Genomic DNA, 144,179 nt, shown 5'->3' with positions numbered 1-144,179 from the left:
TTAATGACTTATCACGAATAACACTTCATCGTGCGTTGGTTCGTCCGTTCACTAAGTGAGGTACTTGTCGCGAACCGAGTTGCACTGAGGTGCATGCATTCAGGACGGTTGCACTCCCTTCGAAGTAACATTTGCGAGACATGACTTTATTAGTGAAGTCATGATCGCGCAAGGAATCCCCCCGCCATGACGCGGCCGAAATTGCGGCAAGTGAAATGATGTTTTATCCATAGGTTAAAATGATATGAAACGGCATTCGAGTTGCAAGTTAACAGTTTATTTTCACATAGATGCATTACAGATTTGCCTTTGCAGTCACAAGTCCGTGTGCACCATTTATTGTCTCATTGCGTAAATAAACGCACCAGCCTAAGAGTCCTACAGCAAGCGCGTCTCAACTAGGCATAATGACTGTTGAAACTAATAGTGGCATAGACGAGCAAGCGAACCACTATATGAGCGCGCGAACTAAACGAGCGAGCAAACGACTAAACGAGCGTGCGAACGAACGAGCTAACGACTAAGCACGAACGACGACTAAACCAGCCAGAGAACGGGCGGGCGACCGCACGTTTTCTTTGCGAGTGCTCCACCGCCGCATCTTAAGCTTCGCACATTTTAAAGCTCACGCGAATTAGCACATACGTCTCAATTACCTATGATGCGGTCGCTCGACGACGAACGCACCGCGTAACACGGTTTCGGGAGAGCACGCACGCTTTTCATCGGTGCCTCTGTATCGCAAATCCACCGGGCGACCGCCAACGAGGAACACGAACAAATCTGGCAAACAAAGCTAGTCTATATAAAGAAGGCTAGTAAGTAACCCCAAAAGGCAGAGAGTTGCTCTCCTGAGGCGCTTTCATGATCGAGACTGAAATTTTATCAAAAGGACTGCGCTGAATCTTAATAATTTCGTAATCACGTTATCGCACGCAACCTCGCGTGCCCGCGAACTCAAGCCGGTTGGCGTTCAAAACGATTAAGCGCACCAAATATGACTAACACGACCACGTAGTGCGCATATAAGCAAAGCAGACGTTGCGTAAAAATCATGTTAAAACGTGCGTACAAATGGCAACATGCACAGTGAACTGTGCAATATCTACTACGTTATTGCCCGCAGCACAATACGCAAGCCTGGCACATACAATACGCTGAGAGAGCCACAACTTACATCACATAGTCGCGCGGAGGAAGCTGGTCGGAAGTTCTCCCTCCCGATTCGGCGAAGCCATGTCTTCCTTCTTAAAGGACCCCTAAACGGTTCGGACAAATTTTGTAGACGCCTAGGGTACAGCTTAAGTACAACATTCGCACCACAATTTAGGTGAAGCGTTACGTATTAATGGATCTACAAGCGATTAGAAGCTACCCTCCTCCCTAGCCATGCTTTTCCTGCTCAACTCGTTCGCCGAGCGAGTGGGGCTAAGCTCCGCCTTCACTGGTTCAACGTCACGATGCGACGTCACATCGTCCACTTCCGGTTGTTTTGGAGCCCGCCCCCGCCCGCGCGAGACCGCTCCGCTAGCCGCTTGGCCGTCGACCCCAAGCGAGAGCTATCGAGGCAGCGTGCGTTGCGAGCATCTGTCGTAGCGCCGAACGTGTCTTGTATTCCGGTAACCACAGGCAAGCTGGTCATTTCGGCAAATGACTGTAGGCATAAACTCAAGCTGATGAAGGAACTTTAGCGTAGACGTACGTGAGCGGCCTGATCGGTCTGCACGGTCCATACACTTGTTGGTGCAGCGCTTAACCAGCCAAACAAAGCGCTGATATTGCTCTAACCAAGTGTAAAACATTTTAAACATTTATAAAAACAACGTGTTCATGATTACACTCCTGCGAAAAATACACACCAGCAGCAAAGAAGAATACACTTCGTTGCTGCTACTGTATACGGTTGAGCTCTGTGCCACCAGGTGGCTGCACCGCGCAGACCATTCGCATTTGCCCTTCTGCTCATCTCATGGCTCATCCCGTTACGGCAAAGTCAAGCGGCCAGACTCTGTCCCCTTGCACTTGCGTTTTCCCTAATACCGGACTCGGGAAACGCTATTGCGTTAGTAATCTTCCGCTGTAAAGTGACGGCCACAAACGCGCAAATCCTGGCGCCGATCGGATAGCGGCAGTCCGACGCGCAGCAGCCAGTTCGCTCTTACGCTGCCTTGCAGAGGGACATGATGTCGCAGCTTGACATATTGCCAGTCGCTACGTTTGCAGTCCACAAGGCAACAAAGTCGAATCATAATGCTCGCGAAAAGACTGAGACCGACTCTGACCGCGGAGCTCTCTTCAAAATGGAGTACGTTGTAACACAAGCAGACGACACATGCTGTGTGCCGGAAGTGCTTAAGTGTACTGAAAAATTATTCTTGTGCATTCTCTTTATGTTACTTTCTTTTAATAAAAACAATTTAACTAACAATCCAACTATTACGAAGATCATTTGTTTACCATAAAGTTGGAAAAATTATGGATCACGCGCCCTTGTCAGCCAATCGGATAGCTATTCCCACTGACGTCGTATGGGTGATTTCGGTCATATGGGTAGGGGCGGCTTAAAATTTCGCCGAGCAGTGCGCTGCGATCGGCAGCGATGTGCATATTTAAAACCTTATAATAAATTACACGCTTTACGCGGAGCACTTAGATGTGTCAATTAATGATCAGAAGGACCTACTCTAACGACTCAATACGTTTGTAGAAAATCATCAAAAGCGTTTCAGGGTCCCTTTAACGCGTTGCGCTTACCGGAAGGTCATCATCATCATCATCCTGGTTACGCCCACTGCAGGGCAAAGGCCTCTCCCATACTTCTCCAACAACCCCGGTCATGTGCTAATTGTGGCCATGCCGTCCCTGCAAACTTGCCTTAGATCTCAAGGGAGTTTTTTACCATGTAGCACACCATATTATTCTAGAGAACCTGAGTAAGACCAACTGCAAAGGATGCACGTATGACTATATCAAAGACTTCCTCACCAACTGTACAGCCACCATAGGCATCGACAACTTGCAGGCACCACTTGGCTTTACACCCAAGAGGGGCACACCAGAAGGTGCAGTTCTCTCCAGTACTCTTCAAAATCACTACGATTTGACTACTACCTCAACTAAATGTCATCCCTGGCATCAAACACACCTTATATGCAGATGATATTACTATATGGACAACAGATGGCTCCATGGGTACACAAGATGCCTTACAGATGTCAACGGTGTACAGAACTGCGCCACAGGTGGTGGACTACAGTGCACTCCTGGAACACCCAGACTCCTTATTCTAACATGCAAACCCCAAAGAAAAGATAGCACAATATTGACCGATATTATACTCCACATAGGCACCAACTAAATTTCCTGTGTGAGCAGACTTATCCTGTCCTGCACATGCAGATCAATGGTGGAGCGGGTCATGCTCTGCATGACCTGCATGCGTGGAGCGGGTCATGCATGTCTACATTACTCCACCATGCTGGTCCTTTGTATGGTCTGTCGAATCACCTGAAGGAGGATAAATCCTGTGACTTGTACAAGCACACATAATCAGTCGCCGAGCATATTCAATCCCCTCATCATCTATTGAGGACAGTAGACTTCAACGCCCTCTACATACTCTTGCAAACAGCCTACAAGCAGGTGTTTGGACTGCCACCCGGAATAGTAACATTCAGACTAGAAGCACTTGGAGCTCACAATACTGCCCAAGGACTTATCGAGGCTCACCTTCTTAATCAAATGGAATGACCTACCATTGGAAAACACATCCTTCAACAACTAGGATATCCCTTACACACTTCTTAAGATTGCATCTCGTCTCCACAGTCAAATGCATATCTCACCCATCCCAAGAAGCATGCACCCACGCATCATGGTGGTCAAAGACAAGCTAGGGCGCAAACGTGGAGTGCACCCCCAACACCCTCTGCGTGGATGTCACTACTCCACTCTCAGCACACAATATGAGCATAGCAGATGGCAGGGGAAAAGAAATTGTTGCTGTCACGGTATGACATAGATGCATCGCTGAAGCAGAGGAGGTTGCTACTGCACTAGCTCTAGTGTCTCGGCTGCAATGGGAGTGCGTTATTTTTTTGGACTCCCAAGCAGCATGCCACAACTATGCCAGTGGCAATATTTCTAACAAAGCTCACCACATACTCTGCTCACTGCAAACACCAACCCCCTTTATCGCTCTATGGACTATGGGTCACAAGTCTGCATGGCAATCAGCAGGCACATGCCTGCACCTGAGCGCACGCCAACCGAGTACTGCAAATAAGAGACCCTGGCTGAGACTTACCTGGAGCCTTTACCACTTTCTTATACTCATCTCTTACAGCAATATCGCCAACTCGCTGTACCCTGCCACCTACACACATAACACTCGCTCACAAAGAGGCTGTGGACTGGCGAAGACTTCAGACTAATATTTATCCCCATCTTAGCCCTATACTATGTGTTGTGTGTTAGGGAGTGACAGTGCGCGAAACCAGTGTCGTAGATAAAGGGAGTGGTGTGGCGACGACGACTTGACATAGAGAGCGAATGGGTGAGCACAAGAAGCCGACAATGAAGAAGCGACGCACGTGATTTCTGACGCGCTCTGAAAACAAAATACGAAAAAGAAAAGAACCATTAAGGGCCGTACACGATGGGTGACATAGAAGAAAATGAAGGACGAAGAAGAGATGAGGGAGAGACCCTAGAACGGCGCAATGGTGTTCGGACGCGAGTGAGCGCCGAAGAAGTCGGCGTCCACCGGGAGCGGCAGTAAGCCGTCAGGCCGTGAGCCCGAGCTTCCAGACTCCTACCGGTAGAACCTGGACTGCCTAGCCTCCACAGCCAGTACAAGGTCCCATCGCATGACAACCTAGAGTTCGCTCAAGGAGCGACCAGTGCCTTTCGTCGATGACGGCTTGGCGCTCTTCACTCACGCGACCATGTGCCAAAACTGTTGGTGAGCCGCACCCCGCTCTCAGTCAACTGTCCTTGTGTACTCGGACACACCTAACTATAGGATTAGAATAGCGGTGACTTTGATTAATGAGAACTGCGTTATAAGCAGTAGAGAGTGTTCTTTATCCTTCTGTTTTTTTTCTATCCTTTGTTTATGTGTGTTTTCTTTCCCCTTTCTATATGTAAATATACATTCTTCTTTCACTTCTGAAATTAAACGTTCTCATCCTTCATTTGAATAGAGAAAATTGATAGCGATATTATTTTATGTCGCGTTCCATAAACGAACCATGACACCATGTCACCCATTCTACTCTGTACTCGTACAGATATCCTCGCTGTGATGAACACACCTCCTTATATCACTCATTGTGACCGTGCGCATATATACCCAACATTCTGTCCATTCCCAACCCTTCTGACCAGTGGGAAGCAGTGCTGACCAACTCAGATCGACACGTCCAGCTACAGCTGGTAGGGCGGGCACACCAGGCAGTTGGTGCTGCAGTACTTGCGGGCCAAGGAGCCTACCTACCAGCAAGTGAAGAAGCTCGAACAGCTTGTACACTCGTTGTTTATTCAATACATGTTTTATACTACTACAGCTGGGACATAGCTTTTCCAGCATTGAAATGACTATGCCTCACTTTAGTGTGGGAACAAAATTTCTTATTGTGACTCCTTTCTTATTTCTTATTGTGACTTTTTTCAAGTAGCTGAAAATACCTTTCCTAAACCACGAACAACACAGGGAAGGTGGGAGATGGAAATTCAAGACGATGAGCAAAACGAAAACAAGGTAAAAGCAGGAGCCAACGTATTAAAGCACATGTCGCCTTGAGGAAGACAAGTCCACTTGTCGAAACGTTGGCTTCTGCCCATTCACCTTGTTCTTGTTTTTCTCATCGTCTTCTTAAGCCATGTGTCACACGACGTAAACTTCACAACAATATCAGGACCATTGTGGTTTTTACTAGCTTGTCTAAACAATCTTTTTGTCACGGAGATTGCATACCTTTGCTGACATCTGTTTTCTGAGCTTATGCAGTGAAAGCTACTCGGCCGAGTAGGTTCGAAAACTATAAAAGCTGATATGACACATGAATAAAAAAACGAGTTTTTATATGCTGTTCCCAGTGAAAACCAGTGTCTTAAGCTGACAGCAAGGTCAAAGCGATGCTAAAAGTTACACAATTTATTTGAGCAAACAGCTGCATAAACCGCATGCACAAGCCACAGTATCACATTAAGCAGTACCAAGGCCAAAGATTTTTCAGCCAGAGTTCTAAGAGTCAATTGTACACAATAATAAACTGGCCAAAATCATTCCAAGCGCAATAATTCTGTCAACAAATACTGGTCAACTTAAGAGAGTAGTTGGGACCTATATTTCTGGGCAACGCAATGTAGTCCACAACATCATAACATGATTTATTTTTAATGTTCAATTCCTCATAAAATGTTTTAGTTGTTTGCACACCCCTTACAGCGCTGAAGTAAAGCACCACTTCAACCGACCGTGCACCGCACCTTGTTCGGTCAGAACAGGCATAAGCTCTGCAAACAAGTTTAAATTATGTCTCATACACACTCAACATGCGCGAGGACTACGTACTTTGTCGCCTTCTGGTGCGGTTTGCATTATAGCCACCAAAGAAAACTAAAGTCAGTTCACAGTAAAACACTCACGAGCCTGCTGCTACTGGTTTCGCGGTTGGTCTCGGCTCTCCGTGCACTACCACCAGCTTGCACATACAAACACGCGCAATTTTTATGCTCGCACTAAACATCCACCGCGCAGCAGACACATATTGCCATTTCTCAAATCGCGAAATAACTTGAAATCTACAAAAAAGAAAGAAAACTGAAATCTCTCTCCCGAGTTAAAGTAAGAACTTTCTGTGAGCGCTAGCATGTCGGATGATGTCGATGGTGATGCTAATGCCTGAGATACGTTTTACAACGTTTTCCGTTAATGGCAACAACTATAAACAGTTCTAATTAAAACAAGATAAATTTGCTGCAAATAAACATGTCTTTATAAGTAACTAATGTCTTGTAAAATTTTTCCATAACTTTACATGAAGTTATCAACCGAAACCAACCGCAACAAACCATAGAGTTGTTCACTATTTAAATCGCATACCGCAAAAAATAAAAAGAAGAGGACAAGCTTAGCAGTACTACTCATGTTCCACTCCTAAAAAAATCCCTCAGTGAGTACACTACCTCCCGCTGTACTCACTCCCTCCCGCTGTACCTCCCGCTGTACTCACAAAGGCAAAAAACGAACAGATATTTGTCCAGTGAAGCACAATAAGAACAAGTTTTACTGACGTATGGGTGTGGTGCACAAAATTCCCCTTAGCTGTGGCCAGTTCTACGTAGGGCAAACGGGACGGTGTATCAATCAAAGGCTAATGGAACATAAAAGGTCGTTAACTGGTGGGTCGCCTTCTAATCTTTCGCTACATTGCCGAGATTGTAACTGCACGCCAGAGTTAGATGAATGCGCGATATTATACAGGCATAAGAATGAAGATACGCGTCTTATGGTAGAGGCATGGCATATCTTTAATGGTGGAAGTGCGTGCGTGAGTCAGCCTTCGATTACTTTACATAAGGAAGAGATTAAGTGTCTTAACAGTTATCTCTCACGTAGACCGGCACGTGTACCCGACTGACACGTGGTGTTACCATTCCTGAGCATGCGCAGATGAGTTTTGTGTCTTCTTCTTTTTTCGCCTCAGTGCTCCCTTCAGTTGATAGTCAGCGTTCGTGTTGTCCACTTCTCTACTCTTGTGTCCTGTCTGCACGCCTCACTTCTTTTTTTGCATAATGAATCCTTACCAACTAGCTCAGCTTTCTGTCGTTCTAAGCTTGGTTAACGAGTCTTTTGCGCTATGATTTTTCAGGTTAGTTCGCTTGTTTGAAGGTACGCACTCGGTAGCGGCGAAGTAGAGATCTTCAGCCGTGCGGGACGCGATCTGCATCGTACGCGGATCCGGATTGCAAATGCTTGTCTGCGGAAGGGCATACCGGTGAGTCGCTGCTAGGACATTGCTGCTTGCGTAGTGGTTAGGCGGAATCTAAAGTACGAAACAGCTTAGAAAAGTAGGCGCTAGGTTCCTGGTGCAACAGCGAGTATCAATAACGTCTCTCAACTAGTCTAATAAGAAATGCCGGAACCTGCGTTTTATCAATGCAAGTATTTTGAAAAGGGGCACCTTTCAACGCGTAATCGCCTGTAGGAGCAGTCATCGGCACTTCAGCAGCATTAAGAAAATATAAAGTAGTAGCTTCCCTAGAAATTATTTTGTGAGTAGAGCTGCTAGTACCTGCGAAGCTTCAGTGAAATAAACTAAACCTACCTTAGCCTTCAAATTTATTGTGTGCATGCTAACATAACTCATCCTCAAAAGGGGAGCCGTTAGCGCTTATTCTTGCTGTAGCGTAGAATACTTGCAAAATCAGACAAATCTGATTGAGACGCCAGTAGTAATTACTATTCCTAACTGAAGTTACTATTGTCTTGCAGTGATCAACGACTATGTTTGCGGCCTGGAATTTAGCAAGCTGGCAACGAGCATCAAACATATGCAAAGCTAAAATTTTGCTAACAGGAGCAAGAAAGCTCTCCAGTAAAAGTGCTGCAGCAAGTGCACAAATCCAAGCAACGTACGTTTTTATGTGTTTTGCACTTGGCTGTCAATATCCTAATGTCTTTCCTTTTGGTGTTTTACGTTACTGTTATTTGGCTTTGAGTATGTTCTCTGCATTTCTGATACATACTTTACTTCTCTTTCAGACACAAGCTTAAGGAAGGCATGATCAATGTAAAGAAAGCTACAGACTGCAAGCATGAATAAAAAGCTCAGCTGCCGTCACAGGACAGCCGAGCCGTACTCCGGATGCGACCCCAAGATATATCCTTGGCTTTTAATTCATGATGTTTGGCATACACCTCGAGGGTGCATTATCTCTCATGCCTGTCGAGTGCTGATCCTATAAGTAGTTGTTTTTATATAGGGTTCAGAATATTCAGTTAGAATTGACTGGGAAGGTTTGCCTAACTTTGTCTGCCTAATCCACAAACTGTATCACAATACATCCTTACACAAAGATTTATTTCAGCCAGCACTAGCTTTTTTTCCACGACGCGGTCCACCTTTCAAAGTGATGTACCCCATGCGGTACACCAAATTTTGCATGATCCTTCATCCCCTATACCATTATCAACTGGAGGAGCTTGCCACATCATAGTGCCATAAATACTGATTTTGAGATTTTCCACAGCCTTCTTCTGTTTGGACGTCCCAGCCTTGTACATAGATTTTAATATATTTCCCCCTCTCTGGTGCTGCTCTGAGTGCGGCGCTTCTCAGGACCTCATTAAAGATTTTTGTCTATCTGTCTGTCTGTTTGTCTGAAGAATGTCATTGCCTTCCTTACAACCTTTTGCTCCTGTTGCCATTGTATCGTGCCTTTGATTGATATTTTTGTTGTTCCTCCCCCCTCTTATGCAATGCCCTCACTTCAGAACCTTTAAGGGTATCATGAATAAATAAATAAATATCCACTAGATGAACCACCAAAAAGGTTCTATACAACAGAAACACTCAGCAGCACTATAATGATGTCATCATGGTGCAAAAAAGCCACTTCCCCCTCATAGTCTTAATGTTTGCTTTGGTCTATTAATGAAAATGTAACAATGAAAAGTGACTCTACTATCCAGCTAAATATGTTTCTGAATGATGAAAAACTTGTACTGCCAAATGCCACATCAGATGACAAAATGTTCTGCCTACACTTGAATATGCGCTGACATTTCATTAATATAAAGAAGCTTGCAAATTGTTGTACCACAGGCAAGATCAATTAGACAAAAAATAATGTAGACATGCTGACTCTTCAACTAAGATTTATTCATGGAAACAGCATGATTGTGTATCCAATCAAGAACCAAGCTAGCAAGAACTTATGAACACCATCTGTGCATGTGAAACATGACAGAGCATGCACAGAGCCCTGTCGTACAGAGTATTCACAACAAATATGTAAGAAATACATCAATTCACTACCTATTTCTTCAATTCTCTCGCAAGGGAAGCTAGTATCAGGTGTGACATACTGGGTGGACAAAAAGGTTCTTCCTGTTTCAAGCCAGCTGTATCATAAGAGGTCAGTGTTTTTAGCAATCTGTAAAATATTTACAAAAGCAGGGGATATGTCATGTGTGAAGTACCTTCTTAAGTTCCGTGTGCAAAAACAAATACCAGCGAAGAAGATACGGGTGAAACAATGGAAATTTTTCAGGACAAGGAGTTCAGTGCATTTGTGAATACTAGTTTGGAGTGGCTATGCACAAAGCCGAATGGATGCACAAAAATTAGAAAGTTTCGTGAGAATTTGGCTACACCTGTAAGTTCCAGATAGACGACAAGGAGCTGGTGATTCCCAAGAACAGCTTCAGGCAGGAAAACTTAGATGTCTGAATATTGCACGGCTATTTCAAGAAACACTACATAAAGAATAAGGTGAGTCGAGCACAGAAAGCAATACAACACATATAAACTTGTGCAAGACAGGTTGCATGTGAACAATAGCATCCATATATGAGATCGCCAAAACAACTGCAGAGTTCCTTGGTGCAATATTGTCACTACAACCAAAACTGCCAACAAATGAACTCTTGGGAGCAAAATATGGGATCCATAAAAGAAACAATTCTGCCTTGCTATAACATTCAAAGAACATGCAGCAAATAGAAGTTTCGACATGTTCATTTACTGTTTGATACTGAAACATATGACTACTGTGATCGATTTCTGACAATTGCAAATTGCATCCTTTTTACACTTACATTTCCTATATGAGGATCTTCTTGCTACAAGTGGAGGCACGCTAATCTACAAAAAGTTCATTGCTTTTGACACCAACAGCTGCTGTTAAAGCCCCTGACCAGGCTCAGAAAGAAATTTCTGTAATCTGTTGGTGGCTGCAAAGCGCCATGCAGTGAGTTCTACTGAGATAATTTTTAATGTTGGTATAGTAATAGCGGAGATACAAGATGATTCAATCATGCAAAACAACCATGTGAGGAGCAGACTACTCTTACCCAAGCACAGGCTCTCTTCAAGTGCCTCAGTGAGTGTTAGTGAGCTGCAACTCTCACTTGGCCTCCTCTATATCTAGTCCTATGAGTCTTGACATCCGTTTGCACTGCATGGCATGCTGCCACATTGCCACTGATGAGCCACCTCATAAATTCCGATGCTGCTTCGTGTCGCAGTGATTGGCTGAGTAATGCATGACATGCATGGTGACATGTGCCCCAACCTACTGCGAGTGCTTGAGTCATTTGCTGACCAAGGCTGAGGAGAAAGTGCCGTGTTTCGTCAGAATTTTCGACTGTTTCCTTGTTGCATATGTATGTAACATTTTGCAGACACATTCAGCATCATGCGATCTATGGGCCCCGTGTGAGAGTTTGAAATAACCAAACCTGGCTTGTCCGGAGTCCTTTTAACACCAATCATAACAGTTTATTATGCAAGCTTGATTTTTTCTGTAGTCTGTTCATTGTAGCTAGAACCTAAGGGCCTGGTGCTAAACGTGACTATTTGAAAAAATTGTATTTATTTATTAATTAATTTATTTATTTGCCTTCAAGGCCAATGGCATTACAGAGGGGAGTGGAAGAAAAAAATACAATCAAAGAAAACAAGGTACAGCGAGTTACAATAACAATTTCAAAGAGGCATGAACTTAAACAATGGTGGTTAGTGCCTTGCGAAAACACTGGTTATCAATGATTGATGCAATGTCAGCAGGAAGGTTGTTCCACGCAATTGCCGTGCGCGGAAGAAAATATTTGGAAAAAGTTTGTTTCACAATATGGAATACCTACCTTATGGCGGTGATCAATGCGATAACACCTATATTGCGGTGATAGTACAAATTTGTTAATAAGTTAATTATGGGATTTTACGTGCCAAAACCACTTTCTCATTATGAGGCACGCCGTAGTGGAGGACTCCGGAAATTTAGACCACCTGGGGTTCTTTAACGTGCACCTAAATCTAAGTATACGGGGGTTTTTGCATTTCGCCCCCATCGAAATGCGGCCGCCGTGGCCGGGATTCGATCCCGCGACTTCGTGCTCAGCAGCCTAACACCATAGCCACTGAGCAACCACGGCGGGTGCAAATTTGTTGTGAAGAACGGTATGGTAGTATGACGTAGTAGTTCTGCGGAAACCCGCAAGGTGGAGAGAAGCAATGAATAAAGGGAAAATCAGACATCCACCCGTTCGTAGCAATTGCTACAAAGGAAACCCATACGGGTTCCTCGAAAGAAAAGCCTCATAGTTGAAGAAAAATTCGTCCTGGTCCGGGACTCGAACCCGGGAGCACCGCCTTTCCGGGGCAGCCGCTCTACCACCTGAGCTAACCAGGCGGCTAGCAGATGGCAGGGCGAAGTCGAATTTGTCGACAACAGGAAGCAAAGGCAAGAGTTTGACGTAGAAGTTCTGCGGAAACCCGCAAGGTGGAGAGAAGTAATGAATAAAGGGAAAATCAGACATCCACCCGTTCGTAGCAATTGCTACAAAGGAAACTCATACGGGTTCCTCGAAAGAAAATCCTCATAGGTGCAGAAAAATTCGTCCTGGTCCGGGACTCGAACCCGGGACCGCTCTACCATCTCAGCCGCTCTACCATCTGAGCTAACCAGGCGGCTAGTGCGAGATAAGAGTGCGGAGGTCTTGAATGTTGTAGTTCACGACCACAACTTAGAAGATATCGGAAGTGTTGTCACAAATGGTGCGCGTCCGCAATTCACACATCTTCAAGGCGATAGCCATGCACGATTGGACAGGCTGTATGTGTCGCTTGAACTTGTGCCACTATGCACATCGTACGAGGTTAAGCCAGTGTCTTTCAGTGACCATTGTCTAGTTATTGCAACCTTTGGTAAAAAAGAAAACAAAAAGTACTTCAAGTGGGAACTTTGGAAACTTAATGCGAAATTGATGGAGGATCAGGGTTTCGTTAAGGATGTAGATGAGAAGTTAAAGAAGCTACTTGCAGTGCAATCAATAAGTATTGGTGTAGAGTGGGAGGAGTTTAAGCAATTAGTAAAAATGAAAGCCATCGAAAGAAGTAGCACATTGCGTTATGAAGACAAACGAAACGAAACACTGCTTCGTGAGCAACTTGAATTTCTCACGGGTATAGAATGCTCCCAACTAGGTACTTACACCAACGAATTAAGAAACATAAAAATTCAGTTAGAGAGAACTGATGCAGAAAAGTACAGAGCGGCGGTTATCCGTGCACGGCCGAGAAGCTGTGGGCCGGTGAAACGCCCACAAAACGTGCGTTATCGGACGAAAAACAATACGCTTGCAATAAGGAAATACGGCAAATAAGAAGCGGTAATGACGTTTCGGAGGACCGCAATGTAATCAAACGCGTCGTCGCTGATCATTTCGAAGAATTCCTCGGTCAACCGCGCACCATTATAGGGGGCTTTAAAGCGGAATTTCTGTCGTTACTGCCAAAGCTGGAACAAGAAGAAAGAACGCGTTTGGAACAGCCAATTTCCATGAAAGAAATAGAGGATGCAATAGATGCACTACCTGTAGGCAAGGCACCCGGCCCTGATGGCCTAGGAGTAGCATTTTATAAAACATTCAAACCAATTATAGCCCAGATTCTACTCAAAGTTATCGCCGAATCGTAACAGCAAAAACATATACCACTGTCCTTCACAACTTCGCACATCGTTCTCATCCCGAAAACTGAGGCACCTGAAAAACGTCAGTTGGTGGGGTCTTATCGCCCGATAAGCCTTACCAACGTCGACTACAAGATATTTATGATGGTATTGGCCAAACGATTGCAGGATGTGATAACGAGGCTGGTTGGCACGCATCAGACCTGTCGTATAAAGGGTAGAAGCATCGCCACGAACATACACGTAGCTCGAAGTGTGCTAGAATGTTGCGATGTATTTGGCGATCGAGTGGCTATGATGCAACTAGATCTCGCTAAAGCCTTCGACCGTGTTTCCCACGATGTGCTCTTCGCCATATTAGAGCATTCCAACGTGGGAAGCGTAATAACAGACGATGTCAGGATGGCGTATGCTAACTGCTCAACTCGGGTCATTGTAAACGGGGACCTGACATACAGCGTGCAAGTGCTGTCTTCTGTGAGGCAGGGATGTCCGCTGTCGCCCCTGCTATTCGCGGCTTACCTTGAGCCTTTGTGTAAGGCCATCCAAAACAATGAACGGATAACTGGCTTCAGGTTACAGTCAACACAGGAGAAAATATTGGTGTATGCCGATGACATCGCCATATTCTGTTCAAATAGAAATAGTATTTGTGAGGCCTTGGGGGTAGTTGAATCCTTCTGCAAGTGCACCGGGGCGCCAATAAACTGGGAGAAGAGTTATGGGTTTTGGCATGGTGAATGGGAAGAAACGCCAGACTGCTTCGCTTGACTTCGGTGGTCAACCACTGCAACAACCTACCTAGGCGTGCCTCTCGGCTCTTATCGCGACCCTGAGCCGTACTGGAATGAACAAGTGGCGAGAGCAAAGGAAAAGACTAACGCGTGGCAGGGGCGACAGCTGTCAATGTTCTCGAGCGCCACGGTCTGTAACCTATTTCTTACGTCCAAGATATGGTATGTCATGAATGTGCTGTGTGCTTCGCGGATCAACATCTAAAAAATCCACCGTATCTTCGCCGTTTTCATATGGGCATCGACTTGGGAAAGGACCAGCCACACAAACTTGTTCTTGCCAGTAAAGAAAGGGGGCCTTGGGTTGGCACATTTATTTGTGCGACAATTTGTGTCGCGCTTTATGTACCTTCGCGATCAGAATGATGTGTTCCTTCGCGCAGTCATGCAAGTGCTTGTATGTCGTCACCTTCCAGGATTTGTTTTATGCTCGTGTGAAGCAATGCATGGTTCCGTTAAAGGTTACCTGCGAGAAGTCGTGCTTCCGTACAGAATGTTGCATGTGCGGTTCTCTGTGCAGTATCTCGCCAATATTAATAGGAAAAACTGTATAAGGACCTAATTGACACTATGCTCCCTGTACCGATTTACCGTATGTCAAACCGTCGAGGCCCAGGAGATGTCCTCAAAAGGGTTAAAAGAATGCCAGTACCCCCTTCGGTAAAAACTTTTTTCTTTAAACTACACACTAACACATTATCAGTTAAAACATGGATGCATAACAGGGGTATTTTTGTCCCGTGGTCCATTAGTTGCTTCTTATGCAGGAAACCTGAAACGATAGAGCATGCGTTTCTAGATTGCTGGGATCCCATCTTTTTCTGGGATGTGCTACAAAGGACTTTAAAGAAAGAGTTACCTTTAGATCCACATGGAATAAGATTCTCACCGGTAGAAACGGAGGCTTTACCGTATGACGCTATAATGCTCCTGGGCCTCCACAGTTTGTGGAAAGCTAGAACGCAGTTCAACAATGTTGATGTCAATTCGCGACCTACACGTGATCACTTCACTGAATCTGTAGTACGGTTCAGGGATGTCCATCGGGCACTCCCTGAACAACCAACATAGATTGACATGCTAGATAAACTTGCAGCATTGAAAAAATTGTGATATGTCGTGCCAGCAAAATCCTTGTTGACATGTTTTTCCTTTTTCTGTATTGTTTGTGTATGTCAAAGCCGGCAATAAAGAAAAAAAAACATGGTTAGCTCAGATGGTAGAGCGGCTGCCCCGGAAAGGCGGTGGTCCCGGGTTCGAGTCCCAGACCAGGACGAATTTTTCTTCAACTATGAGGCTTTTCTTTCGAGGAACCCGTATGGTTTTCCTTTGTAGCAATTGCTACGAACGGGTGGATGTCTGATTTTCCCTTTATTCGGTATGGTAGTATATGTTGTGAAATAAATTCAAGCGGCTAAGTTTTCGACGCGTGGCTAGAAACAAAAGGCAAAGGCTAGCTTTTATGGTTGTTATGGTAGCAGTGAGATTGTAGTTAGAGAGAATGAAACGAGTCAAGTTATTCTGAACAAGTTCTAGGGTGGTGATTAATTTTACATGCATATGATCCCAGAAAGAGGCAGCATATTTAAGCTTTGGTCGAATTAATGTTTGGCAAAGTGTTAGTTTAACTGAAGAGGGAACAGTGGAAAAGTTGCGGCGTAAGTGTTCTAGCACACCGTTAGCGTTGTCAATAATGTTTTCTGTGTGCACTGTTCAATTTATATTACATGATATATGAACGCCTAAGTACTTATAAGATGTGACAGATTCTAGTGCAACATTGCAAAAAAGATAAGTAGGAGGACTGCTAGTGTTTCGGGAGACACACACAATCTTACATTTTGTACGTTCCATTCGCCATGCTTTACGCCATTTAAGTGCAGCAACTATGTCAGATTGGAGAGTGTTAGTATCCCTATCGGTATTAATTTCACGGAAAATTACACCGTCGCTGGTAAAGAGAAGGATGCCAGAGGAAACAATGGAAGCCAGATCAATAATGTAATTTAAGAATAGAAGGGGTCCAAGGATGGACCCCTGGGGAACGCCAGAATGAGTGCTAGTGAAGGATGAGTTATGGCCATTAGCACTAGCAAATTGTAATCGGTTAAGACGGAAGAATTCAATCCACTTAAAAAGGTTAGGGTCAAGGTTGAGAAAACTTAATTTGTGGAGTAGCAGCTCATGACACACTTTGTCGAATGCCTTACAGAAGTCCAGGAATAGGCAGTATGCACTGGATGCTTCGTCAAGAATATGGTGCAGTTTACGAGTAAATGACAAGAGCTGAGTTTCACACGAGTGGGTTTTACGAAAGCCATGTTGTGCAGAGATGGAAATGGCATTATATTCAAGAAAACTAATGATTTAAATATCACATGCTCAAGTAGTTTGCAACATGTGCTAGTGAGCGAAATGGGGCGATAATTAAAGGGTGAAGTTTTATTGCCAGACTTATGGAGCGGAACCACCTTCAAAATTTTCCAGTTTGTAGGAAGACTAGACCTGCCAAGAGATAGCTGGAAAATTTTTGTTAATATGATGTAAATATAGACTGACGTATTATTTAAAAATTTAGCGCATATAGAATCATATCTAGGAGATGCACTGTTACGTAATGAATGAGTTAGTTTAGGAACACCTGGTACATCAACAAAGACAGTATACATAAAGGAAAAATCAGTGTGGTACAGATCTGGTAGCTGTACATTTGAAACAGGGCAAAAGCTTTTAACAAACGCGTCGTTTAATGTTGCAGCACATAAGTAGTAAGAAATGCTATCACCATTATGGCTTTCAAGTGAAATGAATGATTCACAGGCTGGGTTTATGAGATGCCAAAATTTTTTAACACTGCCTTTCAGCAGAAATGGAAGAGTTGTTGACATGAAGATAGCCTTAGCGGATTTGAGCGCTTGTACATGCCCACCTGGAGTTAATCTGCGAGAATTTAGCTAAACGATAAACATAAGATAGGGCGATACTGAAACTTGGTAGCCCCCACACATCACAGTTATTCACAAACCTAGTAAAGTGCTATGTTCCAAGATAAAAGAATGCGGGGAAGACTACTTTACAGTAGCACTGGGTCACATTACTTTGGAAAAAATAAGAACAATTTTTCAACTTATCAAACTGAGAAACTCGCACGGTTGATGAAGAAGTGGTAGGTTTTAAAGTTGTTAGTGATAATAGAACAGCCAACAGTGTTCAACATGTAATTTCATAGTTATTCTCAAAGTTGACTGGGAGCCCAGAAGTTTTAAGCAGAGCAGGCAGCGGTAACAGAACGAACACTGAATATATTCTTGCACATGGTAGCTGCTGTTGCACTAGACTCCTAAAATCTTGCAGCGCAGACAACATTTAGGCAACATTTATCTGAAGATGCACAAGTTTACTTGCGAGCATGCCTGAACACTGGCATACGATGCCCGTAATCCTGGTACATAAATTAGGCTGTATGCAGAAAATCACTATTTGCTCATTGCATGTCCGTATCTTGCATTTCCTGTAGGTTATTAATAGCAGTAGCCAAATACCTCCAACGTTGTTCTCAGTAAAAAATATACACCTTCTAATGCTCAACATTGATTTCAGGAAGCGTTTGTTATTACAACTCAACTATTAGTAACTGTTGATGGCCTCACGATAAGGTTATACCTAAGAAGATAGTAATAAAAGCTCCTCCAAATTTTCAACTAGGAAATATCCTAGCTAAAAACAATTGTTAGGTTTGGTGGTCGTCTTTTGATTTCTCTAGACATATATCCAAATGTTTAGATATTATCAATGTTAGGGCCCACATTATTCAGTATTATTTTAATGATCTTGTAGAAGGGTAGAACCTTTCATGTCAGGTAAACATTTTGTCGATGGCAGCGTTATCTTTGAATTTTAAATTGTGTCGCCGATCAAATTGTTCTCAAGGGAAATATAAGAATGCCAGCAATTTGTTAAAGGGAATAGTCAATGGTCGTAAACATTGATAAGACTGTCTACTTGTGTGTAACTAACAACGTTAAAAACTGTACCTACAGTCTCCATGATTCCAGTTAACTGGGAATTCCAGCTGAACAGCACCTTGAGATAGTACTACAAGAGCGTCACAAGCACACTCACCCTATGAAGATTTTATTTTCCAAGATTGATCTCCAATTCATGTCCCGAGAATTATGTACCTCTAACTTCTTGTGATTATGTTCTTCAAAACGAAAAGCTGTATAAATTTAAAACTATATACCATGGTTGTGTCCCTACTGTGGTGCGACTTGCATCCAGCTTTTCAGATGTGGTAATGTCAGTGTAGTATTTATGCCAACGAACTAAAATGTTCCCCTCTCCTGTTTGATATTGGGATGACGTCATGAAGTTGTCACAGAAAATGTTGTCTAATCGCAAAGTATTACCCTTTAAACAATCTGTGGGTAGAAGAATGCTATGTATGGAACATTATGAATAAAGATGGAGACCAAACCCTTTAGAAAGGGCTGTTTTATTGGCGATGACACTTATTGTGTACTATGGTGTTCTGATAAGGCAGTTTCAGCAAGTGTATTGGAAAGCAGTGTTCCCAGTCTGTGTCCAATATTTCGAATTTAAAGAGGGTCAGGCTGCCTTTTAAGATACAAATTTTAGTTTATAAAACAGAAAAAAGCAAGCAAAATTGCTGTGCTTTAGAAATTCACGTAAAACAGTGCTCTTAAATTACAGTTTTAGCTTGCACAATTTCCAATGCCATTATAACGGCATTCAACCTCTAACATTTGTTAGCCCAGTTGTAAAAAGATAGAAATTTCTTCTTGAAAAGAACTTTTTAAACTATATTTAACAGGCGAACCAAATACATCATAAAAGTGGCATTTCGCATCTGCAACAGCTTCAATGTGTCCTTGAAATTCATCATTTTGGGACACGGAACAAGCCAGCAAAATGAAATAACGGCCCGTGAGAGTTCTCTGCAATTAGGTGAAGAAAATGGCACATACCTGCAACATTTATTGACATCTAGAGGGAACTTTAACATCCAACAATATATAGGCTCTTTCGGGACTGTTTATAACGTTTTGTGCCAGCGCACATACGTTAAAGCACTATTCAGTGCTTTCACGCTGTGCCGATGTATGTCGAATTGCATTAACAGGACGTGCACGTGAGCAACAGAGTAATCGCAAGGGCGTTTTGTTTCCTCTTGAGGGCACCGCGCTGCGTATCATTAGTAGTAATGGTGGAATACGACTCGATCTCACAGGTTCCGATCTTGTTGGCATGGGTTTCACCCAGCGATCCTCGCAGTGTAAACTGTCGCACCGGCGTAGGTCCCGATTCCTATCAATCGGCAGGGCGGAGAGGGCGCTTCGATGGATGGGATGGAAAGTCATGTCACCCGTGGCTCGCGAATGCACCAGCACACAGATACGCCAGTGTCACGTAGCCGCCATCCTATTTCTGTGTGCCAGCCACGACAAAACGCGCGGCCGCGACCGCGTACACAAAAAACGACGCGAAACCGCTGGTGACGAGAGTACGTTGCTAGGTATGACGCCACGCGCGTCCCCGCAGGCGGCAGCCAATAGCGTGGCGCTGCGGTTGCCATGCGTTGTCCCTTCTGAATATTCCAAATACGCTGCCGGGCCGACCCGCAGTGGAGGTGAAGCAGGCGTTAAGCACTCCCCATATGTGGGCCGACGCCAAATATAGTGCGAGGCCGGGCCAACCAGCGGTGGAGGTGAAGCAGGCGTTAAGCACTCCCCATACGTAGTCCGATCCCGGAGATGGTGTAATACCTGGACGACCCGCGGCGGAGGTAAAGCAAGCGTTAAGCACTCCCTATATGTGGGCCGATCCCGACGACAATGCGATGCCGGGCCGACCCACGGTGGAGGTGAAGCAGGCGTTAAAAACTCCCCAATATGTGTGTTGATCCCGAAGACAGTGCGATGCCGGGCAGTCTCGCGGTGGAGATAAAGTAGGCGTTAAGCACTTGACAATACGAGGGTCAATCCCGAAGATAGTACGATGTCGGGCCGAGCCGCGGCGGAGGTGAAGCAAGCCTTACGCACTCGCCATATGTGGGTCTAACACGAAGACAATCCGATGCCATGCCGACCAGCCGTGGAGGTGAAGCAGGCGTTGAGCACTCCCCACATGTGGGCCGAAGCCGAAGACAGTGAGATGCGGGTGCCAACCACAGTGGAGGAGAAGCAGATGTTAAGCCATACCCAATAAGTGGGTCCATCCCGATGACAGTACGGTGCCGCGCTCACCGGCGGTGGAGATGAAATTGGCGTTAAGCCCCCCAATATGTGGGCCGATGCCGAAGGCAGTGCGATGGCGGGCCGAACCACGGCGGAGGTAAAGCAGGACTTAAGCACTCCCCATAGGTGGGCAATCCCGAAGACAGCGCGATGCCGGGCCGACCCGCGGCGGAGGTGAAGCTGGCGTTAAGCACTCCCAATATGTGGGGCGACCCAAAAACAGTGCGCAGCCGGGCCCACCCGCGGCGGAGGTGAAGTAGGTGTTAAACAGTTTCCTTATGTGGGCCGATCCCAAGACAGTGCGATGTCGGGCCCACCCGCGGCGGTAGTGAAGCAGTTGATAAGCACTCCCCAATACGTGGGTCGACCCGCAGACAGTGCGATGCCGGGCCGACACGCGCAGGAGGTGAAGCAGGCGTTAAGCACACCCCATATGTGGGCCGATCCCGAATACAGTGTGATGCTCTGGTCGACCCGCAGCGGAGGTGAAGCAGGCGTTAAAACAGTTTCCATATGTGGGCCGATCCCATGACAGTGCGATGCAGGGCCCACCCGTGGCGGAGGTGAAGCAGTCGTTAAGCACTCCCGAATACGTGGGTCGATCCCGGAGACTGCGATGCCGGGCCGACAGGCGGTGGAGCTGAAGCGGGCGTTAAGCACTTCCCATATAAGCGCCGATCCCTAAGAGAGTGCGATGCTGGGCCGACCCGCGGAGGATGTGAAGCAGGCGTTAATCACTCCCCAATACGTGGGCCGTTCCCTTAGACAGTGTGATGCCAGGCCGTCCAGCGGTGGAGGTGAAGCAGGCGTTAAGCACTCCCCATATGTGGGCCAATCCCGAAGACAATGCGATGCCGAGCCGACCCGCGGCGGAGGTGAAGCAGGCGTTAAGCGCTCCCCATGCGTGGTCCGATCCCGAAGACAGTGCGATGCCCCGCCGCCCACGGCGGAGGTGAATCAGGCGTTAAGCACTCCCCAATACGTGTGTTGATCCCGAAGACAGTGCGATGCCGGGCAGTCTCGTGGTGGAGATAAAGCAGGCGTTAAGCACTTGCCAATACGTGAGTCGATCCCGAAAATACTGCCATGTCGGGACGACCCGCGTCGGAGGTGAAGCAGGCGTTGCGCACAACCCATATCTGGGTAGATACCGTAGAAAGTGCGATGCCGGGCCTACCCGCATTGGAAGCGAAGCAGGCGTTAAGCACTCCCCAATACGTGGGTGGACACCAAGAAAGTGCGATGCCGGACCGACCCGCGGCTGAGGTGAACCAGGCGTTACGCACTTCCCAATAAGTGTGTTGATCGCGAAAACAATGCGATGTCGAGAAGTCCCGCGACGGAGATGAAGCAGGCGTTGAGCACTCCTCAATACGTTGGCCGATACCGAATATAGTGCGAGGTCGACCCGACCCGTGGCGATGGTGAAGCAGGCGTTACACACTTCCTGTATGTGGGCAGATCCCGAAGACAGTGCGATGCCGGGCTTACCCATGGTGGAAGTGAAGCAGGCGCTAAGCACTCCCCAATACGTGGGTCGATACTGAAGACAGTGGGATGCCGGGCCGACCCACGGCGGAGGTGAAGCAGGCGTTAATCACTCCCCATATGTGGGCCGATCCCGAAGACCGTGCGATGCCGGATTGACCCGCGACGGAGGTGAAGCAGGCGTTAAGCACTCCCCATGCGTGGTCCGATCCCAAAGACAGTGCGATGCCGCGCCGCCCGCGGTGGAGGTGCATCAGGCGTTAAGCACTCCTCAATACGTGGGTCGATGCCGAAGACAGTGCGATGCCGGGGCGACCTACGGCCGAGGTGAAGCCGGCGTTAAGGACTCCGCAATACGTGTATTGATCCCGAAGACAGTACAAAGCCGGGCAGTCACGCGGTGGTGAAAAAGCGGGCGTTAAGCACTTCCCAATACGTGGGTCGATCCAGAAGATCGTGCGATGCCGTATCGACCCGCGGCGCAGGTGAAGCAGGCATTAAGAACTCCATATCTGTGGGCCCATACCGAAGAAAGTGCGATGCCGGGACGACCCACGGTGGAGGTGAAGCAGGCGTCAAAATCTTTCCATATGTGGGCCGATACCAAAGGCAGTACGATGGCGGGCCCACCCGCGGCGTAGGGGAAGCAGTTGTTAAGCACTCCACAATACGTGGGTCCATCCCGAAGACAGTGCGATGCCGCTGGCGATGAGATAAAGCTGGCGTTAAGCCCTACCAATATGTGGGCCGATGCCGAAGGCAGTGCGATGGCGGGCCGAACCACGGCGGAGGCAAAGCAGGACTTAAGCACTCCCCATAGGTGGGCGATCCCGAAGACAGTGCGATGCCGGGCCGTCCAGCGGCGGAGGTGAAGCTGGCGTAAAGCACTCCCAATATGTGGGCCGACCCAAAAACAGTGCAATGCCGGGCCCACCCGCGGCGGAGGTGAAGTAGGCGTTAAACAGTTTCCTTATGTGGACCGATCCCAAGACAGTGCGATGTCGGGCCCACCCGCGGCGGAGGTGAAGCAGTCGTTGAGCACTCCTCAATACGTGGGTCGATGCCAAAGATAGTGCGATGCCGGGCCGACCCGCAGCGGAGGTGAAGCAGGCGTTAAAACAGTTTCCATATGTGGGCCGATCCCATGACAGTGCGATGCCGGGCCCACCCGTAGCGGAGGTGAAGCAGTCGTTAAGCACTCCCGAATACGTGGGTCGATCGCGGAGACTGCGATGCCGGGCCGACAGGCGGTGGAGCTGAATCGGGCGTTAAGCACTTCCCATATAAGCGCCGATCCCTAAGAGAGTGCGATGCTGGGCCGACCCGCGGCGGATGTGAAGCAGGCGTTAATCACTCCCCAATACGTGGGCCGTTCCCTTAGACAGTGTGATGCCAGGCAGTCCCGCGGTGGAGGTGAAGCAGGCGTTAAGCACTCCCCATATGTGGGCCAATCCCTAAGACTGTGCGATGCCGAGCCGACCCGCGGCGGAGGTGAAGCAGGCGTTAAGTGCTCCCCATGCGTGGTCCGATCCCGAAGACAGTGCGATGCCACGCCGCCCACGGCGGAGGTGAATCAGGCGTTAAGCACTCCCCAATACGTGTGTTGATCCCGAAGACAGTGCGCTGGCGGGTAGTCTCGTGGTGGAGATAAAGCAGGCGTTAAACACTTGCCAATACGTGAGTCGATCCCGAAAATACTGCCATGTCGGGACGACCCGCGTCGGAGGTGAAGCAGGCGTTACGCACAACCCATATCTGGGGAGATACCGTAGAAAGTGCGATGCCGGGCCTACCCGCATTGGAGGCGAACAGGCGTTAAGCACTCCCCAATACGTGGGTGGACACCAAGAAAGTGCGATGCCGGACCGACCCGCGGCTGAGGTGAAGCAGGCGTTAAGCACTTCCCAATAAGTGTGTTGATCGCGAAAACAATGCGATGTCGAGAAGTCCCGCGACGGAGATGAAGCAGGCGTTGAGCACTCCTCAATACGTTGGCCGATACCGAATATAGTGCGATGTCGACCCGACACGTGGCGATGGTGAAGCAGGCGTTACACACTTCCTGCATGTGGGCAGATCCCGAAGACAGTGTGGTGCCGGGCTTACCCATGGTGGAAGTGAAGCAGGCGCTAAGCACTCCCCAATACGTGGGTCGATACCGAAGACAGTGGGATGCCGGGCCGACCCGCGGCGGAGGTGAAGCAGTCGTTAATCACTCCCCATATGTGGGCCGATCCCGAAGACTGTGCGATGCCGGATTGACCCGCGGCGGAGGTGAAGCAGGCGTTAAGCACTCCCCATGCGTGGTCTGATCCCAAAGACAGTGCGATGCCGCGCCGCCCGCGGCGGAGGTGAAGCAGGCGTTAATCACTCCCCAATACGTGGGCCGTTCCCGTAGACAGTGTGATGCCGGGCCGTCCCACGGTGGTGGTGAAGCAGGCGTTAAGCACTCCCCATATTTGGGCCAATCCCGAAGACAGTGCGATGCCGAGCCGACCCGCGGCGGAGGTGAAGCAGGCGTTAAGCGCTCCCCATGCGTGGTCCGATCCCGAAGGCAGTGCGATGCCACGCCGCCCACGGCGGAGGTGAATCAGGCGTTAAGCACTCCCCAATACGTGTGTTGATCCCGAAGACTATGCGATGCCGGGCAGTCTCGTAGTGGAGGTGAAGCAGGCGTTAATCACTCCCGAATACGTTTGTCGAGCCCGAAGTTAGTGCGATGCCGCGCCGACCCTCGGTGGAGGTGAAGCAGGCGTTAAGCACTCCCCAATACGTGTGTTGATCCCGAAGACAGTGCGATGCCGGGCAGTCTCGTGGTGGAGATAAAGCAGGCCTTAAGCACTTCCCAATACGTGGGTCGATTCCGAAAATAGTGCGATGACGGGCCGACCCCCGTCGAAGGTGAAGCAGCCGTTACGCACAACCCATATCTGGGGAGATACCGAAGAAAATGCGATGCCGGGCCGACCCGCATTGGAGGCGAAGCAGGCGTTAAGCACTCCCCAATACGTGGGTGGACACCAAGAAAGTGCGAAGCCGGGTCGACCCGCGGCTGAGGTGAAGCAGGCGTTAAACACTTCCCAATAAGTGTGTTGATCGCCAAAACTATGCGATGTCAAGAAGTCCCGCGACGCAGATGAAGCAGGCGTTGGGCACTCCTCAAAACGTGGGCAGATGCCGAATATAGTGCGATGTCGACCAGACCCGTGGCGATGGTGAAGCAGGCGCTACACACTTCCTGTATGTGGGCAGATCGCGAAGACAGTGCGATGCCGGGCTGACCCATGGTGGAAGTGAAGCAGGCGCTAAGCACTCCCCAATACGTGGGTCGATACCGAAGACAGTAGGATGTCGGGCCGACCGGCGGCGGAGGTGAAGCAGGCGTTAATCACTCCCCATATGTTGGCCGATCCCGAAGACTGTGCGATGCCGGGCCGACCCGCGGCGGAGGTGAAGCAGGCGTTAAGCACTCCCTATGCGTGGTCCGATCCCAAAGACAGTGCGATGCCGCGCCGCCCGCGCTGAAGGTGCATCAGGCGTTAAGCACTCCTCAATACGTGGGTCGATGCCGAAGACTGTGCGATGCCAGTCGACCTACGGCCGAGGTGAAGCCGGCGTTAAGGACTCCCCAATACGTGTATTGATCCCGAAGACAGTACAAAGCCGGGTAGTCAAGCGGTGGAGAAAAAGCGGGCGTTAAGCACTTCCCAATACGTGGGTCGATCTAGAAGATCGTGCGATGCCGTATCGACCTGCGGCGCAGGTGAAGCAGGGGGCCGATCCCGAAGACAGTGCGATGCCGGGCCCACTGCGGCGGAGGGGAAGCAGTTGTTAAGCACTCCGCAATACGTAGGTCCATCCTGAGGACAGTGCGATGCCGCTGGCGATGAGGTAAAGCGGGCGTTAAGCCCTCCCAATATGTTGGCCGATGCCGAAGGCAGTGCGATGGCGTCCGAACCACGGCGGAGGTGAAGCTGGCGTTAAGCACTCCCAATATGTGGGCCGATCCAAAAACAGTGCGATGCCGGGCCCACCCGCGGCGGAGGTGAAATAGGCGTTAAACAGTTTCCATATGTGGGCCGATCCCAAAACAGTACGATGTCAGGCCCACCCGCGGCGGAGGTGAAGCAGCTGTTAAGCACTCCCCAATACGTGGGTCGATCCGGAGCCAGTGGGATGCGGGGCCGACAGGCGCTGGAGGTGAAGCAGGCGTTAAGCACTCCCCATATGTGGGCCGATCCCGAATACAGTGTGATGCCCTGGCCGACCCGCGGTGGTGGTGAAGCAGGCGTTATGCACTCCCCATATGTGTGTCGTTCCCGAAGACAGTGCGATGCCGGGCCCACCCGCTGCGGAGGTTAAGCAGTTCTTGAGCAGTCCCCAATACGTGGGTCTATCCCAAAGATAGTGTGATGCCGGGCCCTCCCGCAGCGGAGGTGAAGCAGGCGTTAAAACAGTTTCCATACGTGGGCCGATCGCATGACAGTGGGATGCCGAGACCACCCGCGGCGGTGGTGAAGCAGGCGTTAAGCGCTCCCCATGCGTGGTTCGATCCCGAAGACAGTGCGATGCCACGCCGCCCACGGCGGAGGTGAATCAGGCGTTAAGCACTGCTCAATACGTGGGTCGATACCGAAGATAGTGTGATGCCGGGGCGACCCGCGGCGGATGTGAAGCAGGCGCTAAGCACTCCCCATATGTGGGCCGATTCCGAAGACCGTGCCATGCCGGGGTGACCAGCGGCGAAGGTGAAGCAGGCGTTAAGCGCTCCCCATGCGTGGTTCGATCCCGAAGACAGTGCGATGCCACGCCGCCCACGGCGCAGGTGAATCAGGCGTTAAGCACTGCTCAATACGTGGGTCGATACCGAAGATAGTGTGATGCCGGGGCGACCCGCAGCGCAGGTGAAGCAGGCGCTAAGCACTCCCCATATGTGGGCCGATTCCGAAGACCGTGCCATGCCGGGGTGACCAGCGGCGAAGGTGAAGCAGGCGTTAATCACTCCCCAATACGTGGGTCGACCCCGAAGTTAATGCCATGCTGGGCCGACCCTCGGTGTAGGTGAAGCAGGCGTGAAGCACTCACCAATACGTGTGTTGATCGCGTAGACGGTGCAATGCCGGGCCGACCCGCGGCGGAGGTGAAGCAGGCCTTATGCACTCCCCATATGTGGTTCGATCCCGAAGAATGTGCGATGTCAGGCTGACCCACGGCGGAGGGGAAGCAGGCGTTAAGCACTCCGAATACGACTGTTGATACCGAAGACAGTGCGAGGCCGGGCAGTTTCGCGGCGGTGATGAAGCAGGCGTTAACCACTTCCCAATACGTGGGTCGATCCAGAAGATCGTGCGATGCTGTATCGACCCGCGGCACAGGCGAAGCAGGCATGAAGAAATCCATATATGTGGGCCGATCCCGAAGACAGTGCGATGCCGGGCCGACCCACGGTGGAGGTGAAGTAGGCGTGAAAACCTTGCATATGTGGGCCGATCCTAAAGTCAGTGCGACGCCGGGCCGACCCGCGGTGGAGTTGAAGCAGGCGTCAAGCACTCCCCATATGGTGGGCGTTCCCGAAGACAGTGCCATGCCTGGCTTAACCGCGGCGGAGGTAAAGCAGGCGTTAAGCACTCCCCATATTTATGGCGATCGCGAAGACAGTGTGACGCCCTGGCCGACCGGCGGTGGTGGTGAAGCAGGAGTTAAGCATTCCCCATATGTGGGCGATACCGAAGGCAGTGCCATGTCGGGCCGTCCCGCAGCACAGGTGAAGCAGGCGTCCAGCAATTCCGATATCTGGACCGATCCCAAAAACTGTGCGATGCCGTGCCGACTCGCGGCGAGGTAAAGCAGGCGTTAAACACTTTCAGTTTGTGGGCCGATACCGAAGCAGTGCGATGCCGGGCCTAACCGCGGCGGAGGTTAAGCAGTCGTTGAGCACCACCCAATACGTGGGTTGATCCCAGAGACAGTGCGATGCCGGGTCGACCCGAGGCGGAGGTGAAGCTCGCGTTAAGTACTTCCAATATGTGGGCGATCCCGAAGACAGTGCCATGCCGGGCCGAACCGCGGCGGAGGTAAAGTAGGCGTTAAGCGCTCCCCAGATTTGTGCCGATCGCGAAGAAATTGCGATGCCCCGGCCCACCCGCGCTGATGGTGAAGCAGGCTTTGAGCATTCCCCATATGTGGGCGATACCGAAGACAGTGCGATGCCGGGCCGAGCAGCGGCGAGGTGAGGCTGGCGTTAAGCACTCCCAATATGTGGGCCGATACCAAAGAGAGTGCGATGCCGGCCCGAGCCGCGGTGGAGGTGAAGCAGGCGTTAAACAGTTTCCATATGTTGGCCGATCCCGAGACAGTGCGATGCCGGGCCCAGCCGCGGCGGAGGGGAAGCAGTTGTTAAGCACTCCCCAATATGTGGGTCCATCCCGAAGACAGTGCGATTCCGGGCCGACCGGCGGTGGAGATGAAGCTGGCGATAAGCCCTCCCAATATGTGGACAGATGCCGAAGACAGTGCGATGGCGGGCCGACCCGCGGCGGATGTAAAGCTGGCGTTAAGCAGTCCCAATATGTGGGCCGATACCGAAGAAAGCGCGATGCGAGACCGACCTGCGGTGTAGGTGAAGCGGGCCTCCAGCATTCCCCATATGTGGGCCGACCCAAAAACAGTGCGATGCCGGGCCCACCTGCGGCGGAGGTGAAGTAAGCGTTAAACAGTTTCCATATGTGGGCCGATCCCAAGACAGTGCGATGCCGGGCCCACCCGCGGCGGAGGTGCAGCAGTTGTTAGGCACTCCCCAATACGTGGGTCCATCCCGAAGACAGTGCGATGCCAGGTCCACCGGCGGTGGAGATGAAGCTGGCGTTAAGCCCTCCCAATATGTGGGCCGATGCCGAAGACAGTGCGATGGCGGGCCGAACCACGGCGGAGGTAATGCAAGCCTTAAACACTCGCCATATGTGGGCCGATCCCGAATACAGTGTGATGCCCTGGCCGACCCGCAGTGATGTTGAAGCAGGCGTTATGCACTCCTCATATGTGGGTCGTCCCCGAAGACAGTGCGATGCCGGGCCCACCCGCGGCGAAGGTTAAGCAGTCGTTGAGCACTCCCCAATACGTGGGCCGATCCCATGACAGTGCGATGCCGGGCCCACCCACGGTGGAGGTGAAGCAGTTTTTAAGCACTCCCGAATACGTGGGCCGATACGAAAGAGAGTGTGTTGCCGGCCCGACCCGCGGTGGAGGTGAAGCAGGCGTTAAGCACTCCCCAATGCGTGGGTCGACCTGGAGACAGTGCGATGCCGGGCCGACAGGCGGTGGAGGTGAAGCAGGCGTTAAGCACTTCCCATATATGGGCCGATCCCGAAGACATTGTCATGCCCTGGCCGACCTGCGGTGGTGGTGAAGCAGGCGTTAAGTACTCCCAATATGTGGGCGATCCCGAATACAGTGCGATGCCGTGCCGAACCGCGGAGGAGGTAAAGCAGGCGGTAAGCGCTCCCCATATTTGTGCCGATCGCGAAGTAATTGAGATGCCCCGGCCGACCCGCGCTGCTGGTGAAGCAGGCCTTAAGCACTCCCCATATGTGAGCCATCCCGAAGACAGTGCGATGCCGGCCGAGCCGCGGCGGTGGTGAAGCTGGCCTTAAGCACTCCCAATATTTGGGCCAATACCAAAGAGAGTGCGATGCCCGGCCGACCCGCGGTGGAGGTGAAGCAGGCGTTAAACAGTTTCCATATGTGGGCCGATCCCAAGACAGCGCGATGCCGGGCCCACCCGCGGCGGAGGTTAAGCAGTCGTTGAGCACTGCCCAATACGTGGGTCAATCCCGGAGACAATGCGATGCCGGGCCCAGCCGCAGCCGAGGTGAAGCAGTCGTTAAACAGTTTCCTTATGTGGGGCGATCCCAAGAAAGTGCCATGCCGGGTCCACCCGCGGCGGAGGTGAAGCAGTCGTTAAGCACTCCCCAATACGTGGGTCGATCCCGGAAACAGTGCGATGCCGGGCCGACAGGTGGTGGAGGTGAAGCAGGCGTTAAGCATTTTCCATTTGTGGGCCGATTCCGAAGACCGTGCGATGCCGGGCCGACACACGGCGGAGGTGAAGCAGACGTTAAGCACTCCCCATTTGATTGCCGATCCCGAAGAAAGTGCGATGCCCTGGCTGACCCGCGCTGGTGGTGAAGCAGGCCTTAAGCACCCCCCATATGTGGGCGATCCCGATGACAGTGCGACGCTGGGCCGACCTGCGGTGTTGGTGAAGCAGGAGTTAAGCATTCCCCATATGTTGGTGATACCGAAGATAGTGCGAGCCGGGCGGTCCCGCAGCGCTGGTGAAGCATGATGATGATGATGTGTGGAGTTTTATGGCGCAAGGGCCAGGTGTGGCCAAAGAGCGCCATGTCTGTGGTAATCAGTTTGCGGTGTAATTATGATTGCTATGAAGTTGGGGTGAGGTGGCTGTAAAAAGGCCTTAAAATATACGCTCTAAAGTGCGTAAAATCTGTATGATAAAATTATGGCGATGACGTATGACTTGTACTATGAAAATTTAGACGCATATAAGAAGAATAATACGATAGGTAAAATTTATCACGATTATAAGAAATGCCAGAGCACTACTGCCTCCTTAGAGCCCTTGAAGCACAAGGGCCTGGAGGCATGTGCTACGCAAAACAATTATCGCAGTAGCATCCTCTCGAGAGAGCAGGCGCTACGAATTCATGGGACTAATAACATGTAAGACGACATCTCTGAGGAAACCTAGGACACTGTTTGTATTAAAAAGCGGTTCTGGACCGAGAAACATTAGAGGATGAAGAGGGATGTGCGGCGGTATGCTAAGGAAAAATATTTCTTTCTCTCAGATTCGGCTTCCCGACACTCCAGGAGGACGTGGAGTACGGTCAGCCTCTCCCTGCATCTACCACAGGTTGGAGGCTCACTTCCGGTGAGTAGAAAATTATGGGTGCCAAACGTGTGTCCTATTCTGAGACTACAGAATAGGACATCTGTTCGGCGCGATTTTGTAGTAGAGGGCCAGAATCCTAACTGTGGTTTTATCAGGTGGAGCTTATTATCCGTTTCCGCATCCCACATGTGTTGCCAGTGATCTCGCAGCCTCCTTCGCAAGAAAGGCCTCAGATCTGTGACAGGCACCGCAGCGGTAGGGTTAACAGCTTGCAATGTGATTGACGTGGCCATCTCGTCCGCCAGAACGTTACCTTCGATTCCCCTATGGCCAGGGACCCAGCATATTATGATATTCTGGTTAGATGAGTACGCTTTGCACAAGACCGAATATAGTTCATTAAATACGGAATTTTTATGTTTGCTGAGTGACATTAAGGCCTTCACGACGCTGAGAGAGTCTGTAAAGATCGCTGCTTTTGGAAGTTTCAATTTTCTTATGTGCTTTACAGCAGAGAGTAATGCGTAGGCCTCGGCCGTAAAAATACTTGTTTCCGGATGCAGTACATCGGATTCCGAAAACGATGGGCCGACGGCTGCATAGGATACCCCGGCATTTGACTTCGAAGCGTCTGTGTAGAACTCTGCGCAGGAGTGCTTGTGCTGGAGTTCTAGGAAATGCATTCGGATTTCGGCCTCAGGAGCGTGCTTTGTAACTTTTATAAAGGATATGTCACATTGTATCACCTGCCACTCCCAAGGAGGTAAGAGCTTGGTTAGGTGCATTAAGCGATGCTCGAGGAGTGGGACATGCATTTCATCGCTAAGCTCCTTCACACGCAGCGAGAAAGGCTGTCTTATGGAGGGACGATTGCTGAAAAGTGTAGCGTACGTCATATCAGTAACGGTATCAAAACATGGATGTTCAGGATTAGAGCATACTTTAAGGAAATATGTAAAGCTAATGTATGATCTCTGTAGGTGGAGAGACCATTCATTTGATTCTACATATAGACTTTGTATGGGACTCGTTCTGAAAGCGCCAGTGGCCAGTCGGATTCCTAGATGGTGGACAGGATCTAGGATCTATAGTGCGCTCGGGGCGGCAGAGTTATATACTACAGCACCATAATCTAATCGAGACCGAATTAGGCTCTTGTATAGGTTCATTAAACACTTCCTATCGCTACCCCATGTAGTCTGGGATAGAAGTTTCATTAAGTTCATTGTTTTTAGACATTTTTCTTTCAGATATTTAATGTGTGGAATGAAAGTGAGTCTGTAGTCAAGTATGATTCCTAGGAATTTGTGCTGTTTGCTGATAGGTATTCGTTGTCCACACAGTTCTAAGGAAGGATCCGGAACCAGGCCTCTCTTTCTTGTAAAAAGAACACAAGAGCGTTTGTTAGGATTAATCCTAAATCCATTCTTGTCTGCCCACATTGTAACTTTGTTCAGGCCGTGCTGTACCTGTCTCTCGCACACTGCGAGGTTACAGGATTTGAAAGCTATTTGTATGTCGTCCACGTAGACAGAATAAAAGATTGCCGGTGGTAATGAAGCGCGAAGCGTGTTTATCTTCACGATGAAGAGTGTGCAGCTGAGCACGCCTCCTTTCGGGACACCCGTTTCTTGCGTAAAAGGACGCGAAAGTACATTTCCTACTTTTACCCGGAGGTTACGACTGGACAGATAGCTTTCTATTAGGTTTAGCATATTACCATGGATGCCCATTTCTGACAAATCTCTTAAGATTCCGTAACGCCACGTCGTATCCAACGCCTTCTCCATATCGAGGAATATGGATAAGAAGAATTGTTTGTGTACAAATGCGTCCCGGATATTTGCTTCTACACGTACAAGATGGTCAGTTGTGGAGCGCCCTTCTCGGAAGCCGCACTGATAGGGATCAAGGATTTTGCTCAGTTCAAGGAAATGGAAGAGTCGCCGATTAATCATTTTTTCAAACACCTTACAAATGCAACTTGTGAGGGCTTTCGGGCGGTAACTTGCCACTGAGGAAGGGTCCTTGCCTTGTTTCAAAACAGGGACCACAATGGCTTCCTTCCATGCGGTTGGAAGGTACCCTGCATCCCAAATGGTGTTGAAAAGTGTGAGTAGTGTAACCTGCGTGTCATTGTGTAAGTTTTTGAGCATTTCATACATGATTCTATCAGATCCTGGTGCGGAGCTGTTGCATACGCTCAAAGCAGTTCTCAATTCAGCAATACAAAAAGGACGGTTGTAAGGCTCATTCTCTCGACCTTTTCTTGTTAATGGCTTACGTTCTTCTGTTTCTTTGTATTTGAGAAAGGACTGTGTATAATTTGTTGGACTTGACACGCTCTCAAAATATTCCCCAAGTGAGTCTGCCTGGTCTTGCAGTGTATCGCCCTTTGTGTTTACCAGGGGGAGTGAATGTGTTTGCCGCCCTCTAATCCTATTTACTCTGTTCCAGCCTTTGGCCTCATCCCTAAACGAGTTAATACTCGATAGATACTTTTGCCAGCTTTCTCTTCTGGCCTTTCGGCGGGTTCTCCTACCTTGGGATTTGACTTTTTTAAAGTTGACAAGATTTTCTGCAGTGGGCGAAGCGCGTAGCAACCCCCACGCTGTGTTCTGATTCCTACGTGCGATTCTGCATTCATTGTTCCACCACGGGACATGCCGTTTGCATGCCGAGCCGCTTAATTCACGTATGCATTTAGATGCGGCATCTATTACGAAGGCTGTGAAGTACTCCACAGCAGCATCGATTTCTAAAGAAGACATGTCATCCCATGATATAGTAGTTAAGTTTCGGAACCTCTCCCAGTCTGCTGTGTCAATCTTCCACCTGGGAGCCTGTGGCGGATATTCGTTTTCTTTAAGTGTTCTTATTAGTATGGGGAAGTGGTCGCTTCCGTAAGGATTGTGCATAACTTCCCATTCGAGTTCAGGCAGAATGGACGAGGAAACTATGCTCAGGGCAATAGAAGAAAAGGTTCTGTTTGCTAGGGAGTAATACGTGGGTTCCTTCTTATTCAGCAAGCACGCACCTGAAGAAAAAAGGAACTGTTCAACAAGACGACCTCGTGCGTCTGTACGAGAGTCGCCCCACAGGGAGCTGTGCGCATTGAAATCGCCAAGAACAACATAAGGTTCTTGCAATTCGTCTATAAATAACTGAAATTCATGTTTGCCTAATTTGAAGTGTGGGGGTACATAAAGCGAGCAAATGGTGACCAGTTTATTCAAAAGAACAGCTCGAACCGCCACTGCTTCAAGGGGCGTTTGCAGCTGTAAACGCTGACAGGAAATACTTTTATGAACCAAAATGGCAACACCGCCTGATGATACGACTGCATCATCGCGATGTTTGCGAAACTTGACATACGGTCGGAGAAAGTTTGTATGTTGTGGTTTTAGGTGTGTTTCCTGCAGACACAGCACTGTTGGATTCTGTTTTTGGATAAGCTCTTGCACATCATCAAGGTTCCTTAGAAGACCTCTGATGTTCCACTGAATTATTTGTGTATCCATATTGGAGGTGAGTAGGTGCTGTGTGTACAGAAACAGAAGTAGTGATTATGAAAATTACAGAGATTAAATTACAGAGCCCTTTCGAGGCCCTGTAACGGGAGTTTTGCCCTTTCTAGAGCGTTCGAGGGAGCCTCGCCGCTCCTTAGGCGCTTGGTGCGCCTTGAGGATAGGTGTTGTGTCCATTGCCTCTAGTGAGGCTCCGGACACGTGCTCTTGCGAGCGAGACGTTTTCAGAGGGAGTCCCGCCTTGGAGGGCAAGACCCCTGCGCCCACCAGCCCGGAGGTCGATGGGGCTCCCTGAGGGATTTGACTGCGCCGGCTGTGGCCAGTGCTGGAAGGGGCCGGGGAGGTTGTGGCAGCCTCGGCTGCGCCAACCTTCGAGGTCGATAGTCCCTTCTGCTCAGTTGGCGGAGCAGCGCTAGCTGCAAACACCGTGGGGGCAGATGGCGTAACTGCCGACTCACTGCGTGTGGGTCGGACAGCCGCTGGAGGCTGTTGTGACACTGCCCCCTGACGCGCCACTTCGGGAAAGCTTTTCTTTGGCAGGTATGCTACCCGCCAGCGTGCGTCTTAGAACGATATATTTTCCTTGACTTTGATTGTAACTATTTCTTTTTCTTTTTTCCATGATGGACAGGACCGCGAGTACGCGGCGTGTTCCCCATCACAGTTCACGCAGTGTGGAGCATTCTCGCAATTGTCAGATGGGTGTTCTTGGGCACTACATTTTGCGCAAGTCTGGTGGCCTCAGCAGCTCTGTGAACTGTGGCCAAATCTTTGACACTTAAAGCATCGGAGAGGATTGGGGATGTACGGTCTGACTCGGATCTTTATGTAGTAGTCTCAATGGTCTCAGGTAGCATACTTGATGCAAAAGTTAAAATTAAGTGCTTTGTCTCAATCTCCTTGCCATCGCGTATGATTTTTATTCTCTTGACATTGGTCACATTTTGATTGCTCCAGCCCTCCAGTAGTTCGGCTTCAGTCAGTTCCATGAGATCGGCATCGGAAACGACTCCGCGGGTGGTGTTCATTGTGCGGTGCGGTGTGACCGTCACTGGAAGATTCCCAAAGGATACTAGATTAGAGAGTTTCTCGTACTGTGTCTTATCACGCAGTTCTAAGAGGAGGTCGCCACTTGCCAACTTAGAGACTTTATAGCCTGGGCCAAAAGCTTCACTAAGTGTCTTCGCAACAAGAAAAGGTGAGATCATTCTCGCTGCCCTTTCTTTTTTCTCTGAATGTACTACATGAAATCTTGGAAAATTGTCATTATTTCGGCCAAAAAACTTGAAAACTTCTTCGGTGCGCCCTCGTTTATGAGGGCGATCAGGCAGGGTTGGAAAAGAACTTGCCATAGATATGTGTAAAAATTCGGCAGCGCCGCCAGCCGCCCACCATGGAGCCCAACAAGAGGACGCTGCAGGACCGCGAAAAGACGGCCTGCAAGCGACAGCTGTACGACACTACTATAACCAAATCTGTCATAACCAAGGTTGGCTATCCCACACAAGGTTAACCATTGCCGCCGAGGAGAATGAAGTAAATGGAAGAGAGGAGAGGACAGGAAAGGTCAAAAAGTAAGAGATAAAGACGAAGATTCGAGAGGAAGAGACAGGAAAAGGCGACTGCCGATTTCCCCCGGGTGGGTCAGTCCGGGCGTGCCGTCTATGTAAGGCAGAGGCCAAAGGGGTGTGTTGCCTCAGCCTTAAAGGTCCAAACACCCAGCATCGGCTCAACCCCCAGGATCCCCTTTTCCCCAGACACGGCTAAGCCGCGCACGGCTACACGCGGGAGGGTCCAACCCTCGTGTGCTCGGGTACGTGGTGTCGCAACACACCAAACGCCTGCTGACGCAGACGCCCCTGCGGGGGCTGGTGAAGCAGGCGTTCAGCAATCGCCATATGTGGGCCGATCCCAAAGACATGGCGATACCGTGCCGACTCGCGGCGGAGGAGAAGCAGGATTTAAACACTTTCCATTTGTGGGCCGATCCCGAAGACAGTGCGATGCCGGGCCGACCCGCATTGGAGGCGAAGCCGACGTTAGGCACTCCCCATTATGTGAGTCGATCCCGAAGACAGTGCGATGTCGGACCGACCCGCTGCGGAGGTGAAGCAGGCGTTAAGCACTTCCCAATACGTGTGTTGATCCCGAAGACAGTGGGATGCAAGGCTGACCTGCGGCGGATGTGAAGCAGGCGTTAATCCCTCCCCAATACGTGGGCCGTTCCCGTAGACAGTGCGATGCCGGGCCGTCCCGCGGTGGAAGTGAAGCAGGCGTTAAGCACTACTCAATACGTGGGTCGATCGCGAAGATAGTGTGATACCGGGGTTCCCCTCGGCGGAGGTGAAGCAGGTGGTAAGCACTCCCCAATACGTGTGTTGATCCCGAAGACAGTACAATGCCGGGCAGTCTCGCGGTGGAAAAAAAGCAGGCGTTAAGTACTTCCCAATACGTGGGTCGATCCAGAAGATCGTGCGATGCCGTATGCGCAGGTGAAGCAGGCATTAAGAACTCTATATATGGGTGCCGATCCAGAAGACAGTGCGATGCCGGGCCGACCCACAGTGGAGGTGAAGCAGCCGTCAAAAACTTTCCATATGTGGGCCGATCCCAAAGGCAGTACGTTGGCGGGCCCACCCGCGGGGGGGGGGTGAAGCCGGCGTTAAGCACTCCCCATATGTGGGCCGATCCCGAATACAGTGTGATGCCCTGGACGACCCGCGGTGGTGGTCAAGCAGGCGTTATGCACTCCCCGTATGTGGGTCGTTCCCGAAGACAGTGCGATGCGGGGACCACCCGCGGCGGAGGTTAAGCAGTCGTTGAGCACTCCCCAATTAGTGGGTCCATCCCGAAGACAGTGCGATGCCGGGCCGACCGGCGGTGGAGATGAAGCGGGCGTTAAGCCCTCCCAATATGTGGGCCGATGCCGAAGACAGTGCTATGGCGGGCCGAACCACGGTGGAGGTAAAGCAGTCACGAGCAATAAAAACAGCGCTAAACGACGGGAGTTGCGAAGGGACACAGACAACAGAGCTGACTAACAACCAAATTGTCTTTATTCCTTCATTCAGCATATATATGCTCCGCCGCTATCTGAAACCACAGAATCTAGAAAATTGGGCATGCGCAGGGGGAATTGCAATTAATGTGATAGGAAAGCGATCTGCTTCGGAAGGAGAGAAATGGACGCAAGGCTCACACATGCTTCGCCACTAACGTGAATGTGGAATGCTTCGGATATAAGCCGTGCGCGTTCATCACGATATTTTGACAGATAGGTTACACTTTCGAAAGATGGCTTGCAGCAGCATTCATTGCAATGCAGAGACAACTGACTATCTGTTGCCCGTTTTTGAAATTTGTTGAAGTGCTCGCGCATGCGGTCATTGATGCAACGCCCCGTTTGGCCGATATAAAAACGCTTGCATGAAAGGGGGATCTTATACACCACACAGTCACAACAGTCACCAACAAACCTTTGTCTGTGCTGTTTTTTGCAACTTTTTGTTGTTCTTGCTTACCCTATTGACTTGGTGGCACAGGCTACCTAACTTATTTTTGGCAGTAAACAGCAACCTGACGCCTGCCCTGCTGACAACCTTTTTGAGATTGTGCGCAACCTGGTGAACGTATGGTATAACCGCAACCGTTTGCCGTGAGCGATTCTCGGATAGAGCAGCTGCCGACTGCTTTCCTTTAAGGTTCGTTGCGAGGCTTTCAGCGATGCTGGTCAAAAGTGGTACCGAGAAACCTGCGAGCTTCAGTCTGTCTACTTGCTTTTCGAAGCTTACATCCACTTGGTGGTCACATGACCGGATGAGGGCCGCCTTCATTCAGGATCTTGCTATACCGCGCTTTGACTATCGTTGAGTGCGCGGACGAAAATGGAAGAAGGTTCTGATGAGACCGAGGAGCGTAACCCCAACATACATGATTGCTTAAGAACGTTAGCTCCAAGTCTAAGAAACGAAGTTTGTTGTCTGACGGATGCTCCGTGGTCAATTCGAAAGAATCTAGAACTGTGCGGAACAAGTCAAATATTATAGCAGCAGCAGGCTGCGCGTCAGTGGCGTTAGTATTGTAAAAAATTAGAAAGTCATCGACGTATCGCATCGCTTTTACAGTGCTTGTCTGGCTGAGATTAGTTACAAGATTGCGGTCATAGCTGGCTAAGGACAGGGGCTCTACATGATCCGAAGCACACACCTTTCTTCTGTATTAAAAGCTTATCCTCCATTGAAACGAAAGTGGAAAGCATATAAAACCTTAAAAGCTCTAAAAACTTGTCGACGTTGATACCACATGCATTCTGAAACCTAAGAACACCATATTTGTCAATGCAATGGCCGACTTGAATGCATACATCTTCTTGAGGCAAGGAGTAATACAAGTCTTTGATGTCCACGGAAAAGGCTCGGACAGCCTTTGGACATTCCTCACAGAGGAAGGTGGAGACAGTACCTGGCGTCTTTATGTGGAAGGGGTCATCAATGCCGAGGAGGCACAAAAACATTTGCAGGAACACTCCCAATTGTCGTTGCCAGGTTCCGCGCTCCGAAACAATGGCCCGAAACGGGCACAGTTCTTTGCGTGTCTTGGCGCTGAAAAACACAGAAAGACTGGTTTCATTGCAGGCCTTTATGGAGGAGGCCAGCTTGGAGAGTCCGGGTTTTTCGCAGAGCTGAACAGCCTTTGTTTTGACCTTCGCAGGAGCGACCCCATGCACTTCCTAGAAGTTGCCTAGAATGGCCGAATCTGCTTTGCTCTTGTACAAGCCACCAGGCATCACGTCAAAACCGCCTTCTTAGTCGGATAGGAGCAGCTTGAGCCCCGCACTCCGAAGGACGGTCACTGCTTTGCGGAGCCGAACTGTGTTGCCTTTTTTAACCTGCTGGGGCAGGCAGTCGACACCTTCTCTGATGCATCTGTCAGCTTCATCTGTTTTTGCTCTACCGGCAGCTGTCCTGACGAGGCTGAGCAGTTCCGTCTTGTCCAGAGAAGGATGCTCACAAAATTTAGGACCAAGCTTGAGTAGATCGGCAACGTTGTTCGGAATTGAGGCATCCCCAAATGTTGTTACCTCTTGGCCTAGCCCCGGATTCCTACGTCCTCTCCTAGGCAGTCGCACCACCAAGTTGCCCCACAGTAAGTCTGCTGCCTGAGACGCCATTCGCAAATCTTGAAGGAACTTCTTCTGAGCACTGTGGAAATGCAGTCGTTTAGCGCTGTTTCATTGCTCGTAATCAGGAACGAACCAGCCCAAATGCGTACTCCTTTGCAGTAAAGCAGTCCTTAAGCACTCGCCATATGTGGGCGATCCCGAATATAGTGCGATGCCGGGCCGACGCGCGGCGTAGGTGAAGCTGGCGTTAAGCACTCCCAATATGTGGGCCGATACCGAAGAGAGTGCGATGCCGGCCCGACCTGCGGTGTAGGTGAAGCAGGCCTTCAGCACTTTTTATATGAGGGCCGCCTCAAAAACAGTGCGATGACGGGCCCACCCGCGGCGGAGGTGAAGTAGGCGTTAAACAGTTTCCATATGTGGGCCGATCCCAAGACAGTGCGATGTCGGGCCCACCCGCGGCGGAGGTGAAGCAGTTGTTAAGCACTCCCCAATACGTGCGTCGACCCGGAGACAGTGCGATGCCGGGCCGACAGGCTGTGGAGGTGAAGCAGGCGTTAAGCACTTCCGATATATGGGCCGATCCCGAATACAGTGTGATGGCCTGGCCAACCCCCGGTGGTGGTGAAGCAGGCGTTATGCACTCCCCATATGTGGGTCGTTCCCGAAGACAGTGCGATGTCGGGCCAACCCGCGCCGGAGGTAAAAAGTCGTTGAGCACTCCCCAATACGTGGGTCGATACCAAAGATAGTGCGATGCCGGGCCCACCCGCAGAAGAGGTGAAGCATGCGTTAAAACAGTTTCCATATGTGGGCCGATCCCATGACAGTGCGATGCCAAGCCCACCCGCGGCGGAGGTGAAGCAGTCGTTAAGCACTCCCGAATACGTGGACCGATAAAAAAGAGAGTGCGATGCCGGGCCCACCCGCGGCGGAGGTGAAGCAGTTGTTAAGCACTCCCCAATGCGTGGGTCGACCCAGAGACAGCGCGATGCCGGGCCGACAGGCGGTGGAGGTGAAGCAGGTGTTAAGCACTCCCCATTTATGGGCCGATCCCGAAGACAGTGTGATGCCCTGACCGACCTGCGGTGTTGGTGAAGCAGGAGTTAAGCATTCCCTATATGTGGGCGATACCGAAGGCAGTGCGATGCCGGGCCGTCCGGCAGCACAGGTGAAGCAGGCGTTAAACAATCCCAATATGTGGGTCGTTCCCGAAGACAGTGCGATACCGGGCCCACACGCGGTGGAGGTTAAACAGTCGTTGAGCACTCCCCTATACGTGGGTTGATCCCAGAGACAGTGCGATGCCGGGCCGACCCGAGGCGGAGGTGAAGCTGGCGTTAAGCACTCCCCATATTTGTGCCGATCGCGAAAAAATTGCGATGCCCCGGCCGACCCGCGCTGGTGGTATAGCAGGCCTTAAGCACTTCCCATATGTGGGCGATACCAAAGACAGTGCGATGCCGCGCCGCCCGCGGTGGAGGTGAAGCAGGCGTGAAGCACTCCTCAATACGTGGGTCGATACCGAAGATAGTATGATGCCGGGGCGGCTCTCGGCGGACGTGAAGCAGATTTTAAGCACTGTCCAATACGTATGTTGATCCCGAAGACAGTGCGAAGCAGGGCAGTCGCGCGGTGGAGATAAAGCAGGCGTTAAGCACTTCCCAATTCGTGGGTCGATCCCAAAGATAGTGCGATGCCGGGCCATTCCGCGGCGGAGGTGAAGCAGGCCTTACGCACTCCCCATATGTGGGCCGATACCGAAGAAAGTGCGATGTCGGGCCGACCCAAGGGGGAGGCGATACAGGCGTTAAGCACTCCGAATACGACTATTGATACCGAAGACAGTGCGAGGAAGGGCAGTTTCGCGGCGGAGATGAAGCAGGCGTTAACCACTTCCCAATACGTGGGTCGAACCAGAAGATCGTGCGATGCCGTATCGACAAGCGGCGCAGGTGAAGCAGACATTAAGAATCCCATATATGTGGGCCGATCCCGAAGATAGTGCGATGCCGGGCCGACCCACGGTGGAGTTGAAGCATGCATCAAAAACTTCGCATATGGGGACCGATCCCAAAGACAGTGCGACGCCGGGCCGACCCGCGGCGGAGGAGAAGTAGGCGTTAAGCACTCCCAATATGTGGGTCGTTCCCGAAGACAGTGCGACAACGGGCCCACCCGCGGTGGAGGTTAAGCAGTCGTTGAGCACTCCCCAATACGTGGGTTGATCCCAGAGACAGTGCGATGCCGGGCCGACCCGAGGCGGAGGTGAAGCTGGCGTTAAGTACACCCAATATGTGGGTGATACCGAAGACAATGCGATGCCGGGCCGAACCGGGGCGTAGATAAAGCAGGCGTTAAGCGCTCCCCATTTTTGAGCCGAGCGCGAATAAATTGCGATGCCCCGGCCCACCCGCGCTGGTGGTGAAGCAGGCTTTAAGCATTCCCCATATGTGGGCGATACCGAAGACAGTGCGATGCCGGGCCGAGCCGTGGCGCAGGTGAGGCTGGCGTTAAGCACTCCCAATATGTGGGTCGACCCGGAGACGGTGCGATGCCGGACCGACAGGCGGTGGAGGTGAAGGACGCGTTAAACAATTTTCCATTTGTGGGCCGATCCCGAAGCAGTGCGATGCCGGGCCGACCCGCGGCGGAGGTGAAGCAGGCGTTAAACACTCCCCATATGTGGGTCGTTCCCGAAGACAGTGCCATGCCGGGCACACCCGCAGCGGAGGTGAAGCAATCGTTAAGCACTCCCCAATACGTGGGTCGATCCCGGAGACAGTGCGATGCCGGGCCGACAGGCGGTGGAGTTGAAGCAGGCGTTAAGCACTTCCCATATATGCGCCAATCCCGAAGAATCCCGATGCCGGGCCGACTCGCGGCGGAGGTGAAGCAGGCGTTAAACACTTTCCATTTGTGGGCCGATTCCGAAGACCGTGCGACGCCGGGCCTACACAAGGCGGAGGTGAAGCAGACGTTAAGCACTCCCCATATGATTGCCGATCCCGAAGAAAGTGCGATGCCCTGGCTGACCCGCGCTGGTGGTTAAGCAGGCCTTAAGCACCCCCCATATGTGGGCGATACCGAAGACAGTGCGACGCCGGGCCGACCCTTGGTGGAGGGGTAGCTGACGTTAAGCACTCCCCATATGATTGCCGATCCCGAAGAAAGTGCGATGCCCTGGCTGACCCGCGCAGGTGGTGAAGCAGGCCTTAAGCACCCCCCATATGTGGGCGATCCCGAAGACAGTGCGACGCCGGGCCGACCCTAGGTGGAGGGGAAGCTGACGTTAAGCACTCCCAATATGTGGGCCGATCCTGAAGACAGTGTGATGCCCTGACCGACCTGCGGTGTTGGTGAAGCAGGAGTTAAACATTCAACATATTTTGGTGATACCGAAGACAGTGCGATGCCGGGCCGTCCCGCAGTGCTGGTGAAGCAGGCGTTCAGCAATCGCCATATGTGGGCCGATCCGAAAGACATGGCGATGCCGTGCCTACTCGCGGTGGAGGTGAAGCAGGATTTAAGCACTTTCCATTTGTGGGCTGATCCCGAAGACAGTGCGATGCCGGACCGACCCGCTGCGGAGGTGAAGCAGGCGTTAAGCACTTCCGAATACGTGTGCTGATCCCGAAGACAGTGGGATGCAAGGCCGACCTGCGGCGGATGTGAAGCAGGCGTTAATCCCTTCCCAATATGTGGGCCGTTCCCGAAGACAGTGCGATGCCGGGCCGTCCCGCGGTGGAAGTGAAGCAGGTGTTAAGCACTCCTCAATACGTGGGTCGATGGCGAAGATAGTGTGATACCGGGGTGACCCTCGGCGGAGGTGAAGCAGGTGGTAAGCACTCCCCAATACGTGTGTTGATCCCGAAGACAGTACAAAGCCGGGCAGTCTCGCGGTGGAGAAAAAGCAGGCGTTAAGCACTTCCCAATACGTCGGTCGATCCAGAAGATCGTGCGATGCCGTATCGACCCGCGGCGCAGGTGAAGCAGGCATTAAGAACTCCATATATGGGGGCCGATCCCGAAGACAGTGCGATGCCGGGCCGACCACTGGTGGAGGTGAAGCAGGCGTCAAAAACTTTCTGTATGTGGGCCGATCCCAAAGGCAGTACGATGGCGGTGCCACCCGCGGCGGAGGGGAAGCAGTTCTTAAGCACTCACCAATACGTGGGTCCATCCCGAAGACAGTGCGATGCCGGGCCGACCGGCGGTGGAGATGAAGCTGGCGTTAAGCCCTCCCAATATGTGGGCCGATGACGAAGACAGTGCGATGGCGACCGAACCACGGCGGAGCTAAAGCAGGCCTTAAGCACTCGCCATATGTGGGCCGATCCCGAATACAGTGTGATGCCCTGGCCGACCCGCGGTGGTGGTGAAACAGGCGTTAAGCACTCCCCATATGTGGGTCGTTTCCGAAGACAATGCGATGCCGGGCCCACCCGCGGCGGAGGTTAAGCAGTCGTTAAGCACTCCCCAATACGTGGGTCGATACCAAAGATAGTGCGATGCCGGGCCCACCCACAGCGGAGGTGAAGCATGCGTTAAAATAGTTTCCATATGTGGGCAGATCCCATGACAGTGCGATGCCAAGCCCACCCGCGGCGGAGGTGAAGCAGTCGTTAAGCACTCCCGAATACGTGGACCGATACAAAAGAGAGTGCGATGCCGGGCCCACCCGCGGCGGAGGTGAAGCAGTTGTTAAGCACTCCCCAATGCGTGGGTCGACCCGGAGACAGCGCGATGCCGGGCCGACAGGCGGTGGAGGTGAAGCAGGTGTTAAGCACTCCCCATATATGGGCCGATCCCGAAGACAGTGTGATGCCCTGGCCGACCTGCGGTGTTGGTGAAGCAGGAGTTAAGCATTCCCTATATGTGGGCGATACCGAAGGCAGTGCGATGCCGGGCCGTCCGGCAGCACAGGTGAAGCAGGCGTTAAACAATCCCAATATGTGGGTTGTTCCCCAAGACAGTGCGATACCGGGCCCACACGCGGTGGAGGTTAAACAGTCGTTGAGCACTCTCCTATACGTGGGTTGATCCCAGAGAAAGTGCGATGCCGCGCCGACCCGAGGCGGAGGTGAAGCTGGCGTTAAGTAATCCGAATGAGTGGGCGATCCCGTAGACAGTGCGATGCCGGGCCGAACCGCGGCGGAGGTAAAGCAGGCGTTAAGCACTCCCCATATTTGTGCCGATCGCGAAAAAATATCGATGCCCCGGCCGACCCGCGCTGGCGGTATAGCAGGCCTTAAGCACTCCCCATATGTGGGCGATACCGAAGACAGTGCGATGCCGCGCCGCCCGCGGTGGAGGTGAATCAGGCGTTAAGCACTCCTCAATACGTAGGTCGATCCCGAAGATAGTGCGATGCCGGGGCGACCCGCGGCGAAGGTGAAGCAGGCGTTAATCACTCCCCAATACGTGGTTGGACCCCTAAGTTAATGCCATGCCGGGCCGACCCTCGGTGTAGGTGAAGCAGGCGTGAAGCACTCCTCAGTACGTGGGTCGATACCGAAGATAGTATGATGCCGGGGCGGCCCTCAGCGGAGGTGAAGCAGATTTTAAGCACTGTCCAATACTTATGTTGATCCCGAAGGCAGTGCGAAGCAGGGCAGTCGCGCGGTGGAGATAAAGCAGGCGTTCAGCACTTCCCAATTCGTGGGTCGATCCCAAAGACAGTGCGATGCCGGGCCGACCCGCGGCGGAGGAGAAGTAGGCGTTAAGCACTCCCAATATGTGGGTCGTTCCCGAAGACAGTGCGACAACGGGCCCACCCGCGGTGGAGGTTAAGCAGTCGTTGAGCACTCCCCAATACGTGGGTTGATCCCAGAGACAGTGCGATGCCGGGCCGACCCGAGGCGGAGGTGAAGCTGGCGTTAAGTACACCCAATATGTGGGTGATACCGAAGACAATGCGATGCCGGGCCGAACCGGGGCGTAGGTAAAGCAGGCGTTAAGCGCTCCCCATTTTTGAGCCGAGCGCGCATAAATTGCGATGCCCCGGCCCACCCGCGCTGGTGGTGAAGCAGGCTTTAAGCATTCCCCATATGTGGGCGATACCGAAGACAGTGCGATGCCGGGCCGACCCGTGGCGCAGGTGAGGCTGGCGTTAAGCACTCCCAATATGTGGGTCGACCCGGAGACGGTGCGATGCCGGACCGACAGGCGGTGGACGTGAAGCACGCGTTAAACAATTTTCCATATGTGGGTCGTTCCCGAAGACAGTGCCATGCCGGGCACACCCGCGGCGGAGGTGAAGCAGTCGTTAAGCACTCCCCAATACGTGGCTCGATCCCGGAGACAGTGCGATGCCGGGCCGACAGGCGGTGGAGGTGAAGCAGGCGTTAAGCACTTCCCATATATGCGCCAATCCCGAAGAATCCCGATGCCGGGCCGACTCGCGGCGGAGGTGAAGCAGGCGTTAAACACTTTCCATTTGTGGGCGATCCCGAAGACAGTGCGACGCCGGGCCGACCCTAGGTGGAGGGGTAGCTGACGTTAAGCACTCCCAATATGTGGGCCGATCCTGAAGACAGTGTGATGCCCTGACCGACCTGCGGTGTTGGTGAAGCAGGAGTTAAACATTCAACATATTTTGGTGATACCGAAGACAGTGCGATGCCGGGCCGTCCCGCAGCGCTGCTGAAGCAGGCGTTCAGCAATCGCCATATGTGGGCCGATCCCAAAGACATGGCGATGCCGTGCCTACTCGCGGTGGAGGTGAAGCAGGATTTAAGCACATTCCATTTGTGGGCTGATCCCGAAGACAGTGCGATGCCGGACCGACTCGCTGCGGAGGTGAAGCAGGCGTTAAGCACTTCCGAATACGTGTGCTGATCCCGAAGACAGTGGGATGCAAGGCCGACCTGCGGCGGATGTGAAGCAGGCGTTAATCCCTCCCCAATACGTGGGCCGTTCCCGAAGACAGTGCGATGCCGGGCCGTCCCGCGGTGGAAGTGAAGCATATGTTAAGCACTCCTCAATACGTGGGTCGATGGCGAAGATAGTGTGATACCGGGGTGACCCTCGGCGGAGGTGAAGCAGGTGGTAAGCACTCCCCAATACGTGTGTTGATCCCGAAGACAGTACAAAGCCGGGCAGTCTCGCGGTGGAGAAAAAGCAGGCGTTAAGCACTTCCCAATACGTCGGTCGATCCAGAAGATCGTGCGATGCCGTATCGACCCGCGGCGCAGGTGAAGCATGCATTAAGAACTCCATATATGGGGGCCGATCCCGAAGACAGTGCGATGCCAGGCAGACCACTGGTGGAGGTGAAGCAGGCGTCAAAAACTTTCTGTATGTGGGCCGATCCCAAAGGCAGTACGATGGCGGTGCCACCCGCGGCGAAGAGGAAGCAGTTGTTAAGCACTCACCAATACGTGGGTCCATCCCGAAGACAGTGCGATGCCGGGCCGACCGGCGGTGGAGATGAAGCTGGCGTTAAGCCCTCCCAATATGTGGGCCGATGACGAAGACAGTGCGATGGCGACCGAACCACGGCGGAGCAAAAGCAGGTCTTAAGCACTCGCCATATGTGGGCCGATCCCGAATACAGTGTGATGCCCTGGCCGACCCGCGGTGGTGGTGAAACAGGCGTTAAGCACTCCCCATATGTGTGTCGTTTCCGAAGACAATGCGATGCCGGGCCCACCCGCGGCGGAGGTTAAGCAGTCGTTAAGCACTCCCCAATACGTGGGTCGATACCAAAGATAGTGCGATGCCGAGCCGCGGCGGAGGTGAAGCTGGCGTTAAACAGTTTCCATATGTGGGCCGATCCCAAGACAGTGCGATGCCGCGCCCACCCGCGGCGGTGGTGAAGCAGTCGTTAAGCACTCCCCAATGCGTGGGTCGACCCGGAGACGGTGCGATGCCGGACCGACAGGCGGTGGACGTGAAGCACGCGTTAAACAATTTTCCATTTGTGGGCCGATCCCGAAGCAGTGCGATGCCGGGCCGACCCGCGGCGGAAGTGAAGCAGGTGTTAAACACTCCCCATATGTGGGTCGTTCCCGAAGACAGTGCCATGCCGGGCACACCCGCGGCGGAGGTGAAGCAGTCGTTAAGCACTCCCCAATACGTGGCTCGATCCCGGAGACAGTGCGATGCCGGGCCGACAGGCGGTGGAAGTGAAGCAGGCGTTAAGCACTTCCCATATATGCGCCAATCCCGAAGAATCCCGATGCCGGGCCGACTCGCGGCGGAGGTGAAGCAGGCGTTAAACACTTTCCATTTGTGGGCGATCCCGAAGACAGTGCGACGCCGGGCCGACCCTAGGTGGAGGGGTAGCTGACGTTAAGCACTCCCAATATGTGGGCCGATCCTGAAGACAGTGTGATGCCCTGACCGACCTGCGGTGTTGGTGAAGCAGGAGTTAAACATTCAACATATTTTGGTGATACCGAAGACAGTGCGATGCCGGGCCGTCCCGCAGCGCTGCTGAAGCAGGCGTTCAGCAATCGCCATATGTGGGCCGATCCCAAAGACATGGCGATGCCGTGCCTACTCGCGGTGGAGGTGAAGCAGGATTTAAGCACATTCCATTTGTGGGCTGATCCCGAAGACAGTGCGATGCCGGACCGACCCGCTGCGGAGGTGAAGCAGGCGTTAAGCACTTCCGAATACGTGTGCTGATCCCGAAGACAGTGGGATGCAAGGCCGACCTGCGGCGGATGTGAAGCAGGCGTTAATCCCTCCCCAATACGTGGGCCGTTCCCGAAGACAGTGCGATGCCGGGCCGTCCCGCGGTGGAAGTGAAGCATATGTTAAGCACTCCTCAATACGTGGGTCGATGGCGAAGATAGTGTGATACCGGGGTGACCCTCGGCGGAGGTGAAGCAGGTGGTAAGCACTCCCCAATACGTGTGTTGATCCCGAAGACAGTACAAAGCCGGGCAGTCTCGCGGTGGAGAAAAAGCAGGCGTTAAGCACTTCCCAATACGTCGGTCGATCCAGAAGATCGTGCGATGCCGTATCGACCCGCGGCGCAGGTGAAGCATGCATTAAGAACTCCATATATGGGGGCCGATCCCGAAGACAGTGCGATGCCAGGCAGACCACTGGTGGAGGTGAAGCAGGCGTCAAAAACTTTCTGTATGTGGGCCGATCCCAAAGGCAGTACGATGGCGGTGCCACCCGCGGCGAAGAGGAAGCAGTTGTTAAGCACTCACCAATACGTGGGTCCATCCCGAAGACAGTGCGATGCCGGGCCGACCGGCGGTGGAGATGAAGCTGGCGTTAAGCCCTCCCAATATGTGGGCCGATGACGAAGACAGTGCGATGGCGACCGAACCACGGCGGAGCTAAAGCAGGTCTTAAGCACTCGCCATATGTGGGCCGATCCCGAATACAGTGTGATGCCCTGGCCGACCCGCGGTGGTGGTGAAACAGGCGTTAAGCACTCCCCATATGTGGGTCGTTTCCGAAGACAATGCGATGCCGGGCCCACCCGCGGCGGAGGTTAAGCAGTCGTTAAGCACTCCCCAATACGTGGGTCGATACCAAAGATAGTGCGATGCCGAGCCGCGGCGGTGAAGCTGGCGTTAAACAGTTTCCATATGTGGGCCGATCCCAAGACAGTGCGATGCCGCGCCCACCCGCGGCGGTGGTGAAGCAGTCGTTAAGCACTCCCCAATGCGTGGGTCGACCCGGAGACAGAGCGATGCCGGGCCGACAGGCGGTGGAGGTGAAGCAGGCGTTAAACACTTTCCATTTGTGGGCCGATCCCGAAGCAGTGCGATGCCGGGCCGACCCGCGGCGGAGGTGAAGCAGGCGTTAAACACTCCCCATATGTGGGTCGTTCCCGAAGACAGTGCGATACCGGGCCCACCCGCGGCGGAGGTTAAGCAGTCGTTGAGCACTCCCCAATACGTGGGTCGATCCCGGAGACAATGCGATGCCGGGCCCAGCCGCAGCAGAGGTGAAGCTGGCGTTAAACAGTTTCCATATGTGGGGTTATCCCAAGACAGTGCCATGCCGGGCCCACCCGCGGCGGAGGTGAAGGAGTCGATAAGCACTCCCCAATACGTGGGTCGATCCCGGAGACATTGCGATGCAGGGCCGACAGGCGGTGGAGGTGAAGCAGGCGTTAAACACTTCCCATATATGCGCCGATACCGAAAACAGTGCGATGCCGGGCCGACCCGCGGCGGAGGGGAAGCAGGCGTTAAACACTTTCCATTTGTGGGCCGATTCCGAAGACCGTGCGACGCCGGGCCGACACACGGCGGAGGTGAAAGAGACGTTAAGCACTCCCCATTTGATTGCCGATCCCGAAGAAAGTTTGATGCCCTGGCTGACCCGCGCTGGTGGTGAAGCAGGTCTTAAGCACTACCCATATGTGGGCGATCCCGAAGATAGTGCGACGGCGGGCCGACACACGGCGGAGGTGAAGCATACGTTAAGCACTCCCCATTTGATTGCCGATCCCGAAGAAAGTTTGATGCCCTGGCTGGCCCGCGCTGGTGGTGAAGCAGGCCTTAAGAACCCCCCATATGTGGGCGATACCGAAGACAGTGCGACGGCGGGCCGACCTGCGGTGTTGGTGAAGCAGGAGTTTAGCATTCCCCATATGTTGGTGATACCGAAGATAGTGCGATGCCGGGCGGTCCCGCAGCGCTGGTGAAGCAGGCGTTCAGCAATCGCCATATGTGGGCCGATCCCAAAAGACATGGATACCGTGCCGACTCACGGCGGAGGTGAAGCAGGATTTAAACACTTTCCATTTGTGTTCCGATTCCGAAGACAGTACGATGCCGGGCCGACCGGCATTCTAGGCGAAGCAGGCGTTAGGCACTCCTCATTATGTGAGTCGATCCCGAAGACAGTGCGATGTCGGACCGACCCGCTGCGGAGGTGAAGCAGGCGTTAATCCCTCCCCAATACGTGGGCCGTTCCCGTAGACAGTGCGATGCCGGGCCGTCCCGCGGTGGAAGTGAAGCAGGCGTTAAGCACTACTCAATACGTGGGTCGATCGCGAAGATAGTGTGATACCGGCGTTCCCGTCGGCGGAGGTGAAGTAGGTGGTAAGCACTCCCCAATACGTGTGTTGATCTCGAAGACAGTACAAAGCCGGGCAGTCTCGCGGTGGAGAAAAAGCAGGCGTTAAGTACTTCCTAATACGTGGGTCGATCCAGAAGATCGTGCGATTCCGTATCGACCTGCGGCGCAGGTGAAGCAGGCATTAAGAACTCCATATATGGGGGCGGATCCCGAAGACAGTACGATGCCGGGTCGACCCACGGTGGAGGTGAAGCAGCCGTCAAAAACTTTCCATATGTGGGTCGATCCCAAAGGCAGTACGGTGGCGGGCCCACCCGCGGGGGAGGTGAAGCCGGCTTTAAGCACTCCCCATATGTGGACCGATCCCGAAGACAGTGTGATGCCCTGGACGACCCGCGGTGGTGGTCAAGCAGGCGTTATGCACTCCACATATGTGGGTCGTTTCCGAAGACAGCGCGATGCCGGGCCCACCCGCGGCGGAGGTTAAGCAATCGTTGAGCACTCCCCAATAAGTGGGTCCATCCCGAAGACAGTGCGATGCCGGGCCGACCCGTGGCGCAGGTGAGGCTGGCGTTAAGCACTCCCAATATGTGGGTCGACCCGGAGACGGTGCGATGCCGGACCGACAGGCGGTGGACGTGAAGCACGCGTTAAACAATTTTCCATATGTGGGTCGTTCCCGAAGACAGTGCCATGCCGGGCACACCCGCGGCGGAGGTGAAGCAGTCGTTAAGCACTCCCCAATACGTGGCTCGATCCCGGAGACAGTGCGATGCCGGGCCGACAGGCGGTGGAGGTGAAGCAGGCGTTAAGCACTTCCCATATATGCGCCAATCCCGAAGAATCCCGATGCCGGGCCGACTCGCGGCGGAGGTGAAGCAGGCGTTAAACACTTTCCATTTGTGGGCGATCCCGAAGACAGTGCGATGCCGGGCCGACCGGCGGTTGAGATGAAGCTGGCGTTAAGCCCTCCCAATATGTGGGCCGATGCTGAAGACAGTGCGATGGCGGTCCGAACCACGGCGGAGGTAAAGCAGTCACGAGCAATAAAAACAGCGATAAATGACGGGACGAGCGAAGGGACACAGACAACTGCGCTGACTAACAACCAAAGTGTCTTTATTCCTTGAGTCAGCAGATATATGCTCCGCCGTTATCTGAAACCACAGAATCTACAAAATTGGGCATGCGCAGGGAGAATTGCAATTAATGTGATAGGAAAGCAATCTCCTTCAGAAGGAGAGAAATGGACGGAAGGCTCACACATGCTTCGCCACTAACGTGAATGTGGAATACTTCGGATATAAGGCGTGCGCGTTCATCGCGATATTTTGACAGATAGGTTACACCTTCGAAAGATGCATTGCAGCCGCATTCATTGCAATGCAGAGACAACTGACTATCTTTTGCCCGTTCTTGAAATTTGTTGAAGTGCTCGCGCATGCGGTCATTGATGCAATGCCCCGTTTGGCCGATATAAAAACGCTTGCATGAAAGGGGGATCTTATACACCACACAGTCACAACAGTCACCAACAAACCTCTGTCTGAGCTGTTTTTTACAACTTTTTTTGTTGTTCTTGCTTACCCTATTGACTTGGTGGCACAGGCTACCTAACTTATTTTTGGCAGTAAACAGCAACCTGACGCCTGCCCTGCTGACAACCTTTTTGAGATTGTGCGCAACCTGGTGAACATATGGTATCACCGCAACCGTTTGCCGTGAGCGATTCTCGGATAGAGCAGCTGCCGACTGCTTTCCTTTAAGGTTCGTTGCGAGGCTTTCTGCGATGCTGGTCAAAAGTGGTACCGAGAAACCTGCGAGCTTCAGTCTGGCTTCTTGCTTTTCGAAGCTTACATCCACTTGGTGGTCACATGACCGGATGTGGGCCGCCTTCATGCAGGATCTTGCTATACCGCGCTTGACTATCTTTGAGTGCGCGGACGAAAATGGAAGGTTCTCATGAGACCGAGGAGCGTAACCCCAACATACATGATTGCTTAAGAACGTTAGCTCCAAGTCTAAGAAACGAAGTTTGTTGTCTGACGGATGCTCCGTGGTGAATTCGAAAGAATCTAGAACTGTGCGGAACAAGTCAAATATTATAGCAGCAGCAGGCTGCGCGTCAGTGGCGTCAGTATTGTAAAAAATTAGAAAGTCATCGACGTATCGCATCACTTTTACAGTGCTTGTCTGGCTGAGCTTAGTTACAAGATTGCGGTCATAGCTGGCTAATAATAGGTCACTAAGAACATGGGCTATACATGATCCGATGCACACACCTTTCTTCTGTATAAAAAGCTTATCCTCCATTTGCAGCACTTTGGCAGCAGCGGTAGCGACCCTGGCACATTGGCTTACATTCCCTTGTTCTACGCAGATTCTTCGACGGCCCTTGTGTCTCCGGCGGTAGTCTTTGTGGCGCTACCTACCCTTTTCGTCTTTGGTGCTGCATCGTTCCCGTGTTACCTACACGTGCGGATTCCTCAGCCTGGCTGCTATCTACAGCTGATAGCGTCGACGATTTCTGCCACCGGGTGCCACTGCCGTCCCGATTCCTCGCTATAAAAGCCGCCGACGTGGAAGACAACGACACTTTGGCAGCAGCGGTAGCGACCCTGGCACATTGGCTTACATTCTTCTGTTCTACGCAGGTTAGTCCACGCCTTGTAACATTCGCTCTTTAGTTCATTTCATGTTGTCTACTCTACCGCTGCTGCCACTCGAGTCTGCTTCCCTGTGTTTCCGTATCATGTTCCCATGGCAACGGTAGGCACCTGTTGCTCATGCAATGAAGCTGTTAGCTCAGATGAAATGTCTGTGTCATGTGGCGAATGTAAGGGGCTCTTCCACATTGGGACATGCGCTGGCTTACCGGATAAACAATATAAGAAAAAATCCGAATCGGCTAAACAAAAGTGGGCTTGCTCTGCATGCAGAGTCGCATGAAAGGATAGTGAAGGCTCAAGCGGGAAGTCGTCAGCTGATGAACTAACTGATATAAGGTCGCTTTTAGCGGACATAAGTCAAAAGTTGGATGAGTTGTTGCCGCTCAAAGAGACTGTGCCAGGCATTGAGCGGTCGGTACAGCTAATGTCTGATAAGTATGACGAGATGTTGGCACGATTGGCTGCGCAAGAAAAGGACACGAAAGAAATCCGGAAACGGCTTGAACACCTTGAACAAAGCTCTCACGCTAGTGGCGATGCGACAAAGAAGTTAGAGGCGGATCTTAATGAGCTGGAATGGAGAAACCGCAGGTTCAACCTAGAAATTCACGGTGTTAGTGCAGCTGACAATGAAAATTTGCTTGAGAAAGTGAATTCTCTTGCCACATTGATTGATGTCCCTGTACATAGTGAAACCGGTGTCACTGCCATTCACCGCCTTCCATGCAAAGCGGGCCGCATTCCTGGTATAATTGTGAGGTATCTCAGGCAATCTGTTCGAGACCAGTGGCTGGACAGCCGCTCAAAGCTGAGGGAAAAGAAATCCAAGGTGTTCTTTCAGGAAAACATGACCAGTTACAACCGACAACTGCTTCGAGAGGCTAAAGACTGGGCGAAAGTGAATGGTTACAAATTCGTGTGGCACAGGAATGGAAAGATCTTGCTGCGAAAGACCGAGGGCGACTCTGTGATAGTAGTGCGTCACAGATCAGAATTTCCTTCCTGAGCCTGCTCTCTTGTGAGCGTACATTCCCGCTTAAAAGATGGCTACTGATAGTCCTTTCTTTCCGCATGAGGTAAATAATCTTGTCTCAATTCAACATGCTGGTTCATTGAAATGTCTTCACCTTAATGTTCGTTCGCTCTGTAACAAAGAAACAGATATCGATGACTTTATCAATGGTTTTCATTTTTTGTTTGATGCTGTAATGCTCAGTGAAACTTGGTGCAGAGATGGTCGTGACGTGCCTAAGTTTAGACATTATCAATCGTTTTGTGTGAACCGAACGAACCGCCGTGGTGGCGGTGTTTTGCTGTTGTTGAAAGACCATGTAAGTTGTGAATTGCTTCCCGACTTTTGTGTTTGTTGCGAAGATTTTGAAATGGTAACAGTTCGTGCGAATGAGTACATATTTTCTGTTTGCTACAGGCCTTCAAATGGAAATGTTCTTCAGTTCCTTTCTTTTTATGAACAGCTGCTGTCTTTTTCTGCAGAAAATAGCAATTACTTGGTGTCGGCTGGTGATTTCAATATCGACATGCTGACCCCTTCTGTACCACAAAAGACTATGTTAAATATTTTAGCTTCAAATGGTTATGAAAATTTAATCCGTACGCCAACAAGAATTACACCCGAAAGTGAAACATTGTTGGACTTGCTCATTACAAATGCTGACACTGAAAATGCTACTGCTGGGGTGATGTCACACGATCTTAGTGATCACCTTCCAGTATTTCTTTTTCTAAGAAAACACAACTTTAAAAAAAACAGGAAGCATGAGTATATCTTATGTCAAAGTATTACTCAGACACGTCTAGATAGCTTCAGAGACGAACTTGTACGGTGCGACCTTAGACAAATTTTAGGAACAGATAACGTGGAAATCGCGTATGGCAAGCTTATTGATGAAGTCTCTCAAATATATAAGAACCATTTTCCAGACAAAAAGCTCAGGCTCGGTAAAAAATTACGGAAGCCGTGGATAACTCCCGAACTGCTAAAACGTATTAATTATAAAAACGCGCTCTATCACAAGTTCGTAAAGACTAAGGATCCAGGTATATTAAAGGAATACAAGTCGTATAGAAACAAGCTAAATAAGGAGCTAAAAACCCATAGGAAGTCCTATTTTCATGCAGAATTCGAGGGTTGTTTGAACAAACCTGATACCTTATGGAAAAAGTTAAATGATGTCTTAAATCGTCGAAAATCGGCTCCACGAATACAAACTGTAATACTTGGTGGAAACGAAGTATCGGGAAGTGCTCTTGCAAATGTTTTCAATGACTACCTTGTAAACTTTTCTAGTGGTAGTGCGTCGTCTGAGATTATTGAATTTATGCCAACAGAAATTCATCTTCACTCTTTCTTCATCCCTTTACTGAGCATGAGGTGACATCAGTTTTCCTTTCCCTAAAAAATAGCTCGAGTTGCGACGCAGAAAGCATGCAGGTTCGCCCTATCAAGTATGCACTTGATATCATTTCCCCGTACATTACCTATATTTTTAATTTGTCTTTATCAAGCGCTATCTTTCCTAAACGGATGCAAATAGCCAGAGTGTCTGTATTGTTCAAGAAAGGTGACGTTAATGATACTAAAAATTATAGACCCATTTCTATATTACCTGTTTTTTCGAAGGGTCTAGAAAAACTAATACTAATGCAGGTTTGAAAGTTTTTTGACAAGCACAGCCTAATTTCTCCAGCCCAGTTTGGATTTAGAAAACGACGGTCTACAGAATTAGCACTACTCCATCAAAAAGAATTTATTTTATCGCAATTTGAAATTAAAAACATTGTCCTTGGTATTTATATTGAATTTACTAAAGCATTTGAGTGCATCCTTCACTCGGTTCTACTTGGTAAGCTTGAAACCTATGGTATTCGAGGGCACTGTGGAATCCTTATAAAATCTTATCTTGACAATCGCTATCAATATGTTGAAATAAACAATAGCCGCTCAAATTTGAAGCATATCACCAGAGGCGTTCCTCAGGGTAGTATTCTTGGCCCATTCCTGTTTATCACATATATAAATGACTTAGTAAATATCTATAAAGATGCGAAATACGTAATGTACGCCGACGACGCCAGTATATTTTTTTCGTCACCTGACTCTAGTAGCCTTGAGAATAAAGCTAACACTGCTCTGAAAATTCTTCATGTATGCTCAAAACAAAACTGTCTACAAATCAATATAAACAAAACAAAAGCAATAATCTTTAGGCCCAAATCTAAGCAAATAAACAGTTCCATCAACCTTGTTTATGACGGTGTAAACCTAGAAATTGTAGATAGTTTTAAAATACTTGGCGTTATTTTCACACAAAATATGCTTCGGGACATGCACATAGAATCGGTATTGGGCAAATTATCTCGTGTAGTTGGCATGATGGTGCGGCTGAGACCTCTTTTACCTTACAGAATCAAGGTTCTTATTTACAACACCCTATTTTTTTCTACATTTTAGTATTGTCTGCTCGTGTGGGGTACCACATCACATACGAATCTAGAAAAGATACATATACTTCAGAAAAAATTTTTGCGAGTACTATTTAACCTGCCTTACAATGCCCACACATCAGACTTATTTCAGATAGCAAATATAACACCCGTTTTTAACCTTTATAATTACAAGTTAGGTCAAGCTTTCAAACGGGAGGTAAAAGAGAACTTACCGTTTCTTCATGAGTTATCTAATCTCACCAGGAACACACATTCTTACATCACAAGGTGTACGGAACAGTGGAAGGTGGTCACTCCGCGTGCCAATTATTCTACACAAAAGATATCATACACACTACCAACACTTTTAAATTTGTTTCCGAAATCAGGTCTTGATATTTATATAACTGGTGTACGAGCTTTACGTGAACATTTTCTCACTCAATCTTTCTTAAATAATTGAAGAACGTTTTTCAGATAAGTTGTGTTCTTGCGTTTACTTTTTGTCCATATTTCAATTAGTCAATTGCTATGTATATATGTGTCTCCTGTTGAATCGCTGTTTGCCTTGTAAAGGAGGCTGCGGGCTCTAGTCAAGTCGCTTGCCTCTAAAGCGACTTTTACCCACAGTCTCCTCCATCACTGATGGAAATAAAGAAGTTATTATAATTATTATTATTATTATAATTATTATTATTATTATAATTATTATTATTATTATTATTATTATTATTATTATTATTATTATTATTATTATTATTATTATTATTATTATTATTATTATTATTATTATTATTATAAACGAAAGTGGAAAGCATATAAAACCTTAAAAGCTCTAAAAACTTGTCGACGTTGATACCACATGCATTCTGAAAGCTAAGAACACCATATTTGTCAGTGCAATGGCCGACTTCAATGCATACATCTTCTTGAGGCAATGATTAATACAAGTCCTTGATGTCCACGGAAAAGGCTCGGACAGCCTTTGGACATTCCTCACGGAGGAAGGTTGAGACAGTACCTGGCGTCTTTATGAGGAAGGGGTCATCAATGTCGAGGAGGCACAAAAACCTTCGCAGGAACACTCCCAATTGTCGTTGCCAGGTTCCGCGCTCCAAAACAATGGCCCGAAACGGGCACAGTTCTTTGCGCGTCTTGGCGCTGAAAAACACAGAAAGACTGGTTTCATTGCAGGCCTTTATGGAGGAGGCCAGCTTGGAGAGTCCCGGTTTTTCGCAGAGCTGAACAGCTTTTGTTTTGACCTTCGCAGGAGCCACTCCATGCACTTCCTAGAAGTTGCCTAGAATGGCCGCATCTGCTTTGCTCTTGTACAAGCCACCAGGCATCAGGACAAAACCACCTTCTTTGTCGGATAGGAGCAGCTTGAGCCCCGCATTCCAAAGGATGGTCACTGCTGTGCGGAGCCGAACTGTGTTGCCTTTTTTAACCTGCTGGGGCAGGCAGTCAACACCTTCTCTGATGCATCTGTCAGCTTCATCTGTTCTTGCTCTACCGGCAGCTGTCCTGACGAGGCTGAGCAGTTCCGTCTTGTCCAGAGAAGGATGCTCAAGAAATTTAGGACCAAGCTTGAGTAGATCGGCAACGTTGTTCGGAATTGAGGCATCCCCAAATGTTGTTACCTCTTGGCCTTGCCCCGGATTCCTACGTCCTCTCCTAGGCAGTCGCACCACCAAGTTGCCCCACAGGAAGTCTGCTGTCTGAGACGCCATTCGCAAATATTGAAGGAACTTCTTCTGAGCACTGTGGAAATGCAGTCGTTTAGCGCTGCTTTTATTGCACGTAATAATGAACCAACCAGCCCAAATGCGTACCCTTTTGCAGTAAAGCAGTCCAGTTGAACAGTCGTTGAGCACTCCCCAATACGTGGGTCGATCGCAAAGAGAGTGCGATGCCGCCCCGACCCGCGGTGGAGGTGAAGCAGGCGTTAAACAGTTTCCATGTGTGGTCCGATCCCAAGACAGTGCGATGCCGGGCCCACCCGCGGCGAAGGTGAAGCAGTTGTTAAGCACTCCCGATATATGGGCCGATCCCGAAGACAGTGTGATGCCCTGGCCGACCTGCGGTGGTGGTGAAGCAGGAGTTAAGCATTCCCTATATGTGGGCGATACCGAAGGCAGTGCGATGCCGGTCAGTCCGGCAGCACAGCTGAAGCAGGCGTTAAACACTCCCAATATGTGGGTCATTCCCGAAGACAGTGCGATACCGGGCCCACCCGCGGTGGAGGTTAAACAATCGTTGAGCACTCCCCAATACGTGGGTTCATCCCAGAGACAGTGCGATGCCGGGCCGACCCGAGGCGGAGGTGAAGCTGGCGTTAAGTATTCCGAATGTGTGGGCGATCCCGAAGACAGTGCGATGCCAGGCTGAACCGCGGCGGAGGTAAAGCAGGCGTTAAGCGCTCCCCATATTTGTGCCAATCGCGAAAAAATTGCGATGCCCCAGCCGACCCGCGCTGGTGGTAAAGCAGGCCTTAAGCACTCCCCATATGTGGGCGATTCCGAAGACAGTGCGATGCCGCGGCGCCCGCGGTAAAGGTGAATCAGGCGTTAAGCACTCCTCAATACGTAGGTCGATACCGAAGATAGTGTGATGCCGGGGCGACCCTCGGCGGAGGTGAAGCAGATGTTAAGCACTGTCGAATACGTATGTTGATCCCGAAGACAGTGCGGAGCCGGGCAATCGCGCGGCGGAGATAAAGCAGGCGTTAAGCACTTCCCAATACGTGGGTCGATCCCAATGATAGTGCAATGCCGGGCAAACCCGCGGCGGAGGTAAAGCAGGCCTTACGCACTCCCCATATGTGGGCCGATACCGAAGAAAGTGCGATGTCGGGCCGACCCACGGCGGAGGTGATACAGGCGTTAGGCACTCCGAATACGACTATTGATACTGAAGACAGTGCGAGGCCGGGCAGTTTCGCGGCGGAGATGAAGCAGGCGTTAACCACTTCCCAATACGTGCGTCGATCCAGAAGATCGCGCGATGCCGTATCGACCCGCGGCGCAGGTGAAGCAGGCATTAAGAACTCCATATACTTGGGCCGATCCCGAAGACAGTGCGATGCCGGGCCGACCCACGGTGGAGGTGAAGCAGGCGTCATAAACTTCGTATATGTGGGCCGATCCCAAAGACAGTGCGACGCCGGGCCGACCCGCGGCGGAGGTAAAGCAGCCGTTAAGCACTCCCAATATGTGGGTCGTTCCCGAAGACAGTGCGATACCGGGCCCACCAGCGCTGGAGGTTAAGCAGTCGTTGAGCACTCCCCAATACGTGGGTTGATCCCAGAGACAGTGCGATGCCGGGCCGAACCACGGCGGAGGTAAAGCAGGCGTTAAGCGCTCCCCATTTTTGAGCCGAGCGCGAAGAAATTGCGATGCCCCGGCCCACCCGCGCTGGTGGTGAAGCAGGCTTTAAGCATTCCCTATATGTGGGCGATACCGAAGAAAGTGCGATGCCGGGCCGAGCCGTGGCGCAGGTGAGGCTGGCGTTAAGCACTCCCAATATGTGGGCCGATACCAAAGAGAGTGCGATGCCGGCCCGACCCGCGGTGGAGGTCTAGCAGGCGTTAAACAGTTTCCATATGTGGGCCGATCCAAAGACAGTGCGATGCCGGGCCCACCCGCGGCGGAGGTGAAGCAGTCGTTAAGCACTCCCCAATGCGTGGGTCGACCCGGAGACAGTGTGATGCCGGACCGACAGGCGGTGGAGGTGAAGCAGGCGTTAAACATTTTACCATTTGTGGGCCGATCCCGAAGCAGTGCAATGCCGGGCCGACCCGCGGCGGAGGTAAAGCAGACGTTAAGCGCTCCCCATATTTGTGCCGATCGCGAAGAAATTGCGATGCCCCAGCCGACCCGCGCTGGTGGTAAAGCAGGCCTTATGCACTCCCCATATGTGGGCGATCCCGAAGACAGTGCGATGCCGCGCCGCCCGCGGTGGAGGTGAATCAGGCGTTAAGCACTCCTCAATACGTGGGTCGATACCGAAGATAGTGTGATGCCGGGGCGACCCTCGGCAGAGGTGAAGCAGATGTTAAGCACTCTCCAATACCTATCTTGATCCCGAAGACAGTGCGAAGCCGGGCAGTCTCGCGGCGGAGATGAAGCAGACGTTAAGCGCTTCCCAATGCGTGGGTCGATCCCGAAGATAGTGCGATGCCGGGCCGACCCGCGGCTGAGGTGAAGCAGGCGTTAAGCACTCCGAATACGACTGTTGATACCGAAGACAGTGCGAAGCCGGGCAGTTTCGCGGCGGAGATGAAGCAGGCGTTAACCACTTCCCAATACGTGGGTTGTTCCAGAAGATCGTGCGATGCCGTATCGACCAGCGGCGCAGGTGAAGCAGGCATTAAGAACTCCATATATGTGGGCCGATCCCGAAGACAGTGCGATGCCGGGCCGACCCACGGTGGAGGTGAAGCAGGCGTCAAAAACTTCGCATATGTGGGCCGATTCCAAAGACAGTGCGAAGCCGGGCCGACCCGCGGTAGATGTGAAGCAGGCGTTAAGCACTCCCAATATGTGGGTCGTTCCCGAAGACAGTGCGATACCGGGCCCACACGAGGTGGAGGTTAAGCAGTCGTTGAGCACTCCCCAATACGTGGTTTGATCCCAGAGACAGTGTGATGCCGGGCCGACCCGAGGCGGAGGTCAAGCTGGGGTTAAGTACTCCCAATATGTGGGTGATCCCGAAGGCAGTGCGCTGCCGGGCCGAACCGCGGCGGAGGTAAAGCAGGCGTTAAGCGCTCCCCATATTTGTGCCGATCGCGAAGAAATTGCGATGCCCCGGCCGACCCGCGCTGGTGGTGAAGCAGGCCTTAAGCACTCCCCATATGTGGGCGATCCCGAAGACAGTGCGATGCCGGGCCGAGCCGCGGCGGAGGTGAAGCTGGCGTTATGCACACCCAATATGTGGGCCAATACCAAAGAGAGTGCAATGCCGGCCCGACCCGCGGTGTAGGTGAAGCAGGCGTTAAACAGTTTCCATATGTGGGCCGATCCCAAGACAGTGCGATGCCGGGCCCACCCGCGGCGGAGGTGAAGCAGTCGTTAAGCACTCCTCAATGCGTGGGTCGACCCGGAGACAGTGCGATGCCGGGCCGACACGCGGTGGAGGTGAAGCAGGCGTTAAACACTCCCCATATATGGACCGATCCCGAAGAGAGTGTGATGCCCTGGCCGACCCGCGGTGGTAGTGAAGCAGGAGTTAAGCATTCCCTTTAAGTGGGCGATACCGAAGGCAGTGCGATGCTGGGCCGTCCCGCAACACAGGTGAAGGAGGCGTTCAGCAATCGCTATATGTGGACCGATCCCAAAAACAGTGCAATGCCGTGCCGACTCGCGGCGGAGGTGAAGCAGGCGTTAAACACTTTCTATTTGTGGGCCGATCCCGAAGACAGTGCGACGCCGGACCGACCCGCCGCGGAGGTAAAGTAGGCGTTAAGCGCTCCCAATATTTGTGCCGATCGCGAAGAAATTGCGATGCCCCGGCCGACCCGCGCTGGTGGTGAAGCAGGCCTTAAACACTCCCCATATGTGGGTCGTTCCCGAAGACAGTGCGATACCGGGCCCACCCGCGGCGGAGGTTAAGCAGTCGTCGATCCCGGAGACTGCGATGCCGGGCCCACCCGCAGCGGAGGTGAAGCAGGCGTTAAACAGTTTCCATGTGTGGGGCGATTCCAAGACAGTGCGATGCCGGGCCCACCCGCGGCGGAGGTGAAGCAGTCGTTAAGCACTCCCCAATACGTGGGTCGATCCCGGAGACAGTGCGATGCCGGGCCGACAGGCAGTGGAGGTGAAGCAGGTATTAAGCACTTTCCATATATGCGCCAATACCGAAGACAGTGCGATGCCGCGCCGACCCGCGGCGGTGGTGAAGCAGGCGTTAAACAATTTCCATTTGTGGGCCGATTCCGAAGACCATGCGACGCCGGGCCGACACGCGGCGGAGGTGAAGCAGACGTTAAGCACTCCCCATATGATTGCCGATCCCGTAGAAAGTGCGATGCCCTGGCTGACCCGTGCTGGTGGTGAAGCCGGTCTTAAGCACCCCCGATGTGTGGGCGATGCCGAAGACAGTGCGACGCCGGGCCGACCCTAGGCGGAGAGGAAGCTGGCGTTAAGCACTCCCAATATGTGGGCCGATCCTGGAGACAGTGCGATGCCGGGCCGACACGCGGCGGAGGTGAAGCCGTTGTTAAGCGCTCCCCAATACGTGGGTGGATCCCGGAGACAGTGCGATGCCCTGGCCGACCTGCGGTGTTGGAGAAGCAGGAGGTAAGCATTCCCCATATGTTGGTGATACCGAAGACAGTGCGATGCCGGGCCGTCCCGCAGCGCTGGTGAAGCAGGCGTTCAGCAATCGCCATATGTGGGCCGATCCCAAAGACATGGCGATGCCGTGCCGACTCGCGGCGGAGGTGAAGCAGGATTTAAACACTTTCAATTTGTGTGCCGATCCCGAAGACAGTGCGATGCCGGGTCGACCCGCATTGGAGGCGAAGCAGGCGTTAGGCACTCCCCATTATGTGGGTCGATACCGAAGACTGTGCGATGCCGGACCGACCCGCTGCGGAGGTGAAGCAGGCGTTAAGGACTTCCCAATACGTGTGTTGATCCTGAAGACAGTGGGATGCAAGGCAGACCTGCGGCGGATGTGAAGCAGGCGTTAATCCCTCCCCAATACGTGGGCCGTTCCCGTAGACAGTGCGATGCCGGCTGTCCCGCGGTGTAAGTGAAGCAGGCGTTAAGCACTCCTCAATACGTGGGTCGATCGCGAAGATAGTGTGATACCGGGGTGACCCTCGGCGGAGGTGAAGCAGGCGGTAAGCACTCCCCAATACGTGTGTTGATCCCGAAGACAGTACAAAGACGGGCAGTCTCGCGGTGGAGAAAAAGCAGGCGTTAAGCACTTCCCAATACGTGGGTCGATCCAGATGATCGTGCGATGCCGTATCGACCCGCGGCGCAGGTGAAATAGGCATTAAGAACTCCATATATGGGGGCCGATCCCGAAGAAATTGCGATACCGGGCCCACCCGCGGCGGAGGTTAAGCAGTCGTTGAGCACTCCCCAATACGTGGGTCGATCCCGGAGACTGCGATGCCGGGCCGACCGGCGGTGGAGATGAAGCTGGCGTTAAGCCCTCCCCATATGTGGGCCGACCCAAAAACAGTGCGATGCCAGGCCCACCCGCGGCGGAGATGAAGTAGGCGTTAAACAGTTTCCATATGTGGGCCGATCCCAAGACAGTGCGATGTCGGGCCCACCCGCGGCAGAGGTTAAGCAGTCGTTGAGCTCTTCCGAATACGTGGGTCGATACAGAAGATAGTGCGATGCCGGGCCGACCCGCGGCGGAGGTGAAGAAACGCTAAGAACTCCCCATATGTGGGCCGATTCCGAAGACAGTGCCATGCCGGGGCGACCCGCGGCGAAGGTGAAGCAGGCGTTAATCACTCACCAATAGGTGGGTCGACCCCGAAGTTAATGTCATGCTAGGCCGACCCTCGGTGTAGGTGAAGCAGGCGTCAAGCACTCACTAACACGTGTGTTGACCGCGTAGTCACTGCGATGCCGGGCAGTCTCGCGGTGGAGTTAAAGCAGGGATTAAGCACTTCCCAATAGGTGGGTCGATCCCAAAGATAGTGCGATGCCGGGCCGACCCGCGGCGGAGGTGAAGCAGGCCTTACGCATTCCCCATATGTGGGCCGATCCCGAAGAAAGTGTGATGTTGGGCCGACCCACGGCGGAGGTGAAGCAGGCGTTAAGCACTCCCGAATACGTCTATTGATACCGAAGACAGTGCGAGGCCGGGCAGTTTCGCGGCAGAGATGAAGCAGGCGTTAACCACTTCCCAATACGTGGTTCGATCCAGAAGATCGTGCGATGCCGTATCGACCCACGGCGCAGGTGAAGCAGGCATTAAGAACTCCATATATGTGGGCCGATCCCGAAGACAGTGCGATGCCGGGCCGACCCACGGTGGAGGTGAAGCAGGCGTCAAAAATTTCGCATATGTGGGCCGATTCCAAAGACAGTGTGAAGCCGGGCCGACCCGCGGTAGATGTGAAGCAGGCGTTAAGCACTCCCCATATGTGGGTCGTTCCCGAAGGCAGCGCGATACCGGGCACACCCTCGGTGGAGGTTATGCAGTCGTTGAGCACTCCCCAATGCGTGGGTTGACCCCAGAGACAGTGCGATGCCGGGCCCACCCGAGGCGGAGGTGAAGCTGGCGTTAAGTACTCCGAATATGTGGGCGATACCGAAGACAGTGCGATGCCGGGCCGAGCCGCGGCGGAGGGGAAGCTGGCGTTAAGCACTCCCCATATTTTTGCCGATCGCGAAGAAATTGCGATGCCCCGGCCGACCCGCGCTAGTGGTGAAGCAGGCCTTAAGCACTCCCCATATGTGGGCAATCCCGAAGACAGTGCGATGCCGTGCCGACTCGCGGCGGAGGTGAAGCAGGCGCTAAACACTTTCCATTTGTGGGCCGATCCCGAAGACAGTGCGACGCCGGGCCGACCCGCGGCGGAGAGAAGCAGGCGTTAAGCACTCCCCATATGTGGGTCGTTCCCGAAGACAGTGCGATGCCGGGCCCACCCTCGGCGGAGGTGAAGCAGTCGTTAAGCACTCCCCAATACGTGGGTCGATGCCGGAGACAGTGCGGTGCGGCGCCGACAGGCGGTGTAGGTGAAGCAGGAGTTAAGCACTTCCCATATGTGCGCCGATCCCGCAGAGTGCGATGCCGGGCCGACCCGAGGCGGAGGTGAAGCAGGCGTTAAAAACTTTCCATTTGTGGGCCGATTCCGAAGACCGTTCGACGCCGGGCCGACACGCGGTGGAGGTGAAGCAGACGTTAAGCACTCCCCATATGATTGCCGATCCCGAAGAAAGTGCGATGCCCTGGTGACCTCGCGCTGGTTTTGAAGCAGGCCTTAAGCACCCCCCATATGTGGGCGATGCCGAAGACAGTGCGACGCCGGGCCGACCCTAGGCGGAGGGGAAGCTGGCGTTAAGCACTCCCAATATTTGGGCCGATCCCGGAGACAGTGGGATGCCGGGCCTACCCGCGGCGGAGGTGAAGCAGGCGTTAAACACTTTCCATTTGTGGGCCGATCCCGAAGACAGTGCGACGCCGGGCCGACACGCGGCGGAGGTGAAACAGACGTTAAGCACTCCCCATATGATTGCCGATCCCGAAGAAAGTGCGATGCCCTGGCTGACCCGCGCTGGTGGTGAAGCAGGCCTTAAGCTCCCCCCCATATGTTGGCGATTCCGAAGATAGTGCGACACCGGGCCGACCCTAGGCGGAGGGGAAGCTGCCTTTAAGCATTCCCAATATGTGGGCGGATCCCAAGACTGTGCGATGCCGGGCCCACCCGCGGCGGAGGTGAAGCAGTCGTTAAGCACTCCCCAATACGTGGGTCGATCCCGGAGACAGTGCGATGCCGGGTCGACTGGCGGTGGAGGTAAAGCAGGCGTTAACCACTCCCCATATATGTGGGTCGATCCTGAAGACAGTGCGACCGGGCCGACCCGCGGCGGAGGTGAAGCAGGCGTTAAACATTCCGCATATGTGGGCGGATCCCGAAGACAGTGTGCTGCCCTGGCCGACCCACGGTGGTGATGAAGCAGGAGTTAAGCATTCCCCATATGTTGGTGATACCGAAGACAGTGCGATGCCGGGCCGTCTCGCGGCGCAGGTGAAGCAGGCGTTCAGCGCTCCTCGTATGTGGGCCGATCCCAAAGACATGGCGATGCCGTGCCGACTCGCGGCGGAGGTAAAGCAGGATTTAAACACTTTCCATTTGTGGGCCGGCCCAAAGAAAGTGCAATGCCAGGCCAACCCGCATTGGAGGCGAAGCAGGCGTTAGGCACTCCCCAATATGTGGGTCGATCCCGAAGACAGTGCGATGCCGGGGCGACCCGCTGCGGAGGTGAGGCGTGCCTTACGCACTCCCCATATATGGGCCGACCCCGAAGAAAGAGCGCTGTCGGGACGACCCACGGCGGAGGTGAAGCAGGCGTTAAGCACTCCCCAATACGACTGTTGATCCCGAAGACAGTGCGAGGCAGTTCGTCAGAAAACATTCTGCAGGGAACAGCTAAAACACTATGCATTTCTCATTACAGTGATATTGTGTGCGCGTGAGTTTAATAAATAGATAATTTGCAGGCGTGTGTATGGCAAATTCAGATGCTAACTTCACCAAAGTCATAAAAGCACACAGCACTCTACTTAAAAGGAATCTGAGCATTTGGCCACTGTTGTATCACTAATGTGCACTGTCGTAGCCGTCTTCATTACCAAGCAGAAATACACCCAACAAACCATTTTTCGCGCATGCGTGAGAATTCGGGTATCTTTGCAACACTGCCACATACCTCATAGAGGCATATAATTACAAGGACAGCTGAAATTTCGGATGCTGAAATGGTTTGCCTTCAAAGTGAGGAAGGCACGACCATTGTCGAAAGTGTTGTATAATGCCGGTTTTCAAGCGTCAACTTTGCTGCAATATAGCTTGCTACGGGAAGAAGCTTATGCTATGTATCGTGGTGACGCATACCAGCAGTGGAAAGGGGCCATTGTAAGATGGCATGATTTACATTTCTTTATTTACACACATACATACTCTCTTCTGTTACAGCACAAGCACCAAGAAGCCTAATAAGTGTTGTGGTTGGTTGACAAAATTAAGAAAAAGTAAATTATGGGGTCTTACGTGCCAAAACCACTTTCTGATTATGAGGCATGCCGTAGTGTGGGACTCCTGAAATTTCGACCAACTGGGGTTCTTTAACGTGCACCTAAACCTAAGTACACGGGTGTTTTCGCCTTTTGCCCCCATCGAAATGCGGCGGCTGTGGCCGATATTCGATCCTGCGACCTTGTGCTTAGCAGCCCAACACCGCAGCCACTAAGCAACTAGGGCGGGTACAAAATTAAGTTCCTTGCCTACCCAAACAAAAATGTTTGCAACATGATGTGCATGGTATACCGTCCTTGGGAAGGCAAGCTTAATTGGTTGCTGTTGGCTTTGTGTCTTGCTTCACTCTTGAGCAGTACTTGCTGACTGCACAGTAATAACAAGCTCCACCAAATGGCTAGATTACTTCTGTACTACTCCAAGTGTTCCGAAAAGACATTTGGAACAAAAAGTAGAAAAAAAAATGTCTGCTCCTAAACTGCCCCAGAATGACAACTTTGTGCTTGAAATCCTAAACTGTCTTAACCACCACTGAGGGGTTGATCTTCAACATCACTTATAAACTTAAGATAAAATCTCGAGTAACACTTACTGGTTGACTAAACATTTTGAAATGGTTTCACAGGTTCTAATTTAACACTTCTTATATGCACTTTTTAAAACATAACAGTGAATAACGATTTCGGTATCAATTTCAGTAACATATTTCAGTATTCTACAGTTGATTTGGAGAATTATGCACCATCATTGGTCTGCAATTGTGGAAGTTTAGAGATAAAAAATTGGTGAGAAGGATGCCTACGTTTTACACATTGTTGTTGTACAGAACAAAACCTATGCAACTTGCTATAAAACTGATTTATACAGTATTTGAAATTACCATAAAAGAGTATGTAAACAGCTGGGGTTTCATAGTTCTAGGTTTTTGTTATGTTTTCTGCTAGCACCTCCCTTTAAATGGCAGTAAAAGGCATGCATTAATTTTTTTTTGACTGCCTGATTTTCTAAATGTTTTGTTTTCGCAGAGTCCTCAGGGAACCACCCCCCGCCCCCAAGAAAAAGCACCTTTGACTGTAGCAGTAATCAGTGGTTCGCCTAATTGGCAAACAGTTCAGGATGTCAAACAGCCTCGAGACAGCTGTACCTCTGATAGAAGGCACTAATACACAGTGCAATGCACTGTTTCTGCACTCTAGACTGTGGGATTCTCATCCCGTACTCTTGGATCAGAGGAACGACAGTACAGTAGTGCAAACAATCACAAGGGCATTTATTGCACCTTTCATAGATCAATGCCTGTTAGCCGAGTTGCTATCCACAAAACATGCCGATGGGCGCGTGACTAATCGCGGAAGTCAGACTCACCGCGACCAGATAGCGAGCGAATATGTTCGCCCCTTGCTGCATCCCAACGCCAGGTCGTTCGCGCAAGTGGCGACTCTTGCACGAGGCCTCACGAGACGGTCTCGCTGAAACATGGATTGGCGCATGCGCGGCACGTCCGCGCTGCTTGCCGTCCCGAACCAAAGAGGAAGCGTGTTCTCCCTTGCGCCCCCAAGTAACCCTGCCGTGAGGCGGCGTTAGCAGCTCAACACTCATGTCATCTCTCGCATGGCCTGGGGCCCGCGGCGAAGCCGCTATGCGGGAAAAACAACATATCAGGGGACCTGCGACAGCTGCGCATCCCCACAAGACAAATGTGATAAGAGCTGTATTATGTGACCTATTATAACTGCGTGGTGACAATACAGACAGGATATGCAGGGCATGTAGCGATGAGGACACTAGCAATGGAATGATATCACCAGCGTACAGAGCGCTGAATTTATTCTTGCTCCGTTACTGATAATCGAGAACTGCATCAAATAAAAATGCGAGAAAAATTAAGAGAAAAATCATGTGTGAAGGAATACTACTCATCATATCTATTGCAGTTGTTCTCAGACAGCATTCCCTCGTTTTTGCTTTTATTATTAATGCATTTATATAATACTGCTCACCTGCTGTTCCATGTGTTCCATCGACACATGCACGATCAGTTCCAAGCCTCTTGAAAAGCTCCTGTTGTGGTGTGGTCATGATGACTAGCATAAAATCTGTCATCCAAAAGGTCCTCATTTTTTTCTGTAAAAAAATGTTACTTTTTGTCAGGTTGTACTTGGTGTTTAAAGAAGAGCAGTGGGTTCTCCTTTTCACTATGCATCCTCTCAACCCAGAGTTGCACGCTCACATAGTCATTATCATGCAGCCGCTCGGTCTTTGAGACTATGGCATCCCTCATTATGTTGCGGAGATCCTGCTTGCTTAACAGGTTAATCGGTGGAATGTCTCATCCACGTTGGACCGCACATTATCCAGTACTGCATCCATGGACACGCCTTCTTGCAGCTTGTCTTGAGAGAGGAGAGAAAGTGTATATTAGTTGAAGCATAAGTAAAAATTACCGAGCACGCAAGGAAGTGAAATGGGCACTGATGAACATTTTAATATCATGATTTAGAATTCCTTTAATTAAATAATGAGTAACATTGACTTACAAAAACCTTTTGCAATGGTGTGTGGTAAATAGTTCACGCTGTCGCTATTTTTGTTCTTTTTAGGTCAGCTCTTTGCAAGGACATGGTGCTATGCAGCCTTCAGCTGCTGAAGAGGCAAGATTACATATTTAATTGTTTCAATCATTGGTGTCATCGATAAACCGTCATAGGGATTATCTGCACCAGTGTTATCAGGTATGTAAGTGAAGACATTTATTGTGTGTACCAAGTTTACAGCTAGGCTGCCAATTTCATCCTTCACTATTGGTAACCCTGTTCGCACAAAAGACATTACTGAACCATTGTGAAAGCATTGCACTGGACATGTGAAGATTGTGGTTCAGATCCTACCCAGGGCAAAAATGACTTGCACTATTATTTCTTTTACTAAATATTGCCATTATTTACAATTTCTATCCTTCAGTTAAAACTTCATTTTCCAATTACATTCCATAGAATAAGTTATTGCCACTTCCACAGTGGCATGCCGCCATAGAAGGGCAAAACAGAGTCGGCAATCGAAAACATGTGCAGCATTTCCAGATTAACTTAAACATCACTGTTACTGACTGCATTGATGCACATAATTTGATTAATGTCAATGTAAAAATTGTCAATTAAAGCTTTCAGCAATTATTTATATTGTTGATTTATCAGTCATTCATCCATATTTACGGAGCAGACACACCTGTGAACGTACGCTTTGAAGGCTATGCAGTCATGTGGGTTTTTGAGTTAAAGGTATTATTTCAGTCAAGTAGAGTACTGACTGGACACTTGGAGCTGTTTACGAGTTCATGTCTAAGTCTAATTATCGTGATCGTTCCAATCATGTTTCATTCGCATAGCTGATTCATGAGCATTCAAAATATTTCGGTACTGTATTTTTCAAACCATACGTGCCACCATTTTCTTTTATTTTTCGTCCAAGCGTTTAGAGATCAGTGTAACTTATATATGCAAGACCAACATGATACATTCTTTTTCTCAAGCAATGTACTTGCAGTTAATTTGTCTGATAGAATGTGCGGCTCATAAAAAAATTTTTTACTGAAGTTTAGTGCCCTGAAATGGGTAAGTACGACATTTTAGGATAAGTGTATAAACATGCACAATCGCACTTCACGATGCTGACCCAAGTTAAGATAGATGCATCTTATACAATGAGTTATATACACATATTTTTTTCTTTGAAAGTTGTGAAAAGAGGGGGGAAAGGAGGTGACTTGTACAACAGTTCAAATTATAGTACAGAAAATATGGCACATGGTTTGTGAGCCCTACATATAGTAGAGTAAAATACAACTTGAGCTGATGAAAGTTTCACATGGAAAGCACATCTGCTTTGGATGACCTACAGTAGTGGCGAGAGGTCGCAGTTTCATCGATGTCTGTAATACTTGCACTTCAGTTTAGGCAAAATGGCAGACATAATTATGTACAATGCACCTTAAGTAATCCCAAGTGGGTTTAATCCCTCGGAAACAATCGCCAATTAGCCAATCGTACCAATATAATTAACACCAAGCTTCCTGCGACAGCTTGCAGCCCATATCACAATCACCAAAAGCTAATTTTATGGCACACTACCCTGACCAGTGGCCCTAATCAGCACTGCTTCGTCAGGTCGGTTGGGTATCAGCAACTAAAGCTACAGTTAGCTGATGAATCGACTCATATCTATTTTCAGAGGCCAGCAAACCACCTCGTAACAAAATTGAGTGCATGGAATGGTAGCAATGTTGTTTGTGTCCACCACTGCCATCTTTGCGTCCATTTGTGCTATATGGCACCACCTTCTTCTGGACGCCGTTCATCTCTTGTCGAGCTTCTTGCATTGTTATCACGTGTAATATACTTGTGCATATGCCATAGTGCATATGAAAGCACATGTGTCATTTGCAATGCACATAATACATTCACATTCACTTCTTTTGTTATGTGTGACAGAGCAAATTGTCCTAGTGCAGTCGTAATTTCTTGCCTCTCCGACGACTAGGCACACAGCTGCTTTCAGTAGCCCATAAAATTTTTATTTAATTGTTTACAAAGGCTTTCTACGTACGCAAATAAAAGTATTTGCAACATATTGGCATGGTACTAATTGGCTGGTTCTGGGTGTTAAAATTTTCCTAAATGTGTAAGCATTTCTATGCTTACCAAATGTCTATCACGCAAGATAAAAATGTGGGCCCATCCCAGAGATAGTGCAATACTGGGCCGACCCACGGCGGAGGTGAACAGCCTTCAAGCACTCGCCAAAGTGAAAAGTGCATACAATATAGATACAGCATGCAGCAGTGAGTGGCTTTACCTTTGTTCTGCCTGTCGCTACCACGAGATCGAAGCAGCGCTCACAAATCTCTCAGAACACACCGCACCCTGCCCGTTTCGCAGATCGCTTTCGATATGGGCCCGCTCTTTAAGGCAAAGCGACGAGAACACGGCGTTCAAGATATGGTCCACGCGGTGCATCATGGTTTGACGTGGATGGATAAGGCACTAAAGAGCAGTACGAGCTTATAATGATCAGAACGTTGTCAGCACACCTGGCGCCGCTGTCTGCAGGAGTCCGTGTTGCTGCGACGCTGCTGTTTATACCGGTCATATTAACTTCCGTAACACTTTCTTTTTGTTCAAGTACCCTAAAGAGCTCAGGAGGCATAGGAATGGAGAATATTACGATTGGCCTGCGGGGATAGTGACCTTCTGGCTTCGCTGCAATGAATCGCTTCGTGAAGCCAACAACACGCCCCCTTCGAATAGCCCTTCGGAGCCAGTAAGGCTAGACACGTTTGGCGGAGAGTATTGTTAGCTGGTTCGCTGTCACCTTCAGGGACCAATTGGAGCAAGAAAACTCCTGGAAATGTTTGTTCTATGGCGTTCCCCCATGACTCTGGTAACAGTCACGGTCATGACAGATTCAGCAGCTAACTGCAGAGTCAGCTCAGGAACCAAGACGTGCCAGCTTGAGTCAAGCGTGACAACACCTGTATATGAGGCCCCACTAGTTTTGGTGTGTTCAGTAAAACAAAAGTGCAAGAGAGTGTGTGAACCTTCGCCCTCAAAGGCGGGTACTTCGACGACTTTGGACGCTTTGATTGGATGAAGGTTGGATGGCAACTTTCCCTGGCCTAGGGATCTAGTAAGGACAGAGAGTGTTTCAGCAGACATTCCCGACTGTTCAGTGTGCATTTCAGTCATGCTAGACTGATCAGATGGACTGATCAGATGTAATGTCCTACTCCTTGTTCTTAATGAGAACAAGTTCCTCCCTTCAACAATATCCTTAGCATGATTGAGTCGGACGATGGTATGGGCCAGGTACGCCTTTTTTCATGGCAGACACCAACTCTTACAGGGATTACAATGAAAGGAGCAAAAAATACCAAAAGTACACAACTAAACAAGAAATATGAATTGGAACAACATGAATTAGTGCAAAAAAAACGACTTATTACAGGGTATATACAACGTGTGAAAAAACATATAGTAATGACAAGGTTCAAGGTTCCTAAAATACTTGACTTATCACAATGAGCTGTTTTACCTTACAAAACAATGGAAAAAATTTAAGTATACATTACTAAACAGGAAAGCAAAATTCCATATTAAATAAGAACATCAAGAAATGAAACTGGAACGGAACAGCAAGGTAAGAGGTAGTTCAGATTTCTAGGAACAACTTCAAATTATGTACAAATGAGTTGTGACAGATAGCGAGGAGGAGAGGTGAGTGGAAAAACGGATTAGTGTGGGCGAATATGGGTGCGATTTTAAGTTGGTGATCAAACCGTCAAGACACATGTCGCAAGCTAGTCTGATATTTAGAATAACGTGGGACAACCGATTGGAGTAAAGTTTATGAAAGAAGGACAATAGTGTCAGAAGCCTGCGTATATTAAGAGGAGCTAAATTAATTTAATATTTAATTTCTGCAACTCTAGATGTATGCGAGTAGTTTCTTGTGATGAAGCGAGTAACCTTATTTTGCAGAGACTCTAGTTTGTGTTCGAGGTAGGCCTCGTGTGGATTCCAAATTAAGAAGGCATATTCGATTTTAGAGCATACTAAGGTGATGTAAGCGAGAAATTTGGTCTCGGAGTTAGCCTAGTGCAAATAGTGCCTTATGAAGCCAAGTGATCTGGTTACTTTACTAGAGTGTTCTAGTTCGCCGTTTTTACACTCCACTAAGCAGCTGAGCGGAGCGGAAGCGCGAATTCACATGCGCCCTCCGCTTAGCTGCAAGCTGGCTGGCGGAGTCACAAACACGGTCCGCTTACAAGGTGCCTGAGCAGAAGGTTGCTGCCATTTTTTTCTAGCAAGGGTGGTCGATGCACACACCCATTATGGCATGTGCATCGAGGCACCTTGCCTGCCTTGCTCTTTACAAGATAGATTTGCACAGACGAAGACTTATGTTTGCTAGAAGGTGCGCATGCGGACCCATTTGAAAACCTCGCAGCAGGTTAGCATCAGAAAGGATCAGATTGGATGCAAAATGCAGGCTCGCTGGCTATCACGTGACATTCCCCAAGATGGGGCTTTATTTTCCACTGGATAAAATGGACCGGTAACGCATTACAAGTTCACGTTTAGATGCTTTGTGGACAAATAAGCTATATGTATTCGTTTTACTTATAGGTGCTTTTATTTTGTTTCATTACCCTGAATTCGGCCAGAAGGCACTGCAAATACGAAAGGAACGTCAAGCGGAAAGCCAGAGAGGCCGAGATAATCTCGTGGGTGGCGGCAATGGAAAATAAACCTGCTATGAGTAACTACTGAAAAGGAAATAACGATATCAGGAAAGAAACAATCTATTATAACTCAAAGGGAAGCTTATTACTTTCTCAAACGAGCTCAGGATGCCTTATAACACGCACTTATACAGCAAGATATAAGAAGGAAGAAGAAGCATGTGCTTGCTGCAGTAAAGCTAGGGAAACAATATAGCCTGTTTTACTAGAATGTGAAATATCTCCCCAGCAGTAGATTTAGGCACCACTGGCCTGCTTGAAGCCCTTGGGTTCAGCAAGAGCAGGGGGAAAGTAAAAATGTATGCAGTAAAGATTGGTAAGCGGCGAATGGAAGATTGGTGGACAAAAAGTAGGGAAACGACAAACAACAGAGGCTTGCAAAAACAAAGTTCGGAAAGTTTGGTTATGGGAATTCATCGTGTTTTTTTTCTTTGTTAACATAGGTAGAACATTAGGCAATACAAGAGCTTCATGGCGCAACCCACCACACCTTATTCCAAAGGGGACACTCGTAGCACCTATCCATCCATCCCTGTGCTCCGCTAAGCTAGACATACAACTAAAATGTGCAATCACCCACCGCTCCACCATGTGGCTTAGCGGGGCAACTTGGAGCGGGGAGGACCGTAAGAACGCCAAACTAAAACACTAGTGAAAATCACATCTACGCAAGCGTTCCATGACAGATCGGATGACAAATGAACACCCAGATATTGTGAATACAGAGGCTACGGGCCTGTTTTATAATTATGTAATTGCATAACACGGGTTTAGCTGTAGTCCCGAATCTGATGGCTTTTGCTATATTAATGTTAGTTTCCGCTTGCTTACTGCCCCACTTACAGAGATTGTCTAGGTAAGATAGAAGGTAGCAGGTATCCTCAGGGTTAGTAGATCATGAAATCATCAGCAAATAGTCTATGAAACGCCTGCCATTACTAATATCGTTAATATAATCTAAAAACAAAATAGGCCTGAGCATGGAACCTTGCGGTACTCCAGATTTGACATGATTTAATGGAGACAAATGGTCATTGATGAAAACTGATGGTTATCGGTTAGTTAAAAAGTTGCTAGTCCAGCTCTGTCAGTTTATGAATAAGCCAGAATTGAGGAACCTTGTCAAAAGCCTTCGCGAAGTCAACAGATATTACATCGATTCGATAAAAAGAATGAGTGGAGTTATGCAAGTCATTAATTCAAATCAATCGTGTAAAAGTCCATGCCGATTGATAAAGAAAAAGTTATGTTCTGTAAGAAACTTCATTAGAGCAGATGAAATGATGTGTTCGAGAAGTTTGCAGCACATGCTGCTTAAAGAAATTGGTCTGTAATTAGATGGGTTAGACGAATCCCCAGATTTAAATATGAGAATTATGTAAGCTGCTTTCCAATCATTTGGGACCCATCCCTTGTCAATACATTGCTGAAAAAGCTTGGCTAAAATGCGACATATTGCAGGTTTGGATATCTTAAGAAGTTCAGGGCAGATGCCATCACGACCAGAAGCAGAGTTAGTTGGAAGACAATCGATACAGGACTGTACTACTTCAGAAGCGATATCAATGTTGTGCATGCTTGAATGCAAAATAGGCGCCTGAAAGCTACTAGGTACAGGAGTCTCATCCGTGAAAACAGAAGAAAAAACTTGTTGAATTCAATAGCAACACGTGCCGGAGAAAGAATGTTACCATCCTTAGATAACGGTACCGTCAAGTTCGATAAATAATTTGGGTTTCCTAAATTTTTTGTGTCATTGCTAAGCATGTCTGAAAAGTCATGGTTGAAAAATTTATCTTTGGCTGTTGTTGTTACGGTCCTGCATAAGTGTGCGTGCTCACGATAGGGCCTCCAATCTTCCACAGATGCTCATAGTTTAGCTCTGCAATATAAAGGTTTCACATGCGTCGCAAACCAAGTGCTTTCTGTGCAGGCTGTTATTTTGAATTTTGGAATATGCTTCTCTTTTAATGATCAGCCCATCATGAAGAAGTACCCAGTTTCAAAAAGCCGACAGAAAAGGTGGAAAGGTCACTAAAAACCCGCTGACATTCACGCGGGTGTAATCAAATATTTCTTTCTATTTTCACGTTTTTTCAGGGCACCTATGAATTCACAATGCAAGATATTGTGGCCACTGATACCATCTCATACATTTTCCGTAACATTATTTGGTTTTGTGGCCAGTATGAGGTCAGAGTAAATCACCATGAGAGGGAACAGAAACAATTTGATGCAAATCAATAGTTGAGAGCATGTCAGGAAAATATTGGCATTGACGTTTTTCTTGTGCCATACAAGGGTCAGCATCAATGCCATTCAATATTGGGATAGTTGAAATCGCCGACAAGAAATATTGGTGATGTCAGGTACTTGTTCTGGACAAACCTTAAAGACATGTTTAGATAATCCGGAAAGTAGTGGGATGAATCAAGTGGACGATAGCAGACTCCAATGACAGAGGTAGAATGTGTGGGCAGACAGAGAGCAACCCTTAAAGTTTTGAGGCAGGAATTAGTTTCAATAACGCAAGCTTCCAAACTAGATTTTACTGCGATTAACACACCGCCACCTCTCGATTCAGTTTTATGCTTTCTAAATAATGAAAACTGACGAGACAAGGACGATCCAAAATGTCGAATGACAACCAGGTTTCGGTGCCTAGAATGCCTACTGAACATGATTCAAGATAAGAACAGAGGTGATCTTGCTTACGAAATAAGCTGCGGAAGTTTGACACAAGAATTGACACATATGCATCACAGCGTTCATTTTTACATCACTGGGTTTTTGGCGAGGACGTGACGTTTCGGGAGGGCACTTAATTCATTAGTGGTATGGTCAAAGACAAATCGTGTTGTCTAGTAGAAGCTTGTCAAACAGAAGTTTGAATCTCTCAGCGGGCTTCTGTTGGGAACGTCCGAAATGTCGGAGTTTCTTCTTAATGGACTGCATCCTCATTGAAAAATCCTTATCAATCCACAGAAGACGACTCAAATCTTTTTTAGTTTAAATGCATTTTTCAGTATGTGTTTTTTTAAGTTTAGGAATTTCACAATTATCAACCGTGTGGCCTTGTCTTTTCTGTCCTATTCTATGGGCACGTTCGATTTCACCAGCTGCAATGCCTAAATATTTAGAAACTAACTCTGTTACAAGCCCTTGCTTTTCCTGCCATGTCTCTGAGTCTTGCTCAATGATTGCTTTAAAGGTAAGGTTGTTGTGACGCAATCTGTTACTGAGGTCGTCTACCACCAAACTTGTGTTGCAATTGTCCTGATTTTATGCTTTCCAGTTTGTCCTGGGTATCCTTAAGCATGTGAATTACCTCGTGACGCCAGAGGTTCCTTCCATTTTAGAAAGAAGTTCAGTAACATTCGTTTGGACCTCTTTTACTTTCCCTAGGATGTCTTTCTGAAATCTTCCATTACAGGCTGCCGTATCTTTGAAAATGGGTTGATTATGACATTGGGTTGTGTGGAGATTGAGCAAGTGGTACAATGCTTAAGCATACTTAAGTCCCAGAGGAGTTTCTGCATGAATTTTTCAATTGTTTATGAAGGTTTCTTACCTATTCAAAGAAAAGTGTTTGCAACCTACTGACGCGGTACTAATTGGCTGCTGCTGGCTGTTGGCCTTGTGTCTTCCTTTGCTGTTGAGCAGCATTTACTGAGTGCACAGTAATAATGAGCTGCACCAAATGGCTACACATTACTGCTGTACTACTCCAACTATTCCAAAAGGGCCAATTTTTCTGCTCCAAAATGCACCACGACTACTTATTTCCTAGTCCAAATCCTTAACAGGCTAGGCCACCACTGCATGCTGACACACCACCCACTGTGGGTGTGGGCTGTATTAGCTAAATCTGAGCAAGACATAAATTACTGTGGCACTGTTCTTTTTGATTTTCCTTATTTAATCAAAAGGTTTTGAATGTGGGCCACCAGTGCCGCAATAAAGTATTCCTATTCCTGCCGCCCCACTTGTTAGAGCTGCATGCCACCTGCATTACTAGCTGGGCCAGTCACTTGAAATCGGTGGACTATAAGGTTAGAGTAGAATAAAACAGAAGAAATTTTTTTGATATACAGTAAACTCTCAGTTGTACGAACGTCAGTTTACCGAATATTTCAGAATAACGAACTTTTGAAAAATCCCCGGCAGTTTTCTTATAGATTCTATGCAAAAATGTTTCACCTAAACAAATTTGGGAACAGTCAATATTTAAATTTAATGAACTCGCTCAGAGGACCAAAGCTTATTTTTACGTAATTTTTACGATCGGCAATGTAAGGTCGCTGGCGCTACAGCGCCCCTGGCGCAAAGCGGCGGCGCGGAAAACGAACGGCAGCGAGGCATGGCCTTCAAGATTGCCAGCACAGAACGAGCAAGCATGTAATCTCGGAGGCCATAAACAAAGTAATATCGCCGAGCCAGTTTCAAGCCCTATAACTCTAGCTGAGGTTGTAGGGTACATTGGAAAGTTGAGATACTTTGTGTCTCAACAGCAAGCTGTGCCAGAAGAAGTGTACAAAAACATTGACTATTTGGACAGTTTTGTTACTTCCTGTGCTTTAAAAGTACAAGTGCAGAAGAAGAATACAGATTTTTTTTCTAAGTGAGAAAGGCAGCATTATAACTGTTATGAACCTTGTACTTGTTGATATGTACAAATTCCATTTCACACATTTCTAACACTATGGATGCCATGTCTTTTGCTCCATGAATTGCACTTCAAACTTTTGACTCTGCATGCCATGTCTTATGTTGGTCTAGTGAATATTCAGTTTAGTGAACTTTCAGTTAAGTGAACTATTTCTTTCGGTCCCTTGAAGTTCACTCAAGCGAGAGTTCACTGTACTGGCTTTGGACATCCCCAAATTTTTGGGATGGTCCTGCTATAAATTTTACGTATTCATAACATGGGAAGGTTATGACGACATGTAACCCAGGCAGGCAATGCTTATGGAAACGAACTTTAAACTTTGCCACTCCGACAGTGGTGAATAGAGTGATCTGTTGTCATGTTTAGCAGTACTACTTGCATCTGACCGCTGGATGTGTTGTGTCACTGTTCATTATTTATTACTTGGCAGTGAACATGTGCTCCAAAAAGATGTTCCAATCAGTGGTGAAATCTACTAATACCAGCTACTTTTGCAATGTCTCTGGAGGCATCTCTTTAAATCGTTTTATGTCTAACACGATACACAAGGACTCCCCTGCAATCACTGACACAGAAATAGTACAGTGTAGTTCTAAAACAAATGTGCTTAACTTATATTGGTGACAACAAATAGTTTAACATTGGTGCTGTCATAGGTCTGGTTTTTGTTACAGCTGATGTCTTGTGGTTGATTAAAGGAGTTCTTTAACAGCAAGGTCCAGCATTACCAGAGCTTTGTTTAAAGGGCAGCCACTTGGACAGTTGTACGCTTGGACTCGGGTGTAAGTAGTTTAATATTGATGCATAGGCTTTGAGGTGACCAGGGTCAGGCTAGTGCATACAATTTTTATCCTGTTCTATTTTGTTTCGCATCACTCGCACTTCATTCAGTGTTACTGCCTGGATGGTGTGTTGAACGATAGGAAGGAAATAGAATCATATGCATAATCTTGGCCAAGATGACCTTGGAGTATGTTTAAGCCCAACTTTAGGCATACATGATTCCCAGCTTGGGTGAGCATACCGAGATAACTGTCCAGGATGAGGTTCATTCCGATATGCTGTTAACGCTTCTTTGGGTAATCGTATAAACATGACCGAACAAAAATCTCTGTGGTTTTTAAAAACCGATCAAAGCCAGAGACTCAGACTGGTGGGCGTGATACGGGCATTTCACGATACCTTGTGAAGCATAACTTCCAGACCGGTGACAGACGAAGTAGAAATGCTTCTTTTTCAGGTGGCCGCATGTCTTTGTACCTGTCCTTGCAGTGACTGCAGTGACTGCGAGTGTCTTTCTCCACCTTTTCCTTCTATGACTTTAAAGCTGATCAGGATAATAAAATAAAGCAAATGTTACATCAACTGTCGCACCTTAGCTCTAAGGTCGTCATTTTTTCCGGACGCGATAGCACTATGGAATGGCCTGCCAAATACCATCGCATCATGCACTAACCGCAAATCATTCCGGGATAAACTAAATGACCATTTTTCATGAGGGCAAAAGGTTCCTGTCATATTCAACTCGGCACTCTGAACAGCTGATTATTTTTTATTTTTACTTGTTTCCCGTGTGATGCCTTTTTCACTGTATTTTTCTCGTGTATTATTTGAGTGTTTCATATATATATATATCTATATATTTTTCTTTTTTTCTCATGTTTCAATCCCGTGAATTTTACTTTGCATTGTATACGCGTGACAAGAACATTTAACTGTAACATACTCTTTTTTTGTTATTGTTCTCTTTTGTCAATTTATTCTTTCTCCTTGACCTTGATTTTGCTCCCCCCTTATGTAATGCCTTCGGGCCTTTAAGGGAAAAATGAATGAAATGAAATGAAATGCAGTGTGTCAAGGGGAATCAGTTTATTGTAAGCCCACGTTGGCTCTGCAGAATATCTTATGGGGTAATTTACAAGAATAAAGAAGATTAAGTGCCCTGGACACTTGTATGTGCAGTCTGCATTTCAGTATGTGTAATGCACAGAACTAGCGTTACAAAGTTGAATCGTAGACATGTTGTGGAACACAGTAGTTATGAAGAAGAGGTTCAGTCTTTTCTCTTTTCTATTTTCCTGATGAGGATCAAGCATTTGTTTTTCTCAGGGCAAAATTTTAGAGCGAAGCATGATGGAATTAAAGAAAAAGAAGATATAAAAAAGTGACAAGAATGATGTTGCTTCTTGCACATTTTTAAACTATGCTTTGTTTGAGTACATTTTGCAGCTTTCATACAGAGATCAAACTCCTGCGAAGGCAGTATGTATAGAAACTGTAAGCTAATTTGCTTTATTAATTTGAGGTTGACACTGTGACGCGGTGTCTAATTATAGCAGCACAAAGTGACTGCCATCAAAATTTTTTTCATGAGCAGCGCCAAGAACTGCATGAAATGACAACTGAAAATGACAACTCTACATCTTACAGTCAAATTTCCGTTCTGAACGAGAAAGAAAAAACAGAGAATCATACCTTATCCACAAGTTCAAGGCATTGCAAAAAATAGGCATAAACGTTTCAAAAGGAGCTTTAGAATCTATCCGCTATGCTAAACTTCAAGCTATAGGCAACAACGCTTAGTTTGGTTTCTTGACGTATCCTTTTTTTCTTTCCTCCTCTTTTTTTTTTCTCAGCCGGCGTGTCAGACGCCGTTGACATGCCGGCTAACACGCGTGCGTTGGCACGTGGTTGACACCATGTTCTCCCCGTGTTTTGACTGAACAATTAGTGAGATTTAAATTTTTTGCACATTGGGGATTCAGGAAATATAAAACTTCGACAGGAGCTATCATTAGAACTAGTGTACAGTACTTCTAGCACTTCTTTAATCAAACAATGCAAAATTTTCACTTTGGTCGACTCAGCTTTTACTTATTGTGTTAAGACTGATATAATATGCTACTTTATTTTTTTCTGCATGATTTTCTACATGTTTTCTACATGTTTTTAGACGCAATCCTTTCCGTTGTATGGAGTTCTAGCTCACACAAAGCCATGCAGTCGATTGCAGATCGACCTTAGGCAGAAGTGCAATCTCATACCTATGCACTTGCCTCTATTCATTACTGTGCAATACCGCGCAAGCCTGTGCATAACTATACGACGACTGGAAAGCATATGAAAGCTCCAGCACCAGCACCAGTTTAAGGTACAAGATTAGACCAGATTTCTTTAACAGAAAAGCTGATTTAACACATTAATGTGCAACTAGGCTTGTCCATGCTACCTAACCTGACAACTATTGCTTCTAGACCCTAAAGAATGCAGTAAAAAAAGTAGGTGCTTGCCGCAAAGGGGAGAAACAAATTTTTCCTGTACCATACTATAGGTGCTTACCCATTTTCAAGCTTGCAAAGCGAGTGCTTTCCTGCATGGCATGGCCACCACTATGGCTAATATTCATGCTACCAAATCTGCATATATTGTATCGCATGGTTTACCTTACAGAAGTTGGGAACTAGAAGCAGGGTTCATACTTTGTATATTTGTTTTCTTTCTTTCGTTAGTATAGTAAAAATAGCAAATCATTAACTTCATTCATGCTCCTCCAGTCAATTTTTTAAACAATGTATTCTAGGGTTTTATCCGCTAAACCCACGATTTGATTATGAGGCATGTCATAGTGGCGCAGTCCGGATTAATTTTGACCACAAGGGGTTCTTCACGTGCCACACAGGCGTTTCTTGCATTTCGCTCCCATCTAAATGCGGCCGCCGTGGCGGGTACATTTTTTTTAAACTTAAATATGCGATTCCTAAAAAAACCATCAGCAATTATTCTGCGTTGCTTCGATTCAAAGCAGCAATGATCAGCATACAATTTAATGTATGACGGTATAAGTTGCAGCTAGTGCATGTTCAGATAAAATGTTAAAGCATGAAAGCACCATAAATGAGCACATTTCAAGCCATAAGTCAACAAGTGAATTGTTCACTCTGCAAGCCCGTAATGCAGCGGTAATCACGCGTTGCTTTGAGAGAATAAGCAAGTGTCTTACCTGGCATTGTAGGAAAGTGATACCTTTCAAATTCCAGCTCGAAGAAATATATGGTGGGACTCCAGTTCTTTCAAAGTCAGGGCCACTTCACACTCGTCGCAGTTGTACTTCGGGGGAGCGATTTTGTGCACAAGTTTTATGTGCCTCTGCAGGTTGCAATTGTTCGCTAACTGCCGGTCGCAGTACTGACATTCAAAGAAAGCAACTTCGCCATTGCGAGACTGCGAAGAGAAGCATGGGAGTTTCCTAAAAACCGATTACGTAACTATACTCAGTGCATGCGAGCGGGCCTTTTATATCTGCGGGTGCTCTGACCATGGAGGAAAGAAAAAGCTGAGAGATGTTGACGTCACTCTTTGCGAAGCATGAGTGACGTCGGAAGGCGTGGCAGATATCCTCTCTTGTGCATGTCTCTCTCCTCCGGCCCGCATCCGCGCATGAACCGCGTGGGCTGCGCGGGCGCGCGCGCACCTGCAGCAATCCGAAAGCATCTACTATTCTGACAAAGGATGCAATCGCGCTGTAACCTTGGCGAAGTCTGAGTATTCTGCCCTGGCATTGAAACAAGTTCAAAATAAACTCCTCACATTAGACCGTCATCCCGGACTCCACATCTTTTGTGCGATTTTGTGAAAAGCAATATGGTGTATTTGTCCAGCCAACTGAAACTGTCCTGACGGCTTGTAGAACCACCATGTTGCATTAGGGGTTTGGCGCTGCGCTGCGAAAGTGAGGTTGTGGGATTACATCTCGGTCGTGGAGGCAGCATTTCGACGGGGTTCGACGAGGTAAAAATGCAACGCTCGTGTACCGTACGTTGAATGCATGTTAACGAATGCTGTGCGGTGAAAATTAATCCGCAGTTCACCGCTACGATGTGCCTCATTATCAGATCTCAGCTTTGGCACGTGAAGTGTCAAAATTTGAATGTTTGATTAACTGCAGGTGAGGTGGCTGCCTAGTTCCTGCGTCATTTTAGATGACCTTTAACGTTCATTTCTACCTTCGTTTCCTCTGTTTGGGCTCCCTGGGGCTAGACCATAGTGGTTATGTCTAAACGCGGCAATGAAAAAATTGACGAGCCTAGAAGCGTTGCAAATTTCGGTTCCTTAAAGTCAACTTTGCCATAAAACACTGCGGTGAAGTATACCACGAATGCAAAGGTGCCACTGTGTGGGGACACAGCACGAGTTCCTTCATTATACACGTGCATTCCAGTTTTCTGTCACAGTATGAGCACGGAGACAACTAATAATCAGAACTTTATTTTTAAGAAGTCGTTACAATTTGTTGGGGTCCTTCAAGCGAGAAGCTGTTGCAAACAGCTTGAAAGTGCTTGACAGCACAGCAGTCAGTGTAGATGAAAATAAAGCACGCATATAATCATATATTATATATAGTGATATACTACATACTATATTAGCTCGTGTTTAACAATGGTAATTGCACAGTTATAAAACAGTAAAGAGGGGTGGACAGTGCAACTCTATGTCTCCATCGAAACTAATATGAAGACTGTGTATATATATATATATATATATATATATATATATATATATATATATATATATATATATATATATATATATATATATACGCAGGAAAGAGACGACGAACTTTTTGGGAGACTTCTTTTTCTTACTTAACGTTTTCGGCTGGTGGACCAGCCTTCGTCAGGTACTCTGACGAAGGCTGGTCCACCAGCCGAAAACGTTAAGTAAGAAAAAGAAGTCTCCCAAAAAGTTCGTCGTCTCTTTCCTGCGTATTTTACGTCGGGTCCTGCGTGCTGAACTTTGAAGAAAACCCCTATATATATATATATATATATATATATATATATATATATATATATATATATACAGAGAGAAAGAACAGCGCATCGGTAACTCCCAGTTATGATATCCATACATTTGTTCCCGCGCGCAGGCATCATGTAACGAACGATTGTAGACCAAAAATTATTTCGCGTTTCTTTCCGGATAAAGACATGAACATTAATAATGCCTTGGTTTTCATACTTATTAAAAAGTTAAGGAACATTACAGGTTAGCAATTCCATTAGATAAATTGTTAGCCTTTTTGGCACGAGCCATCTATCCTGGCTGTAGTCCCGACAGTGATTTTACAAGTGAAGAGATTTTGTTAGAGGAAACAAATATGAATACAGTAAAGGAAGGCCATACACAACTGGCAGTTTGATCGCGCTAAATTTGGTGAAAAGTGGTGATGTTGTGTGGAGGTATGGAATGTTAGCAATAATTACGACGTCAACGTTTCTGAAGAAAAAGCTTGTGTTAGTGTTTACAGTGGTGCCCCATACACGCATGCAGTAGTTCATGCGAGACGCAAATAGTGCCCGGTAAATTTGTAATTTCAACTTTTCAGGGAAGAAATAATATTTTTAAGGCCATTGTGGCTGGACCATCCCAATGAAGTGTAAAGGAGCGCGTTTGCTTTAGGAATGACATCGCAAGCCTTCAGACCAGAGACAAACAGGCTGGTATCATCCACATATAGAATGGTTGTTGCCTCGCTTTCTGCGAGGGTTTATTGAGCAATAAGGTTCCCAAAGAGCTCCAGCCGCACGGGAAGGTGCGAGGTGAAATCCGGCAACACTCATGCACGCGGCTGTTCCCCCCCTCTCCATTCCCCCCAGCCACGCTTTGCTTCGCTGCACCACTCATTCTTGGCTCAGCAGCCGTCCGATATGGATGTTCCCATTGTTGATCCCGCCAAGTATGAGATTCGTTCCGTAATTCGCTTTTTGCACGCCAAAGTGACTCCACCCGTGGATATTCATCATCAGTTGACAGAGGTGCATGGCGACAAGTGCATGTGCATTTCCATTCAACACGTCCGAAACTGGTTCAGGGAGTTTAGTGCCGGTTAAAAGAAAGTCCACGATGAAGAACGGAGTGGAAGACCGTCAGTTTCGAAGGTAGTTATCAAGATGGCCCAACACAAAGTGCTTCAAAAGAGGAGGATCAACATCCGTGAACTTATTGCTCAGATTCCTGGAAGTTTTTACGGTACAGTGGAAAGAGCTTTGACTAAAGTATTCGGGTATCAGAAGTGTTGTGCTCAATGGATACCGCGGCTATTGACATCAGACTACAAGGAGAAACGCCTTGACTGTGCTCGCCAGTTTCTTCAAAATTGTCAAAAAGATAAGGAAGGATTGTTGGACTCCATTTTTATGGGAGACGAAAAGTGGGTGTTTCATTTCACTCCTGATATAAAACAAAAATCCAAACAGTGGCGTCACCCAGAGTCACCAGTCGCAAATAAGTTCAAACTCCTTCTGCTGGCAGTCATGGCCACTGTTTTTTGGGATCATAAGGGGGTACTGCTGATCGATTTAATGGAACGTGGGACAACAATCAACTCTGAGAGTTATTGTGCAACACTATGAAAACTCAGGCAAGCTATCCAGAACCACCGGCGAGGACGACTGGCAGCCAGTGTAGCACTGCTTCACGACAACATGCCTGACCTGACGTCTCCTGTTAAACCCAGGAACTTTTGACAAACTTTGGGTCGACTGTCATGCCCCACCCACCGTACAGTCCGGACCTCGCACCTAGTGATTATCACTTGTTCCCCAAGCTAAAGGAACATTTGTTATGCCCCACCCACCGTACAGTCAGAACCTCCCACCTAGTGATTATCACTTGTTCCCCAAGTTAAAGGAACATTTGAGTGGCCAACGCTTCCGGAGCGATGAAGAAGTCGAAGAGGTGAAATGCTTTCTCAACTGGTCGGCGGCAGACTTCTACGACACTGGGATACAGAAATTGGAGCACTGTATACAAAAATGCGCAGAAAAAGATGGCGATTATGTAAGTTTCACCTTTACAATAATGTAAATTTCTATGAGAATAAACAATGTTGTCTATTTCTAAAATTGATGGGAACCTTATTTCTGGATAAACCCTCGTATGTCTATCATGTCATTAACGTAAATGTCGGAGGGGACCTAAAATGCTGCCCTGTGGGACACCTAACAATATTGCCCTGTCGGAGGAAATACTATTTCCAATGACAATGTAATGCCTGCAATCAAGCAGATACGAACACAGCAAAATAATATGTCTTCCTGTACACCGTTGGCAGTCAACTCTGTTAATAGAATCTTGTGTTGCACTGTCAAAAGCCTTGCTGTAGTCAATAAATATCCGGACTACTAGGTTTCATTTTTCCAGGTTCTTGATTAACACCTGCTGAACAAGCAGTGCAGTTGCGGTAGAGCAGGTCATCAAAGCTGTTTCCCCATCGCCAGGGTTCGTGTCATGCTCTCCAACCATGATTCCTCGCTCCTTTGTGCCCTCCAGAGGGGCACGGTCATGGCCCCCAAACAAGGGGCTTAAATCACCACAGCAATGAAATTGCAATTTTTCGCTTTTAATATGGTTCAATGCAATACATTGCATAAGCTTCCCTGCTTAACTCAACTGTAATGCGGCATAGGTGACTTTAGGAACACTTTCTAGACATGCCAAACAATATGCGCATTCTGGTCGGAACTACAGCTGACTTAACATTCCGACACGTTGGCATATGGATGGCCCTTGTGCAGTTTGAGAGCACGAATACGCATGCTGGTTGTGGCTTGAGGAAATGTGATTTCTTAAACAAGTTTCAATGCCAATGCCCTAGACTGAGTGTTATGCACTGGAGCTTCCGTAATGTATTTAGGTCCATCACTGCAGCAACGTCAGAACCAGCTTTCAATGGGTGTCAGATGCGTTATTAGATGTCTCGGTGCTCATACTGTGACAGATGACGGCACATGTGCGCATGTATAGTCGGGAACATGTGCAAGGCTGCGTTGCAGTCTCGTATACAGAGCTTGCAAGATGGGCGAAGCAAGAGCCCAAATCACCACAACCCTGCTGGAAATAGCTCTAAATCCCTGCCTGTACACTTCTTAAGGGTCTCGGTGCTTCTACCGTAACCGGAAATAGCACATATAATACCATATTTTCAAAACTGAGCTCATTGGAACATCTTCCTGTTCATGCTGCGCACACAAAAATGAGGAATAAGAGAAAAATTATGCTGATCCCACACCCTGTGGGAATTGATGTAAGTGAAGCTTTCCATGCTGGATGCTCTGATTGACGATAATTAGCAGTGTTGACGGCTAAAGCTTAATTTCTTCAACGTTTAGGCTAACACGAGATTGGCGAATTGATGTTAAACGTTACCTTGTGGGCACCACTGCTGTTTGTCTGCGTAATAGGCAGAACACACAGGGAGAGGTGTTTGCATGAGGCATTGTTGTGGGCCATATCTTATAACCCCTGAGAGGGTTGAGTGTTGTCATTTCCTCATATGACACATCGTGTTATGGCAGAAGTATTAAACTTGAATTGGATTATGGGGCTGTACGTGCCAAAACGACACTCAGATTATGAAGCACGGCATAGTGGCAGACTCCAGATTAATTTTGACACCGTGATGTTCCTAATGTGTCCCAAAATCCAAGTGCACATGGGTTTTCTATTTCGCCCCCGTCAGAATGTGGCTCCCGTGATTGGGATCAAATCCATGACCTCTAGCAGTGCCATAGCAGCAGAGCTAATGCGGTGGGCACAGAAGTGTTGATTTGACGGTCAACCACTTCTGTAGTGTTTCCTGGACGCTGCGGTGCGCTTTAATTAATGCGGCTGTGCTTCTGCACGCCCTGTGTGAGTTGCCCACTTGACATATTTGCATGGCGTTTATTTTTTCAGAAATAGCAGCAATGTATTGTATTGTGCCTTGAACATAAGCACCCTGCAACCGCTGTTGTATGTTAGTGGAGTTTCCTTGCCTTCTCACGTCACTTCCCTCATCTTATATGGGAACTGCCTCTTCTCCTCCCTCTTCTCTCTACAGTTTTATTTGTGTCCCCTCTCGCCTCGCACGTAAGCGCTGTAGTTTCTTCAGTGCTTGTGAGGGGAGTCACGGATAATTGCAGCTGTCAGGTGGCTAATGTGACAACGGCCAAGGATCTCCAGAGGGCATTGTGCGCATTCGATTCGGTGGGGTGAAAACAAGCTTCTCCCGTCTCCTTTCCTCTCTTACTTGTGCCTGTCATGTATATACACACTCTGAACACCCCCCCTCCCCCCCGACGTGGTGTGTGTGACATGAGCAGCAGCCCACAGCAGCAGCTGGAGTGGGAAAGTCAAAGGAAGAGACAAAGAAAGCTTCACTTTAAAAGAAAATGCGTAAAGGTTTCTATGACCCAATGAGGAAACCCGTCCGTCAAGTAGGATGATTGCTTTCAAGATAAGGCCCGCATGAGCGAGCGAGTTGTAAGATCGGGCCTGCGCAGCCGCGCCATAAGCAGCGGCCGCTGATGTACAGTTGATAATGGTTTGCATCGAGAGGAGGCAGCATCATTGACCACATCTACGTATGACGTCTACCTAATGGGACACTGTTCAATTACGTCACGTAGAACAGCACGCATTGGCCAATGCTCATCTTCTACGAAGCAGCAACATCATCCAAACGCACCATGATATAAAAGGAGTGAACAGTGCTACTACTGGCCTCTGCTTCATACTCATGCTGGTCTCAGTTTAACATTTCGGTGTTGCAACTGCGCTTCTCCATTTCATGATTTTTTCGTGGCGTTTCTTGCAACTATATGAAACGCAGCAGCATATGACTACAAAACAGTAGGTGACCAGTAGCAAATGCTTATGCTTCATTTAGATAACTCTCACAGGATACTCTGAATGTAATTGTATCTTTTTCCACTTTCAGTATGCTTCAGCGCTATGGTATGCTTGACCGCGTAACATTGCTATATTTAGTGCCTGTGACCCTTTCCCACTGTTGGTATACTTCATCACAATGCTAAGTAAATGGTTGAATGCGTAACACCACTGTATTGAGATGAAGCTAACTTATGGGTCTGACAGACAGTTTTAATTTGGCATACGCAACTATAGCGTATGCCATACGCTATAGCATAGCGTACGCTATACGCTATAGCATAGCGTACGCTATACGCTATAGTATATATAGTGTATGCTAAGCAGCGCACATTTCTTTTGTTTTAGTTGGCCTGTGAGATGTTCAGATCTCAGAGGCCATGTGCCGTCATTGCGGCTATCTCCCGACTAGCTATAGGTGGTGCTAACATGTCGGACGTTTCTTTCGTTAGGCTTCGACTCACTCGAAACGAGAAGCGATCTCGAAAACACCACAAGGCTATCCATAATACTTTGCCGTCGAAGCAACCTGAAACTAAGCGAAAGCCACAGTCAGTTGCTAAGAACGAAGTCCATTTTACAAAAGCAACACCAAATTCAATTCAAAGCGGGCAGCCGGGGCCACCCCCATGTTTCACGCAAATTCCGCAAACCACATAAAGACGCTAATGCTAAACCTGAGAAATAGTGTGTGTACGCTATACGCAATGGGTCGCTTAGCGTTCTGCACATACGCAGTGATGACCCGCTATTTTATAGCGTACGCTAAACTGAAACTGTCTATTATGAAGCACGTTTTAGATGCTTGCTGGTTTTAAAGTCCAAAAGCTGAGATACAACAGCGTCACACACTATCACGTGAGGAAAACGAACCTCTGCATGCAGCAAGTAGCGTCAGCATAAGCACTGGATTACAGTAGAACAGCTCTACAATGAAGACCACAATTAATTTGCCTGTAAAACAAAGACACTTATGCGTCCCTGGCGGCTGATTTACGTTTATAAAACGAATGCCGCACCAGTGCCGCCACTACCCCGCGAAGATGTCACCAGGGTAAGCTGTGCTCTAGCGCTAACAGCAGCGTATTTGAATAGCGTGCTGATATTACTAGTCCTGTTGCCCTGCTCTAGGATTCACTCACCTCGTATGGTACTTGTAACGGATCAACGGCTGACGAATGCATGGGTAGGCCGCGAATGTCAATGAAGGCGACCAAAAATTTTGCAGCAAGAGAGGCTTAGGGGTACTAGACAATTGGGGGCTTTGCTTTGTATGGCTCCTGCATTTGGTTGGAGAGCAAGCTGGGAACCTCAATGGAGCATAGGGTGGCTACAGTAGAACATGCTGTCAGGGATATTTTGCAGAGAAAAATTAGCAGTCTATTTCATTAAGTCTCTCTTGAATTCTTGTTAAAGATTTTCTTTTGTTGAAAGTGCTCAGCTATTGTGAGCAGTGAGCTGCGCAACCTTTAGAACAAAGTGACCTGCATAGCGAAGGATTTTGAAGGTGCGAGCACTTTGTTAAAAATGCGTTTGACTACATAGATACATTCAGAGCAGCGCTTTCTACCCTTTAGCCCATGCAGAATTTGTAGGTCCTATTTGCGCCACCAGGATCTGCCGATGTACTGCAGTGAAGCCTTTAATATGTGTCCCAATGTCCAATGCTGCGGAGTTCAATATATCTGTTTAATGTCTGAGCAAGTTTGATGTATGAAGTTCCATATACATGTAATTCTCTTGGTGATTCACCACCTGTTATTTAAGCAATAATTCTATTCATAATTGTTTCATACAACAAGGCTCAATTGTAATGAATTGTTGCTATATGACATTCTTCCCATTATTATAACTAATACTCTCAAGCTTGGAACCTCCCAGCTTCCTCATACAGTTGGCCAATGTGACAGTACACCTGACACAACAAGCCATGTCGTACACTTACTATGTGCATATTCACAGCCCATGCAAGCTTGTGCTGAAAGCTTGTTGCTGCTTGCAGAGGTAAACATTTCACTTGACTGTTGTAATGATCTCGCTATGTGATGGAATAAACAGTTACTCCCCAATAAAACATAATATCAGGCCATTTTGTAAACATGTGTTTGAAGTAAAACTGTGCCACACATCGTCGAAAAAGGAAAACAACATTACAGGGATGAGCATAGTTATCGTGGGCTTGGCTATAGCTTTTATGTCTTGCTTTGTCCACATTATGCTGCACAGTTTTAGTTGAATCGGTTATTGGATGGCAGATGTCTTCCCATCATGTTACGAGTTTTCATGAAAGCAGTCTTGGCCAGCCTTTCTACCCCTGGTTGTCTGGCTTAGGTGCTGGTGCTTCCAATAGTTCAGATTTGAATGGGTGCAAATTAATTTTCCCTCAGTGAAATCATACCAACTTTCCCAGGTTACCGGGCTTCTACAATTCCTCCTAAGTTGGACTTGTTCAGCAGCTTTACCGAATACTTTAAGTAGGCAGTATATCCTATGTCGTAGGGCAAACAGAAAATTAGCATAAGCACTCTTGCTTTCAGGCTACCATAAACTTCTAGTTAAAAGTGCAGTCCAGATCAACATGTCCGACCTTGATCCCTCCAGCCTGTGTGCCAGCCTTTCCTATGAGCCACTACTTGTGCAGGTGGACATACCTTCTTTGTTCCATGCAAAACATTTTGCTAACTGTTTCCAGGAAAAAGTAGTTCAAGCATAAATGGCTAACACATGCTCTTCATACCAGGGTGCCATGGATAATGGAGACGATAAGAAAGTACAGGCCAGCGTCGCTGTCCCAGATCCATCCGGCAGCTTTTCTGTCACAGGTCCATGTGTCCTAACTGCTGGTCTTCAATGGGAGTTGACACTGTCTCCTTCTATAAGGGGAGTTTTCTGACATGCTCTTCTGTGGGAGAATGCCCCATTCATAAAAAGAAACAACAAAGATTGGACACGAAATGGTGCTGCTCATAAAAAAATTAATTGTTGGGTTCGCCACCGGGCCGTATGCGTCGGCGCTCGTGACTCGACAAAAAGCAGCCGCAGCGGCAGGCGCAAGCTCAGGCTTCACATAGTTTTGCTCCCATCGCAAGAGGGGCACCTCACGGCTACATTCGGATATCGCCGGCGCACAAGGATGAAGTGCAGAAACATGCACGCTTGCGCATGCGTACAGGCTCGATACAATAGGTGCACAGCTAGAAGGGGAGAAGGGTCGTTTTGCCACACGCTGGCGCAGCCTTTAATATTTTGTGGGCGAGTGTACATACTAGACATGTTGTCTGTAGTGCTTATTCTTGAAATGGCATCTTTTGGGATGTATAATACATATGATACGCATCTTAGCTTTGTTGCACATTAAGAGGAATTTATTTTATAAATACTATACAATTATCTGAAAAGATGAATGTTTCTTTAGATTTCACACATTTCTTTTGATACATTGTAAATGTATATCCTAATAGATTCGTGTTTCGTATGTTATACGTTTGCGGATAGGAGACTTACTGCTGCCATGCGAGGGCCTTCAGGCACATTAAAGCTGTATGTTACAGCTTTTCGCCTGGAGGACACCCAACAAAGTTTGTTGGAAATAAAACCGTTTCTGGTATGGTAAGTCGAAAATTCTATTTCAAGTCGCGGCCTCTAGACGCTTCGTGCCAACCGCCATTTTGGCAAGGCTGTGTGATGTCTGGAAATAAGGCTGCTTCGATGGGTTTCAAGACCAGATAGCATCCTTCCTTCACACACTCTAGCACCAAAAAGGGTAGCACAGGTGTCAGTGTTACTTGTGCTACAATTCCTTCACTTGTGCTATAAATAGCAGCAGCAAACTGCCGAGATGCACATGCAAAAGCAAAACAATGAATGAGGGCCATAACGTATTTCCCAGTCCTGAAATCAGCTCGTTTTTGCAGTAGACAAAAGCATGGCCTTCAAGATCAGCTTCGATTACCAGTGGGAACAGTTTTCGAGGGTGCCAATTCATTTCATCAAGACTCAGTGTTGCCACACTGCTTTTGATTCAAGTGTGAGAAAAAAAATTAAAGTGAACATTTTCTAACACATTGAATGAGTCAAATTTTCTTTCTGTTATGCCTTCCTTTTATTTCAAAGCAAAAAAAAAACAAAAATTTAAGAAAACAAGAAGCAAAACAGAAAGAAAAATATCTCAGTATAGGGCGAGCATCATTGCAGTGTTGTGAAACCAGATGTGCACGCCTGTGAGGGTGATGATTGGCCAAGTGTGTGCACTATACATTCAGTGATGCTACAGGCATGCACTCTGCTGTTTGCGTTTCATTTGACACTAATAGTACATCCACACAATGTAGCCACAGGGACAAGTGAGCAGTCAAGTGAAGCTTTTTGAGATCATGTTTAGTTGGATCATGCAAATAAAATGCATTAATTAGTCATATGCCATGGAAGATACGAGCACAAGTACACAAACTACTGTGCTTGACAGGAGTGGCTGCGAAGATGTATAAGGCTCACACAAAGGCCGGACAGCAGACAAGGGACGATGATATTTAACTAATTTCGCCAGAAAAAATGACTTCGAAGTTTGTGCATTAAGTATGAAAAAAATCCGAGGACACTTAAGCACTCCTTATGAGTTGTGAATACTTTAATGTCCAACTGAACGCCACTGAGCAGTCCGAGTTATGAACTCCTCGTAGGCAAGCGGGCACGTTAAGACGCTTGGCACATATTGATTTAGCCTTATCGAGGCGCAGTTAGAACACACACAAGAGCTTGAGTAGACAAGGAACAGGTGGTAACTCAGGCTTGCGAGAGGGAAGGTGATGTGTTGTCGTAGCAATGCACTCTCCCCTCGCGAAGTAGCGCGGCAGCAGATGTTCCTCTTCGCTCGCTTTCCTCTGCTGAGACACGAGCCAGCACGTGCAAGCTAGTGTCATGAGCGCGTCTCGTGCGCTCACGTGGCGTCACAGTCAACGGGAAATTAGGCACCGTTTTGCTGCTACAGATGCTGCCGGCTTTTTCACTGAAGGAACCATTCAACACTCCCGCATAAAAAAAATCCTGTCGCTGATCACATAATAAACAGCAATAAAGAAATTCCATTAAAAGTATTGCATCAAACCAGCTCAGAGCACGAAAGATTGACCAAAACTGTCAGGCTTGGCTGCTGAAAATTAATGTCTTGTAGCAAAGTTTAACGAGCACAAATGATATGCAAGAATACTCAGAATGATGCGAATGCTCAGATGCTAAGCTTTGCTCTTGTGCAGGAGCTTGGCAATGCAGCTGGCATAAATGCCATTCTTCTGACTACTACTCTGGTTTCTGAAAAGTAGGTTATTCTGGCAAGAGTATCACTGTAACATCACTGCAGTACACTTTTACTTCACAGTGATTTGGGTTGTAAAACTTTATTTGTCCAACAGATGTAGGGAAGGCTTTAAGCCTTCCCACCTAGACGACGGCCAGGAGTCCTTGGACCCTAGAGGCGTTTTCGGCCAGTCGGACGGTCTTCAGTTGAATCTCGGAATCGGAGCTGAGTAATAAGGTCTCCCATTGTTCTAAAGACTTTATTCTTCCCTCAGAGGGAGCCTGTGGGCATTCCCACAGAATGTGATTAAGATTAGCCCTGGCTTTACATAGCTTACACTGGCTGGAGTACTGACCCGGGTAGTAGAGGCTGCACGACACCGGGCTTGGAAACGAGTTGGTTTGCAGGCGACGCCAAGTGGAGGCCTGGCTCTTGTTTAAGGATATATCAGCCGGAGGATCTTTAATCCGCCCTAGTCTGTAGTGTTGTGTGATCTCTCTGTAACACACTAAGCGGTTCCGCCCCGTGAAGCCTTCGGCTAGCCCACCAGCAGTGAGTACACTTTTACTTCACTGTGTCAGATCAACAAGTCCACAGACGTCTGAAGTGGTTCAACCACAATTCACAGCCGGAGAACAGAATAGCAACCATAGAATTTGGCGAGATGATTAGACAACAGGCAAAGGAGAGTGGACAAAAGTTGGAGGTGAAGGCTGGTCTGTTTGACTGTGACGAGGTGTATTGGAGTCGTCAAGCAACAGGCAATGGCGATGGTGTCCTAGCGTGCTGATATTGTTCTGGCTGCAAGGCACATAATGGTGATTACTGCATTCTATAGTGTCCCATTTTTCTTTAAATGACAAAGTATTTAAATTTGCGTATTGTTTACATTTGCAGTGACACCCAAAATCTAGATTTGTACTGGGCAAAGACAATACTTAAAAATTAAGCTCAGTGGTTTTACATGCCAAAATCACTAAATGATGATGAGGGGTGCAATAGTGAGAAACTCTGGATTAATTCTGAGCACCTGGGTTTAACATGCACCCAATGCATGGCGCACAGCATTTTTTGCATTTTGCCCCGATCGAAATGTGGCCGCAGGGGCTTGTATTTGATCCCATGGCCTTGGGCTTCGCAGCCAACACCAAAGCCACAGCACCATTAACATTAAAACAAAGCAGTGATTTGATAAAGCTTGTAAGAGCACAACAGTTTTTAAGCATTGCTTCATGCTAAGGTCTAAGTCATAACCTCGGTACTGTCACACAACAGCCACATTAACGAGATGAACAATGGGGATAAAATGCCAAATTAAGCTGCAAAATTATGAAGCAAAAGCCTTTGAAGCTGTGAAGTTCTTTAGGAACTTGGAAGGTGCGGACATTTAGACATGCAAAGGATGCAGTCTTTGGAAACAACTCGCCAAGTTAATTAGTTGTTTTTTACCAAAGCAATATTTCATCACAAAGCAAATAGCTATAATTTCAATATCCTCCAAGATTGAATGCCCAATGATAAAAATTTCTATTGCATTTCTAGCAAGTTATATGGAGCAACCAAACGTAAGAGACATTTGATGCTAGTGTTCAATAAATTTCAGTGTTCAATAAATTTCAGTTATTAAAAAGCACTCGTCATGTGCCCTTCTGTGTGTCTTCCGTTATTTCCGCACTGATTAGTAAGTATGACGCTAGTGACTGCAATAGAATACGTGAAGGCCGAGAAAATAGCAATGGCAATGAAGAGCTATTGCTTGAACAACAACGACAAAAAAAGCTTAGGTGTAGTGACAAAGCAGAAAGGAGAACATGAACGAAAAGTATATGCAAAGTCATACATGACAAGAGAAAGCAGCAGGCAAGATGTGGTGAGCAGGGGGGCGGGGGGTGGGGAGGAGTATTCTGTAAGAGCCCACCTAGTGGACTGTCCATTTCGGCCGCTACTGATTGGCTAGGGGTGCTCGTCTACTGCTCTCACAGCTGAATCCAATCAGCAGTGGCCGAAATAGACAGCCCACTAGGTGTACTCTTACAGAATACCCCCCCCCCCCCAGGAGAAAATGATGAGATGGATTCTTGTCTTGTGAAGTGCAGCAACTGTTCTTTTTTTTCTGTTCAGAGCGAACGTGAGTGAGAATGGAGATGTAATGGTGATATGAGGCTTTGATCTGGAGATAAGCTGTGGTCTGGGATGAAGCACAATTTTGGTTTCCAGCTGTGGATGAATTTCCAGGAGACCCTGCAGATAAAAGTTTTTTTAGCAATTAATAATTCACGTATCTGGCGAAGGAAATCATTACAGTGAAAATGCGGCATAAGCAATATACAGTCAGGCACATATAGCAAAAGACAGTGCCACTGTAGAGGAACGGCGACAGGGAAGAGCAACAAAAAGTGATCAAGCATGTGCAGGGAGAAGGGTACAGAAAAAGTACAAGGGATCACACAAAGGAGATCAGTTTGACAGTGACGACAAGAGCAGCACTTATGAGCACAAATTTCAGAAGAAAGTAGCAAATTAATTGGGTCATCAGTTGCCAAAGAGCAAGCATTTTCTGTCACAAATGCTACTGATGCCAAGCATCAGTCCTGACGCTGTTAAGGAAGTGAAGGCGCAGTTGTGGCAAGGGATAGCAGCAGCAGGTGTCTCATAAAAATGGCAGTACCGGGCAGTACTGGGCTACATCGAGCCAAGTGTACCAGCCTGTGCTTCTGGAAATCTGTCACCTATGTCGAGTTGAAATGTACTGCTAAAGTGGGTGTGCGTCGGAAAGACTTTCTCGCCCGTGCGGCGCTCGTGCCGAGTTGGTGATGGCGGATTATTGATTTAATGAGCCATCTCTCGTCTCATTAAAGATGTTTTGTGTCTCTTCCCTGGCGAGGAGTAGGGGCCATAGTGTAGACCAGGCATGCTCTCCTGGAGCAGTACCTTCGCTCGTGAAACGCTTTTTGTAAGCTGCTCTCTGACTTTTAAATGGAATATTTGAATGGTCCCCTTCGATATAAATAAAGGTTCTTCAGCAAAACCATGTGCAATAAATCGGTAAGCGGGAGCCGCAGAGCTAGCGAAACGGAAGCAAAGCAGGCAAGTCGGACGTACATTTAAATTAAATTATGGGGTTTTACGTGCCAAAACCACTTTCTGATTATGAGGCACGCCGTAGTGGAGGACTCCGGAAATTTCGACCACCTGGGGTTCTTTAACATGCACCTAAACCTAAGCACACAGGTGTTTTCGCATTTCGCCCCCATCGAAATGCGGCCGCCGTGGCCGGGATCGGATGTACATTTAGACAGAGCGTTATTATAAGCTCAGGTGCTCTCGTGAGGGCTCCGTTTGCCGGTGACGTATGCCGTCCTGTCGCAGTACTGGTAAAAATCCATTATATCGTCGGGACGAAAAAAGCACCCCGCCACTTCTATAACGCCAGTCGGAACACTGCGGCCGCCATCACGTTTCAGAGTGGTCTACGGCCACAAATTGCATAACGACTTTCGCTTTTCCCAGCTACAGGGTGCTAAATGTGTTTCAACATGCAGACATGCATGTTCACGCGAATCTCTTGAAGCGTGCAGTATGCACCGAGAACCAACACACGATGGACACGGCGTAATGCTTTGGCATTACGCCGTGGCCGTGGCATTACGCCGTGGCATTAAGTTATCCGATTGGTCCTCGATATCACAGGTTCACTGATCCCGTCGCACGCGAATCTCTTGAAGGGTGCAGTATGCACCGATAACCAACACACGATGGACACGGCGTAATGCTTTGGCATTACGCCGTGGCCGTGGCATCACGCCGTGGCATTAAGTTATCCGACTGTTCCTCGATATCACAGGTTCACTGATCCCGTCGCACGTTCCGTATGTTACCAAAAAGCGCAACAAACCTACAACATCCGAGGAGACGCAGGAGGAAAACTTATGCACGACGCACGGCACGCACGGCTTCGTCAAGAAAGGAGACATGGATTTGAAGGATCGCCAGCCGACACACGGCAAAATGCGCGCCTAGGGACAAACGCATACGAAACAAGCAAATCGGCTTCTCCTCCGTGGTACCTAGACAAAGGGAGAAATTTCAGGCGCAAACGCCCCCAGATTTTCTCTCTCGCACCCGCTGAAACGACTGGCCAATCCCGTGGACTGGCGTTTCCTCAAATGACCGCCTCGTCCCCTCTAGCCACCATACCCACGACCTACTCGTGTTCTTGCCTCCCAGTGTTTCCAGCCCGGAATGAGATGTCTGACAAATTTGGAGCGTGCCGCCGAAGTGATCGCAGCGCGGTGGCTCTGTGACACCGCTGTGCAACACCTGATGTTTCGCTCCTGCTGCTGTCAGTATACCTGCTGCGCGAGCATAGAATGGTTTCCAGGCGTCGTGTGCGCGCCCCGTATGGAAAACAATAACACGCCCTTGATTCTAGAAGTTCTGGTGTGAAATTATTTAACATTAAAGCCAATTAACTTATATTGCTTCCAACGGGTTCGATTTGTCTGTGGCGTCTTTTATTCGCTAACGCCGACGGTAACCGCACTTTTAATACGTCGTTTGGCATTTTATGCACTTTTAGACAAAAAGATCTAGAAAAGTTCTTGAGTTAGACATTCTGAATGTGTTTACCAAAATAGACTCTAGTGACACCAGTAGTGGGTTTTGCCGCAGATAGATTATACTAGCACATTCCAAGTGCTGAGGTTATGTTTAGAATAAATTCTATTTTCAGTCTTATCATAGACCAAGACGTCTATAGCCGTTTGTAGCCGTTTCAAGAAGTTTTTAAGAGGTTCTGTGTATCATGGGGAGCGAACGCGAATTACCTTGCAACAAAAACCGATGCAATGTTTTCCAGCATGCATATGAAGTTTTCTCGCGCAGGCGGAACGCAAGAAATGTTTTAAAGGATGTTTAAAGAAAACTTTACACACGTGTGGTAGACATCATGTGAACACATTTTGGCTGCCGAAACGAATAATGAATGTCGCCAATAAAACTATCATGCCTGCAATTATGTCAGTGACCGTTGAGAGTCATTCATCACAAAACGGTGTTCACAGCAGCTGCACGTTTCCGATATATGCGGTGCAGACATGTAAATTTAAACGCATTTCAAATGTTCACATGCGCACATATTAAGCAAAGCTTATTTTTACGATTCACACCGCAAACAGCTGAGCAGCAAATCTGCAAGTGGAAAAATATTCAAGATACACAAGCTTCTAGATGAAATTTATTTCGTACAAGAGAATGGATGAGCAATGGCTAGTGACAGCAGGGGATGAGTGCTAGTTCTTGGAGGCTTGGGGGCAGAATTCAAAGCCACTGGAAAGGCAACAAGTTATTAAGAGTAACAACAGGTTATTTTTATTGCACTAATCACATGAGATTACAAATTCGCAAAGTAATTATTTACACATTGCAGAGAGTAATATGACAGCACATTTTTCTTTATCTCTTTATACTACTCAGGTCAATTTACCATAACACAGCGCTTATTAAACGTAAAAAAATAATTTCACATTCCTCACCTGGACGAAGGCTGATCGAACAAGCAACATATTGCGGGCGGTAAATGATGAAACAATCGCAGCTTTCTCATGAGCGGGAGCGCACGGTGTTTTCGCTTACTACAAAACAAGGAACACCAGCACATCATCGATTTTACATGAAAAATCAGAACGCCGACAAAAATAAAAAAAAGACCGGAGCATAGAAAAGCCATGCTGCAGAGGGCAAATTGTACCTGTTAGTATTTACACTTTACTTACTGCATAGCCAGAACAATCGTACAAGCAATAAAGCGAATTGAGCGATTAGGTAAGCTGACATTCTTGGCGTATATATGCAGTGCAACACAGGCGTGTTGTCCTTTCTTTGCACCGCGTTTGTGCCGGTTGTACTCACACGACGTCACCACCACGCCGCGAGTAGCGCTGGCAACCATGGCAGCGCCCACCGCACCAACGTCCGCCATGATCTTGGCCACTTGAATCGCGTCCGTGCCCCCGTGTGTTAGGCGTGTGCGTGACAACGGTGCCGTGTTCCGTTTGTGGTTTAGCCGACGGATGCGCTTTGGATTAAAACTTTCTGGTGTGTACGAACAGTCACCGCAAGAGCTTCCACGAACGCAAAGACGCTGCGAAGTCATGGACGATGAACCTGCAATGTTTGAGGGCATATGCGCAAGGCTGAGAGGAAGCAGCAAAGAAGCGCTACTTAGAAAAAGTGAAGCTTTGCGGCGGTGTTGAACCCCTGCTGCTGGGCACGGACGAGCTGTGCTTTGATATCGAGCTTGTGCCAAAGGTAGAGTCTCCGACATCAATGATTATTTAGTTCACGCGACTAGCTACGTTACACATGAGCAACTAAAAGCAAAAAAGTCGCGCGAAGCACACAACTACCTCACAAGCGGTTTCGTTCAGGAGCCGCAGCTGAAGAAGGTGGACGACGTCGTCATCGTACGTCGAATGGTAAGTTTGTTGAAGTACGGTTTGAATCCTGAGAAGCGGTCTCAAAGTCTCTGTGTTAGTTGACAAATGCCTTATGCCCCAACCACTGGCACGCGTCGGCAAGCTTCGGCGCGCGCCGACAAGCGAACGCTTCGCTTCGCATTGGTCGGAGGAAGAGGGCACGCAACAAGGGAAACTATTTTCCGCAGTGCAACGAAAATAAGAGTAACCGTGGCGTTGCGAACTAAAGTATGCGAGCGAGAGACGGCGCTGGCACTATCAGGCCCCGCACACTCTCAAGTTCAACAAATGGCCACAGAGGGCGAAAAATCAATCGAGGCGTGTTTCAGCGTAAGCGCGCAAATGGAGCTACTGTAATTTGGTCGCATACTTTAATTTGTGCTTTTTCTGCTAGGGGCGCTGAACAAACTGAATTTTTTCGAAGAGCCAATTTTCGAATTTCGAAGAGCTAAAGGCAAACCTGGGGGGGAGCAGGAGAAACGGGTAGCACTGCAGGCGAAAGTTGAAAATTTCGTCAAGGTGGAGGCGGCCCTGGCCGCGCAGTTAGTAAGGACTGTGGCCGAGCTCGAGGAAGCGAAAGAAAAGAGCGCCGAACTGAAAAAGCGGCTCGACGCGCTTGAGACGCGGGCAGCGGAGAATGTCGGGTCAGGACACCAAAGCGGTGGCAAAGACTCAGAAAGTAGGGTAGACCCTACAGGCGAAGTGGGAGGCAGGTAGTCAAAGCAAGCGGTCGCCAGCTCCCCGCCGGTGAATCGGCGTAGCTATAGTGAAGCAGCGCAACACGCCCCGAGTGAGGCGACGCTGCAGCCACAGGAAGCTGGAAAGAGCGGCAGCTACCTTGAGGCCGCCAAGCGCAAAAAGCAGGAGCCCAGGGGACAATGCCCTTTGTCGAGTCGGAATCACGCGGAAAAGGACACAGGGAAGCAGGGAGAGCTAGGAGAGAGTTAAAGGGTGATTATCGCTGGTGACTCAAACATGGCTGGCTGCTCAAAAGCAATTGTGGAGAGGGTGAAAGGCGACAAAAGAGTGGCGGTAAGGACATTTCCAGGGCGGACACTGAGTTCTGCCATGGAGCGAGCAAAAGAAAAGCTCACGCAAAATGCCCACGTGCGCAACCTTGTCGTAGTAGCAGGTGGGCTAAATGACGTTCTAAACAGGAAAGGGCCAGGACTAGCCCAGCGCTTGGCGAAGGGGGTGGACGACTTGCGCGAGCTATCCCCTCAGGTGCAGATCGTGGTATGCACGGTGCCGGAGGTGCCTGTGCGTGACAGTCACGTACAAAAGCCGTAATGGCTGCCAATGAGGCAATATAGAAAATGAGCCGAGAGAAAGGCTTCGAGGTTGTCGAAGTAAACAGGGAAGTGAGAAGTTGTGGTGGTTTTAAACGAGATGGGATCCACTTCAATTACAGGCTAGCACGAGAAGTGGGCTGGCGACTTGGGGGTTGCACTGTTGCTTTTTTAGGGGGCCCGCGGGCGCTCAGGAGGTCAGAGTAGGTAGTAATGAAGGAGGTCCCTTAGGGGAACATCAGAAGAGCATCGCCGTCGATAACAGAAAAAGGAGGAAAGCAAGAACAGGAGCTCGCCATGCAATAGGCTACATAAACATGCAGGGCGGCAGAAGAAAGGAAAAGTGGGCAGAGATTGAGAAGCAGTTACACAGAGAACAAATAGGGGTGTATGCGGTTACAGAAACGCACACCTTAGAGACTCAGAAGAGCCGCCAGTTATTGAGAATTATGTATGGGAAGGGGTGCAACAGTGCTAAGTCGGAAAGAAAGGGAGGGGGAGTCGGAATGCTCATCCATCAGGGAGCCAAATGGAAAAGAGTAAATTCACAATGCCAAGAGCATCTTTGGTTATCAGGTACATTGAGTGGGAAAGAAACTTGGCTGGGAGTTACGTATTTGTGGACCGGAAAAAATTGCACACAGAAGAATAAAGAGTTAGTGGAATGCATGAGCGCTGATATTAAGGGTTTCGGGAATGGTGCTGAGATTGTCCTATTAGGTGACATGGATGCCCACATACAGCATTTAGATGGCTATACCGACAATAACTGGAAGTCAATTGGACAACCTTTGCGAGTAACATAACCTCGTGATCGTGAATACAGCGCCTAAGTGTGAAGGACAGATCACGTAGGAAGTGGGAAACCAACAATCGACCATTGATTACTGTCTGATGACAGAAGGAATTCATGATAAGTTGAGAGAAATGGTCATCGATGAGGAAGGGTTTAGCAGCACAGGGAATGACCATAAACGCATCATTTTGAAAATGGGATATGTAATTGGGAAAGAGAGCAAGGAAAGCACAATGGCCAGACCAAATTTTTTACACTGAACAAATAGCAAATATAGCCACTAGAGTTGAGGAAGAACTTGACAAGTGGCCAAGTAAGGAGTAGGAATATGGTGAGCTTCTAAGTGTAATAACGACAGAAACACGGAAAGAGAAAAAACATGTTCGTTGGAAAGGAAAAAAGAAACCGAAAAGCTGGTGGAACAAGGAGATACGAGAAGCGATCGCCGAACGACAGAAATCATCTCGAGAGCACAGGCAGGCAAAGAAGGCGCAGTTGCCACAGGATGAAGTAACCAGTAAATGGGAAATATACCGGGAGAAAAAGTCTACGGTTCAAACACTGGTGCAAGCAAAATTAAAAGGTGAAAGTGAACGTTGGTTGTCAGAAATACGTGAGAGAAAGAAGGCCGCGCCTAGAATATTTTGGAATCACATAAAATTATTAGGCAGGAAGTCAACAACAATACAACATATCCTAGACGGAGATGAAAACAGACTGGAAGGAGAAGCGGCAATAAATTACATCCGAAAAGTAACAGCTGAATCTTTCCAAGGCAAGGACAAGTTTGTATTTGAAGAGAAAGAGAGCATGAAAGAGACCCAAGTGGAAAAGGAGCCGGTGCTGACAAATTTAGACTGGAAGAAAGCGGAAGAGAAAATTCCTAAGCGCACAACCACAGGGCTAGACGAGGTTCCCGTTAAACTGATAAATGAACTGGGACCAAAAAGTAAGGAAGCTCTGGTGAAAGCAGTGGAAAAAACTTTAAGGACGCCGTTCCTGCGACCCGGTCGCAGGAGTGGAAAGGGGGGGGGGGGGGGTAAGCGTTATAGTGCCCTGGTCGTTCGAACGCTTAGGGCCCGAAAGCGTTAGATTCACCCAAATAGACGCTAAATAATGGTTTGACTTGGCTCCGTATAATATTATTAAATAGGGCGCGCTAAAGCGATGAACGCGACGATCGAGCCCTGAATCGGTGCTTCCGTTCTGCCCGTGCGGTCTTCGCCTGTGTCCGTGGCTGTGGAGAAGTGATTGTAGCTGTTTGATGTCGTTAAATGTGAGAGCTTGTGACGAAGTGATTGAGTATGGCCGTAGTAGTTCTGCCCATGTAGTGTTTTGCGGACTTCACCTGTGCCTGTGACTGATCGTGTTGCCCAATAGCTTTGTGGAAAGCGACGTGGTTTGTGTGGATGTCATCGCAGCGTTTGCCAGCTCCTGGGTGGCCCGTGTGCCAGTTATTGATGGCGTTACCCAGTAGCTTTGTGGAACCTTGTGTGGATTTCGTTGCCGCTTATGACTGCCTTAATTATAGGTGGTCACGCTTCCTTTTGAAGCGCGTCCGAGCGCGAGAAACTTCACCGATTTTTGTAAACAACGTGGACGTCTCGAAATGTTAGCTAGAAATCAACCAGCAGCAAGCCAAGTCTTTATTTTGTGGTTTTTCGAGCTTATGCGCATGCGAGCAGCAGAAGGACAAAAGGTCCGTTACATAATGTCAGTTCCATAAAATCAGCTTTGCCGCAATACAATCATGTTATGCGGTGAAGCATACGTAATGTATTGCGGTAAAGTGTATGAAAAGGTAGGCAGGGACCACTGCGTTACTGGGGCGATTTTCTTGTGTTATGGTCATGGCCGTGCACGAACAAGGGAAAATCACGGTCAAAGCGCATGGCACAAACCTTGCCAATGCTTCAATCGGAAAAAGAAAGAAAACGAATTGGAGTGGGTGATGCCAAAAACAAAGCCTTGACTTTTGTATTATGAAAGCAGTTCCGAGAATAGTCAATCATATTCCAAGCTCCTGCATTATTTATGATTGTTTAAAGTATATTCATATATTGTGCACCAGCCTTAGCACCAATTCTTATGTACTTTTTTGATGTAAGTTTAATAACACGTGGCAAATATATAATGTGTGCTGCATGGTGTTGTGCTGTTTATAAGCTGCTGCTTTCATGTGGTAATGTGTACATTGGCTGGAAGAGTTGATGCATCCTCCTTGTAGAACTCATTGAAAGGTGAACCACCTGTCAAGCCATCATTGTTCTTGCTGTTGTACACCAGATTTCACAAACATGGGGATAGTTATGATACAGAAAGAGTAGCTGAGGCTTAATATATCCAGATGCATGCACAGGAGTGCGGGAGTCGACCATCTATATCTCTAACTCAGGTTGAATGTGCCTACGTAAGTAACATGTAACACTTGTTGGGTGTCTGGTTTCTTTTATTGTTAGCTTAGTTTGTGTTTTTCTCCCATTTGTAGGTTTTAGTGTGTGTTGCTGTGTATGTATATAATTGCTTCCAGAGTGGCTTTCTTGTTGCTAATAAATTTAGAAGGCAGCGTTCTTCATTTTGTGCATCAGATAGCAAGTGAGCATGTTCCAAAGGATGTTGGATTTTGTTGCCATAACCAACAAAAAGGCATAAGCATATAGACTGCTTGCTGGAGGTACTCTTTGTAGCATTAAGGATATTGTTACGAATTATGTTTATTTACAGGGTGAAACGGTGAAACGAGGTCCGAGAGGGAAGCTACAGGCCAGGCCCAGCCGGCGCAGAGTACCGCGAGGTCACGCGCGCACACTCTACTTCGTCTTTCTCTGCCTCAGCCGCAGCCGCGCAGTGCTGCGACAATATTATCATGCTGATAACTCTGTGCATAATAATTAGAAAGATCACATCATGTCTGACATGTCTTATTGCCACCATGAAATCTTGTCAGATGCATAACACGGGACATACACCACAGATCTTGGCCAGCCATTCTCATTTGCGATCTCGACCTCCTACCACTGAGCAGACTGGTCCAAGAGACCAAACATGCAACTTTTATCTGATTAAATGTAGTGTATGTTGCACAAAATTAGATGTCAGGTGTTATTGTTGACACAGATATATATCTGTGAGCCTCAGAAACTAATGTCAAAAGATGGAGAATAATATCTATGACATGCACTCTTGGTAGGATGGCAGGACCATTCTCTTGCAGAGCTAAATAACAACCATGCAGCAGTATCATGATATCAAGCTGAACAATAATTTACTCCAACAATAGTTTCCTTCGTGGAACATTGCACATGGTAGTCTTGAAATACAATACCCATTGCTAACAGAAGGCCTTCCAAATTATGCATGACTGGAGGGCATATTTTAGGAAGCAAGAATGAAAACGGAGCCGGTTAACTATGAAAGTTGTGAATGCAACTCTGCAGAAGTTAGAAAAATGAACCAAACGGAATAGTTTAAAAGTAAGTGGTTTAGAGACAAAAGGCCGTTTTATTCCATGCCAGAAAAGCAAGCAGAGATTGAAATGCTTTCCACATGCATACCTTCAAGGTGCATGTACAGGGTCTGTCCTGAGAGTAATGTCAGTAAGGCGATTAAAAATCATTTATTGAATTTGTTGTTACAAAAAGTTTAAAAATCTTCAAAATACTCTCCTTTTACGTCAATACATCGGCTCCAGCGAGACTTCCAGCTCTTAAATGCATTGTGGTAGTCCTCCTCCGGAATGGCCTTTAATGCTGTGGTGCTAGCTGCTTTAATCACGTCCGCTGTCCCAAAATGATTGCCTTTCAGGGGTGTTTTGAGGCATGGAAACAGAAGAAAGTCGGGGGGGGAGCCAAGCCCGGGCTGTACGGAGGCTGGGGGATCGTTGGCCCCACTGCATTAACCAGGTAGTTGGTGACGATGAAGGCACTGTGGGCCAGCACATTATCGTGGTGCAACTTCCAGTTGTATGCAATGTCCGGCCGGATATGTTGATCCCTGCGTTTCAGTTTTTCGAGGACATCCACATATAATTTGGAGTTCACAGTGGTTCCAGGTTCTTCAAACTCATGATGAACCAGTCCGTGGATGTCAAAAAAAAACAATGAGCATGATCTTGATCTTTGATTTGCTCATCCTGGCTTTCTTCTGGGGAGGGGACGAGTGTGTGTGCCACTCAGATGATTGCCTTTTGGTCTCCAGGTCATATTCAAATACCCAAGTCTCGTCTTCTGTAATGACGTTGTCCAAAAATTTTCGCTCACAGTTGCACATGTTGAGATTTTCTTGGCATGTTTCCACGCGGCGTGACTTTTCGTTGTCAGTGAGCACTTTTGGAACCATTTTTGTGCACGCCTTCCGCATGCCGATATCGTTTGTAACAATTTCATGAACTTGAGTTTTCGAAACGTTTAGCATGTCGGCCATTAAACGAACACTTAATCGGTGGTCTGAGTTCAACAGTTCCCTTGCTCGTGTCACATTGTCAGTCGTAGTGGTCGTGGATGGCCATCCAGTGCAGTCCTTGTCGTCGCCCTCTTCCTGGCCTTCCAAAAGGCCTTGTGCCACCGAAACACTTGCCCATCAGACCAGACATGTTCTTTATAAGCAGTCTTGAGCATAGTAACAGTTTCCGCAGCAGTATTGCCAAGTTTCACACAAAACTTGATCGCAAATCTTTGTTCTAATGAGCACTGCATTTTCACTTGCACAAGAATAAAAAAGAGCTCTCACGGACGGGCCCGTCCGACACTCTCCGATGTTCGGAGCACACTGACTGATGGACCGCTGCTTAGCTGGATTCTGTCACTACTAGTTTCGACCACTTAGACCGCTCTGACATACAGTCACATCACAATAAATTTACTGACATTACTTTCAGGACAGACCATGTATGTGGTGATAGACAAGCTTTTTAGATATAAATGTTGGGAACCTGGATGGAGGTGAGGGACATGTACAGTAAAAACAAGATGTATAAGGTCAAAAATTAATTCTTTTAGTCAGAAATTGGTCAGTGGTGTCTAGTTTCTCTTGTTCCCTGGCCCTGGATGGTGAATACAAAGTTATATATATATATATATATATATATATATATATATATATATATATATATATATATATATATATATATATATATATATATATATATATTGTGCCGGATTCGAGACCCTCGTCAACACTGATGCCTTCAGGTAGCATGTGTGGGTTTATTGACGAGTTGCCTTCACCCATAAAGATCACGTTCTCGTGACGCCTGCGGCAAAAAGGACGTTCCACGTCCGCCGCCAAGGTCTGTGAGTGGTGGCGCTGGCTAACACTCCCAGGGTTCTACTAGGACACATAAAATACCCAAGAAAGTGGATGTGGAAGCGGCGCCGCGGTAGCTCAATTGGTGGAGCATCGCACGCGAAATGCGAAGGTTGTGGGTTCGGTTCCCACCTGCGGCAAGTTGTTTCTTTCATCCACTCTAATTTCCATTAATTTATAGTTTCTTTATTTCATTTATTAAGCACAAGTAATTTCCCCTATGTTGTCCTTGGTGTCAGTGTTTGTTGGCTTCTGATGACATGACTAATAAAAATCGGGACCCTCGGTTAACCCCTCTCTTCTCGCTTATATATATATATATATATATATATATATATATATATATATATAATTTTGTATAATCAAGCATAGAATCATTGCCTTCTACCTGAGCAGAAACTTGGAGGTTTCTTGGAGACAAAAAAAGGGCATTGTGTTGTCATGTTGGAAAGCACTTTTCCGGAGGAGGGTGTGTCAGCCACTGACATAAATTTTAATGAAATTTATACCAATATAGCTGACATAAAATGTTGAGCTGTGACGAAGTTGAATCAGTTTGGTTTGACAACAGTCTCAAATGATGTTAAGGTGGAAAAAGGTCTTCTTTTATGCACCTTCTTCAGTGCAAAACAAACAAGCTTAGGGAATCCATTTCAGAACCATTGTGTCGGAATATAAATCATGGCTTCATGTTTCAGAATTTCTGCAGACACACCTTGACAGGCTGGGAATCAACGACCAATTCCTTGCTGCCAGCTCTCAGACTGTTGTACACTTCCTGCCGGAGCATAATCTAGGAAAATGGGCAGGCTTTAGTATAGATGCAGAAGATTTATACAATTCTTTGCCGCAGGTGCGTCTCTTGCAGTTTGTTAAGGACTGCATACACAAATAAACAGGTTAGCTGGAATTTGCTGAAAGGTGTAAAATTCTTGTTGGAATCTTTCTGGAGCTTCTTGATTTCTATTTAAGGTCAATTTTGGTCTGGTGGGAAAGTAAAATATGTGTCCAGAATGCTGGCATCTGCATAGGTTCCGGTGTTGCACCAGTGCTTAGTAATATTTTAAGTTATGCTTGACCAGAAAATAATCAAAACCTGAGTGGGCTTGCTCTTAAAATTTTCAGATACGTGGATGATTATTTGTTTTTCATGAACAAATGATAACTTTCGCAGAGCTGTCATCGAAGTACTGAAGCTATCTAGAGAACAATAGCAAGGTTTCAACTTCACTTTAGAAGTTCGAGAAAAAAAAATGTGCTGCAACTTCTTATGTCAGGCTTACTTTTATGTGGGATCAAGTATGCTGGGGATATCAGTCGAGAACTTCTAAGCTCCTTCTTGATTATAGGTCTAGCCATTCAAAACTTATCAAGTACAGTATTGCCACTCACACAATTAGAGATTCCCCGACCAAGAGCTATCCTCACCTTATCCTTGAAAGTGTAAGGAATCTGGTGATAAGGCCTAATGAGGCAGGTTATTCAGTTTCAGTGTTTTTTTAATCTTGAAGCACGTTAATTAAGGAACTTTAGGTGCGACCAGGGTGGAAGAAGCTTAAGGAGCAAGAGCGGAACAAAGTTGCCATTATCCCCTCTATTATTTGTCGCACAGGCAGAAAAAGGTGGCTTCTAAGTTCCAGGAGAGGATTGGGTTTTCATTTAAAGATAAGCTGAAGGGAATATGTGAAGCAATAAACAAGCACATTCTTCACAACGGGTATCTGAGCAGGGAGGACTGCAATGTGAAATATAGCACACAGTTTGTCTCTTGCACACGAAATGTTGTTTATTCGATTCCTTTTTCTTGAAGCCTACAAAATATATATCAGTCAGACTGGAAGGTGCTTAAACATTCGACTAAGGAAGTACCATAGTTTTTTTAAGGGTTTTTGCGCATCCACACCTTTCCGTGCATTGTTGCAGCATTGGGCGTCATCCAGTTTTTTAAAGTACTATTCTGCTGTTCACACACTGTGAAAAGCTCTCACATGAATTAATGGAGGCTAATGACATTAGAAAGAAAGGCTCACTATGTGTTATCTAGCCATCCATCTCGCTGCAAGATAGCGAGGTTGCCGTGTTAGATCTTAAGTAAAGCCACTGAGTTGCATTGTGCCTTAGTAATTGTTTTTTTACATTTATTAATCAGCCGTGACATGTGTGTTGCCATCAAAACATGTGCATTCGGTGATGTGAAGGTATGTGGTATGTATCTGCATATGCTAGGGGGCCGGGTGCTGGTCACGTGATGTGTGTTATATATTGGTTGTTTTCTTTCAATAAACTTCATTTGATAGTGCTGTATCCTGTCCCATTCTATTACTTTTGTCGGCATCTGTCATGCAGTAGCTGCCATGAAGCTCCAACAACTTGCCCAATTTTCTAATGTATTTTCTATCGTATGGAGCATTAAAGTTACGGAATGGGTGCCATGGTACATATATATATATATATATATATATATATATATATATATATATATATATTGCCACGACAAACTTGGTGACATTCAAGTTGCGCGTCCTTTGCATTGGGCACTCTGCACGCCGTACAGTGGTGTTGTTCAGCAACAACAGGAAGCGATCTTCGTGGCACGGGCAGCCAGTTGGACCCGGCTCGCATGCGGCACGCGCCCGAGGTGTCACGCGAGAAGAAGAGGAAGACGGTTCGAGCCAGTTTGAGAACGCGACTGCCGCGGATTCCTGCACGACCGCAGTGACATTTACTTGTGGGCACAAGTTCGCCTTTAATAAATATCCTTGTTTTACTAACATCGTTACATTTCTGGTGGAGGTGCGGGGTATGAGTCGAAGCCCCACGAACGAAAGTCAGCGTAGCCCCGACAACCCGCGAGTCCATCCCGTGGAACTGACACCTGTACACCAGCGGACGAGCCGCCGTCTTCGAGGTGACTCGCCCGAATTCGGCCCTCTTCTCTTCTTGCCAAGAGAAACTCCCACAACGGACGCCGCCACAATGATTACCCAGGTAACACCGGCACAGCTAGTCGTAAGCCAACCTCGCAAGCCGCCAACATTCCATGGTGACTCGTTCGAAGACGTGGAAGATTGGTTGGAACTGTTCGAGAGAGTGGCGAGCTTTAATGAATGGAATGAGAGACAGAAGCTCCGTAACGTATATTTCGCGTTGGAAGACTTCGTAAAAACGTGGTATGAAAACCACGAACCCTCTTTGACCTCTTGGGAGGAATTTCGACGACAACTGCTAGCAACGTACGCCAGCACGGATCGTAAAGAAAAGGCTGAAATCGCACTTCAAGCCAGGAACCAGCTCACAAACGAGAACGTGGCGATGTACATCGAGGACATGTCCCGCCTGTTCAAGCGTGCTGATCCCACCATGAGTGAAGATAAGAAGCTGCGCCATCTCATGCGTGGGGTAAAGCAGGAACTCTTCGCAGTTCTCGTCCGCAACCCACCGCGCACGGTTGCCGAGTTCAGATGTGAAGCAACGACCATCGAAAAGACGCTGGAACAGCGGGCTCGGCAATACAACCGTGAGGCAAGCTGCGCACCTGTCCATGTCTTCCCTGGAGGCCTGCCAAACGACCTGGAAGCCCTGCGGGAGCTTGTCCGGTCAATGATCAGGGAAGAGCTCAACAAGTTGCAGATACCTCAGGCTCCAGCTGCACTATCTATCGTCGACGTTGTCCGGGACGAACTCAGGAACGTCATACGGGATCCAGAGTGTGAGCCACAGCCGACGCGGCGCACGCCAACGTACGCCGACGTACTCAGGCAACCCGCGGTACACAGTAGTGGAGCAGTTGCAACGACCGTTCCCAACCCGCCTACAGTACGCAGTGCACCTCGTCTACTGGAACCACCGGCTGCCTATCAGCCTTTAGCACGTAGTGCACCTCGTTTTGTGGAACAAAGGCCCCGGAAAAGTGACGTCTGGCGTGACCACGAGCGCAGGCCTCTGTGTTTCCACTGCGGAGAAGCGGGTCACCTGTATAGATTCTGCCCGTACCGTCAAGTTGGGTTAAGGGGTTTTCCCTTAAGCGCACCATGCCCCCGAAACGGTGAACGGCCAGCGGAGATCGAAGAATACCTGTCGACGCGCCAAAGCCCCGTTACTCCTCGCCAACGTCAACCACGATCACCGTCGCCCATGCGCTACCGATCGCCTAGCCCACGCGCATCTCCAAGATTGCCTAGGCGTCGTTCACCAAGCCCACACCAGGAAAACTGAAGCAAGCGACCTGTGGAGGTGAGGCCGCTGATAACCAGAGTGACGAAGATCCTCCAACGCGATTCCAGTGCGGTGATGAGATAATTCCAGTCTACAGGTGCAGGAACGAAACGATTACGTCAGATTTGCGGTTGATAATAGACGGATGCGAGCTGAATGCCTTAGTCGACACCGGCGCTGATTATTCGGCAGTAAGCTTCAAGATGGCGAAGCACCTTTAAAAAGTTGTGACGAAGTGGACTGGTCCGCAGATACGCACGGCAGGCGGCCATCTTATTACGCCCCTTGGCCGATGCACCGCAAGACTTACGATAAAAGGCTTTACTTACGTTTCTGACTTTATTGTACTGCCAGAATGTTCACGGGAACTTATATTGGGAATGGATTTTCTACAAGCTAACGGCGCCATAATTAACCTACGTAGGTCCAGTGTATCTTTCTCGAAAAAACAAGCTATACCTGTGGAAGAATCGGAGGAGCGACGTCTCGCTGCACTGCGCGTCGTTGACGATGACGTAACTGTGCCGCCACGCTGCAGTATAATGGTTCTTGCGGAGAATAAAAGATTTTCCGACCGCGAAGGCAAAGCGGATGGAAACATAGAGCTCCTTTTCAACAAAGGTATTTGCGTGGCTCGGGGCCTTGTTCACTTAAGCGATGGCCGTGCAAATGTCGCACTTACAAATTTCGGTAATGAATTCCAACACATCGCACAAGGAACAGCTATTGCCTATTTCCACGAGTTCTGTGAAGCGACCGAATTATGCAGCCTAACTACGTCAACTGCCCTGCCAGGAACCTGCAGTGTCGACAGATCAATTACCGTCAACCCGAGACTCCCTGAAGCCCAAAAGAAACAGATATATGCCCTGATAAAGGATTTTTCTGACTGCTTCGCCACGTCCTCGAAGGTACGGCGCACGTCTGTTGCGAAGCACAGAATCATAACAGAGGACGCCACAAGACCGGTATGCCAGCACCCGTATCGAGTGTCACCAAAAGAAAGGGAGATCATCAAGAAGCAAGTAGAGGAGATGCTTTCAGATGACGTTATTCAGCCTTCCAGCAGTCCATGGGCGTCTCCGGTAGTGCTGGTTAAGAAAAAAGACAACACACTTCGATTCTGCGTCGACTACCGTAAACTGAACAGCGTAACCAAGCGAGATGTGTACCCCCTTCCGCGTATCGACGATACCTTAGATCGGCTCCGATGTGCAAAGTTTTTCTCGTCCCTGGATCTCAAGAGTGGATATTGGCAAATAGAGGTGGATGAACGGGACCGTGAAAAGACAGCATTCGTGACCCCTGATGGCCTCTACGAATTTAAAGCACTTCCATTTGGCCTCTGTTCCGCACCCGCAACGTTCCAGCGAATGATGGACTCTGTGCTTGCAGGATTGAAATGGCAGTCGTGCTTAGTGTATTTGTATGATGTGGTCGTATTTTCCACCACATTTGACCAACATCTAGAGCGCCTACGACTAGTATTAGAAGCTATTCGCGCAGCAGACTTGACAATTAAGCCGGAAAAATGTCAATTCGGCTTCGATGAACTTCGGTTTCTCGGACACGTCATCAGTGCTGAAGGCGTCCGACCAGATCCCGAAAAGACAGCAGCTGTTGCGAGGTTCCCGACACCCACAGACAAAAAGTCAGTGCGACGTTTCTTGGGTTTATGCGCATACTACAGAAGATTTGTGAAAAACTTTTCAAACATTGCTGAGCCCCTTACAATACTGACAAGAGATGATCAACCTTTCATGTGGAAAAGCGAACAACAAGACGCCTTTGACGAGTTAAGGAAACGCCTGCAAGCTTCTCCAATCCTTGCCCATTTTGATGAGACAGCCGACACTGAAGTTCATACCGATGCGAGTAACGTCGGCCTCGGTGCCATACTAGTGCAGTGGAATAGCGGCCAGGAGAAAGTAATTGCTTATGCCAGCCGTAAGCTCTCGAAAGCAGAGGCAAACTACTCCGCAACCGAGAAAGAGTGCCTTGCAGTCATTTGGGCAATATGTAAATTTCGGCCCTACCTCTATGGTAGACCATTCAGAGCAGTCAGCGATCACCATTCGCTTTGCTGGCTGGCGAATCTCAAGGATCCATCTGGACGACTAGCAAGATGGAGCCTTAGGCTTCAAGAGTATGACATTACTGTCGTATACCGATCCGGGAGGAAACACAGCGATGCCGACTGCTTGTCACGCGCACCCGTCGAGCCAACTGTGTCAGAAGAAGAGGATTTCCCGTTCCTTGGCATTGTTGACGCGTCACAAATTGCTCAACAACAACGAGATGACCCGGAATTGCTTCCACTTATACAGCGCCTGGAGGGACTGGACGTTCAACTGCCGCGTATTTTCTCTAGGGGGCTATCCTCGTTCTGTCTGCGAAACTTTGTTTTTCAAACAAAGTTTTTCACAACAGATAGAAAGGCTTGGAAAGGCTAGCTATCCTGTGCATTTGTTATCATTAACCTGCGAAAAACTTGTAAAATGGGTAAAAAGCCCTGGTAAGAAACAAGAAAAACAGAAAAAAGAAACGAAGTTTGCTGTAGTACCCTACATACATAGATTATCCCATGGATTAAAGAATGTGGCCAATAGGTATGACGTCAATACCGTTTTTTCGGCCCCACGCAAGTTGGCTAGCATGTGCCCTTTGATAAATAGGAGACTTGAACAGGAAGGCAAAAAAAGAAAAGATGATTGCGGGGTTAAACATGTGTCCCCCTTAGTCCCTTGCAACACGGGTATAGTTTATCACATTCCACTAGCGTGTGGGAAAGCTTACATTGGACAGAGTGGTAGGTGCATTAACATTAGACTAAAAGAACACAAACATTCACTAAACAACCCTAACGCATCACATTTAGCGGCACATTGTTTCGATTGTGGTTGCAATCCTTTCTTTGAAGATACGAAAATTCTTTCTAGACATAGATGCCAAACCACGCGGGAAATTATCGAGGCTTTCCACATAAAAAGATTAGGAGACACTTGCGTCAGTCATGCCTCGTTGTCTCTGTTAGATTGCGAATTTGAGTACCTTCGCAATACGTGTACTAATCTGAAATAATTTTTGTTCTTTGACTTCCATACCCCCTGATATGTTTAACTGATGCTTTTTACTTTGTCATGTTCTCATGCTACGGTTTTTGCAATCGCCCTTATATATGTTCTTCGTTTCAATAAAAATTTAGTTGTGAGTTAGCGCTTGTCCTGTCTGCTTCCTTTCTGTGTCCGTGTTTCACTTCGCGCTAGAACCCAAAATCATGTTAACGTACCAACTCGCCCAAATGTCTATCCATTTGGATGCTATGTTGCCGTTAGATGAAGAAAACCATAACTCATCTGACCTAGATGATTTCTTGCAACGAGCCGAGGAGGCACGACAGATGGCAAGGTACCGAATACGCCGCCAACAACGCATCGACTCCAGCCGGTACAACCAGCGCCGTAGTGAAGCTCATTACCAGCCCGGTGACAAGGTGTGGGTATGGACCCCAGTGCGACGCCGTGGACTATCTGAAAAGCTTCTGTGCCGATACTTCGGCCCTTACGAAATACTTCGTCGTATAAGCGACGTCACTTACGAAGTGAAATCCGCTGGACACGAGAGCCCAAGACGGCGCAACTCCACGGAAGTTGTGCATGTTGTCCGCATGAAACCCTACCAGGAGAGGTCGTGAACAACAACAACAAAAAAAAGTGAGAGCCCACAGGAACCCCTACTTCCTCTCACGCATCGGGCCGATGCGGCAAGGCGGGGGATAATGCCACGACAAACTTGTTGACATTCAAGTTGCGCGTCCTTTGCATTGGGCACTCTGCACGCCGTACAGTGGTGTTGTTCAGCAACAACAGGAAGCGATCTTCGTGGCACGGGCAGCCAGTTGGACCCGGCTCGCATGCGGCACGCGCCCGAGGTGTCACGCGAGAAGAAGAGGAAGACGGTTCGAGCCAGTTTGAGAACGCGACTGCCGCGGATTCCTGCACGACCGCAGTGACTTTTACTTGTGGGCACAAGTTCGCCTTTAATAAATATCCTTGTTTTACTAACATCGTTACAATATATATATATACCATGGAACCATTCTGTATTTTTAATATATATATATATATATATATATATATATATATATATATATATATATATATATGTGTGTGTGTGTGTGTGTGTGTGTTTGTGTGTGTGTGTGCGTGTGTAAAAGTAAAATGGTGGTAAGGTGGGGTGGTAAAAGTAAAATGAAGAGATTCTCACATCATGACTAGTCCTTTTAACACATTTACCTACAAAATTAAACACTCTGCTCTAATTAAGCACCTTGTACATAGGTATTCATATTACTAATAATCTTTCAATGCAAATGCATATCAACTTTTTGAGTAATGCTAATAACTGAACACATGGCTTTTTGTGCTACAAGTTTTCTTGGGACTCCTGCTTCCCTTAAACTTATACTGTATAATATGCTTGTAAGATCAAAACTGGAGTATGCTTCATCAATCCGGGATATACCTACAAAAACACAACTCTCATATTTAGTTGAAGCCATACAAAACCAACCTGTACATTTTATTGTAGCTGCTTATTCCCACACCGCAAGCATATCAATAATTAAAAGTTGTCTTGATTGGCTAGGCAACAAGAAAACTTACCATGTGTTCAGTTATTAGCATTAGTCAAAAAGTTGATATCCATTTACACTGAAAGATCACTAGCAAGAAATCTGATAGGGCAACCTAATAAAAATTATATCAGTTTTTTCTATTGCATTATGAAACGATACAACTGATACACTGATAAAATTACTTTTAGTTCTATTCCGGACGTATCTGTGCTAATCTGCTTGTACAAGTCAACTAGTGTATTCTTTTTATTAGTGTAATAGTGTATTCATATTAGTTTGCCAGATCTATAGTCTATCAGTATCTATGTGTGTTGTATAGGTGTAATGTGCTTCAAGGAGAAGCAAGCTTCCTCATTTGCCCAAAAAATGAGTCAGAAATAATGCATTTATATCATCAGAAAAGACAATACATATAAATAAAATATGAAGCCCAGGATTCAGAAAGGAAAGATTGTTGGAACAAATATACACCATACAACAGCTTAAGAAGAATAAAGATGTTATTACCTCCTTGTAGCTCATTGATATATATGTGTGTGCGTGTGTGTGCGTGCGTGTGTGTGTTCTGGGGCTGCCTTTTACAGGAATAGTAAAGATTGGTTTGGCAAGTTGGCACCTGTACCTTGAGGTTGTAGTTCATTCTCAATGAGATACAAGAAGGTAATAACATATGTTTTAATTGAGAATTTGTGAAATAAATGGGTAAGTTTTTTTGTTGACAAGCCTGGCAATCAAGGCAAGTTTTAATTGTTGATATGCTTGCGGTATGGGAATAAGCAGCTACAATAAAATGTACAGGTTGGTTTTGTATGGCTTCAACTAAATATGAGAGTTGTGTTTTTTGTCAGTGTATCCCGGATTGATGAAGCATACTCCAGTTTTGATCTTGCAAGCTTGATCTTGATCTTGCATTATACGGTTTAAGTTTAAGGGAAGCAGGAGTCCAAGAAAACTTGCAGCAAAAAAGCCATGTGTTCAGTTATTAGCATTAGTCAAAAAGTTGATATGCATTTACACTGAAAGATCACTAGCAAGAAATCTGATAGGGCAACCTAATAAAAATTATATCAGTTTTTTTCTATTGCATTATGAAACGATACAACTGATACACTGATAAAATTACTTTTAGTTCTATTCCGGACGTATCTGTGCTAATCTGCTTGTACAAGTCTACTAGTGTATTCTTTTTATTAGTGTAATAGTGTATTCATATTAGTTTGCCAGATCTATAGTCTATCAGTATCTATGTGTGTTGTATAGGTGTAATGTGCTTCAAGGAGAAGCAAGCTTCCTCATTTGCCCAAAAAATGAGTCAGAAATAATGCATTTATATCATCAGAAAAGACAATACATATAAATAAAATATGAAGCCCAGGATTCAGAAAGGAAAGATTGTTGGAACAAATATACACCATACAACAGCTTAAGAAGAATAAAGATGTGATCACATTTAAAAGAGAAAAGATGTTTAGATTGGTTCACAACAAAGTTTGCCTCTTTAAACAGGAGGTTATTGGCAATCAAGCCGCCGAATTGGTTCACACGTACACCACAAAGATTATTAGACTTCACAATCTGGAAAGCTAGTGAATGGAAGTGGTGGGTTCTCCATTATTCATTACCATGCCTTCATGGTTTTTTGCCAGGTAAGTATGTCAGACATTCCAGTTTGCTTGTGGAGGGTGTCTATATACTTCTACTAGACACCGTCACTTCAGATGACCATAATGAGATCATCTGATCTTCTCTCGGAGTTTGTTGTGAGACCACAGGCTTTGTTTGGATTGGGTGCAATGACATACGATGTACACCAAATCCTGCATCTTCCTAAAAGTGCGGCTAAACTGGGACCTCATTGGTCGCATTCTTCATTTGTATTTGAAGGCGGAAATGAACTTCTTGTGAAATTGGTCAGCGGAGCTAATGATGTTCCTTTACAAATATTGGAATGTTATGTACTTGCTCGAAATAGACAGGCAGCTAAAGCTAGTTTAAATCTTTCACCAGAAGCAGTGAGTTTTTTTAGTGTACAGGAGAGGAGAGCTGGTCAGCAGACAGTTTTGTTAGGCACTGTAAAGCTGTGCCTGAACTTGGATGAAAGTGAAAAACAGGCTGTAGTCCACAACCGTGGCTGTGACTCAACAAGTGTCACTGAATATTAGCGAATGGTCATCAACCAACAAACATTCCACTCTCTCCAGTACACTTGAACTATAACGACTAAAAACAGTGCATTTGTCAGCTTCTCAGGTGCGTTTTCTCTCATTTGTAGAATTCTTACTGGAGCGAATTCTTGTATAATTCTGAAATGCAAGAAACTATTTCCTGTTGAAATTCTCCATGCAAAGCACCTTTCAGTCTGCGTCAGAAGAGAGGAGCCACTAGTTTACTTAACACCCAGCGAATAAATGCATCTTTTTGTGTTTATAGAAATAGACAACAATATTTTTGAATGGGCAATACGAAACCTTTATGAAAGACACTAATTCCCATGCTCAAGACATGGCAACGATGAACAGTATATCTTCAGCCATGGTACATGAATGTCTGGTAATAACAGGTTATAGCTTTAAAGAACAACAGTTGGTAACAGTACACCACGCTTTATGGCATTCTGTAATAATCAGCTTTTAGATGTTTGAATATATTAAACAAGCCAGAGCCATCAAAATTCCAGAGTCTTTATTTTTCTTGCGTTAGCTTCTTGTTTTCCTAATGAGCCAGCTAGCCCAATTTGCCACTCTTCATTATTGTACTCTTGTTGATTAAGTGCTCGGGGGAATTGCATCGTCTGCATGTTGGCAGTAGTGATGCAGCTGCTTATGAACAGCTGCAGTAGCCAAAAAATGACAATATTTTACAGGACTTATGCACAGTTTCGGGTCGGTGTCCTTACATAAAGCGAAGGGCCCTACTTAACCACGTGACTGCCTTGAGTGGGTGATCAGAGTGAACAAACAGTGCTTCACTAGCAGATGGTGAAGAGGTAAAGCTTCTCAGTCTGTATGCAGAGGCATGGAAAGCAGCTGAATGTTAGTGAGCAGTTATGCTACTTGATACAACAGCATCATTTTCACACCATGCATCTGTCTGCCTCACTTTATTTACTCCTATGACTCAATGTAGCTGGTGCAAGTTTATCCGTTACCTGTGGCAGCATGACTAAGACACTATCTTTTTTCTGAATGAAACAAGCAAACTCTGAAATTTTATTTTAACAGTGTATTACGGTTTGAATCAAAGACTCCAAACACTATATATGAAGCCTGTTCTGATAGTCTTCTTTGCTTTCGCATGCTGAAGGCTACACAGGTTAAACTACTTTTACACATTTCGACGTGCGGTGGTTGAACTAGCACCCAGTGAAGAATTGTGTCTTCTGATATTGAGGAAACTAGACGATCGTCCTCTGAGTGAACAGTCCATATTAGAGCACCGTCCCGACCGATCATCGGCTCAGAAGGCAGTGAAGGCACTTTTGTGTTTTCTCAGAACTTCTGGTTTGCTCGAGCGACTCTAACTGAAGTGTTGTCCGTACGCGTATCTACACCTTCTCTCTCCCTTCTTTCTCTTCCCCTTCTCCCATCCCCCAGTGTAGGGTAGCCAACCAGACTATTGACTGGTTAACATCCCTGCCTTTCCTGAATTCTCCTCTCTCTCTCTCTCTCTGTTTGAACAGAAACGTACCTGCCAGAGTTTGGTTGTTTCACGACAAAACACACAGTCATCAACAGAAAGTTTAGTTTTCTACGTTAAGTTCATTGCGAGATCTAAAATGAGAAAAATCAAGGGCCTAAACACTCAGCATTGTGGCATGCCAGAAGTGACAAAAAACAGATTTGTGAATTGGAATTGTTAACATAAAAATTGTGTTTAGTCATGAAGAAAGCATTCAGTGAATTTTAGTGATTGCATGTGGTTCAATATTAAGTTAGCTTATTCAGGAGAAGGAGGCAGGGGCACAAAGTAGCAGAATTTAAAACGCTAAAAGCATCCATTCAACGCAAGAACTAAGTTCAGTGGAGGAGATCAAGTTAGTGAACATGACAATATAGTTATGTTTTTCATGAGAGACAAGGTCTTATGGAAACCATGTTGACATTTGTTGTAGAAGTTTTGTGACACAATTTAGGACTATTATGGAGATTGAACTAAATGATGTAGCAGGGAGGCTTGGCAATTGAGGCCAGCAATTCTGCAGCCCAAGTGTCTCTCATAATATTACTGCGGTAGATCACCACGTGCATTCTGTTCTAGAAGCTGAAATGATAATGCTAATCTGTGTAATGCATCTGTCGAATGCCGACAACAGTATGATGCTGATGCGGTGACAACGATGGCATGATTGACGATAGGATGACAATTCTAGAGTCATCACGATCGAGGCATAACGACTTTGGGATGATGAGTGCATGCATGGCAATGACTGCGTATTTACTACACAGCGAGAAGGCGGCAGCATCCGACGGCGTGATATTACAACTAATTTGAATTGACAATGCAATGATGACGACAGATTGAAGACTGTGAATGGTGAACAATGATGCGTCCACTTGGCAGCTAATGAAAAACATATGAGGACAGCTAAGCATGTCTTATCTGAGTTGTGATTGCGAAAGCATTAATGCCCAATTGAACGCCGCTGAGCAGTCCTTCGAGTTCTACGCTGCAAGTGATGCACCCTAGAGCTACATTGGGCCTGAGCTAGCAAGTAGCAGCAGCCTGCGGTGCCAACACCGCATGCCACCGACGTGCTGCATGACCAGAGACCAGGAAACAGCAGTGGCCACCGAGGCCGGCAGGCACGCGCAGCAGTTAAGCCCAGTGGAGGGGGGAGATACAGACCGGGCGGCGGCTTGCGAGAGCAAGGATGACGTGGCGTCGCGGCGACGCCCTCTCCCCTCACGCAACACCTGGTGCACTATAGCGACAGCAGGTGTACCCTTTCACCCGCTCTGTTTCGTCGAGGTGAGCTCGTGATGTGGTCGCAGCCAATGGGATTTGAGGTGCTGTTTCGCTGAGACGACAGACGCCGGCTTTTTTGCTCAATGGGCCATTTGACGCTTTCGCATAAATAATCGCTACAGAATAATGACGACGTGGTTATGTTGAGCTCGCGTTCACGCTTCGTCTACACGGACCACCCTACCTGTGTACTTTTGGTACTGGGGCCAATTCTGTACCATGCAATACACCCAGCCATGGAGCACCCGCAACGATCACGCGATAGGCAAAAAACGCTGTACTTTAAACATGCACCCATAGAGTGCCCCGATATTGCAACCAGCCGATCCTTGCATAGTGAAGCGTCCGCATGCCCGCGTTTGCCACGTGGCCGTGCTATGCGAGTGTGTGGCTGATATATCAATTGAGTAATCGAAAGACTGGTTCCGAATGCATTTACTAACCAATGTGAGTGCGCGGCACTTTTATGTGCTGCTTTGAATAACTGCGTGTGGTACCGCGGTTCCCGCAGTTGCCCAATGCATGTGGCGCGTACTTTAGCAGCAGCGCTCCGCATGTTTCGACTAAAGCAATTTCATTTCAATTCTTCTCGCCACTCAAGGCGGCTGTAGCTGCTTATAGTTATACAGTACTTTGGTTATAAGGTACAGTAAGTCTAGTTAATAAATTTTATTGGGATGTGAGGTTTTATTTCGTTAAATGGAGAACTTCGTCAAATTGAAACCACTAGATTAGATCACGCAACATGCCATAAAATTGATGCAAGAGCCAAAAATGTCGTTTTTGCCTACATACACACTTGTAGCAGTTGAGCATGTACTCTGTCTTAACAGAAGAAACGATTAAACATTCTTAAAAGCTATATGTCAGTGATACTAAAATCACCAGAACTCAATTAGACCTACTATACCCACATTTTTTTTAATTATGGCAAATCAGGCAAAATATTAGTTGATTCTAGGTTTTCAGTGCTCGTGAATGTGACAGTGAAAGTATTGAATGTCATGTAGTGTAATGCAACGAAAACAAGGTCAGAAGAAAAAGCAAAACACAGACATAATTAGGCGCTTGTGTCTGTGTTTCATTTCTTCTTGTGTTCTTGTTTTTGCTGCGCTACACTACATGCTGTTCCATGATGATCAACGAACAAGCCCACATTGCCGCCCCCGTGTAGAGAACAGGAAATTTCGTTATACACTTAAACTTTGATATAACAAAGTAGATAAAATCGGCAATTCGGTTCGTTATATAGAAATTTCCTTGTATTGAAATTCGATCTGTTATGCAAATGAGTACAGTCGCCGATCGATTTTTGTTGCACGGAAAGGGGCCATGCAATTTTCCGAATTACTGGGCAATAAAAAAAAGCAAGTTTGAATGAGAAAACATTTTATTTTGACGAATATAGGAGTCAGCGATGAATGATACGGTTTCATGCCACGTTGATATCTTCACATCAGCGGTACGTACGAATTAAGTGACGCCATATGCTTTCGCGTGCACTCCGCCCCCAAAGCATCGCCTGGTCGCACTGCGACGACGCTATCATGAAAATCGCCAGGAGCTGGGAGCGAATGCTTCGTCTGCTTCTCGTTCCAACGGGTCATCAAAACTCGAGATTGCGCAACCTTCAATACTAGACGTGCTGGAAAACAGCTTACATGATGCCACGCCGTCTTGGCATGTCCGCTCTTTCCACATGCAGCAGATTACCTCGAAAGCATGGTGTGCGCCTGCATATGCGCTCAGCCGCGCTTACAGCCACGCGCAGTCATGGCCGAGACGCGCGCCAACTTAACCCCCCCACTCCGCCCCCTCGCGCGCGCTTGATCGCGTTACCGCGAGCTCGCTTTCCTTCCCCACTTTGCCATTGCTCGCGTGGGAAGGCCGCACTTACGAAGCCACCATCTTTCTTGTCTCACCCTCGCACTCTTTCACTCGCACCTAAAGCACAAGTGCGCGGGGCGCGATAGGATCTGATCGCACTTGGACTTAATTTATACGGAGCATGATGAGGCTCCAAGCTGTTGTTCTTGTCGCGCTGCACGCAGTTTGAGAGGTGCGTTTGCAAGCAGCCCCTTGTAATTCAATCATTTGACTATCTGCGTCCGCGGAAGTTACCATTGATTGTCTTGGCACTCCTCTACGGCAGAAGCGAAATTTCGTTATATTGAAATTGCACACAAACACACTTCTTTATATTGAGGCTCTAAATGCATGGTGTTCTATGGAGAAGAGATTATGAAAAGTTAAATACGTCGTTTTATTGAGAATTTCGTTATACTGAGGCTTAACTGTATAGAGATTTGAATTTACATACCTTGTTGTTCAGCTCCTTGGGTCATGGTTTCTATGACTGACTCATATAACTCTGTATCTGTTGCGTAGAAAATCTCTCTCGCCCCGTTTCCCAACGTTCTTCTTTTGGAGGAGGCCCCCTCTTGATGCTATCCTTGTTCCACTCTTGGCCCACATCATTTCATAATCGAGGCATGTAAGGCCACAGTTCCTTATGCGATGACATCATGCGTACCATACAGAATTGTACATGAGCCTGAGCTCATGCATAACCATTCTTCTGATCAAATGTTAATTTTTAGACTGACGTCCTTTCCTCTTGCATGACAGTTATCTCTGCTGTATTGTTGCTGCTCTCTCATGTATTTATACCAATCAATTATCTTAGTCAATTTCTCCTTGAACATTGAGTCCAGTCTTTGCCAACTTAAGTGTGTGTTGAATGTGAATTTTTTAAGACCTGTCTTCACAATCTGCCTCCACCTCATCCATTTTAGCATCCTCAATTCAGTCACTTCTCCATCCTGACTTTCAGGTCACTTTATTAAAATTGTTTAGGTTCCATACAGTATTGCTGGTCATGTATTGTCTTATAAGTTTATTAGACAGTGAAAATCTTCAACTTGACTGGAACCTGTGTAACATAAATATCATAATGCATCTTTTCAGTTTTTCCAAACTATGTGAAATCCGCTGATTCTGTGGGCTGTCCAAATTTTCCATGTTGGTGTTTTCAGTTATCATTGAACCAAGGTATCCATCTTCTCTATGGTTTACCCTCAAGGCTTCCCTTTCATCTACTCTGAGAAATTGGCATGCGGCTACCAGATGTGGGCAGCTTGCCTCACAACACGTGCACATGCTCAACTACTTTTGCCAACCTTTATGCTAGATGTCAATCAGCATGAGCGAAGCAGCGAGAATGGGGAATTATGAAATAAAGGCTGAGGTTCGAGCATTAAGGGAAGTCATACTTATTAGGTGAGTACATGTGAAGAAAAGTATTCAGAAATGTTGGGAATTTGCAGTTTCCTGTTTATTGGTCTATTAAACTCTCCCTAGCTATTTCAGTTATTTCATCATGTGTTGCAATTTTTAGTTGCAATATGTTCTTCTTAAGTGCTGCCACACTTACTACTACAAGTTTGAGAACTTATATTTCTTATTCACTTGGTTCATTCACACCTACAAGCAGCAGTCTTTTCACTTTACATCAGCTATTGAATGTAATGCCCAGATATGTTATCAGTCTACTTCAGTGGGAGTAACTAACACAGTGAATGATCATGACGCATGTGTGTTCTTAGAAAGTGCCTTCATGTGATGCAGCTGTAAGTTAAGGTAGGGGATGCTTTGGAAAGCATGTTATGTGGCTTACATGAGAATTATTTTATGCCAGAAAGCACACAAATATTTGTGTTTATTTCTGGTGTTCTTCTTCCTTAATTATTTTCTTGAATATTCAGCGCATATATATGAAGCAAGAGATCTTGGCTCGTTCTTTCTTTACATTAGCAAATTACATTAATCATATAATAGCACACTTTACATAATTGAGCACATTAAAAGTCACTTGGCGAGCAAACCATGTACTTGTCTTTTTGAATATCCCAGCTTAATGTTTTAGTGTGTGCAGTTTGGACGTGATTCTTGAGAAGCATTACATCTGCTTCAAGTATATGAGGTATAATTGCTTTTGCTTAAAAATAATCCTAATCTTCCTTGATAGCTGTCCTTCTTTTACTAGACAATATAAGCATGGTGCTTAATTCCAAGATAAATATGCCTGCTGTGACTGTATGCATCAGTGTTTGACTATTCGTTACCTACTATTCCTATTAGAAAAATGTATTTGGCAACCTCCAATTATTTGCATTGAAGTAGTGAAGAGTTTGACGGCAGCCTGTCTGGTTTGGTCAAAAGAGGCACGGTAAGTAGTTCAAAATTAGATGCTAACCATAAAAATGAAAAATAAGAACTGGTTCAACTGGAGCTTTATTCACAATCTTTGCGAACAAGGCTTTCATGTGGGAGCAGAAGCATCTATCTTGAATGCCCGATCTTCATTTACTTATTATTATTATTATTTGAATTCATCGAGCCCTAAAGAGGTGGCAATTTATTTCCAATACTACTCTTTGCATTTTGTTTCCATTGCTGAGTTTTTTTAAAGTAACTTCATGCGCCACACAAGTACAACTCAAGCATTTTCATTCTTTCAAGGACGTCACAACTAGTGGAAGGTATTCTGAACTAACATAATTATTTTGAGATTTCCAGTAAATACGTAGTGCTCATAAAAAGTATCTAAATTGTGGCCTAAGCGGTCATACATTAACCATGTAGGCTTCATCAACTCCTGACATCACTTGGTCTTGGCAAATATGTGAGCTGACAAGTTTGAGCATGCAGTCACTTCCCTCCATATTTGTTTCGATGAAGGCTTGCCCTTTGGTGCTACTCTGGATCCACCCCCGTTTCCTGTGATTACCACTACGGGCTTCAAGGCACACACCCTCAGGAAGACTTTTCATGCACAAACCTGGTTCTTTCACAATTTTACTAAGACAGACATTGAAAGCAAGGATGGCATAGCAGGCATGTTGGTTACAGAAGTACTTTATTAAATAGCTTTGTAAGTATTCATCTAGTGGACATGTCCATATCCTCTTCTGCTGAAGTACAAATTAGCTGGGGGAGCATGTCTCCTTCTCATGCATACCCCAGCCCAGCCAATCAGAACTTCAGCAGCGGATGAAATGGACATTTCCACTAGGTGGACACGGAGTACATCCCCTGTGCTCTGTCCCATATTTCCACCCTTCTCCATGTATTTTACTCATTAAACTACTGGTTCAGCATGTTGGCCACCTTAATCAATCTTCCAATAGCTCAGCACTTAAAAGGTATACAATACAAATAAGGCACCGTAAACCCAAGCAGTTAGGCTGGCGATTACTGCTGTTATGCACCATACAGGCTGAAGCAATGGCTTCACCGTAGCTTTCTAAGTTAACTTTACTGAACTTTGAATTTAGAGAAGGCAGAATATAAAAACAGACTAGCATTTTTCTTATGTGCTTCACCCCTCTGCTTATTGGTGTTACTAAAATCAGTATATTGAACCTAAATGAAGTAAAAAGAAAAGGAAATTGTGACACTAATGTCATTTCACTGTCTTTTTAAAGGTATAGCAAGATTTTTTAATTGCATTACGAGTTGTTACTTATGTTTCGATCTTAATGTTCATTTCTCATGCTCCAAATAGGGCTACAACTGTTCCCTCATCCACAGCTATCAAGGCCTTATGGCAACTTTGGAAGCTCTCTGAACTGAGTAAATGCTTTGCATTGCATAATTCCTAATACATTTTCATGGCTGCCTTTAACCTCTATAGTTCCTCATAGTGACCACCTCTAAAGAGATTGCGGTAATGTATGCCTAACAAGAAAGATGGGCACTTTGTAGTGTTAGTATGCTCTAAGTAAATCGTTTTATGCAAAAATTGCTGACATAATTGTCTGACAAATACTTCATCATGTTTGCTATTTTGCCTTCTGTTTCAATTTCACTGCATCTATACATTTTACCAGTGCATGAGTAGGGTTCAAGGCTGTTCTTTAAAATGCTCATGAGCACTTATCATGATCAGTTCCCCATATAAGTGGTTTTGCTGATGAGAATACAGGAATACGAGCAAAACTGACATGGAACCAACATATAGATAACATCTGACTGCCTATCAAAAGTTATATTTTCTGAGAAAAAAAACTGGAACATGCATCGCGCAATGTAAAACTTATTGCATACACCGCCTTCATTAGGATGATACTAGAATATTCAGCCGTTGTTTGGAGTCCCCATCAAGTGACACTTATGAGGAAGTTAGAAAGGATACAGAGTCTGGCGGCACGTTTTATTTGTTCGACATACCGAAGGAAGCAATTGGTCACGCTTATGTTACAGCGTTGCAACTTCTATCTTCTTGAGGTACGTAGGAAAAAATATACGCTGAAGGTGCTTTATCAAATAATGCAGGATCAACTTTAGATTGATAAGCTCAAATATCTACATGCTCCAGGCAAAAGATACCCGCGATCTAACCACGACTACGTCATAAAGCCGGATAGTACCAACAGTGATACATATCGATACTCATTTTTCCTGGATGCAATAGAAATGTGGAACCAATTGCCAAACGCTATTGTTAGCCTAAAAGATGTCACCGACTTTGAAAATGCTGCTGAGGCATATTTATGGGAGTTTTCGATTTAGTTTTGAAGTGCCAAGTGATATGTGCGACTTGATATTCATTGTACGTATTTTGATAAATCTCAGAAGTGTGCTGAACAGCATTCAAGTGAACATCTTATTCACTGTGAATTGACAAGGGTTAAGCAACTTTACGTACATTGACATTGTCCATATTTGATTTATGTAGTTGTATTGTCCTCTCTGTAATGACCCTCTATGAGGGTTGACAGTATTATTAAATAAATAAATAGACAAAGAGGAATGTGGGTAAGAACACTTTATTTTCAGCACACATGTTTTTTTAATGAACGGCTGTAATACTGCTAAAATCTGCACATTTAATAAAAGTGCACTGCTCTGCTTCATCACTCCATGCTAAGTGCAAGTATCCTGTACCAGGAAGTCAAACCAAGACGTGGGGTGTTCAGTCTGTGAAAATAAAAACGAGTTTGAAACCTTAACGTGCAAAAACTAAAGCACACTCAAGAAAATAAACACAGCACAGGAACATATCCAATGAATCAGAATTACCTTTGAGAGCAAACATGTAGTTTCTATGGCACAGTGAAGAAACCTTATTCCTCCGGCTTTTTTTTGTGCGGGAGAAAATATGAAAGTGCATGCGTTCTCCCCATATTGTGTATCTGTCACCTTTTCACACACAACAAAGATGTCTCAATGTGCCAAACTGTCTTTGCATATCCATTTCTCTGCTCTCATACCATTATATGTACAGTTAAAGACTGTAGCAATGCTTAGCTTGAATGAACCAACACAAGCTACATGCACTGTGCTGTTGAACATGGCATTGTAAGTTAAGATTCATGCACAGCACATTCATGTGCTATAAACATTTGATTGTTATTGTAGGCGAGATAAATAAAAAGAAGGTATGTAAATAAGAATGTTCCCTAATAAGCTGTGCAGAAGTGCTCTCCCGTTTGGACAGAAGCCGAGCACAGCTGCAGTGAACAAGAAGCCAACTTATACAGCATTTAAAATCTAGGTTCTAAATGTGCTACAGATTTTTCTGAATTCATGGTCGAAAATCTAGGCGTTAAAGGTGACAAACATTTAAACAGGTCTCTATTCGGACTGGTAATGCTGTGTCACCTAGTTTGATAAAATATGCCGTATCACTGGTCTCCCAAGCTAAGGCTGCTGTCCAGTTGCAAGTGCAAATTTCTCAATTATGTCTAGGGCACGTTTGAGCAAAAGGCAGCCAAGATTACTGTGCCATTGAGGTCTATTTCCTGACATCTGATTTCTTCTCAGAAAGCTACCTCTAAAAAAAACCTTCACAACATAACCCAAACCTTTCTTGAGAAAAGCCATCACACTGGTCCTTGAACACTAATTACACAGTGGCTCCTTGTGATGTAATGTTATCTACGTCAGCACCTTACAAAGTACAGGAAAATTTAATAATGGCAGCGTGACAGGTACATAAAAAAGTAAAGGGATAAAGCATCACACAGGCTGCCATCAGTGTTCATATCTCTATTTCAATGTGGATGTTTTAGCAGTGAATACATGTTCTCATTAAACTGAGTCATAATATTACAAAAGCAAAGGGCAAGGGTCTTTACATTCGAAACTGACAAATGTGCTTTATTACGATTCACCGCAATACAGGAGGTGTTTTGCAGTGAACGGCCACGTAAGGTTTGGCTAACTACGGCGGGCGTGTCCTGCAGCGAGGCCTCTTGTGTATTGCGGTAAAGCGTATTATTGTGACAAGAGCTAACCTGGCATGTATGGCTTTAGCCAACAAAAGTTCTCAAGACATCATGCATGCTGCCGCGAAAATCTACTTTGTTGAGAGTAGAACATTAGGTTCGTCGCTGGCAGAAACCATACATTCCAGATTCACGTAAATCTTTCCCAATATCGGCATGCTTCACCGCAACACACAAATATGTTGCGGTGATAACGGTGGTCGAACAGGCTGGCGCAAATGTTTCGACAGGGGAGCGTGCCTTCATCAGGGCAACTGCTTTCCTTGGCAGTTTTCATATACGTGAGCCCCCTCCCACCACTCCCAACAGGGGAGATTTAGCTGGACCTTTGCCAAGAAACGTACCGACAAGCGTTTGGTAGTGGCTGGTAGAGATGCAAGAGTCTAAAAAGCGTCGCGAAATTCGGTTCCGTAAGGTTAGCTTCACCGCAATACAAATATGTTAAGCAGTTAGACATACATGTTTTGCGGTGAATCATAGCAAGGGTACTTGGCCTTTGATGCACAGCAGCTTCCCAAGAGGCACGCTTATCCAGTGGCTAGTTATGCAGTTCCCCGCATGCGAGTGAGTTCCCTACGTTCGGCGGTTTCCCAGTGACATACAAAATGACATTGATTGACTGCGTTGTAAATGGGCGACGGCACTATATGCTGATGCAAAAGCGTCGTTTCGCTTTCGAAAACTGCGCTCGGCTAAAGAGAACACCTTGACTGGCATATGACCAAAGCAGTTGAACAGGAAACTACGAAATTACGTAGCTATTATGGAAGAATCAAAAGTTCAGAAAAAATGGCCGTGTAAACATTAACTGGCTTACGAGGTCGACAAACCAACGGGTCAAAGCATCACAGCCACGCCCGAAATAGCGCTGAAGGCCGGCCAGTACACTTAGGCGCCTCGGCGCACGTAATGTAATGGGAGACGGCAGGTCCAAAAGTACATCATTAAGGAACACATATATGTCGGTGAAAGCGGTCACTCTTCAGTTCTGACATGCTTCACCGCGTAACACTAGTATACTGCGGCGAAGCTGACTTCAGGACGCCGATTTCTTCAACTCATCTAGCGAGGCAGGTCCGTTTATCACGCTTGGCAACGTTTGACATTATCTGCATTAATTTCGTTTGTTCTTTTTAATTTTATTATCACAGTGACCCTGTATCACGCAGTAGCAGAGCTAGTGCCGCGTCTTAGCTGCGTTAGGAAAGGTAAGCGCGTGTATGCAGCAGGCACGGCGGCATTGGCTCTTGTTTGGAAACTTCAAGAGACGCTCTTCCGCGGAGCGATGAGCCGCAGCAAAGCTGTAAAAAAGCAGTAGTAATGCTGTTCTAAGATCCTCTCGCTCGAGCGAGATGGTCTTAGAAAAAAAGCGCGATGTAACGCGATCTCACGGAACAGCTCGTCATGCCAGTGTTTCCTTACGTCCTCGTTCTTACGCGCACCCTCCCCTGAATCTGACTACTGAATGGTTCTGTGCACGCACTGACGATCCTGACGGAGGCAATACCACTCACATGAGCAGCTCCATATAAGATGCCACGGCCCATTCCACATGCCGGCTGCAGTTTGACGCGGCCATGAGGCAAAATATGCGCACACGGTACCTAATGGTAACGCATCAAACAGCTCACAGCCCCAATCCTTTATTACACGCATATAGCGTGGAAAGATGAATTACTCACGCTCTAAGTGGGCACGGAATACGAACTGCTTCGCAGCGCAGCCGGCTCCGTAAGACAGACGCCATGGAAATGAGCGGATGTGACATCATGGGTTATAGTGGACGTGACGTCATGGGTGAACGTAGACATTTCGGGCACCTTTCGTCTGCTGTGCCCCGGGCACAGCAGACACGGCCAAACTTTAAAAGATGGACGAATATCAGACAGTTGGCGACAAAGTAGAATGAATTTAATTTATAAAGGTAAGGGGGTGAAAGACAGAATTCACTCGTATAGACCGTTGACCATTACATCGGTAATATACAGGCTAGCAATGCAGGCAATCAAATTAAAGCTTCAAGCATGGGCAGAGAATAATGGCATTTTGGGAGAGCTTCAGAATGGCTTTAGAATAGGTAGGCGTTTGGATGATAACTTGTTTGTTCTTACTCAGTGTACAGAAATATCAAAAGCAGAAAGCAGACCGTTGTATGTGGCCTTTCTGGACATAACAGGAGCCTACGACAACGTAGATCGCAACATTTTGTGGGATATTCTGGACGGGGAAGGCTTAGGTAACGATTGTCTACAGCTTTTGAGAGAGATTTACCTAGAAAATACCGTTTGCGTTGAATGGGAAGGGATGAGGAGCGCGGAGAAAGTTCATATCAACAAGGGACTGAGGCAGGGGTGCCCTTTATCCCCGCTGCTGTTTATGATGTACATGGTGAGGATGGAGAGGGCGCTAGAAGGAGGTAATATCGGGTTTAATCTCTGATACAAACAGGCAGGTACAGTAATAGAGCAGCAACTCCCAGGTTTATTTTATGCGGACGACATTCCGTTGCTCGCTAAAAAGCAAAGTGATTTGCAACGTCTGGCAAATATCTGTGGACAGGAAGGCAACAATTTAGGTTTGAAATTTAGTGTTAGAAAATCAGGTGTTATGGTATTCAATGAAAACAGTGAACAGACACTGGAGATACAGGGCCAAGAAATACCTCGGGTAACAGAACATAACTACCTTGGTATATGGATAAACGAAGGCAATGGATATATGGAAACACAGGAAAAAACCATAACAGTCAAGGGGAAGAGAAATGCAGCCATAATGAAGCACAGAGCGCTATGGGGATACAATAGGTACGAGGTCCTCCGAGGTATGTGGAAAGGGGTAATGGTTCCAGGACTTACTTTTGGAAATGCGGTTGTTTGCTTTAAATCAGGGGTACAATCAGGACTCGACTGGAACCAAAGGTCAGTGGGTCGCCTCGCATTGGGCGCTCACGGGAAGACTACAAATGAAGCTGTGCAGGGGGATATGGGCTGGACTAGTTTTGAAGTGAGGGAAGCTCGCAGTAAAATTGAGTATGAAGAACGGCTGAGGAATATGGAAGAAAGTAAATGGGCTGGGAAAGTGTTCAGGTATCTGTACAGGCAAAACATTGATTCACAGTGGAGGAAAAGAACTAGGAAGCTTACCAGCAAGCATGCGGCCTGTGGGGTGGGCAACACAGCTACAAAGAAAGTCAAGCGGAAAGTCAGAGAGGCTGAATTAATCTCATGGGTGGCGGCAATGGAAAAGAAACCTGCCATGGGTAACTACTTAAGAGGAAAAAACGAAATCAGGAAAGAAACCATTTATGATAACTCAAAGGGAAGCTCATTACTTTTTGAAGAGAGATCGGAATGCCTTAGAACACGCGCCTACAAAGCGAGATATAAGAAGGAAGAAGCATACGCTTGCTTCGGTAAAGCTAGGGAAACAACGGAGCATATTTTATTAGAATGTGAAGACGTCTAGCCAGCGGTCGATTTAGGCACCACTGGCCTCCTTGAAGCCCTTGGGTTCAGCGGGAGCAGTGGTAAAGCAAACAGGTCCGCAATAGACATTAGTAAGAGGCGATTGGAGGATTGGTGGAAGAAAAGTAGGGAAACGACAAAAGACGGAGACGTACGAAAGCACAGTTCGCAATAGATATCAGAAAATTTGGACGTGGTAGTTCATAGTGTTTTTTTTCTTTTTTCATTAGTTAACCTAGGTAGAATATTAGGCAGCATAGTAGCAAGAGCTTGGTGGCGCAACCCTCCGCCCCATTCCAAAGGGGACGCTCATAACATCCATCCATTTTTACTTTACACAAACCATTGACATAAACAGTCGAGGTGTCTAAGGATGTTTCTTTACCTCAGGCAAATAGCCAGTTGATTTTTTTTAATTTGATTGTTGAAGCTGCCTTTTAGTCATAGCGTCAAGGTTTTTGTACTTGATTAACCACCGACAGCCTATTGGTATCGATGTGTTTCCTGGCCGTTGGCGTTCGAATACTACGGCGGTAAAACATTTTCGAGAGCATGCTGGTTTCGTCTGCGAGTCATTACATAGACTTGCTGTAAAGAGGTCTACTCTTGGCAAAAAATAGTACCTCATTTTGTTTAGGCGTTGATTATCATAATGAATGCGGCGGAGGTTGAGGGAGTACGCTTGAAGGTACGTTTTTATGCCGTTGATCTCCATAACACCGTAAGTACGCAAATCGATGTCACAGAACACCCGATGCATCATTGTGTGTTCTCCGTCATCGCTTGTTTGCTGTACGCCTACTAATTCTTCATTTCTTCTTCACGTGTTGTATCCTCCTTTTGTCCTTGTTCTCTTGTGCTTCACTTACAGTATGTCGTTCCGTCAGCTGTAATGCGCATTTGCAAAACCGATACATTTGACAAGACGCAGTGGTTATCATAATTTCACTACGCATGTATTAAGCTGGCACATATGGTTCAGATACAGATTTGCATCCTGATGTTTTGAATTGGATCATTGAATTTCTTAGCAACCGCTCCCAATCTGTCATTATAAATAATCACCTATCTAACCCTGTACCAGTAACATCAGGCGTCCCTCAAGGATCGGTTCTTGGCCCTCTATTGTTTTTAATATATATTAATGACTTACCTTCACATGTGTCCTGTAATATCCGAATGTTCGCCGATGATTGTGTCATTTATCGAACTGTACGTAACACCAGCAATCAAACAGCCATGCAGAAAGACCTCACCAACATACTAACATGGTGTGACGATTGGTTAATGAAACTTAATGTACAAAAATGTAAAGTTATGTCTTTCACTCGTAGCAGTAATCCCCTGGTATTTCCCTACCAAATTAGAAGCATGCCTCTCGAACTAGCAGAGTCCTATAAATACCTAGGTGTCACTGTATGCAATGATCTGTCCTGGCACAAAAATGTTTCTAACATCATATCATCTGCTAATAAAACACTAGGTTTTTTAAAATGTAATCTCCGTCAGGCACCTCAAAACGTAAAACTGCTTGCCTACAAGTCCCTTGTTCGGGCCAAACTTGAATATGCATCTGCCATCTGGAGCCCGCACCAAACATATCTTATCACCTCACTTGAATCTGTTCAGAACCGCGCTACTAGGTTCATTCACTCACAATATTCATATGATGTCAGTATTTCCGCACTTAAAACACAATCCGGACTTACATTACTATCTAATCGCCGACGCATTGCTAGTCTTGAGCTCTATCACAAGTTCTTTTTCAGTACCCTTCATCATGCGCCATACATCATTCCTGCGGCACGCATCTCTCACCGCACCAGTCATCCGCAGCAAGTCGCACGGCCGCGCGCCCGAACCACTCATTTTTCCGCCTCATTCATTCCTCGAGCAGCTAAAGACTGGAACGGCCTTCCTGCTGACATTGTTAGCATCACTTGCCCGTCTTCATTCCTGCAGCGTGTGATTGATCACATTGAATATAACTTATGAAGTGTACCAAATGTGGAACTTATGTTAAACCCACCCCTTATGTAATACCCCCTCCGGGGGTCTTTAAGGACAATAAACTGAACTGAACTGAACCTGTATGCGGACTTGCACGACGTTGATGCGGAGATTAGGATAATAGAGAGGTTTAGTTTAGGGGACTCAAGCGGCTTGCGTAAGCAAGAACTAGGGGCGACGGTACTGCGCATGCGCAGACCGCTACGTCTGCTTGCGTCCTTGGGTTGTTTGGCCGGCCGAAAACATCGCTGCCCCTAAGTGGTCACGTCACCCCCGTGACTCTCGCGGTGTAGGAGAACTTACAAGTAGCTAGCGGGTAGATAATCTAATAAATCTTTCGCCAAGTGTCAACAGATGTAGTTTTTATATATATTAGAGAGGTTTAGCGTGTCCGGTATTCGGATAAACGCCGTTGGGCGTTGGGGCGAAGCCATAAACTGGAGCGAACTGCATAGTGCAGCCACCTGGCGGCGCAAAGCTCAAACGGACAAAAGAAGGTAATATTGCTGTAACCAAGTCTATTTTACTTCGCTGCTAGTGTAAATTTTCGGCACTGGCGTAATTGTGTTGCTGCCAAAAATGTATAGCCAGAGCAAAGTAAAGTACACTTGGTTACTGCAATATTAGCTGTTTTTGTCTGTTTGAACTTTGCGCTACCAGGTGGCTGACATGCGTCTCCCCGCAGGCCGGCTGAGGCCGGTGAACAATAGAAGGCAACATCCACGTGACCCTGCGTTCCCGGATGTTGGTTCCCTAAGTTGGTTTCCAACTGTCCCTATGGGGCCACCGAATACCTAGTGTGTCACGTGACTGGGGAGGTTTCTTCTCTGTATTGCTGTAGTGCGTGCAATGACACAGAAACCACGTGCTTCCAAACGCCGCCTACTCCGCTTCGGAATGGCGCGCGTCTGTGATCGAGCTGCCATCGGCGATGACGATCGTCGCTGCGAATTTTGCAGCAAACTATTCATACAGAGGAAGAACATGCTGCAACACATCAGGAACGTTCACAAAATGGCCGTGGATGTCAAGAAATTGATGAAATGCGACGTATGTGGCACTTCCCTGCCTACAATGGAGAAGTATTCGGTGCACCAGATCGCTGCGCACAACTTCGAGGCTGACGTGCACCTGGTGTTCCGGAACAGTAAGGGTGAGGAACAGTTTTATTAAATTTATTCTCAGTCATCGTGAGCAAATGACGTTTAAACGCAATATTATATCTTGGACTTTTTTTTAATTTCTTGTTGCGCAGTGTGCTTCCAAAAAGGCAGTTGTTTATGCTTTGCGGGCCTTTGTTTTCTCTTTCTCCATCTGTTTCGCGAAGAGCAGCTTTTGCGCAGGTGCCTAATTTATTTCCTTGGGGTATTTTGAAGTTTGTGTCCTCGTTAAATATAATTTGTTTGTTTATCCATCTATAGTATAGTCATGTGTGCGCGCTCCCAGCGATGCGCTACATGACATACGTTTGGCATTGTCTGCTATCCTGCACAGCAACTGGAGTGAAATTTGACGTTTGTACATCTTATTTTTTTTAAGCGACAGGAGTAAGCTGTTCCGCGTTCTGACGTTGCTCTGTGCCACATGCGTGCGTGGCTTAGTCTTCGCCTCAGTGCACGTTGCAATGCGGCAGAGACGCAGAACCGGGACCATACATGAATTTGCGGATGTCGCCGGGATGGTTTCCCAGCGTATTGTGGGCAAGCTCTTTAGCAGTAAATTTCATAGAATAGAGCGAAATGTGACGCTCGCGCAACCCCCCCCCCCTTTTTTTTTACTTAAACGAGAGGAGGAATTTGCTCTGTGTTCTGACGTTGCTCTGCGCTACTTGCGTGCGTGGTGTAGTCTTCGCCTCAGTGCAGGCCGCAATAGGTCCGAATGCAGGCCGACGTAGGTCCAGGACCACACTTGCAATTGCGGCTGTCAGCGGCTTGGTCTCCCGGCGTACTTTGGGAAAATCCTTTAGTAGTACCACAGTCCTTCAATTGAAGGATTCTGGTTGTAGATTTCATAAAGTATAGCGAAATTTGACGCACGCGCAATCCTTTTTTCTTTAAGAAGAGTGTGTTAGGAGCATACTTGGTAAGACATCTTTTTGTGAACGTAAACTGCGCTTGGGAAAAGACACCAACGTACCAGAAGATAGGACAAACGCAGACTAGCAACTGGTTTATTGAAATGGCACATAATGCTGCCTCTTCGAACCAGGCGCATGCCCAAGCCAGATCATAACCGCGTGACGATGGAACACTCCCTCGCCAAGCCCCTATGTAAAGTAAAAAATCAAGCTCTTCTTGAAAAGAAGGAGCTTTTCAAGAAGAAACTGAGGGAAGGGATTCACACTGTTCTGGGGCGTAGCTTGCACCACGTGCTCTCAGTTCGTCTTTGTCTTATTGTAACAGCATTGCTGTGAATGTACAGTCTGATTCAATATTGAGGAAGGAGTGAGCATAGATCATGCTTAAGTTTCATATTTGTTTCTTATTAAAACAAAACTAATATGATAAATTTTTCAAGTTATGGCGCATTGCATTTGAAATTCAATTTTAACATAAATTTGAGCAATATCAAGGGTGACCTCATGACACAGTCGAGTTGAAGGTGAAGGAGTAAAATAAATGCTACATTAGCCCGTGTCCAAAGCCTTCAGAGCGATTACTTTTGTTTTCATCTCTCTCCCAATAGTACTTGTCACTATCTAATGCTATTTTGTGCTTTTATTACAGAATTTCATGAATGGAAAGCAGAAGAAGAGGGTAGCCAAAACTGCTGGTTCATTTTGCCCAGGGACCCCAAAAAGCTGGCCAGTGGAGAAACAAGGATCCACTATTACTGTAATAGATCAGGCGAGGCAAGGAAAAAGGAAGGTCATAGTGACCGTCGGGAGAAAAGTCAGGGGAGCTGTAGGTCTGGTAAGATATGTCTTTCATTTATTACCGTCACAATGGACAACACTCAGAGTCCGACACCTGAAGGCACCACCATAAAAGTCAGGTATCAAAGAAACCATTATGGTCATAAGCCAGAAATTCAGCACTTGAGAATGAGTGACAAGGAAAAGGCCAGCGTAGCAGAGAACCTAGAAAGGGGTGTGCGCATGAAAACCATTCTAAAGCGAGTAAGAACATCTGTGGCATCCAAGCTGAGGCCCGTGCACTTGGCAGAGTGCTCAACCCTGCATAACATCAAACAGCAGTTTAACATTGCTGCTCCTGAACATTGTCACACTAATGACGCTATCAGTGTAGACATGTGAGTGCTTGTGATGAAAGAAAAAGGTGAAACACTTGTCCGCCTGTACAAGGCACAAGGTGCAGTGGACCCAAGTGGTACATTTCCTTCAGCAGACTTTGCTCTTGTTCTTATGAGAGAGCCTCAGAAGGAGCTACTAGAAAAATTGGGCCCTGCAGGTACTGTATGTCTTGACTCCACACATGGAACTACAGAGTACCAGTTTGAGCTGACCACTCTTCTGGTGCTAGATAAAATAGGATCAGGTGTAGCTATAGCTTATTTCATCTGCAACCGGATGAACGAGCAAACTTTGACAGCATTCTTCAAATATCTGGAGTCGGCCATGGCCAAAAAGTGGCTGCTAAGACATTGATATCTGATGATGCGTCGCAATTCTACAAAGCATGGTCCATGGTCATGGGTGCCGCAAAACAGAAACTTCTCTGTGCCTGGCATGTGGATAACAATTGGCGTAAGAAGATACTCGAGTGTGTAGAGAAACAGTTAAGGCCACATGTTTACCATAGTGTGTGGCTACTCTTAGAGTTCCTCGCGGAAAAGGCATTTGAAGATTATTTTAAGCAGTTCCTTTCTAGTGAGGAAGAAAAACTGAGGGACTTCCTGAAGTACTTCAATGACCACTATGCAGTTAGGCCGCAAGAGTGGGCCTATTGCTTTAGGACTAGAGCAGCTGTCAACACTAACATGCACCTTGAGAGCAAGCACAGGACGTTAAAGCATACTATGCTGGAGAGAAAACAGAATAAGCATGGTGACAAACTAATTTCTGCCCTCATGGACTTGACAAATCATTTTTTAATGAAAAGGGCTATCCAGATGATGAAAGGGGCAAAGGGTAAGAAGCTGAGCAGAATTCAGAAGAGCCACAGGTCTGGCAGTGAAATGGCAGCTTGTGCCAAATTAAATGAAGATGGCATATGGACTATGCCATCTCAGTCTATTAAAGGGCTCTCATATAAAGTGTCAAAAGTGGGAGATGGTGCTTGCTGTCCTTTGAGGTGCAAGGAATGCGCAGTGTGTGTGCATACTTATATGTGCACTTGCTATGACCATCTTATACACTTTACAGTGTGCAAGCACATTCACTGTGTGGTCATCGCTAATCCAACTAGCAGCAACAAGGCCCATGAGAGCTCACCCGAAGAAGCATGTGACGCAAGTCGGACATTGCACATTGTACAGAGTATAACAAAGCTGGAAGCAGCCAAAGCAGTGTCAAACTCAGCACTCTTAAGAGCAAAAATGGACTCAGACAGGCAATATCAGATAGTGAAGTCTCTGAGGGTGTGGCTGAGAAGGCAAACAATTTGTTTGAGCCAGTTTTCATGCTTGTTGAAAGTGAAAGTGATCCAAAAAGAAAGATACCAGACCATTCAAATGAACCAGCCAACAAAAAAGTTGTGCACCTGTTAAGATTTCACTCTACAAAAAACCCTAGATTGTGGCAGCCATCATCTAGCCTTTCAAGGCCCACTGAAGCTCAAAAGGAAGTCCTTAAATAACAGCTTAGGGACAGCAACATAGAAACTGAAGAGATAACCACGTCAGCAGGGCACGATTACTGGTAACAAGCCTCCAGTGCAGTTAGGAAGAGAGAAGTGGTGCAGTAGTGCTGTGCTGTCATGCCTTATTGAAGCAGGTTGAGGGCTCGCATGTTAACAAATCATAACATGTGGTCTCTCATGATTAGCCTGTCCGTTTTTGTCTGTGGTGTGCAGCCATATGTCACAGCTGGATGGTATGTGTGTTAGAGCACGAGAGATGCCACCACGCTTGTTGTATGAGCTGCTGGTAAGTGTTCTGTGAAAATAGGTACAAACCCAGTGGTCATCTCTGGTATGTGGCAGCTGTTGGATGGTAGTGTGTTAGAGCACGCCTCCATGCTTGTCATATGAACCGCTGGTAAGTATGTCTGTACATAGATGTAAGGAAGTGCATTGGATGGTGTGTAGTGCTTCAGTGTGCAAAAGCCTCCAATGTGTTTTGCTACTTATGAATTTGTGTAAACACTCAGTAGCGCAGTAGTTATGATGTTGCACTGCTGAGCTTGAGCTTGCGGGTTCAATCCCAGCAAAGGTGGCTGCATTTCAGTGGTGGTGAAATGAAAAAAAAAGTGTGTAATTGAATTTAAGTGCACATCACAAAACCCAAGGTGGTCAAAAATAATACTGAGTCCCGCACTGTGGCATGCCTCATAATTCGATCTAGATTTTGTGTTCCATGTGATGTTCTTATTGCCCATTTGAATAAACTTTTATTTTCCAAATTACCAAAATAGAGGGCATATGCAATGGTATTGTGTGCAGTCTGGATAAGTTGCTCTGGTCATGAGCACTCAATTAAAACTTCTGCATATTTAGCTGCAGCAGACAGTGTCATAATGATTGTAAAGACTATGCAGAAAGCTTTAGGCCACCCTACATATCAGACCAGTTTCATATTGCATCCCTTATGGTGCATCTCTTATTTGAGTAGGCATAATAACAATTGGTAATGCTTCCTTACACATTTAATATTTTTCTTTTTTTCTTTTGGAAGAGCAACCTTTGAAGAATAATCTACAACAGTGCTCCTACCTTCTCTTTCACTGTCTCCCCATTTCTTTTCTACACTTCAACTTCATTATAAGCACTATTTTATTCTCCTCTTCATCCTACATTGAGGGTGTGGGAAAGTGAGCTAAGTGTGCATAAAGATTGCTGTGCCGAACTTAATTGCGGCACTGACGAAGACAAATCTTTGTCAAAGGGTTCAGTCCAGCTACATTCTCCCTCCAAACACTGTTTATCACTTCAAGCCTTCATATTCCTGTGAGTTTTTGTCTTGTTTAACAGTTGTAACAGTCATACTATTTATTGCTATCAATAGCCAGCATACATTTAGCACTGCAAAGGGCTGTTTAGAAGACGTGCGAGTTTCTACTTCCCTTATGATAAATACTCCAGACATTCAGTCTCTATTTTATGAAAATCTTTCAAACATTGCCAGTGATGACCACCATATGGGTTCGTGTCGGCATGGGACTGAGGCTTTCCCGCAAAAAGAACAGTTATGTTTTGCTCATATCATGTGACTGGCAGTTTCTGCTGTAATTATTGCACTTGTCAACTGCACTGTGAAGAGTTCATTTCTGTGAATATGTGCTGGCCTGATTCTTCTTGTTCACGCATTTCAGATCTTGTGCTATGAGATGAGGAGGTGTGTGTAGATTTCACAATGCCTTTAAGAAACCACGCAAAGCTTGGAGATGAAGCATTACATGCAACTTGAACCAAGTGTCTGGACACAGTGAGTGAAAGTTGTTTTGTCATGAGCGAGGGTGTCGGTGTTACTTGTAACTACTTTAAATAAAAGTTTGTTTCAAAACAGTGGCTCAACTCTGTGTTCCCCCGGTAAAAAACAAAACCATTGGGATTTCCAATTCGCTTTTTAAACATAATTGACCTATATGAATAAAAATAACTTGAGGAATCAAGATATAAGCTTACCATACCATGGAAACACTTGAAACTCCTTTTGAGAAGCTTACTCATACACGAACACACTATAGCAATTATTTTCAATCATATACTCACAATTTGCCGCGTCACCGCGTCAAGTTTCAAGGCAGATTTTTTTTAGACTCCAGGAAGCTATATGCTTAATTCTATCCATTGTTTACTGCATTGCATTTGATTTTCTATAACAAATAAAATTGAATTCTCCATGGATTGCGCCGACGCTCACGTTATAATTATATGCTATTATTATTGACTAGTCATATATTTTCTTGGGGGGCGGGGGGCTGCACTGGTGGCGTTCTACGAATTTGCGCCGCGTGTTTGTGCGGGTAAGCTTAAGCGCAGAATTTTTTTAGCGCG

This window comes from Dermacentor variabilis, chromosome 7 (assembly GCF_050947875.1).
Source record: "Dermacentor variabilis isolate Ectoservices chromosome 7, ASM5094787v1, whole genome shotgun sequence".
Classification (NCBI taxonomy): Eukaryota; Metazoa; Arthropoda; class Arachnida; order Ixodida; family Ixodidae; genus Dermacentor; species Dermacentor variabilis.
This window is presented reverse-complemented; position numbering follows the sequence as displayed.